This window comes from Anopheles cruzii, chromosome 3, assembly GCF_943734635.1.
Source record: "Anopheles cruzii chromosome 3, idAnoCruzAS_RS32_06, whole genome shotgun sequence".
Classification (NCBI taxonomy): Eukaryota; Metazoa; Arthropoda; class Insecta; order Diptera; family Culicidae; genus Anopheles; species Anopheles cruzii.
Window position 1 is genome coordinate 49668890 of NC_069145.1, and position 144179 is coordinate 49813068.

Here is a 144179-nt window from a genome sequence, read left to right on the forward strand (position 1 = left end):
GTACATGGGCTGTATTTTGATTTTATGGTGTCATAAAACGGACACGTTTTTCACTGTTTTTCGCATTCCGTATCACTATTATTCAGTTCTTCTTTGGTTCTAAGCTATCGTCGATTCATTCCCTTTCGTTTATAGTGTTATTTCTTTCTTTTCGTCTTGCTCTCTCAGTCTTCCTCACTTTAACATTTCACTTTCTTTACCCATGACACAACTTGGTGACTACTGCCTCTAATAAATTTAGTAACCTCTATCAGTAGTTTTAGTAAGTAAAGTATCAGTATCAAAGTATCATCATATTGCTTGTCATTTAGTTTTAATTTCCTGAAATCATTCTCAAAATGGAGAAAAAGACTCTATTATTATATAATGAATGTTAACAGATATTACTGCAATTGATTATCAACGAAAATATGTCGGACACCCAAGTTGTTTGTGATCATTGGCTGGGTGGTCTCATTATCTGTCGAGTTTTTATCACTGACAGACGTTTCCGCATGAAAGTTGAGCACCGGGGTCAAATTTTGGGATCAGTGTAGAGCACAAGAACAGATGCTCAGCGAAAGAACGACGAAGAAATCTCCTTTCATTGCAATAGTCACGCCACATACCATCCCAACACACACCTTAACGCCGGAATGTTCAGAATATCAACAGTTGTTCAATAATTAATTTTCGGTAATTATCATTCCGTACTTTTATTATTCTCTGCGTAGATGTTGTGTGGTACTACGGAAGTAGCATACGAATGTTCATTTTCTGTCGAGCTGTGTGAGTGTTATACTTTAAAACATTAGAACCTTTGGCTTCATTGTGATGTGCGTTTGGTAGCAGGGAATGCCGAAATTACTTGTGGCAGGATTGAGCTCCTTTCCTTCGCATGTACCATCGTCGCTACCTAGGCGTAGGAAGTGCCCCATTCCGGGGTTTGAAAAGTTTGTTGTCGTACAGACGTACCAGCGGGACAACGTTGCTTACATCTCCACTGAAGACTTCGTGGATGCGAAATTTCTACGCAGCCGAGCAAAATCTGTCGCAATTTTTATTGCACTGGGTATATAGAGCAGCATCTGAAGAAACTTACTTTTCCTGCGGTTCTGAATGCAGCATCAAAATTCTCGCCCAGAGTCTATCCTCTTTTGGCTCTTCTTTAGGTCAGCGCTGGCATGGTGTAAAAAAAATTGCATGTATTCTACAACTAAAATTTTATTCACGATGATTTACGACTGTTTTCCTTTTTGACACAATTTTTTTATGGCTGGGTATGAGTTTCGGGTCCTTTTTCACCTTTAGTTGCCTGCAAGCTTGCTCGGAGTTTGTTAGGTTTTGGTCGTTTTTTACCATGCACGAGCCAGCCAGCTTACCTTCCGCATTTGGACTCTCAGTGTGCGCAGCCTTCTTCAAAGAATATGTAATTTATGAGGCTAAGCTTCCTCGACTCAGAGTCTCAGGAAAGAGAAAATACCGCAGCGAAATGCTGTAAACAGCAGAGGTAGCGTAGCATACGCATCTTTCGCCACTGGACACCATTAGCTCTATAAGTTGGCTGGTAGAACTTTTAAAGCATAATGACCCATATATTTGTACGAATTCAAGCTTCTAAATGCTTCATCATATTGTCTCGAATCTCGAATATCATTAACATTAGAACATCCCTTGACAATCACAAACACTTTTGCAACCGGAAAATTATTATTAGTTGTAAACTGCAAGTCAAATTCTCACTGAAGGTTGTGAATCATTAACAACGATTAAAATATGATACATAAAAATATGGTAGCTATATTTAATTAATAATTTAAGCATATTGTATATAAATATATGCTAAAAATGGCTCTGTAAACCTTACACAATAGATGTGAAACTTCTATCACGGGTTTCTAGGCTAGCCTCTCTCTATTCTAAACACAATTACATCATTCGCAATAATTGTTTTAGCAGTTTTGCGATCAAGCGAGTTTCTACTTCTTCGTAAGCTCCGGAACAAATCGAAACGCAACGTACGAAACAACCGAAAGACGATGATGAAAACGTATTGATTCCATATGACAGATATGCAAATATTGACACATTTCATCATGTAAGACAATTGTACCGTTTGCTGCCGCCGTGACCCACCACCGGCGCTGGGCGACTAGTTTGGCGTCTTGACTTGCAAATTGCGCTGCTAAAAGTGCAAAATTGGTCTTGTTTGCGCAACGCATACAGAACTAAGAATTCTTTCAATCGCCCGCACACACGCCACTCGCGAAAGCAGCACAAGAATAAAAAATCAAAAGCAAACAAACTAAAAAAGAACCCAATAACAATAAATCATTATACACAATTCATCTTCTCACAGGCACCTCATTCATTCCAGACCAGACACTACTGCATTGAAACCGGACATAAAACATTCTAAATATGAATATAATCACCTGCTTCGCACTGCCTTTTCCGTGCTTACCCCTTTCGTGGTGACGCGCTCAGGCAAACCTCAAGTTGACCGCCCTCAACGGCTCCTGCGCCGACGGACAAGTGCGCCGCGCGCGAGAAGAAAATGCCAAACGATTTTAATTACGCATTGTTGCCGAGATTCGCGAAGTGAATTAAAATGCTTGTCACCGGCAATTTCTAACGTCGCGGTCGCGCTTTTACTTGTCCGCACTCTTGGCCACGCGTAGCAGGCCCGCGGCTCAGTTGTTTATATATTTAAGCAGCGTCGGTGGGTTGGCTTGAGGAGTTGGCGCAATTCGCAAATATTACTTATTCAGCTGCAGTACCATCGCGAAGCATATGTATTTGCAAACCGGCCGCCTTTTATACTCTTGGTAAAGTTGCCCCCATGCTTCAACAATATGGACACATTGGTGGCAAGCGATAGTTTGTGCAGTTTGCTCACGTAATTACTTAATTTGGTTAGCGATAGTTCATGCGAATAACAAATATAAAACCATGCTCCGGTAAATCAGCTTATCAATCATGTTCAATCAAAATGAGCTAGATGATATGTGAAAGAACATCGGTGCGATCAAGCGATTTGCATATCGCATGATATGTGCACGTAAAATGCACAAGACCTTAGTACGACATAACATTTGGCACCTAACACGTGAACCTTTGTTCGACCTGAGAGACGTTCAAAAACATCATGTTTTTATTTATTTTGATTAAAATACATCATTGATTCAAAATATTAATGTTGCTGCACGAACAGCGTTGCAAGGAAACACACAATCCAAAATATTACATAATTATCATTTTTTATTATGTTATTTGTTTAAACGAAGATTTTTAAACGAACTGATTGAACCTAACAAGATTTACATTTAGTACACAATAATTCCATTGTCATCACATACATATCACATTTAAACAAAGATCACAAATCTGTTTATTTTTTTAATTGTTGAAGATTTCTTAATTGTGCCTTATGGTGCCATATATAGCAGATAATTTTGCATAAGTACCACTTAACTTGAAATTTAAATTTAAATTACTAAACATACTACTCTACTGTTCTAAACATACTCTACTGTTCCAAAATGTTAGCACCAACCGTTCGCCTGCAAAAACTCGGCACACCTGGTAGAGTAAAATCAAATTTACAAATGCCGCCGGCATTATTACCTGCAAGATGATGATGTGAAAAGACCGCCAGACACAGTGCGTAGGAAGCTGCGGCCATATACGAAGGCGAATGGTTTTTTTTCGTCTATGCAGTTGACAATTGAAGTCTCGTGATTATTACTAGTACCGATCATCTTACAATCCACTCAATGAAGCGAATAAACGGACGCCCTCTACCAGAAATTCTTGTACACAACTGTCGTAACAATTATTAGAACGATCTGAAAATCCTTTTAACTGCGGATTGACGACGCCATAATTGCTCTTGCTCGTCCCTAGCCTCCTCTGCCATTTCGTCAACGACACGTGCTCGCATATCTCACTAACACACTTAGACTTTCATTCAACCACGAGGATACGAGGATAAGGATACGCGGTCCCTTCGACCCAGCAGAGAGTCCTGGAGACGCTCGGCCATACATACCCATCCGTGTAACAGTGGCCATACTGTTCTCAGTCCTGAATCTCAGTCCTGCCGGTCGGAACGTCCTTTTCATGTGCGGCGCTTTGCTCTCGCAGTCGAAATTCTCATCGTAAATTTTCAAGCGGCCGCTCACAAATCGAAATAACTCACAAACCGAGCGGCACTCACGAAGAGGCGGACACTTTTATTGCCATCGCGTCATCGGAGTATCTCCATCCTGGTCTTACGAGCCTGATTTACGAGGCGATTGACGTACTTGCTGTCCTTATTATTTCCCCTTTTCGGCGGAATCGCACGGCGTCGTTGTGTTGGTGTTCGCTCTGTAACATAAAGTATCTTCTATCAGCCATAAAGCATTTTAATACTTTCTCCGAAACTTCGTTCACGTTCTCTCGTGTTTTCGCTCTCTCTCTCTTTGTTTTTCTCTCTTTCTCTATTATGCCCTTTCTCTCTCCCTCTCATGTTCTCTTCTTTTTCTACTCTCTCTCCCTCTCTCGCTCTCTATCCCTCTCTTTCTCTGCTTCGATTCATATACAATGTCTGGCAACTGAGCTCCGAACCAAACAGAGATCAGTGTCCTGCGAATGCTTGCTGAAACGTTACGTTATGTTATTGGCCAGCGTGGATCGAAAGTGAAACTTAGAATGCACATTGCCGCCGGTCCTTGCGGCACTTTGCGAGACAGTTGTCGTGAATGACAATAGTCTTTCGATTTCGCAACTCACAAGACATAACGTAACAATCTCTCGGGCTTGAAGTGGGACAAACCACGAAAGAGAAACGCTTCCACTCCAAGTCTACTGTGCCGATTGATGAATTAGTAACAAACTCTTGGCAATATTGTTTGGTGAGTGACGTATGCTTTTATTATGCTTTTTCTTCACTGCAATGGTGACAATTCATACAATATTCACGATCATACCCGTACTGTCACCTTACACTGGTGACAATTTTAACTAATTATTCCCGAATTTGCATTATTAATTTATTGCTCATCGCACCCACACGCGTCGACGAGGTATGCCGTGGTTCGCCCGGAACAGGCGGAACACCTGATGTGATTAAAGAATCGTAAAGGCGGCCGCACGTCTTAAGGCGCCGTACTCTTTGCGTGTAGAAACAGAACAGAAATCTGTCACGTGTCCAGCGTGGGAAGGCATATTGGGTCGCTAATCAATAAGAAACGATCAACAATCAAAAGAAAACGCCAAGTATTCCAAAAAAACTACGCTTTAACATATTTTCTTTGAAATTGTTTTATTATGCGCGAGAATTTGATTTAATGACTTCATTTCGCGCGATCAGAACTCAATTCATGCTGGATGACATGAATAATGGATGTACAGATCCCGTTGCTCTGGAGGGGCCGATCTTGGAGCTTTGTGGGTTTGGCCGAGCACACCGTTGGATTGCCCTTTGTGTTATTATTTCACGTTCCCCTCGCTCGGGTTCGCTTTGCCAACTATTTCCTCAATTTCAAAGTATAGCCTTTTGTTCTTTCCGTTTCTCCACTATTTCGGAGTTGGGTGCGAAGTTTGGCATATTGTGAGTCGCTTTTTTGATTGAATGATTTATGATCCGTAATGGACCGCGAGAGTCGCGGCCCTTTAATCTTAAATGTTTTTGATTAAGTGGAGATAGTCGAACTTTACCACTATCCAAATGACAATTTCATGGAACACAACTGTGACAGTAAGCCTAGAAAAACCGTTAATGGGTTTGGAAGGCTCACTAATAAATAATGGGTACTATTTTTCTACTACTTGACCAGTTTAGCTTTCTGTTTAGTTATTCTGCTAGATTGAATGAGCCAATAGCTAAAAATACAATCGCCAATTAGACAATTAGACTACATCATTATGTCTGATTTTAATATGACGAAATCACAACTTCAAACTTTCATTAGGCAAAAAATTTATTACCATTTAAGTGATTATGTATGATCACAAAACATACTGTGGTCGATTTTACTTGTTTTTTTGTTAAAAATGTACTTTCTAATTGTTGTTACACACATATTGCGAACATTTATTTTATTACTATTCGTTTCGTTTTTACCATGCGTTACAATGGTATACATACAGTACCACGAACATTTAAACACTTTCTTTAAATATTGTTAGGATGTAAATTGGCAAATTGTGACAGTCTTAAAAACAGCACACAGCAACACAATATTTTTCCATGAATATAAAAGCATTTAATTGCGTCGAATTATCAAACACTTTAAACGCTACAAAGGTTGAAAGATGTTTACTTAAGGATTATCGGATCCCTGTTACCATAATTCTTTGCCGATATGCATTATAGTGTCCACATTTGCAAGTTGAACAATATAACAGCAGCAAGCCAAATGGCATACACAATTGAGTGATAATCTTCTAGAGCGTAATGTCAGCGGTCAGCAAACATGCATAACATACTTTAATGCCTCCAATTAATGGCGAACAAATCGCTGGCGCTTATTCAAGCATAGCTGTGCATTTTATTTACCACGTTATGTTTTTTTTTGTATTTTCAACGTTGTCTTGAACCTGTTCTTTCGGTTGTTGTTTGCTGCACCGGAAGCACCGCTGTTGGCCCAGAACACAAGAATAAACTTAACGCTAGAGCGTCGAAACCCATTGATTTGATCTCGTTTTGCGCCATGCTAAAACACATTGTAAGATAGAGAGTAGTTTTTATTGTTTCTAGCCCTTTTTCGCATTCAGTATTCTTTTCTTTGGGCATTGCATTATGCTTATTGAACAAGCGAATAGTGGCAATATGACAAGAATAACGAATTAAACAGACGATTAAACGAAAATCATTTTTTGTGTTGAATTTGTTGTCCGCTACGAATTGGGGCAATGAAAACATTTAGTAATAGCCGCAGGAACTGATACAGAGCTTTACGATCCTGCAAAACAAAGATGCAGCCATAAAGTTATCTAACGATGTTTTTCGGACATTAGACATTAGTATTCGAGTTCATGGAAATCAAAAAGCAAATGTGTGGAAAAATTTAAGAGTAATTAGTACTGACGGTCGACCACTGAACAACTCAAAGTCTCAGCAATTGCTAGAAGAATATCAAAGAGTTAGAATAGCCAAATGGGTGATAGATTTGAATCACACTGTTCGTCCACTTTAGTACATATTTCTAGTTTGAGATCTAAGCTCGTTTTTAATCTATTTCACAATCACTTTTCGTCGTTTCTTTTAATTGACATTCCTTGGACATATCTTAGTAAACTTCAACGGCGGTAGTTTCATAAAAGAAGTGAAATGTGAGGAAAACTTATTGCCCTTTAATAGTAAAATATAAGTAAGAAAAAAATATGTTTTAGCAATCTTGAACTACTTTTCTATTCGCGTTCAGTTTTACATTTATCTTTAAATTGATATTTGCTTCATCTGTAAGTCTGCTCAAGAATGTTTATTATAGTTGAAAATTGTTAACTTCTTTGCGTTTTTCCGAACTTGGAAAATGGAATCAGCAAGTAAATGCTATGTAAAATTATTTTGAAAACTCAGCGTTCACTGCAAAGTTCGTCGACCAACTGCAGAGAGATTCCAAAGTGGTTTGGAACATAGCAGCAAGAAAGAGCAAAAGCAGTTCCACAATGTCGGGCAAAAATGACGAAAATCATCTAGTAAGGTGCAAGAAGATAGGAGGAACTGGAAGTTGGTGGTGGCGATCAAAATGCTTGGGAAACATAAAATGAGCTGAGAAAACGTGCCAGACTCTTCGGCTCGGTATCCACGGAATCCAGCCAGGCGATTCGCTTCGTTTCGCTTTCTATATTTTGTGCCCTTTCGAACTGCGCGTCTTCGTGGGGCCGGCCCGGCAGAAGTAAAAAAAATCTCAAATAAAAATTGCCGACACACTCTCGCAATATATCTTCCAGATCCTTCATAAATCACAATGTAATCCCTCATGCTGTACGAAAAATAATGTATAACAGCAAATATTGTATCACACACAAACTTCTGCCCCATTCTTGAACTCGATCCTCTCGAGAACCCGTCCCCCTGCGACCTATCTCGCCAGCGCCGGGCCGGCAGGCCGAGGGCGACCAATCGTTGTGGGTGCGTATTTTCGACATTTTCGGGAAAACACCTTTGAAACCGACCCCTCGTGACCACCCACCCACCCGGCTGCCTTCCGCGCAGCAAACAAATCCATCGTGGGCCCCGTTTACTGCTCGAAACTCGACCCCACCAAAACGACGAGGCGCACATACCAACAATGGGGGACTGTACCCCGAATGACGGCATATAACGGATGCTTTCTTTCTTCGCCGGCACTTCCCATGCCCTCAGCTGTGACGAGCTTCGTGCGACTCTCGGGTCTCGGGAGCCCTTTCCTGGAGGTGTTCCAGATGCTGCGCCGCTGCCCGAGAAAGCGGCCCGGGCCGGGCTACTGGCGCTCTTGAAATTCTGGCCATCCATTTATTTTGCACCTCCGCCACACCGTCACTCTGCCCGCGAGTTTCGAGCCTGTGTCAGGCTATAAATATTGTACCACAGCTTGCTATTTATTCACAACCATCAGCATCACGAGGACGGGACGAGACGGAAAGCGAGAGAACCTGGTGCTGCTCCTGGGAGCTGCTGGTGATACTCCGAGCCACCAATGGGTTCGGTGCAATGGGATAGAAAATTTCTCTTAATTTCCTGTGAACACTTCCTTCGGCAGGCATGTCCTAATGACCAAGAAATCGAAGACACACGACGACTGCTCTCTGCGAAGGATATTCGGCTTTTTAAATTTGCCTAACGTAAGAACCTTGACCACCTGAGCGGTTGGTTGGTGGCAACCGTCGTTACGATCTGCAGCGTGACGATGATTACGGCCGCCGGCACCGGAGAGTCGCCCCACAGCGTGAGCCAATAATTGGAGTTATTATCCCACCGAATCTCACCTGCTGCGATGAAGCAATTAATGTATGCTGCCTGTCGTGTTATGGTAGCCAGCTGCCTCTCAGCTAGCACGGTCGCCACGTACGGTGTCTTTCTTCCGGGTAAAGTCCTCCCGCTCATGTATTAGTATTATTTTCTAAAAGGCAGAGTTGCAATTGGCGCAGACAATAAAGTCCATCAAAAATGTGGCAGTGTCCTTGCGAAGCGTCTCGAATTCTTCTTCATGTTTTCAATCAGCGAGGAATAAGCTGTAGTTCTGATCATATTAACGGTAATTAAGAACTCGAGCACGCATGACGCTTTAGGTTCTGCTTACTATCGATACTCACAAAGTGAATATTAATGAAAGGCATTTAGTTTCACAGTTCAATGAAATACATTTCTTTTATATTACATTTAACCGTTTTTCAAGGACAGTGAGCGTTGAGCAATCTTTCTTAGAAAACCTGTCCGTTTCATACCTGCAGAAACACGCTTAACTGAAGATAACTTTTGGTTTCGTTCGTTCGTCCGCCATTAAATTTAAGGTCGCTTGGGCCAATCACTGCAGGTTTGTGTAGCAACCTGCACTCACCGAGCAAAGACAAGTGCTTTGAAGAAGACTGTTTTGGCAATCCACACAGCACGTTCCAAGGATACGATTACATAACAATTTGCAATTTTGCACATCCTGCAATTCTTACCGAACCTATTCAAGGTTAAAACCATAAAATGACTTGGGAGTTAGTACCTGAACCGAGTCACGCCGTGTGCATAGACCTTGAGGTTGCAAACATTCGGGTGAATTTGCTAAGAATTCTTTTCTACAAGTTCACATAAAGGTCCGCAAGGTGAAGGTGCATATTAATAAAAATTATTGGTATTGCACCAGCGCAGAGCCAGAAAGACACAAGACGCACAAGAATTTTCTACGAACGCAAACGCAGTGCCGTGGGTTTTTTTTTACATAGGCTAGTCAGAGTGGGAACGGTTGTGTTTCGAGCCTGGGCAAGATTTGACAGAGAGACAAATGCGGTCAAATCCACAAAAGTCGGCTACGAATTGAATCAACCAGACAAGTGCCCAAGCGTCGCCTGCGTTCGGACACGATGGCTTTGAATTCCCTGGCAAGGTAAAAAAGCATCCGAGAATGTTGTCACACAAGATGATTTATGCTAAAACGGTGATTTATTATCAAAACAAGCGAGAAGAGGAAGAGAATCCGTAGCGACGGCTTACAAAGACGGGGCGATTATGTGGTTGTGGCCCAAGGAACAGCACAGAATTGGGCTTGAGAGACACAAGCCTCAGGTCTCATAAGCCATCCAGAATGGTAGTGCCAAGAAAAAGATATCGCACTAGACTGGACACAAGGATATGGCGGCGGCCGGTGCCGGTGCTGGTTGACCGACCAACGTAACCGACGCGATGCTAAACCATCTTCTTTGATGCGGAATTCAAAGACAAAGTTTTGTGGTGCGGCGAAACAACGCAAAGCTGTGTCGTTCGTCGTTCGGGGCCAGACAAGGATCACCACCAAGAAGAATGATGAAGATGGAAATAAATCACAACACCTTTCGCCGCTGTTTTGTTCTACAAACGAAATGAAAGTTCTACAACAACGGATGAACCTTAACTCATGAGTAGAGCACTCGGTTTTTAAAGTATGTTTTGTTGTGTCAATGATATGACTAATTTAAATCTTAGAACCAATCCAAGTCCGAACAAAACCTAAATCTATCCAAAACTAATTGTTGCAATGAAATCTAATTAAAAAAAATATGAAAGTTTCTGACAAGACGAGCGTTGCTTTATATTCAAGTGTTCTGCAAAAAGTCGTTGTTTTCGTCGTAGTCCTGCACCGGTATGCAAGTAATGCAGAGTAATAATAAGAGTAATAATGAGTGTCATTTCAACTGACAAGAAACCCAACTTCGTAACGTATAGGGTTTTGCTTATTTCGTAAAGTCAGCAAAGTAACCAGACCAGCCGCACGACCATAACAATACCAGGTTTAGTACATCGGCATGCTCAGCTCATTTGGAAATATGTTAACATGCCATAAAACGAAAAGACATGTCATTGCCTCTAAACCTTTTCTTGTTTAATTTCAAATTGCCTGATGCATCCAAAATCCTTCGACATTTATTCAACTGAACATCGTTCAACATGGACAATGGGAAAAAACAACAACTACGTTTTTATAAGCGGTCAAGTCAGGGTCGTAACGTCTTAAGATGTTGATGATCGCCACAAAGCTGGCGCTTCAAGATCATATTTCCTAGACTCGCGGAAACAGAAAAAAATTATGCAAGTTGCGACACAAAATGTTACATGTTTGATGCATGTCAAGAAGATTGTAATTGTGGCTTTTTTCAAATAAGCTATGGTTGCCATATAAGCACATTCCATCTATTTCATAGTATAGTATACTTCGATCAAGACATACTTAGCTTGAAATGTATTTAAGTAAACGTTCCAATCACTTGATAGCAATATGTGTCAATAGATTTATAGATTATTTCACTTACTTTAATTCCTTATTTTAATGTTGTTAAAAAGTAATGGTAACAATTGCTCAACAGTTGATTTTATGTGTATGACATTATTATGTACTTTAAAATACTAACGATCGGAATAAATCATTAGCGAAAATTCATTTTACTCACTAAACATTGGCTATCAAAGTAGAAATAAATTGAATGCAACACTTTTTGACATTTTTAATGACACACGATAAAATAAATATCTAAATAAATAAAATATCAGACCAAACAGTTTGCCGATAATAATGCTCTTGTACGCTGGTTGGGTAGACGTATTTAAAAAATAAAGTAGTAAAGCACGTGCTAAATTAAAAGTGTTCAGCATGCGAAGGTAACCATATTGTGTTTGAATTTGTATTTTGAAATGTTGTACCTTTTGTCACTTATATGAAATAGCAATGAGAATGGTGATTATTAAAACAGCTTCACGCGCTTATCAGAATCACTTAATACCATGTACCATCTACATGCACATTCGACGTGTCCGTAGTTCTTGCGATTTAGCTACTTATTTACCAGGTGTTTATTTCAAACGGATTTAAAATGTTAATTTGATTCGATTGGAATTTCATAGTTTGGTTTCCTGCAATCAACGGCTGACCACCAACGCCAATTTTCCACATCAAAACACTCACGATTTTGCAGCCGTCGACACCATTCCGAACTGTCCTGAGTGATGATGATCCGTAGGAAGTTACAATAAATTTTCATTAAATTTACGCGACTGAAAGGAAAATTTAGCACGCGAACGTGCTCACGGCAATCTACCGAAAGACCTTTCTTCGTTGTCCATGCATTCAATGGCATTCGCCGCTAAGAAAACTACGGAGACCGGTAGCGCTGAGGGAGAACAAAAAGAAAAAAAGATATTCTGCGAAAACTTTTCTTCAACAAATAATAAAACTTTGCTCTATAAATTTCGCGGGCTTTATATTTCTTATGGCAGTGTCTGCTGGAAGCGGGAAGACGTCGGAAGGAGTCGATCTTGAGTGGCCAGTAGCGGGTCGATAGTAGCGAGGAAACACGGCGAGAGAAACAAACTTTGCCTTCAGTCATTACTCTTCGCCATTTATTTTTCTTGATTAATCTCGATGAGCATAAATCAGAAGCAGCGGTAAGGATTCCCTTGTCTCGGAAATTCGATTGACGAAATAACGCCATTTTTACCAACGGCGAGTCCCTGCTCCTTTCGGCGATTCGCTGCTTTCGCTAGCCGTGCGATGGTAATCATCCCAATCGACCGACAAGCCAAACGGCCAAAATAGAAACCAAATTCGAATATGAAAACCACAAATGACAACCCACACTAGTGTACCACTGATATATTCAATCGCTATAAAATAGATCCTAAGTTATTGGTTTCCCCGATCTTCTGCTTCTTCAGCCGCAGGCTTTAACGAGACAAAGGCCCTTGCAAGGAACAATCATTTTCAAATTAAGACTAATTCTCTTTCACACTCGGTTCCTGCCGCCCTTCCGCCGCCCATTCCGGCGGTGCGCCCATTCCGTTCTAAATTCATCACTCCACCCTCGGGAAAGATAACTTTACCGAAAAACGCGAGCAGCAAAGAAGAATGTCTGCGTTGCCATGAAAAATGGCATCATCCGCAAGATGGAAAACGTACCGGTGTTCTTATTTATGCAAATTTTAAATTTTAATGAGTTTGTAATTTAAAACGTTTTTCTTCCTTAGCCGACCAGCAGCAGTTGCAGAGCCGATGGGGTTTAACGAGACGAAGCCTGTGGCCGAGCCAACTGATTCACATGCGCACTTTTGCGCCCGTTTGCCGAATAATGAAGAAGAAAATATGTCGCGAATGGAACGGCCACGAACGTGTCCGGTAAGGAAGAAACGTGTTTACGCGTGGGGTGAACGGGTGCGTGGCGGACTTTCCCTTTCATTGGCGGAGAAACAAACCCCGCTAACGCTAAGACTGAGAATATTTTCGCTAGGGTAGACCCGGCCTGCAAGGGCCGAGAAAACGTGTTCGTCGGGAAAAATCGTTTTCGTGGTTTGAAAGTGTGTGTGTGTGTGTGTGCTTTGCTACTGGAAGCTGTGGCAGTGTATGCGTAAGCCCACCAACACTGCGGCGCAAGAGAACAGGAAGCCAGAAGATCTTCAATCCAAGGGTTAGGCTGGTTGGGAGGAACTTGGGTAACGCGATTCGGGCAGGTGAGTTATAAATTACACCGCCTTCCGCCTGCTCGCACGAACCAGATTCCTCCCGGTATCATTATGCTACTCGGGGAAAACTGTGGTCGAGCCCGAGACGATACTGTGACGTGCTCCCATTGTACTGGATTCTCTATACTAGATCCGCTTTCCCGAGATTTTCAGAGAGACCTATTTTTCTTTCTATTCTTCGTTTACCTTACCTTAGTCCTTTTTTGAGAAAAGTTTCTTTCATGCCGTTCTTATCCGTACTTTTTACCTTTGAGCCCTGCATCCTAATCTTCCAACCAACGTCTGCTTCACTCCGTTAGCCCATCAAGTTTACGGCTCGAAATTTGATTACTCGAGTAATTAATTTGAATTAATTAAATTTTGAGCTGTTTCACGTAGCACGGATGATGTTGGTCTCCAGCAGACGGTTAACCATTGATCTTAGAACCTCAATACTCGGTTGGCAGGGATCGTGTATCATTTTAATTGGATCTTCCCACAGACCCTGCATGCGTACTTCACACTTCATTGACCATGATAAAAGACTGCACCCAGCGCTCGGGACAACTTTGAAGGAGACGTTTTTAGTTTAACTCCATTGTGGCCCACTATCAGTTTGCAGTAATTTCACACACTTCACTTTAAAAATGCTAAGTGTTAGCGAAAAAAGTAGAACTATCGCATAAAAAAACGCTTTAGATCGATTTGTAAAACGTGTGCAATGTATACCAAGCGTTTTGACAGATTAACCCATGAGCTTTGATTCGGTCAGGACAATCGATTTTCAATGCTGATAATGCATGCTACGTGATAATAGTCCTTCTTGGTTCTGGACGGAATCTTCTAGCAACGTTCACACGTACTAACGAAATCTCTTTGTCACCATGGTACTAAATCTAAATGAAAACGCCTTAAGAGCCTTCATGAGCATTCAGTGCTTCTCAAAAACCACTGATTGTGATGGAAAATTAATAATCCTCTGGTTGTCGTTCGAAGGCATCAATTCTCGTCCAGTAAAGTGTTGCAAAGTTTTGTGAGTTTATCCAATTGAGAAATTGTTTTCTTGAGAAATTGTGTTCGGTGTTCGTGCAAGCTAAACAATTCCTCGGTTCTTCTAGCTAGTACTTCTATTTTCTGAGGTATACGATCATAGGCTTTCAGGAATTCATAAGACTTGATCTTAAGTTCATTTTGTATTTGCGGTCGAATATTTTGATGATGGTAATATCAAAATGAAGTTTTAAGTTACGATACACAACTTGTCTACATATTTTGAGGTGGCGTAGCTAACGAACAATAGATGTTGATGATTTTCCATCTAAATATCGAACTCCAGCTATCGTCCAAGCAACTCCTTTCGAATAGTTTTTTTTGTTTACTTTTACTGACATACAAATGTTTTACACCATCTAACCTAATGGCTGGATAGATATAATTATTTGAAATTATGAGGAAGTCGGTTCGGTTCCATCGGCTCCACCACGTAGCACTTCTATATTTTTATTTACATCTGTGTAGTAATTGTTTGTGTGGAACAATTTAATGATTATACTGGATGGCCACACCGGAAGCGAAAATAAACGATTTGACACTAATCTTTAACGTCAAATCGTTTATGAGTGTGCGGATTAATTACGATTTTACATAAACGGGATAGATTTGACATTTGGACGCTCGGATTTATGGTTTGTCTGGCCCTCCAGATACAGTCAACATTAGCCATGTGACGGCGAGCGAGCCAATTTCACATTTCGGTTCACAGACTAAAGAGTTTCCAAGAGTTTTTAATGTTTGCTGGGGCTCGAGCTCTTCTAGCAACGGGTGACGAAACGGTTTCTTTAAGTTTTCCCAAATATGTAGGGAACGGCGTTAGGGAACGAACAGATGGGTAACCGCACGTAATTGATCAATTCGATTGAATTTAGTTCATAAATAACTGGAATACATCGCCAAACCTTATTCTCTAGAGAAACAAATGGCGATGAAACAGAGGAAACACGCTGTATATGTTTGCTCTTGATTGCTCCGCAACCTCTTCGTCTGCATTAGACGCCTTACGTCCGCCATCGCACCCTTGACACACGTGTACGCACCGGGTAGTATAGGTCAGCCCACAACTAGCCATGGCAGCGTCTTATTACGGTACGCCGCGAATAGGAAGCAACAAGAAAATGTTGAGGAAAATATAGACGAGACAGGTCCTCTCTGGTACGTCTTCAAATGCTGCTGGCTTGGCCCTCGGACTTCGGCTTCTTGAGGTTTGGTGGGTGGATACGAATGAAATACGAAACATTTGATGAAAATGCTGTGCTATGCGAGTTGGTGCGTCGAACTGAGCGGAGCCCAACGGCGGCAAGAATGTGGTGGCCAAGAAGAAAGATAAAATATGTCAGAAAAAGAAAATTGCAAAGAACAGCGATAAATTTTCATGAGAAAGGAAGATCTATTGCTGATACTTCTGGCCGCGAGAACCGGCCATTGAGGATGCTGCGCCATTGCCTGAGGGCGAAGATATGCCCAGAAAATGTGATTGTAGCAGCAAGATCCTGTAGGGCGTTTCACCCAGCGCCAGCATCGCCTCGAGGGTATCTGCAGGACTTTGTGAAAATGCTGTCCCTCTCTCGGTATGGTTCAGACGCAAAGGAATGAAGGAAGAAAATTGTGCCAGCTAAGGACTCTAGCAAGGGGGTGCCAAAAATAGCGAGATGAAACCCTCACTGCATTGATAAGGAAAGCGGCAGTACAGTAGCGGGCAGGCATGTCTTAAAAGAAAGGAATCGAATTGGATGAAAATCTACCCAATGAAATGCGAGGCAAAGAAGCAAAATTATTGGAAAAAATCAACAAATATATCACGTTTGCTTGACGTGGCGTAACAATTTTATTTCAAATTTATTCAAGATCGAGACTTATTATCATAATGCTGATAAATATGGATGCAAGCCAATGTGCCAAAAATATATAGCGCACAGAAAAAGTTTCGCTATATCACACGCCCGCTAGAGTGAAAAGGACATTTCGGCATGCCGCTGTCCACAGCGAAGGCCGGAATACACGAGACCAGAATAAAGATCCGGAAGTGAAAAGAAATTGAGTGCTGAAACGGTGGACAGAAGTCATTCGGCACCAAAGCAACCATTGAGGAAAAGTTATGTAGTTGACTACAAATATATGCATGGGAAACATACATACGCCATGCGAGGGATGGCAAAAATGTACTTATCAACTAGTCACGAATTTGACGATCGAAACGTCAAGCCATTGTTGGCATACGATTCCTAATTTCGGGTTTCTAAATGTAAAAACACCAGATCAAAATATACAAATCTGAACCAACTGAATGGGTCCAACGTACTGAACTATCAATTTTTTTATAAACTTTTTATTATTTTTTATATCTATCCATGGAACTTTTTTATTGAAACAAAATTAGTTGGCATTTGCAATAAAAAGTATTACTAAGTAATACATTTTGGTAACCACATCAACGAACAAATTGTTTAATATGGTTTAAGGATAATACTTCTTTTGTACAATATTCCCTCAATTTCAAGAACGAGAATCTAGATCTTCGATAAGGCTTTGTGGCGCCATGTTGTTTATCTATGTTCACACTCAGCACATCCTGGGTAAGCCAGAACAATTTTTTCTACATTTTTCTATGCCGTCCTTTTATCCTGATCTCTCTCCTTTGCTTTGATCCTCTCTACTTCTGGCCATCATTATTCTTCATAATGTATCCGGAGTTTGATATTAAATCAAAATATATTACAATACATCTGAGGTGATTTATATCATTCATATCGTCGTTCAAACATTCAAGAGGCCTGTTAGAAGACCGAACCGAAGAGAATAGTAACCTAAATCTTTACCTTCTTCCATACTGTTCATCTTTCTTTCTTTTTCTCTCGTGCTTTCCTTGTCTGTTCCATTTTTCCCTCTCTCTCTCCCTTTCCCTCACTCCCCCTTTCTCTCTTTCTCGTTGTATTTTGTGTCATTTCTCCAATAGTGACTCTACACATTACCAGAAGACAAATCTTTCGTCCATCTCGCTGCCCTTGCTGCTTTTTGTAGAATAGTACCTTCGTTTCTTCGCCTTCTTCATCATTTACTCAGCATATACCGCACACGCAGATCACGCAGCGTCTCTGCCCTTCACTTGTGAGCGAAAGAATATATCTGTTTTCATTATCAGTGGTAATAAATTATACAGGATGAATCGAGACGGAGGTCCGCTTTATTCACGCATACTCACGCGTTCTCGCTTCATCAAAGGTTTTGTACAGTTTTTTTCAAGGAGACCCACAGAGAATCGCCGTCGTATCGTGGATTCTTCATACGAAAAGTTTTCGGCAAACATTTTTCACGAACGCTCCACTGTAGCTATTTATGACGGGCGAGATTAGAAGTTCCTAATTCGCGTAACTAGTGCAGCGCCACACACATTTCTCTAACAAAGTTGCAAGAGTTGGACTATCTCGAAAAGTGTCGTCGCAATGTATTAATGAAACTGCTGTTTGGGCTTTATTTGATTTGTTCACTTACACGTTTGTTAATCTTTGAAGAACGGACCTTACCGTATTTATATGTGCACTATTGCTGTTTATCAATTGGTTACATAGTCGTTTATTCACATTTATAAATGAAAACCTTGAACGAGTTTTAAACTGTAGCGTTCATTGCACGGTATCGTAATCATCAAACACTCGCAAATCCTTCATTAAAATGGGGTTCCTTTTGAAATATTAAATGTTTCGCACTTCGAGTTTTTATTTTGTTTCATTAGACATACATGATGTGTTAAAAACGCAAGTTAATTGATTTTTTTTAAATAGTACGTATATGTTCATCAACGTGCGTTGTATCTTTTCTAGAGTAATATTTGCGAAAAGCTCGTTTCAATTCTTGAAACACCTTCCATACCGGTGCTTTGTTAAGGTTTATACCTCTTTCAGTCACAAGTCATCGTTGGAACTGTCAGTTGTTTGATACATATTTTCATTTCAGGGTACAGCGGAAAAATCGAGGGACTAAGTTCGACGTCCATGATGGTTAAGACAATTAAGTGAGTTCAAAACAAACTTGGATGATACCAATCTCAAGTCTAAAACTTCCGTAAAGCTTAGTAGCATGAACTTAAATCTTTGCCAACAATCTCAGCATCTTCCATAATATAGATTTTTTGTTGTTAGTAATCATTGTTATCATTTATATACTTGTTATCAACTTTATATTGAATGTTTTACTTATGTTTAGAAACAACCTTTATTGTTGTTTTTGATTGCTTCATTTTAAGATATTTATTCATAGTCATGTTTTTGTTGTAGCGTGCACAAATGAACACTTTATTGTTACTCGTATTGTTAGCACCACGATGTTCTGCAGTGACTAAGATGAAAAATTACGACGAGGTGCACTAATTTGGTTTTTACACATTGCTGCACTCGGTGTGGTTACCGGAACTTCGTCAATTTATTCGCTTTTACTCACACAACCAGCATGATCTTGTACCAAGCGTGGAGTTTTCTTTCACATTCCCGAGACGCAAACTACTTGTAGGAACAGTTTTTTGCACCCCACAGTAGGGAAAATGAATATTTCTACTTTTCTTCCCATTTGCATGTCGATTTCGTCTTCGTTGAGGCCACCCAGCAGCCGTCTGAACTATTTGCAACTCATATCGCTCACAACTGCTAGCGCGGTGAGTTGATTACACTCAGAAGCAAAAAAATCTTCTTGGACCCATTGAGCAGGGTCTGTTGCTAAAAAGAGGGGTTATGTTACGGAATTTAACCTTCTTCGCTGCGCTTCTGGTAAGACGTGGTGTTGAAGCTACTGGTGACTAGTAACAACCACGAGAAGTGTGGTGTAGATTTTAGAGTATGATATTGGTTAAGCAAGTTGATGGCAAAAGTTTCCAGCTGTTACCGCTTCATCGGAATTCCTCGTTTCTGATCCTGTAACTTTACTAGCATACTTTCGTGAATACCATCTTTTGAACTCTCCTAGAACCCTGTGGTTATGCGCTAGGAAGTTGAAACTTCGCTGCTACCGCAATACGATGCGAAGCAGTACATTAATCTTTTGTAGCTAATTAACAACACTTTTGCACACAGCCATGATTTACGCTATTCTTAGTTTGGCCTGTGGTTACGCGTTACTCGTAACGTTTCCATCCTTAGTGATTAACACACATAAAGAACCGTAAAGACTGTTAAAAATAGTATCATAAATGCAAAAGTGCAAAGCACTTTTTATCATAAATAAATATCTTTACAGTTTTCCTCATTCTATTCGTTGAATCTATTTGAGTAAGCTTATGAGTAATAGATTATGAAGATGCGTTTGGCCATGGCATTTCTTCAACCTTGTGCCGGGTAACATAGAATATTTTAACTATAAAACACAGTTTATCTGTGAGAAAATTTTTCTGAACTACTTTATTAGAACCTTAGAAAATGCAAAAAAAGAAATGAAAGGTTGGCAAACATGGCATCAAATTTGTAAATCAATCTATAGAGAAATATTCCAATATTGGTTATGTTTAGTGTTGGTTTTTCATTTAAGCTTTGTTTGTATAACTTTGATGATTTGGAAGGAATTAGGAAAATGACTACCAGTGGTATCTCCCACTGTGAATGGGGATTTTCGCATGCGCCATGCAAGACAGAGCTTTCTTGCTTACAATCTAACATTTTTTCACTTATTTTTTTGCACAATCCGTATAACTTCTGGTACACATCTGGTTTATACCGCCAGCCTAGATTACATGCGAGACGTGATTGCACGATTGCTTTGTACGAAATAGAGGCGATAAGGAACGAAACTGCACACGTTTTCTCACAGCAAAATTTATTAGTTGTTTATCGAAAGGATTCCCGTTTTACAATCCATATTACGATCCTGGGGCATTACCACAAACCGTTTGGTGAAAATGCTTTTCTGCGCTATTTTAACAGAAAGATCCGCTTAGCTCCGTATACGCGGTACATCCGTATCGATAGGGTAGCAATATTTCCCTAAATCTTCACTTTGGCTGTTTTCCTTTCCCGAAGCGCCGCAAAGATTTCTTTCGTCGATAAATCAGCGGATTATGGTGTCTCTTTGTCTAAGGCCAGTGTTTGTGAATAAACATTCATCGCTTTTTATTTATGCAACAAAAAAGATATGGTACTGAGTTGCAGAACGTCATGTCCCGTCATTGTAATTAAGCGCGATTTGACATCCGCTGATTATAAATAGCAGAGTTGGCTATCTCCTTTTTAATTCAACATTGATAACCAGATAACGGTAGAGGAACCAATCAAGTTATTATGTGGCAAGGAGTCATGAGTTTGAATACCCTTTTAATTTAAATTAAATTGAAGTGAAAATAAGGCCGAGTTGATCGATGACTGGCCACGGCGGAAGCGATTCGGAATGATACATGTGAACGATTTCCGGTGTGAGCCCTCCGCAAATCAGTGAAAAAAGCCACAGTTTGCAATGTTTTTGTTGAAACATGTAAGACGATACTTTTGTCCATAAAAAATAGACCAACAGACGAATTTCTGGAAAAATGTTTTTAAAGATACTAGAGTATATTTTCAATCAAGCCACAGGAACATATCGACTAATCACCGACTATTATAATGTATTAATTGGAGGAATAGTGTAGCACATAGTAATTAATTAATTCTGGACAATCCGACACTTTAATAAATACAGCCCAGTCCGTTTCTCTAATATTAAAAGAAACCGGTACTTTGAATCCAAAATATAAACGTTAATCTTCTTATTTTTTTGGAAAAATGTTCCCTAAAAGTTCTTTTCGGGTTTTCACCCAGTTCCCGGAAAATGCAAGATTTCAAAGCAAATGACAATCGTGTATATTTTAATATGTTAAGACATATTCTCTATGGGATAATACTATTTGATCTAGTTTATAAAAACTGAATACAACCAGTAATGCAATATCGCATTCTATTAGTGCAAACCAGATGAACCTTACCACTTTGGCGACAAACACCGGTTCATTGTGCCACACTGCGTCCAGATTTCACATCCTTTGGCATTGTTTGCGTGACGTCGGCCGAGAGCGTAGCAAAATGCGCCATGCATTGCACAAAAGCCAATTTGTCTGGAATGAGCAATCGCGCTTGGCGTTCGCATCGCGAGTTTACTACCAGTTCCGGTCCCGGCTTGTGCGAATGATGCGTTGTTGCGTTCCAGAATGTCCATGTGCCGCGTGCGTGGTTTTGGGCGCGAAAAACCCTCTGGCATGCCGCTTGGTGCGTTGTTTGGGCATATTTCATTTTTAGTTTCACTTTATTGTGCACTATTCCGTAATTTATGCATTATTTTATTTAGTGGAATGTCATATAAACAGTTATTAAATAACATTTTTACATTCATGCACGAATCGCAGACTAGTGCAGAGGCATACGCAACGATGGCGCCAATGCCAGCCGAGCATCGTAACACCACTTGCTTTCCGGTTGGTGTCGCATTTGGGCAACAGTAGTATATTTGTTTTTATGCCTTCGCAATTCCGCCATCAGACGCCGCGAACACATAGCGGTTTTCCTGCTAAACGCACTGATGCGTCCAGCGTTGGATGGCGGCCCCATGCTGCTCCGCGGAACACGCCTGCTCCGACTCCGACTTGATCGGATGCGTGGCTTAGAAAGGGTGCTTAGTGTCGCTTCAGCCCTCTACAATTGCTCTGGGACGGCGAAGGGAAATAGTTTATTGAATTCCCTGGCTCGAGCGCTTCATGGCGATGCCGCGTCCGGTAGGATATCCCGGGAAACAAGACCGAGATGAAAATTTATCGTTCTTTCATTCCGCTGCCGGTGTTACTAGACCTGTCATCCTAGATCCGTTGCACCATAGTACCGGTACATGGAGGCTACATGTGACGAGCATGTAGAACTGCAGTTTTCCGATTTATTTTAGTTCGTAAAAAGTGAACCTCTCTCACATTTTTGCGATGCGGATGTTTCGAATATGCGTTTCTCGTGCTTCTGAAGCTCAGAAGTCTAATTCTGAAGTGACAAATCAGGATCGCACGGCTCGGAAGTGAAATGGATGAAATCACAAAGGCATTCGACCTTACACTTCAACCGAGAAGATTTATGATTCACGATTCTAACGCTTGATTATTCAGAGGCTGGTTCGGAGGGGTTCGGAGCTAAGAAAGCTAGAAAGTCTCGTCAGTGCAGCTTCTGCTGACCGCTTGCACCATTTCACCATCTGTTACTTCATGCGCTATCCTTACGCACGGACGGAGAGTTCGACTCTTTCAAAAAATATGTCTGACGGTACGGACAGTGCAATGGCGTGATTTACTTACCTGTTACGAGTGCGCCAGATAGAAACACTGCCTACAAAGGCACAGCAACCCCATTCGTTCCACACGAATTTTAAAGTCACACTTTATCCTATATGCATGAACTGCCTCCGCTTTTCGAATATAACTGGACCGAAGGTTTTAACTATGTGTCACTACAAGATTACACCAAACAGAACCCTTTATAGAACTTTTATTGGGAACCGAAATTACCAACCAAGCAACGATTTATGTAATAAATACAAAGATAATATGTCCGATGATATTTTTACGTAAAACCATTAAAACAGAATGATTATGCTTAATAGGTTTGAATATATTAATTATACTTTCTTTCGCCTTCGAGGATTGCTGCAATATTACGAAAAGGTAATCAAACAACTTCTAAACATATAACATATTGTAAAACAAACAAAATATTAATTCAGGAAGTATTATAGCATGGCGAAGATAATTTTTTTGGAAACATTAGAATAATGCGGAAACTTCAAATTAAATTGACTGACAACATGCTGTACGAGTTACAGAATGAGTAAGTTGCAGAAATATGGGTAGCGGCAGATTACTATTAATTCTTTTATTCAATTTCATATTCAATTTCGGCCATCATCTTTGGTCTATGTTATGCGAACAAGAGCAAATTCATAACCTTGGGCAGTCAGCGAAGAGGAATGCCCAAAGGGAACGTCGATCCTAATTACGTACTATAGCAAGGTCACGGAAACGATCGCTTTGACGTGACTTAGCTCAACGATCATTCGAATGAGCACAAGCTTTTAAAAGTCCTACATACGAACTGTATGTACACTCGAGTATAATCTATCTTGATCTGACAAGAACAAGGAACAAGTCCACAGTCTTCCGACCCTCCAACTACTGCACAATAAACCGTTTATATTTGTAGAGTATAATTTTAATTCGTTTTTTGACAGTTTGATCGGAACAAATTGCTAAGCTCGGAAAAACTATTTGCAAAATCTGTTGAGCGAATTAATCTCGCCTCAACTTTCCCAACACTTCCATGCACTTGTACTTTTCTACTCCTAAACCGTGCGGAGTTAGTTGCATCTCAACTTTTCCAGAAACTAGAACAATTCACCTTCAGTAGACGATAATCAAATTTATCAAATCTTACTCATATGATTATTCTTAGAAGGATTTTGCACACAAAATTCCCAAATAACCAAACTTGTGTAAGATTGTACAACTTGACCATCTCGAACTCCTTAAAATTCTTCAATGTGGCACGTGCCAAAGAAAATAAACGACTCTTGAAAAAGTACAATTCACGTAATTGTAATTGTATTTGCAATAGTAATTGACCATAGAAAATTTAATCGAAAGACAATACACGTTCAAACTGTTTAAAAACGCTCCGGGATATTCAGGTCTACCTTAAGAAATATATTGGAAAGTGTATGTAATTGTTTATAGACGAAAAATGTTACCGAGCACAGCTGCAAATGATGTCATAGAAAACCTGGTCTTTGCTATACCTTTCGTCATCTAACCGATACTTTAAATTTTTCAATTGCAGCAGTACTTCGACAATATGAAAAATCAGGAACATTAATCTAATGCATTTTGCACCAAGAAGCTAATAAAGAGCAGCATAAAATGTTTCGCTGGCATTTCGCAAACAAACTGCTTTTACAAACGAAACTTGATTACATCGATTTTAAAGAAACCTGTTGGTTTTGTTTAACTAATGAACAATTGTGACATTCACATTGCTGTTATTAACCTACGATAGATAAGCATGCTAAGGCAGTGTTCCGCGAAGAAATATGCAAAAATTGCGAAAGTCTGCGGTGTCCGCGATACCTAACAATGACGAGTGTGTGACATTACTAGATCCAAGGTTTCCCTCGCCTTTATTATTAACATTCAATCAGCCTGGGCCGATGCCGTTTTCGCATTTTTTGGCACGTGTTTTCTATTTCCTCCCGCAAACCTCCCTGTGAGGCGGAATTGATTAGACTCGTTTTGGCGTGCGATTTGTTATGCATTCCTGTGGGCTTGGTTTTATGTTTTTCGCATACCACTTTCGGCAACTAGAATTGCACTTCGATACCTACGCTGCCATGAAATGCTGTATTTATCCAAACATGACAGGAAGGAGCACACTCTCGCATGTCATTGCTTTTGCCAATCGCGTTGCTTTTGCTAATGCGCAAAATACGCAAACCTGTTACGTTTTGCCTTGCCAATTCCTAAGTAAAGAAACAACGATGGTGGCAAATTTTTGCTATTTGCGCCGTGGTGGAAGATGAAACACCAAGGCTATGCTGTCGACCACAACTACCACCTACTAAATAAAAGTGGCCCATAGTGTAATAAAATTTTATCGATTGAGCGTGTTTTGATTTCATGATTGTAACCGATTACGACTCCACAAGTGAATACATTGATGTTAACGAAGCGCTCAGTCTCTTTTTCGAATATATTCGATCCAAGGTACATCACTCTTGGTTTATTCAAGGTACCTTAGTGTTGACGAATCTCCTCATCTTCATTATGCTCGCTTTCGCTTGGACGCCCCATCGCGCGAAAGTTACGTAGCTAATCCTTCATGCGTTTGGTGGACAAATCGCAAAACTTGAAATACGTCATGGCATGTCACGCATCTTTTGCATCTCTTTCGCTACCCACAAGCGCAAAGTGTGAGGTCCACATCGTTCCATAAATGTACTCGTAATTTATGTGACTTTTTCGGCAATACCTGTCCGTCCTTTTGAGGTCTAACGCTTGCGATTGCAAACCCACTCACATGGTTGTGAAATTCCGCATCCGTCGTCGCGTGCTCAGGATTAATTACATTCGCTCCAAAAGAAAAGCTCTAGTGATCTTAAAACACGCGGTCGAGGTTTGTACAATCATATTGTGCCGGGTGTGCGGGTTCCGCTCTCCTACTGATTTCATGTAATTTAACACTAATTCACTAAGAGTTGTTTGATTGCTAACAAATGCCTTGCTTGTATCAAATATTAACCTGCCAAAATCTATTCTGCATACGAATATTTTGGAATCGATCGGTATCTTAAATTGATTTATTTAATGAAAACTATCTCTAAAAATAATTTGTCTAATTTTTGTTTATGCAACAATGTTTATCACCAGCTCAGTGACATACATGATATTTTATCGAACAACACTATAATAAGTATTGCATTTGTGAGTGTATGAATACAATAATGTGTTTGTCGAGATCTAGGATGCCTCTCGCGCCACAAATACGAATCATATTTTGCCAGCAGCATCAAAACTCTATATCCATCTCCTTATTAATATCTGTAACAATTTATCCTTCCGTGTACCTTTTTTCTCAGGATCCTAGTTCAGACCCGCCTTTGGTCAGATTCGCTTTTCCCACGTTTCATGTTGCGCTGCTTCCATGAAATCCTACAAGTTATTGTACAAAAACACGAACATGAAATAGCTCGGTGGGTGCCCGAAGACCGTTAATTTAGTTACACGTCATCACTGACACTCTTATGTTACAGACCATTGAACAAAATCATTATTATATACTTTCGTTTCACGTGAAGCGTTCTATGAACAAAGGCACCAAAGTTTTCCCTTATCCAGTTCTTGGCTTACTAAGGATCATAGTAGGTAAATGATTCGCATCGGATTCGCTACTATGCTACCATTAATTACTACATCTGATGTGAAGCAGTACATGGCCTGAAACTTTCTGTTCTAACCATCTATTCGCATCTTCTAACATACGTAGCCACCAGTGATTCGGAAGTTAATCTATGCATTTCCAAAGTAAAACTATTGGAAAAAACGCTTATAAAAGCTTTGCGGTATAAACGCGAAAGCGGTAATTAAACAATACTTTTTGTGCTATAGATTACTCGTATTACCCTTTGTTGTATTCACACATGGAATCACAAAAAATGTATATTTTATAACTATTTGTACACTTGAAGCAAATTTACACATAGACTGTTGAACTGTTTAAAGTAAATACTGTAATGAAGCCGACATTTTCGAGAGCTGCAATGTATATCTCCTGCAATTTGTTTTAATAAATTAAATGGTTTAAACATATAGGAAAACGTGTTTATCATATATCGATGTCCAAAGTTCACTGAACAATGAACCGTAATGAGTGGGTGGCTAGGCCACACATCTCGGAAGGTCAGACATCAAATCGGCAAGCATACCCTACACTGGAACTCGCAAGGACATCGCAGCAGACTCAGGGACTCAGTAATGAAATAAAAGCCGACGACAAAAAATCTGGCTTCAGGTCCAGACGAAAGCTGTGAATCATCGTCAGTAGACGTCTTTTACATCGGCCCAAAGCACCGCTATCGGTGGTCAAGAACCTTACGTAAGTATAAATCTATGCATGGTTTTCTGAAGAATTAAATTACTTACTACTAAACTGCTAATCCCTTTTAAGATCGTATCGTTTTTATGCGTAATTGCCCAATCCGAAATAACCAATAAAGTGCAATGCAATGAGAGTCCTTTGTCCAAATAGAGCTTGAGAAGACCGTGAGATAACCTGACGACATGACGATCGATTTGACACTCGTTCGATGGATTGTAATAGCTAAGAGACATTTTCCAGAGTGAGTACTGAGCAAGACACTTCTGCGAGACTGGTACCAGCCTCAAGGACTCAAGTTGTCCATTTCGTCCTTCTCAACTAAACTCCGTCGATCTGTATGAGAATGAGTGACGATGCTCAAAAGTGATCAAACAATGATTAATTACAACCATTAAAATGTATGCTAGAATTGACTTTGCAAAAGTAAATGAACATTTAATATGGATTTTTTTTACGAATTGGCTTGAATTTACTTTATATTAGTATTACTTTTGTATTCAATTCTAATTTATTTTAAAATTCCAATTTAATACGACGTGTAGAAAAGAAATTACGTAAGCGAAATAGCTGATGCGGTAAGTTGTTTCAAATCTCAAATTAAATTGGTTTTACCGCAAAAAAATTCTTCATCTTTCCAGCGAGGTATTCGAAATATTTCGACGTGGTATTGTTTTTTAATCAATGAGAGAGCAATTCGTTAGAATGACTTACGTTCAATACGTTTTGCAATCGTTTGTAAGAATTTCGAATTGTATTTCAATCTCTCAAGTCTATTAAAATCTTAGATAATAAACGTTCCGATTTCAAAGAATTAGTCAGATATGAAGAACAGATATTCTATTTAATAACGCCGTATCCTTACACGAATACACTATATGTACTTATTCCAAGCTAGTTTACTCTCGATATATTTTCAACTAGGAAGATAACGAGGAAATTTTTTTAAATCTAGAATTTTCACCAGGCTGGGTTTCCACTTAGTATATATATTTATAGTTGGGTTTAACAAGGATAAGGCATTTCTTCGTCAGGAACTTAGTAGTTTCGCACAAATGTATTGATGTAGTTATACTTGTTTGTCAGATATTGCAAGCAATCGATCGAAACGTTTACGCTTCTTGCCATTTCGGTAGCAGCCTATACCGGAAGCATCGGCATTGCAGTGGCCACTATTTGACGTTGCTTTATGGAGATCATTTCTCACACTATTCTGTTCCATATTGCCCATTGCGAAAAACACAAACAGCTGATGAAGCACAAAGTATCAGTAAAGCGTTTGGTGTTGCGATTTCTTGCCATCCTATGTTCCATTACTTTTTCTCTGTCTTTCTAAGTTATGATCATTATCACTACGACCATGGCCCGTGGTGACGAAATACCGTCTGTCGAGGACGGGGCATCAATAAGACTACGCGCGCCTGTGGCGTCGAGTTTCGACAACTGCAAAAAGCATCGAATGCTCACTCTGCCATTCTGACTTTCAGTCGACGAAGAACGACGGATTTATTCATGCTCTAAAGCGCCCAGCCGGAACAGGAAGCGAATAAAACGAAGAATTTCAGCTTGTTTTGCGAGCGATGGCCGCTGTCGTAACGAACAAAAATAAGAATACCGTGGAAGATATATTTATTTTTCCACGAAAATAAAGCTCTCGCTACAGTTTCCGCGCGATGTCCCATAAACAAGGTTGCCCGCTCATCCCAATAGCTAAAGAAGTTTGATATCGTGGAAATCTTCTCTGGTTCACGATCCAGGAATACGGAGCAAGAAATGTATTTAAGATAAAAGAGAAGCCTGATTTATTATATTTTGCACCAGTTTTTCGTTCTATGTTCGTGATAAAACAGTTTTTTATAAGCTTTCGATTCTTCGCTCTTACAAACCTGCTGTAACCAAGTCAGCATATCTTTCATGGTTTATATTTTACATTCGAAAACACAATTGCATATTCTATATATTCCAGACTTTTCCACGAGTTTTCAACATTGCCGACCGTTCCAACGACTATCATGGCATGTTGATGTTGCTTATTACGGACATAAAGCTTGTCCTTTTTGACGCGGTTTACCAAATACCAACGAACATACATACCAAGCTACTGACAACCATCCAGCAGCAAAGACATGAAGTTCGTGAAAAGCGAGTATCAATGTTGTAGTGACGGAAGCGAATGTTTCTACTAGATTCCGCTATTCGTTTTCCTAACAGATCACCGAAAGTCAAGTAAAGAAGAAAACAACCCACAGTCATTCCCATTCATGCCCCACTAAAGAAAAACTATCTTGCTGAAATGTCGAACCAGTTCATCTGCGGAGTGGGAAAAAATGCGATGAAAGGATTGGGAGGCGTACGATGGAAAAGTGGCAAAAAATATAAAAAAGGGAAGCTAGAAAAACCAGCAATCAAGTGAAGAATTATTTTCCAAAATGAAAAACTAACCATAAATTAAGCCGCTCCCTCATTTCAGTCGGAGACGCTTCTGTCGCGGCGATTTCCTGCCCTGGGGCCGTTTTTGTTGTCAATGCAGCCTGAGAGTTTCTCCGATGAGGTTTGGCCGCGAGGTTGAAGAAAGCACAGAGCGAAGAGCCAGAGTGGCAAGTGTACGCTTTGTTGTGAAAAAGGAAATAGAGGAAAGCTATTGGCACAACGTCAAGATATTTTCAAAGCGCATGGATGTAGCCAAGAAGCCAAATCGTTCCCCGAATGATCACGGCCCCTCTCTACGTGCTGGTTCTATTGTTATTTGCTTATACACCATACCGCTTCGCAACCATTAACATGTATGTCGGATGTCATGTTTGCCTAGATGTTTTCAAACATCTCCGAACTTCATTTTCAGATCGACTACTCATGGCAGTCCTTCGGTTCACGGTTCAAATCATCCAGAAGCGGCAAGAGTTGCAACTTATCTAGAAAGTTCAAGGAAGTTGACTCCGAGTCCACCGCTCGAACAACTGGAAAATAAAAGATGCTGATTTTATTTAAACTGATAAATTAAACGACCACAACTTACGCTTTATCCGCTATCATAAAATATTGTGTAGCGTGAGTCGCTGAATGAACGACTGTTGACAATCTTTTGCTGGCAACCGAACCTTTCTTTGCATCACTTTTTAATACAATTGAACAATCTTTACAACAACAATGTTACCTTTTTTTACCTGTTTAGTTTCATTACTTCTATTCATTCATTATTAATTTAATTAAATCACCTTGTCCTCTGAAAATACTGGATTTTTCTATTGTCATTTCATATTTTAAAGTTAGTTAGTTAAGGTTTCTGCTTGAATCGAAATACCAGAATGCCCATAACTATAAGTCTTTGTTACTATTTTTATTTCGCCGTAGTATATCTCTTGTAGTTAAGTATAGACTCCTTCGCAATTGAGCCAAAGTGTAGAGTACTTCGACAGTTGACCGCTAATATGGGAAAGGAAAAACACCTGAACCCAATCCCGGAAAAGTACTCATTATACGTTCTACATACATTTTATGTATTTATAATAAGACACATTTTATATTTAACATACATATTTGTATGAATGTATGTATATAAAATATATATTTTCACCAATCTACTTCACCAATGCGGAGTAACAGTCTGGTCATGGTTCAGTGGCACTTGTTGTTGTGCTGAATAGCCGCGTGCCAGCCGCCAGACCTTCCGCGTTTGCGTCGCTGCTGAAAACTCATACTGAGTGCCAAATATTCTGCCGTCGGGCACATGAATAGCTTGCCCACTCTGGCGCCATCAACTTAGGAACTTACCAACATTCAATCGTTGTTCGGTAATTCATGATGGTTGTTAATAAACCAGAACTAATTTTTGCTCATTATGAGAAGAGAAAAATGCTAGCTGCTGGCTGCCTTCCACAGGAAGCTAGACCCTCCCCACTTTCTGTGATGCCAACAGAGTGCGAGGAATGACCGAACGAAAAACGAGAAAATTTGCTCTCACCAGCAGTCAGAGCGGATGCTGGAAAATGTCGTTCAATTTGCAGTGGAATCGCAAGGAAGGATGACGAAAGAAAGGGCAACCATGTTCAACCATCAATATCCGACGAGCGAACCAACCCTCTCCTGGCAGGAATCGCACCACTTTGCAATACCCCACTGGGAATGACGGTTTTAGTTGCTGGTGTCGCACTTCCATTACGCAACCATTCTCTTTTCAAACAAGAATGTTTTCACACGAACACAGGCATAGCAACAGGTGGGCTATTCGAAGTCGTCAGGAGTTAATTTTTCATTACAACTTCCCGGCACTACACAACTTTGCTAGTGTAACACCGTACTCAAAACACAACGGAGTGTCATTACTGCGACCTTAGCCACCCGCCAGGATATTGCTCTTGGAAACCTTCACCTTTCTCAACGGAATTTGGCTCCGTTTGCCCTTGGACGTTACCAACATCGTGCAAACGGCCAACAGCTAAGACGAGCATTGTCCCCAGTGTTACCTCCGTCGTCCCGTGCGATTCCACCACGAAAACTATTATCGAAAGTGCTGCCAATTGATCACCAGATTATTGAAGTCGATGTAACCAAACCTCTATGCTCTATCAAACCAGCATACTGTTTATATATTGTATATATTTTCCTTCTTACTGTTTATGCTACAGCAAAAAGAACCAAATAACTAGGAAAAGAAATTGAATCTATAAACCAATGGTAACAATACTGTGCACTGTTGGCGTGTTCCATTTTCAAATTTCACAAAATAAAGGAAGAACAGGAGAATATCACAGTTCATCGTATGGGACCTGACGGTTTTTCAAACATACATTTTAAATAATTTTCTTTATAACCGTGTTTTATCCGTTAGCATTATACACCAATGATTTTCATACTATTGAATTAAGCATTTCATAATCCATCAGGGAACGACAAAAAAATATGTTTATTGCGTAGGATTCAGATGAACATTTAACGTAAGATAATAAATTTGATAATTTTTTCTTATTTTTTCAGATTGTTCCACCCAAAAATATTATATACCACTGTGCAGTCGGGCAACACTATTGAGCATCCTCGAACCGTCAATCAAGGCATCTTCTTCGCTCGGCCTTGTGTCAAAATTTACGACGCCTACCCGGTTTATTACTTCCGCGTGCCTTACAAAAAGTGAATAGGCGGCAATACACTGCCAGCATGGTCAGTAACAGAAGCAACACGTGTGAACTTTAATGAAAATAGTTCAGCTGGTTGGCAGGGCAACCGAATGTTTTAGCCTGGAGGCTAAAAAATGCTTCAACATGGTGTAACAATGACTTACGGTAACCGTTTTCGGCCACACGTGGCTTTGGTGATAACTTTTCGGACCACCAAGAGGGCCAAGAAAAAAAAAAGTAAACAAGGATAACCGGACATCCGATTGTGAGGAAAACAATTTTCTATCAATCCCGCTGCTACTGCCGACAGCCGACATTCTCAATGAGTCCATCTCCGTTCGTTTCGCTGTTGTGACCAGCTCAGACGAAGGAGCGGCGGGTTGTTTATGAGTTGGTTGTAAATCATATTCAACATATTTGATCACTATTTGAACTACATAAATTAACATATGCCGTCATATTGGTGGCCCATGGTCATTCTCTGTTTGAGAACCTAGAGAGTAGAGGTTCGATTTTTTTCCTTTTTTGCACTATTGTGTCGACCGGGCTAGGACCTAGTGACATCCCTACGGAACTGGCCACTATTCGAAACGACCACCGTTGAACGGAATTCGAGTGCATTCACGGTACTAATTGAAATTGTACCGCGGACCTTGGAGCGAGATTTCCAACGGAAACGATGGATGTGCCCAGTAGACCACGTGGAGGGATGCGAACGTCATAAATCCATAAATCTGCGTTGCGTTTACCATGTTTTGTTTCGGTCTTTGTGGTCGTACGGTTCGTTGATAGCGACATACAGGTTCAAATGTCCTCCCGGGCGTTCTTTCCTTCCTTCCGAACACATTAATTGCGTCTCAAGCTGACACCAAACGGCTCGCACATTGCTGTGACGAGTTGTTGTTTGAAATGAGTTTGCTTCAATATGTAAACGATATTCGAAAATTATCGAATATTCGCTACGTGTTGCACTATGCTGCAAGCCAAGGCAAAAAGTAGAAAAACATTCATTTTTTATATTTCTATTGTGTGCGTAACCTAATTGAAATGAAAAGATCGAAATTATGCTAGCTAACTAGGCGAATTATGCAAATTATTATGCAAAAAAGGCAAAGGGAAATTTGTCAGCTCAAAAAATGTTTTTTCCTATATATTACATATTGAATCTTATAGAACGGATTTAGCCATATGATCACGAACATAAATATTTGCATTAATTGACGAACGAACGAACGAACGAACCGTCCCAATTGACCGCACATCGTACAACTTTAACTAACTCTTCTTTTCTTCTGTATTACTTACTAATACACTGGTAAATGTACTAACTCTTACCTCTGTATTCCTGCACTGTGCCAAACCACTCTACCGCCGTATGCTTTAACGAGTACGATGGACTCACTGGAGTATAGTGCACACCCTAACGAAATTGTCCTTACTTTTCCATAGTTTGTTAAAAGAATGAAGCAGCATTTTATCGTGGCTTCCTATTTTCCATACCTGATGCCCCAAAAGTGTGCACCGTGTTCTATGCATACGTTTATCAAAGACATCTTTTCGCACATGAAATGATAAAGTTCCTGCCCATGGTCGTGTTTATTAAATATACATTAATCCACTTTTGAATAATAATTCATTCACACGCCTGATAGCAACCACTGGACCCTGGACCCAAGCCTCCTTCCGTACGCCGATTCTTCGATCGTGCCCAACGCCCGGATCCAATGTCCAGGAGGAGATTCATGTTCGGATTCACTGTAACAAGAGCTTGGACCCTCAGGAAAATGTCTCCATAATCCCTCACCGACGAGGCGTTTTCGAAATGCCGAAATGACGGCGCTTTGGTGAGAACATTCCGTACCATCAACATGCACATGGCATTGTAGTTGGGCTGGTTGAGTTGCAGGATGCTGTATGCGATCCCCTAACAAAAACAATAGCGGCGAAATCGTTAGGAAGCATTTCCACAGGGACAATTGCTCGGTGCACGGATTTAATTCATCGAGCCATTTTTTGCTGCTACGAGCCATTTCCACAGTACTCCCCCGTGTTATAAACCTGGTACTTTGTATATCAAACTGACGCCCGACGTATGCAAAAATCGGAATCTTTGTAACTCTGAGCAGGTTCCTTTCAATCAGAGCGATTAATTTCGCACTTTAACTTGAAACTCAATTTTAAGTATAACTTTAAAAAATTTATTTTTCACCTACATAACGACATCTTCAGGATGGCCTTGTTTAAATAGTTTACGATATAAACAATGTTGCTAGTGCCAGATAAAGTAAAGTAATTAGGAATTAAGCAAATATAATAAAGACAAACAGACAATGTATTTTTATTGTTTACCACTAATACGGCTGAAAAAAACTATGAACGACTGTATGTATCATGAAATTTAGTCCTTTTCCTTTCTTTTTATGTCTTTATTTTTACTCGAACCAACTTCAAATCACGTTTTCGACTGTTTAGGGCATGGACTTTGGAACACCGAAAACAGTATAGAAAGTCAAATGGACGTTTATTTTCTTCCCGCTGATATAATTATCTTTTTCCTATGCAAGGCAAAATGGTATACGTGTTCCAAAACCAAAAAGACAGCGGACTCCTACCAACTGAACACTGTATAAGCAGCATAATAGATGGCAATTCAAATAATATATCCCAAGGTAGCTATTGAAATGGTTCCGCTTTTAACAATGGGAACCAATTCAAAGTGCAACGTACAGGAACTGAAACTGATCTAAGAAATGGTCATAGGCAAATTATAAAGCGGGTTGGATACGATTCAAGTTTTACTTCTTCAAGCAACGGATGCTTAGAGAAACTGGTACGATTTTGGCCCAATTTTTTCTTCTTCTTGTGTTTTTCGCATAGGAAGTACAAAGAAATAAAATAATTGGCAAAACATAATGACATGCTATTAAACACAGGAACTATCTTTTGCCAATAGTTCTCTAAATAATATCGCATAATAACCAGGGGACTAGTTTTTGGCCGTGTTGCCTTAGCATTTTCCACTCTCTACCACATCACCACACGACAATTGGGAATGAACACAATTGAGAAAGAACCCGTTTGTTTACATGTGTGATTTGTATATATTTTTCATATTAACTGTGTAATTTACAACTGATTAACTTTTTTGTATTAATTTTTTTGTATTAATTTTTTCATATAATAAATCATAAATTACTGTGAAGTTTTTTATATTAAACTTGATATTTTTCTATTTGTTAGACTTTGGGAATTGTTTTCTCTTTTTCCTTTTTTTATGATTTTAGTTTTTCAACTTTGTTCAGCGTCGACATGCAATGCGCCTACAATGCTGCAATCTGGTGTTCGAGCCATAGCCAAGTTTATCTCCTTGGGTATATTTTTTATTCACCGAAAGTATGCAATTCGATTTACATTCATGCCATAATTTTGCTTCTCTGAACTAATACTTTTGAAGTACAGTAGCTGTCAAAAGTATCATTGCAAAATTTCAGTAAATTTTATACATTTTTTTTATCTATTTATGTATTATTTAAGTATTAATTTTTCAACCTATTTATTATTTCTTATTATCATTGACGATTCATGCTATATAGTTTCGGCATATGGTTGAATCGTAAAGTTTTTATTGTTGAATTAACACATTGGCTGAAAAGTTCCGAGCTTACTCATGAATAGCGCTAGTTTTATTGCGTTGATCGGATTTCAATTAGTACTAACCTTCGATAGAATGCTGTTAAAATTTCATAATAGTCTTTGCTAAGCGTGACACTACTTTTGTTGGATTTCCAGAACCGTGGAACAAAAACAATTTCGTGTTTTATTTACACTGCTTCTTGATAAGAAAAAAACACCGTTCAAGCGAAGCAATGGCTTGAAAAGTGTTATAAGGACTCAGGTCCATAAGAAACAACGAAAACGTTGGTTGGTGCGACTACCTTGAGAAGGGAAATACCATCAACAGTGACAGTGTATATTGGATTGGAGCGGTTGAAGGCCGAAAATGCAAATAAACGACCGTACATGGCAAAGAAACAAATGTTGTTTAATCAAGACAACGCACCGTGCAAAAAGTCAATCTAAACATTGACTAAACTACATGAATTGAGCTTCAAATTACTTCAAATTTGTGAATTGGTCCCCAAGAAGTTGCTATTTAACACCATTGCGGTGTCGGGGTGGACATTTTACCGAAATAGTTTTTCATTAAAAAAAATTTAAAAAGTGAACTTTCTAATAATTGTTCAAGGATCGAAAAATATTGGACCGTTTTTTCATAAAGAATAGTAGAACCTGTCTAGAATAAAGAAAGAGTAGAACCTGGTGAAGACCGACGGTTGCTAGTAGCGGTAACTCAGTTATAGAGAACGTTCCAATTAGAAACATGTCTTTCTCCAGTGAGTATGATGTTTTTGAAGGATGGTAGGATAACATCTCGGAAAGGAATGCAATGCCATTTAACTATTTGCCATTTAACGATGTTTCAGTTTTCAAACGAACAATACAATTCAATTCAAACGAAATCAATTCAATCAATGCGCGAATACTGCGAATATGCGCTTTCTTCGGATTATCTTAAATCCGTTGATGTAAATCAAACGAAATCTATCACGAAATACATATTGTATTTTGTAAGAAAGATGATATGTTATTCTTGTTAGAATGTGTTCATAGATATTCGGGCTACAAGTCGAGGGATCGACTGTCTCGATGGTACATATGGATCGCCTTCCTTATTTCATATAATTGATTCAATCTCATTTTCATAGAGAACTTACCTTACAAACCACACAAACCAATTGAATCGGTAAAGATTGTTTTAAATTTGGCGAAGATAGTCTTAAAAGCTCCGTTTTTAATTCCTTCTGTAAAAAACTAATAACCTGAAGCATGCTACCGTTCGATCTAGTTTTTATTTGTTTTATCTCCGCCCAAATCGAATATATATCGTCCATGCTGATGGCGCATTTTATTCTTACACCACATCCTTTCTTCGTAATTCCAGTTATACTACGACTGCACGGAGGAATCCTCACTGTCATCACAGCCCTCAATGCCGACCACGCATACCCACGTACCTCACATCCAAACTCGGCAACTCCTTCGCCATTTTGATCATTCTCTTAACTACACTTCGTCTTTTCAAGCAATTGGCTACATCGTTAAAATTAATTTGATGTCCTTACCTCGGCATTTCGCTAAGCGAACCAGCCATGTTTTAGTGTAAACACGAACGAAATCAACCTAAACTGCGCCAATGTTATTTTTATAATACCAGTTTTCGTTACGCGTTATTTCCTTTTTGATTACAGTAGGATGCACAATTTGGAGTTTGGAATGATGAAAAGAGGACATGATATTTCCATACATGTCTTTTGCACTCCACAAATGGATCAACTGAGTTTCCATCGTAATTTAAATTTCACCATTTACTGTGTTCTGTTTTCTTGAACCTTAAGTCGTGACATACTAATATATTGTGGGTTCACACACTCATCGATTATCGACGGGAATGACCTTAAAGTTGCAACTCAATCTGTCGGTCTATGCAGACGCCCGTTTTCCTCAGATTTCTAGACGTCAGAAACATTTAAAAGGAAATTTAATATGTAAAAACAAAAATGTCGTTGAAACATGCCCATACTCAATTGAAGGGAAAATTAGGTGAAACATGACAATTGCAATTTTGAAGCAATCGCTAATTTATACACATACACAAGTCACAAGTCACATGAGTCGCCTAGGAATCAAGGGCCTTTTACAGCTCCTTTGCTACTAAACTCAAATCCTATCTTCCGTTCAGATGCCTTGCTCAGTGCCCCGAAGATAGTAGGTGGTCCACCGCTATCGGTGACTGACATTTTAATCAGGGACGCTTTACATACCCTGAAGAAGTTGTTCGTCCCCGGGCTGATAACATTACATCCGCTGCCGTCAAGGGCACCGATGATTACGCTGCTAACGCTTAGACTTATATTAAACCAATCTTTAAGAACTGATCCCTGAGAGCTAAAGCGAATCTGAGCGAGGGTTCGATAAGGTAATGTCAAATAATTATTGTTTTCTATTCTTCTTGTTGTATCTGGCAACTCCTCTCCGTAAATCGAACAGAGCAACTGCAGGAGCAATACGCTGAAGGTGTGAAATGGTCCTGCAAACTCCAACAATCATAATATACCAACAAAAGATAATAGATTACAAATCCACATTAGACCAACAACACAAAAACAACATTAACAGTAAGACAATACCATCAACAACAAACCACAGCAGATCCTCAGCATCCGACAACCGAGCAAGCCCGGGATAAGTCCTTCTCGCGATGGAGGGGATGCCACTGCTCCAGGCATCTCCTATGAAGCCTAGCGTTAAGTTTGTTGAGCCGAAATAAGAAATAGGACTAATAAATGCGGCTTTTAAGATAAACAAAATATGATTTTTCTGTTACCCAGCAGGACTTTATTTCTAACCTTGCCTAATCATGTATAGACGGTGACTCAAAAATAAACGTTACTGACATTAATTTGTAACAAGCCACTTGAGAGTTTTCTCTGTTTTGCTTCAGTGCTTCATGAGTTTGTTTTCGTTTCGAGTAGTTCATGTAAAACTGAATATTGTGCTGTTTGACCATTTCTTGATGAAATACATGGTGAAATACATGAAATACAACATACAACAGTAAGACCCTCGTTGAATAGTTTGGCATTTAATTGCGAGCGAACAACCTACTAGGCATTCGGACTTTTGAGCACAGGTGCAGGTTGCAAACTTTATTTGCGTTTAGGTTGTGGTTTCAGGTCGACCGATGAGGTGAAGAACGGACACTGAGATATAGCCACACAGTGACTGGACTCCATTAATCTCGTTGAATCATGATGTCGTGCTTAAAAACTAGAAACAAAATGAACAATTTGATTACAAAAAACGTATCACTTACAGAACACCTGAGATTTATAAATTTCGCTACATTTCCTGAGCGACAAACAAAGTGCTAGTTCCACTAACGTAATTAAAGTTTACAAACCTTTTTGCTGACACATCCCTAAAAGTGTATTACAAAAACAAAAAACTCCTTAAAAGGGTAGGTTTTCTATGGTTTGTAAAAAGCAGTCACTTCAAGCGAAATGATCTTCTGTTCTTTACATTTAATGTGTTTTCGTTCACCCAGAAAACTGCATTGTGAAAACCAGTTTTACGCATGAAGGTGCTCGTTGGCTGTGTCCTTCATTATCGTCCTGGAATGCTATCGTTTGATGCATGGAATAAATGTTTTTTTAAGGGCACCGCTGATTTTCTCCTCTCTTTGATTTAGTTACCCACCGCAAAGCGAACCGATTACATCCAGCGCATTCGAAGATCAAAAATACGATCACCACCAAAACGCCAGACACACAATGTCAAACGCGATAAAAAAGATGACGACCACGACGGTATTGACACTTATAAATAATTTATTTCCAACACACGTCGTACAGTTTCCTTTTCGTGGTCCGTTCTTTGTATTCCTCTGCCCCAACGACTGTACGTAATAATTGGATAATTTTCTTCCATTTTCTTTTCGCTATCAACAGGAAGAGGTAACCATAGCCCGTGGCGTTTCACAACGTGTTCCACTTCTTCTTCGGTAATGAAAGAGTGCTTGCGTTCTTGCATGACGGTGCTATTCGTTTAATTAACCTGACAAAATCCTTCAACCCATCAAGGAGGCCTAAACAAGCCTTCTAAAACTGAGACCAAACGATCGACAGCGTTTGAGGCAAGAGTAACCGGAAAGACGGCTGGTAGTGCAACGAAACGATCCCGATTGTTTCAATGTATCACGTTTTCTATGTTCAACATGCAAGCTATTGCCATTCTCTTCCAGAGCACGATTCGTTCCAAAGAATTTCCCCAACCCTATTAAAACAGGCTCGATTAGTTATGACACATCCCAATTATAAGCCTTGCAAAACTTTGCACGGCCATGAATACAAGCTACTGGCTCCTACTTTGTTCGACCGATAAAACATTTCCGTTCTTCAACGTAATACAAAAAGATATTATCGTGAAGACCAATTTTTATTTCCATTGAGAGGTATAAAACATTACAGAGCAAACAAGCAAGTTTCTTTAAGGTGTTTGCATTTCTCATTTACTACATTAGGATTTAGTGGTGAAACTACTAAGTCGTTGGCAATTTTAAATTGAATCGCTGTAATGCTTCGATAAAATCAAAGAACAGAAGATTCTTTGTAGTTTTTCCGAAATTTTTATCGTATTCTATAAACTTTTTTTAACTTATCCAGCACGGTCCCAAAAACCTCACATAAACATCTTTGCATAACCACATAAAGCACAAACCAAAAAGCCAGAATTAATCGATAACGAATCATTGATACGCGCTGATTGGTGCGGCCAAAAACTATTTTTCAAGAAAGCGTTTACTCAATCTGCCTTTACCTTCGGGAGGTATTTTCCTCCGCTTATTTCAATTATGTCGTGCAGTAAAACACGTGAAGTGCTTCGGCACTACTTCTAGTGCACTGGAAAGTCGCATCATACAGATTCAGGCAATTAATAATGGCCTCACTGTGTGTTACACCGAGGACAATCATTACCCAGCTCCTATTCGACGATGGATAATATTAATAATGATGATGAAACGGGTTGCTGGTGCTGGCGATTATACTAAAATTGATTTCATTTTCCGTTCCAACCTGCACTGAGTCGGTGTGTGCTGTTTACGACCTCAATGTCGATTGTTGAAAAACCACGATTCACGCCACAGTTGCTTGTATTAACTAGCAATTTGCTCACAATTGCACAGCGTCGGAAAACGATCCAACACAACAGAGCACAGGGTTTATGAACCACACATAACGTCAGTCAAACACGTGCAAACTGAACGCATCATTAGACGAACGATTAATTTCGCTTCACTGCTTCTCCGACTCGTCTACGGTTCGCAAAAAACCAGTCGGCTTACGCAACATAATTTCTATCGTGTTGCTTTGAAGAAAACTATCGGAATTGGCAATCTGTCTCCTCCACACACACACACACACACAGAAAACCTTGGACTCCTTTGTTTCGGAAAACAGGAAACGAGAGCAAAGAAATAAATTCCAAAGCAAATTCTCCACATATTCAAATATTGCAGGTAGTGTCATCTGTTAGCGTTTAGTGAGTACCGTGCTGCCCCCTGTCATAAAACCCATAAACTAATCCATTTGTCCACGATATTTTAGTTTATCTTTTCTCCAGAAGATGGATTGCATTCACGTGCATTTTCGGCCATTTCCTGTCGGAAAGGAAAAGGGGAAAAAGGAAAGGAAAGGGGACGAAAGAAGAAATAAAAAAGAATAATGTCGCTCTCGTAACGCATGCGCACAAAAGTCCGAAAGTTATTGCCGTTCCGACATTCCGACACTTCATTTGCATCAGGGCGCCCACCTTCTGTACCTTTGGATCGCGATGCGGCATTGAATTTTCCTTCGTTTATTAAATGAAACGTTGGAGAGCGTGCTTTGCTACTACTTTCTTCTTATTTAGCTAATTGTGTTTTGTCAAAGGCCTTCGAATCGAAAAATCGGGTGATGGAAAAGAACAAAAACCGGCACGAATGGCCAGTAGGAACGAGGCAAACCGTTTTACTCAAACGATGATGTTCATAGCAGTCGTTTTATGGCTGAAGATCCACCGTTGCCTTCTAATGAACCCTTCTTATGTTGGTGGTCTAATAAACCTATTTAAGAAAAAGAAGTAGCTACCGTAGCATTTCTTGGATTTAGATGAATGAAATCACGAAAATACGTTTGTTATTATTTCATCTTGTTATCATTTCATTTATTTTTTGACAATTCTGACAAATCTGTTTTTCTCTCTGAATTTTCTACTGTCCTCTGCAAGATGGGACGATCTGCTGTTAGTAGTTCGGTTCCTTAATTCTGTTGAGCTTTCACCATGCGCACATTCTTCGCATTTGCGAGCAATAAAATTTAGTTACTTAAACGCTAATCACCAAAAAACTCCTTTCATAGCAGTTTTCTGTACCGACTCTGACTATTGCCATGCCGTCCTAATTAAGCTGATGTCCTTGGCGCAGCTGTATATTCCGCTTCGTTTTTTTTTTATTTTACTTCGTTTATGTTTACTTTGGGCATTTTGTATGCATTTTTCACAGGATGGTTAGGAAATTTGAACGATCAGATCTCCATTCTTTCGCTACCAACGATGCTGGCTGGCTGGTTGGGCTGGATTCCTGAATTTTTGCGATCCTCACCTCCGATTTCCTAAATGATGATCAAAGTTTAACAATAATCATCAATAGAACGTTTAGCCCACATGGTTTATTCGTAATTTATAAAGTTGTATTTAAATATAAGGTCATCTTATGTGCTAGTTACGTATACGTTTCATTTTTTATTCGTTTGTATTGTATTAATTTTGTAGGTTTGTTGCAGCCTTATGCAGCCGAGCACATACATACATACATACATACATACAATACATACACACACATACAAGCAACCTGTCAACGCTAATTGTTCCCAACTCCCGCACTTGGTACCCTTTTCTATCAGAACCCCTTACAGAACCCCCCCTCAGAGACTCAAGAAACGAGGAACGCAAAGCCTGGCGCCTGCCACCGTCCCAAATACCTTCACTTCCTAACACGGCGGTGCTTGCTAAACACCGCTTCTGCTGCTGCTGCTGCCGCTGCTGCTACTGCTGCTTCTAGGTATGGTTGGTTTTCTCTAATTATAAGTTTCTTTTTGAAAGTGTTCATTAAGTCTACGGTTACGTATTTCCGTCCTAGATACTTGATTTGGTTACTCTCCCTTCTATTTCTAGTTGCTGAATGAGTGTGTTTTCTATGCTTTTGAACTCGTTTTGGAAGGTGTTTTTCTCATAGCAATCTCCATGTTTTGTTTTCGTGCGTCGTACTCCATTTTACATATTGCTTTCCTTGGCATACCAAAATATACATCATTTCACTGTCACAAACCATTTCATGTCACTGTATTGAGCCTCAAATACGCGTTTTGTCCGCTACCTGCAACCGTTTACTGTAAGCCACAACCATTCGAATGAAGATGTATAAAACGTTTTTTTTCTCTTTGTTTTTTGGCTTGGAAATCGAACTCAGTTTTAGGCGAACGAAATCTATTACGGCATGCAATTCAAGGATGGAATGAACGGTAAAAGGTAAGCATAGAATAGGGTTTTTCTGCCATATATGAACAGCAATACCCTGCGAGTGTGCGATGGGTGTAAGACAGTAAACAGAAAATGGTTTACGAATGAATAGAATAAAAGTGAAATCAAAGGAAGAGGGTACTGTTGTTTTACCGCGACATTGGATTTGGCTTACATTTAACGTTTTGCTGAGTGTATCGGTAAACTGTTTCACTAGTTCATCGGCATATCGACATATTTCATAATAAATAAGTACACACGAGCACATAGCGCTAAATCTATCTGCTACGGTTCTAGGACTTAAGGAATGAAACCTCTAACACGATAAAAAATCATGAAGTCGAATGTCTGGACAAATGACAAAACCTATTACCGCGGAGTGGAGATTAAGGATGGTGAAGAATGGACTGCTTCGGAAGTGTTGCCCAATATTTAAAGCTTTCAAAATCCTAAGTATGTACAGCATATGGAAACTTGAAACTACAAGAAAGTAAACAAACCCGTCATTGATTGCTCGTACTTCAAAAACCAGATCAGAGGGATTAAAAATTAGAATAACGAATATCCCACAAAACAGTCGACTGATCATCATCACATTATTCTGCGATTCGCTGGCAAAGAGCATAGTGAAACATAAATTTAATTTTAAGAAGGCAGTAGAAGACAGACACAATTCGAACGGGCAAATAAATAACGAAGCAATTTCAAGAGGTTTCTAGTTATATCCTAAGCAAGAGGGGGGCCGTAAAAGTAAAATAACCACCAGTTATGCGCACATGTCAACGGAAAAATAAAATAATTACAACGTAAGCAAATAAACCTTGCATCTTAAAAGTCCCTACCTATCTAACAATCCAACTTAAAGGATCAAACATTGATGGACCGATCGAACGAAACATAATCGCAACCAGCAATGTACGAGCGTTAAGACTTTATATAATAAATCTACCGTATTGCATTTGTTTTTACATCACAAAAAGAAACTGAACTGCGTTATCTACGCACACTGGGTTTAATTAGAGAAGGAGGGATAGACAGAGATAGTAGGTTTTGCGGTACGCCGTGGTACCGATAATTACACACCATAAAGTTGTGCCTTAGTTGCTCCTGTAACATTGTACAGTAGTGTGGACGTTTCATAATCTGCTTTCTTGTTCGTCTCATCTAACGCACACACACACACAAGTGGGGTTTAAGAGCATGCACACGAATCAATGCTTCATTTTCTATTAATTTTGAACGAATTCACATCAATCATCCTTCGTTAAACAACGTTCCAATTCTATTTAAATTTGTACACCGCTCCCTTTTCTAGTTTAGTCACATCCTTCTCTCTTCTTGGACAGTGTGTGTTGGGACTGTTCGTTCTTTGATCATTTGATCTTCTCTTTGATTTGCTGCGAACTTGAAAATGGTTTCGAAGCTGTTTTCAATGGTCGTTCGTTTGCGACACACACGTTTCGTTGGAGATAGATTTACAATCGCCGGACTTGTGTGGTTTCCCGTTTTCCGGGACGTTGTTTTTGTTTTTAATTCGGTTTACAATTCACCAGCATCACCATTCACTGCTAATGCTTTAAACGAAACTGCCGTTTGAAACTGAAACAATAGAACAGCATTTAAAAAAAATGAAGCGGTATTGCTCACGCGCAAATAAACACGTTTGCTAAAACCCAATTGCTCCCGTAGCCACTGTTGTCTGCAAATGCAACCAAATGTAACCGAAAATTCAATCGTTTTGGATCAGAAATAAGTTGTGTGGAGCATGCACAATGTTGCGGGCTTTTTTGTGCAGCATACAGCAAACACAGAAGAACATAAATACCATCTGCATTCGTATGTTTTCGCCCTAAAACGGTAGCACTTGCTTACGACGATCACGAATGATCCTCCGCCACCTTTGCTGGCAAGTATAAATATGGTTGCTGCCCGTTTTTCGTTCCTGCGGGCATTTGCGTGATTTAGTATAAATAATTACTAGCACTACTGTGATTGGTGTGTTGGTGTAACCCCTAGTTCTGCTCATGCAACGCTGCCGCCGCCGCGGCCGCTGCGGCTGCCTTTTGGGCCTGCGCTTGTTTTTCCTGTTCATTTAGCTCTTTAATGGCTTGGATTTCCTTCTTTAGTTTCATCCGGCGGTTCTGAAACCAAATTTTGATCTGCCGTTCCGTTAGACAGAGGGCATGCGCCATCTCGATACGACGTCGACGTGTTAGGTAGTGGTTGGTATGGAACTCTTTTTCCAGTTCCAGCGTTTGGTATCGCGTATACGTTTGTCGACCTCTTCGTCGTAGTCCATTGGCTCCTGCAAAAGAAATACATTACATAGATGCATTTTAATAGATTTCATAGACAGTAATGCACATTAATTAGGTAAAGTCAAACGAATATCAACCACAACAATTCTAGAAAAATGAACTTGTGAGTTCAATTTTTCAATTTACTCAAGAAAATGTGAGAACTCTTCGACATAAGTCACAGACAGTCACAAATTATGTTCTATTCTTTAAATTTTCCTTCCTACATAAAGTCTTAAAGGCTGCACGCCGGAGCTCGTAATAACTCAGTAGCAACAACAGTTGGATGAAACAGTATCATGGTATTTGATCAAATCTAAATGGGATTAATGCTGAAAAATGTGCGTATTGTGCTGAGAAAACCAGAACATCAGCACAACAGTGCAAACCTACAGTGAAGGGGGCTCACTAAATTGTACGGACTTGATACAAAATAAAATGACAAAAATCGTAAACTTGAAGAACCATCAAAATAGTTCCAGCCATCCGACGGACGGTATTGGCAAAAAAAACTTGCAAACTGGTGTGCGGTGGCCACCATAAACGAAAACATCGTGGAACCTTTATTTGCTCGTATACGGGAGAATAATATGGATAGTAATAAAGTCGGTTTGAGATAGAGGGAACCAAATGTGTGTAAGAAGACGATGCCTATCGATGGTTCCTGGTCGCGTCGCTAAAGCGCTGTATTTATTCGTGGCCAGTTTTCGTGCACAGGAGTAGCGCATGAAAACCAGAACATCGCTTTCCGATAGAGCAAAAAAGCAGAATTTAAAGATTTTTCCTTCCCGAGCAGGAGGCATACATGCCATTGGTGGGTTGTTCGATCCAGCAGTAGACGGGACCTATCGCGTACCGGCGTGCTCGTTTCTTTGTCCCTGCCTCGGGAATGTCGCCCGGTGGGCTTGCCTTTGGAGTCCATTGAACTGGTGTACTCGTTGTTTAAAGGGGGTTGTGCACGATGCTTTGCGTGTTCGAAGAGATCGCCAAGAGTGTGTGTGATTTGCTTTTATCAGTCCCCACGTTGCCTTCTGCAAGTCCAAGCGATCGAAGGGTTTCTCGAAAACTATCGCATGCCACTCTCCTCGGGAGATAGTTATTGTAATCGGTAGCGTATTTTCCCAAAAAGCCCCGTGCCCGATGGCTACCTACCTACAAATACACTTGGCGGACAAGAAACTTCTCACGTAAACATCGGACAAAATTCAAATTACCGTACAGGTAAACTGTAATTATTGGCCGAAAAGCGAACCAAATAATAAACCTACCAAAAAGCTCCAAATTATGAGGTGAAAAGAATCAACCGGACCATCAACCAACCTGCTTGCCCCCCCTGGTGAAAGGCGAAAGCTAACAACCAACCTACAGTGGGGCAATTTTGCCGAAACCAAGGCAAGACGAAGTGAACAAAATGAAACCAGTCCGCTATGCCGCCGCCATATGCCAGGGCGAGCTTTGGCGGGGCCAGTTAAGCCGCGGCACGCAGAACACTGTAATTTTTGTGATTGTTTTTCTGATGTTGCCATGGACGTCGTCGCCGTATGTTGTGATCAGAGGCCAACGAAAACCAACGAAACGCCGCAAACAAAACGCGCGGCGTTCGGGGCAAATGGGGTCCAAAAAATTCATCATCGTCATGGGAAAGGTATGGAATTGATAATATTAAGATGCCAGTCGTGCGGGTCCGTGTGAACGACGCGACTTTCCGCTGGCGGCAGTGTGGGGATTGCGCAGAAGTGAAGTGTGTGGAGCGCGAACCACCGACTGCCGCCACACGACAGCACACTGCTTTGCTCCTCCGCCCAGGGATCGAATTTCTAAACCAACCGGAATCGGATCCGAGCGAAAAAAGGTGCTTCCCCCGATCGTGAGGAAACTTTTATATTATAATTAAGACACGGTCTGGATACGTTCGTCCGAGAGACAAGTCTATTTCGGAATGTTTAGAAAGTTCCGCCTGTTCTTACGGTTCGCGCGGCACACATACGAAACGCGACCTAGGAACTCGAGATAGAGAAATAAATTAAACTTCCATTTGAGCCGCGGCCTGCTACTACAGCTACTAGCATCGGTGTGGTGTGGTGTCACAATGTGGAACGGAACTCGAAAATGTGGCGGTGCATGATCGGCCAAACCTCCCATGAACCCATGAAACTAATGAGAGGGAATAACAGGAGTTCTGTTCTATGTGATGCGGAACGACGAAAGATCGGTGAAACGATGGAAGAAAATTAGAAAAAACGAGATCTCGTCCCGCGGCACGACTGCCGCAGCATCCTTCGCTTAGGAGCGAGCACGCAAGAGACAGACGGAGGAGAGAAGAATTCGAAGAGTGTAGAAACAAAAAGAAAAACAAAATGGAATCGGCCATCAACGTAAGCAACATGTCGACCTCTCGCAGCTCCTGCTCTTGCTGTCGCCGACGCCTTCCCCGTTTTCCCTTCTAAGGTAGTCGGAAGATGATGGAGGCGAACATTTCGAGATGCACACACACACGCTACTAACACCAGTATCACCAGCACGCCGATTGCTAATAAACATATTGCTGGCAATCGGTGATATACACCAACACATCCATTATCGATGGTCACATTTCTTGAGCATGATGGCCCAAGGAGGCTGATAACGAAATAAAAGATGAATCGAACGGCACGACGCACACGGCGGCAATAAATCCTGGCGCTTGATTTATTAACAATTTAAAAAGCAAAAAATAAAGAATATCATACCACGGAAAAGCTTTCCGATATTATTTTCTGGAGACCTTCGATGGTCTTGATTGGTTTGCTTTACTTGTGTAACGAATGCGGACTGCCTTAAGAATGCACAGAAATAAGTGACTCTTTAGTGATCTTAAAACTTGCGCTATAAACGATTTGATTCGAGTCTTCTGACAACTCTCGAAGCAGAACTTTACTCGATCGCGTCATCATTTTCATAAACTGTAAAGGATACAAAATTTGTCAGTATTTGATAAGGTCAACAAACATTACCGATGAAGGAGTCATTCATTATTCCTAAATGCTTACTGTTTCGAACCAGTTCGTTATGTTCAGCCACAACACACGGAGCCTGTTTACTTTATGGTCTTCTCTAGCAGTTATTTTATGGATGTCATTAGGTAATATCGCGGGAAGAAACGGAAAAAGCGCTGTTAAAAAAGTCATTCGAAAATTCTGGGTCAAGCTGTAGGACTATTTGTATACTCCACTTTACTCGTGCGACACTCTCAAATGCCAACGCATGTTACATTACAAGTGATGCCTGGAGCATTTGGTGATGTTTGTCGAGAACAAACTTCCCGACATCTGCAACCTGGTTTCCATTACACACCTGTCTTGGGGATTATGAATGATACCTCACTCGTTCAAGATCCTTGCGACAGCTGCAGACAAATTGTTGAAAAGCTTGTCTAATTTAGTCAGCTCACATGCGTCGTTTTTAATGATTTCTGTGACTCGTCTTCCTGCCAGCAATTATTTTTCACTTTTTTTCCCTAACGACGACCTTCGCATACCGCGCTTCCTCCAATCCCTTTTCTTCGGGCCTCAGCGGAAGAGGCACGCTGCGCCGAAGGATTTGTTTCGCTTAATCCTGACTCTCCAGAGTTTGCTATTCGGATCATAAATCTGCCGACATTTCGGGGGCTTCGAGTAATCAACATGCCCCTGAGCTCCACAAATTATTCACACCCATAATTTATTCATCGAAGACCAAGAGGCGGCTCTCCGATGACTCACTTCAGGTTGACGCCACTGCCTTACGGAAGCAGTTGCTCACCAAAGTTGGACGGGAGTTGAAGATTTTTTCTTATCTTAATTATTGCACGCCAAGTTTATCCTATCCGACGTTGCAGACAGCAGTCACCAATTTCAAGTCCCACCAAATTTAAAGGTTCACTCCGGCGTTCACCGTATGGTCGTCTTACCACTTATAATATTTTAGGGCACAAGTTCTGACCGTTGAGAATTGGTCCAAAGTGCGCCAAGAAGATTGATAACCCGTGATCAGTTTTATCAACTACAGGTCCAAACTGTTGTAATTAATCATGGCCGCTTGACATTTTAGACAAACACATCCGTTTCAATTGTCTAAAAATTACTTTTGGTATAAAAGTATTCCATATAAAGTGTTGTTACTAGTGAACCAACCATGTTCTGTTTGCCTCTTTTTCTCATATCTTCCATGTTCTAAATTCATTGTCGACCATACATTCATTATCAAATCGATTTTAATACACAGACACAATATGTTATCAAAATGTTTTATATACGATAACATAAAAGTCATAGCAAGAGCACAATTTGAAATAATTAAAATCAACTTGGAGCGCGCTGCAAAGCAAAACAAGACGCTAGACGTGGAACGTACACAGCAGCTAGCTTTGCTACAAGTATAACGCGTTCAATTCTATTGGTACAATCTGGCCAAAATCGTTTGCTGCTATGCTACTAGCCGTAGAGCTTGTACTAGGCGATCAAGAATGTAAGGAATCGGTGGACTGGATGAGGACCCTGAAGTGAATTTAAGGCAAACAAACACAACATCCTGATGATGCTAACGGATGGCATGACTGCAGTGTTGCCCGCTTCTACCAAGCACACCAACCAACCAGCAGTTCAGAAAGCAGAGATTCGGCAGAGGGAAAAAGAAAACGAAAACTACACACAACAAGACACAAAACCACTCCACAATAAATTCTTCTTATTTTAACAGATGAAAAATAAGACAAGAAAATCCCAGCAGGCGCAGCCGCCAAGTCGTGTTTGCTGTGTGTAAGAAACCTTCCATCCGCGAGTGCCGTCGTGGAACTGAAATGTTCGGGAAACGGGTAGAGGGGAGGAGAGGTAAACCTACAGTGAGTGTAACGGAAACATGTTATTGAAAATGCTTGTTATTTCAGTTTTTTTTTATTCTTCGTGAACATGTTGTCTGTCCTTGTCCGTGGCTCTGTAGAACTTTGAATGCATCTTTTCGCTGCTGATGACACACATACGTTGCTAACTCTCGTTGCGGTGTTCAGTGTGATGGAGTTTTCTAGTTTTACAACGTACCCCGTTAAAATGGTCGAGAATGGCGCCATTATTTTGGATGGTTTCTGAGCATCCGTTAAGTTTGCATTCGTTTGCCATCAACTAATAATCAACATGGTTGACCCAAAGGACACTTACAACTATAGGTTCATAATGGTTACCACCAACTCAAGGTAGTGTAGAACGATAAAACACGCTGCTCATAGTTAAAAATGGAAATGGTATTACAAAGCGACAGCTACAAACAAACTACAAGACTCCGCATATTTTACTGGGACATACTAAAACTGCTTAAATCCACGACTTGATGCAAGTAAATTGTTTTGTTACGAACCACCTGGCACTGCTTAGGAATGGTTCTCTATCCTGCCGATTGAAGGACGGCTTCGACAGCGACGAAGCGAAGTGATCGTTCATTGATTGTAACATCCCCTCTAGCATTATTAGTATGTTGAGTATTGTACTTTCTAATGCAATGCGTTTTAAATACTTAACGGTTTTGTTAAATTACTATGTTAAGTTAAATTCAATAATCATTTTCCTTTCTTCGTCTTATCTCCAGTACATAAGAACTTTTCCTTGCCGACGACGGCCATCTCAGTCGGCCGGGGGACGCAACCAACAAAACCAGGTCGTCGCCAAAGTGATGCAAGAAGAATCATGGAAAAATGCTATCAAATGCCCTCTCTCTATGGTGGTATTATTTATGGGATGGTAATAAATTTATTTTCGCCTCCCTTTGCGTGTAATAACTTCCCCCGCTCGAGCTGTAGGTTGCTTCATTTTCGTGTTCAGCTATCGCACAGGGTCCCCGGCCGGCCGCCGCCTCTGGGGACCTTTGCGCAGCCGCCTTCCAAACATTGACAAGTCCGCCACCTTGGCAGGGTCAATAAACTGCCTCCGGTTCGGCTGGTGCCAACTGATAAAAATGGATGCAAAGCCTCAAGTTACGCAGCATGCGCCGGTCGTACTCTGGCACGTAATCTGCAACGAGCATCGAAAAACACGTGGCTTTCCAGTGAGTTATGTACCATATCTAACGTAGGCTCTCTCTCTCCATTGCAAAAGTCTTCCACTCACCAGCCCCGCGCAATTATATGTCTAATAAGATAGGGTAGGTGGCGAGGACGCCGGTGTGAGAATAAAATTCTTTAGGGACTGATATATTTATTTCGGTTGTTTAAGATTTATGAAGGAACACGATTCGATGAGCCCCACTGTTCTAAGAAACTTTCCCTGTAGTCTCCCCCCGTTCCCTGTTTTTGCTCAACGGGCGACACAACAGGACCGTGCCCTATAAAAATATGGCATGTCTTCGATAATAATACGGTCACCACATTGAAACAGATGGAGCTGGTGATTCGTCCTTACGGAAAGTCCCAAAATAGTACTGCATCTCCTAACCAGGACACACATAAGTCTTACGCCCTGTTGTCCGATTTTTCTCAAGGGAAATCAGAGACAAACAACTGTATACTGTTCCCCGTAAAGTAATTATTGGATTACTTAGAAGATGCTTCAGAATATGTTATATCAACTTTTGATTTGAGTATTTTCTAACATATAGAGCTAGTTCCATACTCTTTTGCCGTACCAATCGACACGAAGATTCGGAAGAATATAACAAATCAAAATTGGACAATGCTTTCATCTGGTTTCCTAGTAGCGTTTCTATCACGCCACACGAAATGACTTGATTTCTTCGTTTTATATTATACCCTTAAACATCTTAGGCGTTATTGGCTCTCCATTTTTAACAAGCAACAGCCCTAATGCCGTCCAAAATGCTACAGCCACCCAATATGTTCCTGAATCCAACAAAGGACAAGAAAAGGGATGGTATAATTTACACAGGGCCTTGTTAAAACATGATTTACGATTCTTTTCTTGCTTCCGGCTGTGTCTCGGCAGCTTCATGAAGTGGCCCGGAGGAAAGATGAAACGCGGTGGCGCAGACCGGTAGTGTTTCGTAAGCGAGCATAGTCGTTTCAAATTGCAAACTGGAGCCCCCTCAGTATAACGGAGGAAATGAAGCCAGCCTTGAGCCTTGCTGTGTACGCCGGCCCACGAAACCTACGAGATCACTAACTTACAAACCCAAATTTGCTGTATGGTATGTAGTACGTAAACTGCATACATGGCACAACAACGGTTGCAGAATCACCTTCGCATTTATAGAGAATGTCCGGATAAATCTCGAATAGGAAAAACAAATGGTGTTCGATCCGCATCCGATATCAGGAAAACTACCCAAGATGTGTTGGAGCAAGAGATCCCATATGAGACACTCAACAGCAAGATACACCCAGAGCAGCGTCATTCCCCATGATGAATAGTCCACAACAAAATTGGGTTCGAAAAAGAGGCTCCGGAAGGATAATAGTGTTGCTCTTATCAAAACATGCTTTGGGCAAGGAAAAGCCGTTCTAACGGTGAATCGATTTCCCATTGGTTTGCTCGCCTAGCACTGTGGACTGAACACGATACTGGCAGGAAAACATGGTTCATCTTCGCAGCCTAACGATGAGGTGGCGGGCACGGTACGATTGCGCGTTGGTTTGCCAGAATAACATATGGATGGTATTAATATAGATTAATTGAACAGCTCACATAAAGCATGCTACTTCAGACGCACTTACTAGTAGAGAATCGATCTGAACTCGTGGCATTGATTGTCGCTCTATTTTAATGTATTTAGGTTGATGGATTCACACGTTTGATACATCAACTGTGCAAAATGTTGCTCGAAATTTCTGTGAAGCTGACATGGCATGTACAGAAGCAAGTGGAACCCCACTGTATGTCTGATAGTTCATTTAAATATTGCTGGCGTGCCAATGAGCGCTAATAAGCCAAATAGTTAATTTCACACGAAGCAGCAACTTTTAAAAATTATGCTCAATTATGCGTGTTACATCGTCTTACATGCATTATCGAGTAATTATGTATCTTACACATATTATCGAGATCCAGATGTCTTTAATCAATCGTCAACAGCTGCAATGTTCACGAGGACAAATACACAGGACCGACCACAAATATTGAAAATAAATCATTAGCTTTTGGCTTTTTCACATATTGAGATAATGTGACCTTAACGTATCAACACTCATCAAATCTATGGTGGAGTAGAAAGACGGCAAGGTGTATCAAAGACTGTGGGTTAAGATGAACTCTACTCTCTAGAGTAAGCTCTCCGCAGTGTAGATTGTAGAGACATCCAGAAGCTTGTAATACTGTATCTTTAGGCTTTAATTGCCAATCGAACATTGTTTGAGTTGTTCCGATACAATAAATAAAACGTAATACCATTACATAATACCCTAAACAGCGTACGTAAATTTCAAGAGAGAAAACCAGAGAGAAATGAGAAGATTGAGGAACTGCTGATAGCTCACCGTAAATAACGGTGCACGACAAGGTACATACTCACCCCGCTCTCGTACGTGACGAGGGACAAACGACTGCAACGGAAAGCCAAGCCTAACAACAACGGCATCTGCACCACCACCCATGGGCCTGACCATGTGCAGGATGTTTGATCCAGTTGCATTTGCTCGCACAAAACCATGCCTGTGGTCAATTAATAAACCATCAAACATCATAAATCAATATGAATTTTCAATATTTCATGATCACGTATCGAAGAGCTCGTGTTTGCCAACGATAACGCAGTACATACCGATGGGAAGCAATGGTTTACTAACCGGCGGGCCACCAAACTATCCGACGCATCAACAACACTGCGGGAATGGGCCCTCGCTGAGGTGAGACCATCCATTTAAATCAATCCCTTCCTTCTCGCATCGGTTCGCTGCATTTTCGAAACGCAAAGCTACGTGACGGAAACGAGCGACGTCTATGGTGGGAATCCATCAATGTCGGAACACAACAAACGAGCTCCGTCGGCTCTGGTTTCCACACAAACGCCCCCAGAACGTCCAGTAAGTCAGTGGCACCGCGTTGAAACCGGAAAGTTGGCTGATATATAAGTCCGAAATGGCGATAATCAAGAGTTTACAATGCGAGTATAAGCGGAAGAAGATTGTTCTGCCTCATCTCAAAATAACCGAGAACTCAACTCATAAGGGAATCGACCAGACCCAGATCAATGGGGCCAACGGACGTACGGATCCCCAGCCGACAGTCGAGAATACACACCAATCCAATCCGCCAGAGTCAAGGAGTGCCAGGAAAACGGCCGATTGGTGGTATGCAGCTTTTAATCAAAATCATAAATCTTGAAAAACCTGTGGCTAAAGCAAGCATAAGTCTTAGAGGATGCAGCACAATGTCTATCGTACTCCTCGATCCGACCTCGGTTCGGCTCTAGGTCTATTTGATTTCGTTATGTCGGTGGCCAACACAAATTGAGTCTTAAACTGTCCTATCGTCCTTCTGCAGAAGCGATCCGCAAAGGAGCCGCAACAGTAAACAACAGACTGAGCAACGTGGCAGGGTCTTCCGTGGTAATCATAATCATAGTAATCGAAGCTCGATATCTTAATTTGATACTTTCCTAGCAATGGTCCAGCCTACGTAGCGTAAACAAACGATCGATCGATCGTACCACGGCGATCGTGTATTATTTACGATGAGCTAGATACTCATGCATGCTCTCCCATAAACACTGCATAATCAAATTATCGATCGGCTATGCTATGAAGAACCAAAAACGATAAATTTAGAGAAACGTGGAAACTCTATGGTTGCTTGGTTTGCGATGGTAGCCGCCGTAATTCACCCATAAGCCATCATTGAATTAAAGAGAGGTTGGTTGCAAGTAAAGAGTGAAAATTGGTCCAATCAAACGACAACGACGTTGAGGGTTCGTGAATACGTGTCGTTTACCAACAATCTTGTACATTCAAAAGAAGCAATAGAGTGTTTTCTTGTATCCCATTACTACAATACTATATTGTCCCAAAGTTCTTGTTATGTTAGTTTCTGATTGTTTCTGATTCAGTTTTTTGTAATTAATTTTGACAAGCAATAGGCACAACACAGTTTTTACTCAATTCACACCATCACCAGAAACAGTAAATCGTCGGAATATTTGATTATAGTAGTTATATTTATATATAATATAGTAGTTCATCCGAGAAAAGCGATAGTGTAAGTATACACTAATTGTCTATTCAAACAGCAGCATTCTGCTTGTATTTAAACAACATTGACTTGCACTGTAACCACCGACGGAATCACTCGATTTATCGGTCTCAGTTTTCTGCGATGTTGCATTTTGAGAGGTTAGGTTAAATTGTCGAACATGTTTTCACTCGTACGAAAGAGTGCCAGCAAAGAAAATAAAAGTCGCCGCAGCGAAACTTTGGACGACTATCGTGATTTGGTTTGCACGAAGGCTTTACGATACTCACGAGGAGGTCAGACATATCGGCCACATCGTCTTGTGAACTTCGTGTTGTTAAACTACAACACCGAAGCTATGTCAAATGCACTACGGCTTTTAAGCGGCAAAGTCACGTTGATAGACTCCAACCAGTCAGCGCTTCAACATTCGGTGCTACCCTTTCGCTGTGTGGTTCGCCATTATTAGGCCTCTATTCCAGAACATGGGTATGTTGACAATGGCTGGAGAGGTGGAGTTCTGCTTTTTGTCTCCCCGTTGGCAGAGAGAAAGGATTCGGTAACGGGTTTGTGTCAAGTTTCTTTTTCAGTGCGATCAGCACGGGGCAAAACGAGCAGCAAAGATCATGCAAACAATGGTGCACTAAACCATAGTATGAACTAGATAATCCCAACCTTCTTGTTGCCGGCAAGGTGCTGGGATGCTGGCCGGTGGTGTGCTGTCCTGTCCTCCTGTATACGGGCAACGTATTATAAGCAAAAGGGAACTGAAAGCGGTGGCTTTTGCTATGGCATGAAATACGACCACTTTGTACTGCCCACAAAAGAGTTATGCAAGGGTGAACTGTTATCTGATTTAACACCTAATAATGCATTATTCACCAACATGATTCGCCTGGTGAGCCTGGTCGGGCATGCATGGTGGAGAGGGCAAGGCCTGTTCGACACCATCTCTACTACGCAAAGGAAAACAAATACCTGAACTTCATTTTTAGCTGGCAATTACGATCATAGTTTTAATACACTGAAACTACGATAAAATGGTACCTACTTTTCAGAGGCATGAGGCGACACATGATTATCGGTGACGGACGCTGTTCCGACGGACCCGTTCGGTTAATCGTGGGAACAAACCAATGGCCAGATATTGTCGGCGATCATCAAAACGAAACACCTCAATTCCAAAGATAGTTTTTATTCCCAGAAAGACGCCAGCGGAATAGCACCGGCCCTACCCTCTTCATCATTATTCCAGCCACGACCAGCCATGCGTTTCGGAGCTCAGCTTATGAAGAAGCGTATATGGCGCAGACCTGCCCTCCAATGGTCTTCCGACGAATGTGATGAAATGACAGACAACCTTTGATCGGTGATTGCGGTGAAGATATTGTTTTGCATAAATCTCACCACAAATCATGAGAAAGATCCTTGCCAAAACGACCAAAACTGGCCTAGCTAAGTATTATGGATTGCTCAAACAGATCGGTTTCACATCCGAACATCGTGTTTCGAATGAAAAATGAAAGTAGTAGAAGAAGCAACTGTATCCGGGTTAATGAAGCCAATAAATCCCAACTCTTTTCCTATGATCTTCGACGCACAATAAAGTTGAAACACTCCGATGCCTCTGTTATTGGACGTTGCCGATCGATCGTGTGATGTGTGCCAGACGTTTTTTTTTTCTCCTTTGAGCCGCTTTTAAATATTTGACTTCTTAACTTCGTACATACAAATACAGACAAAATTGGTTCTTTGAAGTTGAATCCCTCAAGGATCTTTTTTCCTCCACGTTCTTTATTAGGCTGCCTCAGAATCTTTTTTTGCTTCGGACAGCGTGTTGTTGTTTTCACTTAATTTATTGTTTGTTTACAAAGTACTGCAGTAGTTTATGTAAAAGCATTTTTCCAGCTTACCGGTTCTTTTGGTTTGTATTCTGCAGCTCCGCACAGCACTAATATAATCTTTAACGTCCAGTGTATGGGGGTTCGTACGACAAGTAAGGCGTACAACAACGCAGTCGTCAATCGAAAGTGACAAAATCTAGCTCAAAAGATTAAAAGGTAGCAGATAAACCTGGGTTTACTGTTATATTGACCTGTCATTGGAAGACTATGTTACATTCCCGCGTGTTTATTTTGTATAACGACCTAATGAAGAATTCGACACATAATTCCAACTGACAATTTCCAAATTTACCCTTTGTGTTTTAAACACGTATCATGAGACAGTATGATGAGTACGTGTGAGAGTGAATCTATTTTTAAAATGCGAAGATAGAAGTAATTTGGCTTCGTGGCGCCAAACACCATCACGCTTTTCAAGAAGATAAAAGTGGCGTCTGTTGACGTAAACCTAGACGCTGCTACAGATGTTTACTGCGACGCAGACCACGAGTCATCTTATACTAGAGAATCGTCTGATATGATAAAAGCTCACAAGAAGAACAATTTCATTTGTCGTTTTAAGTTTAATGTTCTTTGTGGTTTCCAAAGCCCTCTCTCGCATGACAATAGTTTTGGAAAAGTTCACCGAACACGTAAACCGTTTTAGAACACACAACAGAGCATGCGCCATCGAAAGCAGAAATGTTGAATTTGTTCAATCAAAACGGATAGGAACTGTCTGAAATTTTATGTGTGGCAATATATTTCAGCGTGACAAATGCTATTCTAAATTCAACCCATTCCAACACCAACAGTAGCGATAGTGCGGGTCGAGGATCCGGTTTTGGGTTTATCTGGATGTATGCTTCCCGAAAACCTTGCACCGAAACCGAGATAGTACACTCTTTCTCCTGTATTGTGGTACTCCTAAAGCGTCCTGCTGCATGAAGCAAAAACCATACATTAGAAAAGGATCTATACGGTGTTTTAGGAGCCAATAACAGAGAACGCAAATGAACATCGGAAAGGGACGGCAAACATGGGACTGTTGGTACTGAAATTGCCGCCATCACTGGCACCATTAGAGTAGTAAACATGAAGGGAAAAGAACCTGCTTCGTCCCTTTTCCAAAGCGTAAAAACCATAGTGAGCTGCGGAAGGAACGTGGTCGACGTGCCGATTCACAATGTGCTACACGGTATTTATAGCCTCGGTTGAGTATTTATGTCGTATTTCCGAAAGCCAACAGCAGCATCATACGCGCTGAGAAAAATGTGTAAGCTTTAACCAAGCGCGGCATTTGGCGACCATCGGCATGAGGCTTAGTTGTGTGAATCCAATCCTTTATTTGCGTTTTTGAAGATAGACGATAACTATTTATACTATTTTCGTAATGTTAAACAAAACACAAACTACTCGAAAATGTTAAAAATATGCCAAACTTTGCTTTGTGTAACAAATGTCATTTTATCACGGGCTGGACCGTAACTAAAAAACAAAAAGAAAGCAGAAGAAAAAAAAAATATTTTAAAGGATGTTTTCGCATCGTCTAGCCATAACAACGAAAGCAAACAAGAATTCCAGTTTTCTTTCGGCCCATCGTCGGCCATCATGTTTCACAGGAACAGATGGTTCTCGATTTCTTGTTCGTTCAATCAGCTTCGCTTCGGGAAGCTAAAGTTTGGCAAGTTCCAACCCAACCGAGGGTTCAAGATTTATTGCACCAAATTAATCACCTTTTTAATTGGATCCGCTTCAAACTTCCGGCGCAAACGCATAGAAGCGCGTATCCAGTGCGCACGAAGTGCGCTACCCATCCTTCCGTGGAACATTAACGCATCGTGGACCTCCCTGTCGAAATAAGCAACGCCCCTTCCTTGGCCTCTGCCTGCACCAAGTGTAATAAATGAACAGGTTCGTGTGAACCACTTGAGTAATGCGTTTTTAACCTTTCTCATGACTGTTAATACGTTGGTCCCGGAAAAGCGAACGAATACTTTGGCTACTCTTTGACATTATTTTAGCTGCGTTTCAGAAAAAAATATGAGTGTCATTTTTTTTGTAAAGTAAAGCATAAGGATCATCAATATCGAGATGATTAATTGGACTTTCATTCTATCGGTCTATTGTTTGGAAACTCAATTACAATTGAACATGAACAATTACAATATTTAAATTTTGATACTATTTTAGCAATATTTTCCCACTACGTTGCAAATGGATCAATAAAAGTTGCGCACCGACCCTTAAATTTCCTGCATTTCCTTTTATAAATTTTGCATTTTATCGTTCGCAGGATTGGTCTCGAAGTTGTTTATGTCGATTTGGTGTGACAAAAAAAGGAATTTAGTCCCGAGCTTAAAACTGCTGATTCAAAACCAGAGCACCCGCGTCGTTTCCGCGATTCTCTTTGCTCAGAAACCAAACCTGTAAGCTATCGCCAATATATGCTGTTTCCTTCAAACGTTGTTAGAGGATGGTCATAGCTCCTCGCATGCTCCGAAACGCTGGAAGTGTTTTTTTTGTACAAGCACTTGCCTAGGAGACTTTGGAGATTTTTCTTTTCGATTTATTCCACAATTTTCAGCACAGTTTGCCCCCAGCTGGTTACGGGATAACTCGGGCACACTTTTCATCCAACCGCTGTCGCAGCGAGAGCGAAATACGTTCTTCGCACAAAGGATTTGCCTCCTTGCCTTGCCCGTGAACCAGCCAACCTCCGTTTCAATTCGCAGTACAATGATCTATATCGCCGTTCGTAAGAATTAAAATTTTCAGTTCTCAAAGGCAACCACTGAACGAGCTGCTCTGCAAACTCAGCTTTTTCTCTGTACCGAGGACAACTGATCGGTTCAAGCGCGATGCGACAAGAGTTGTACGTATGCGCTCATACTGGTTTGCTGACTGTGGGTAAAGTCTCAGATTTATTGAATTTTTTTGTGAGATTAATCCCAAGTACGATGGCTGAACGTACGATGTGGCGACGGCGGGAATTAAGGAGGACGAATTTTCATGCATGTGAAGATTTTCCCTGCCAAAGAAAAGGCAGCATGGCGAGTTTCGCTCGATTTTACACACATGTGACACTACGATTCGATATGACACTTTGTTGGATTCGCCAACGAGTTATGCTGACTAAGTTCTGGTCAAAATTTATAGTTCCGGGGCATGGCATCACGTAGCGCAATACATTATACTATTACTTCAACTTTCCAACTGCAAAGACAAATGGATAAACATTAAATTGTACAGCTAAGTTATATACCGTACAAATCTAAACATCTGAATATTCGCCTCGCACCTTCCAACCAAAATATCAGGCTTTAGTAACCAAAGAGGAAAAAATAAAACCATGATGTACTTTTAAGGATGTCCCTTAACTGCTACAAAAGCGACAATACTTCCGCCCTAAACAATACTAAGTTTCGAATAAAAACATCTTGTTTTCATTACGCCTAGCAAAACTTGATTACGAGTCTGGAATTGATAGTCCAAAACGAAGATATAGCGATAGTCGTGACAGAAACGATAGAGTGTCAGTTATAGTTGTAGACTGCAGGAGTAAATTAGGCGTGTTCGGTTGTGAAAATGTAGTTTTCTTTGTTTGTAATTCACCGTTGTAGACGCAGGCCTTAATAAAAATTTACTAAATCTCTCTCTGATCAGCCAACTTTCGTGTGCTCTTCTCGCCAATTACACTTATTTTTAGGGGGTGCGCATTACGTACTCATGCGCGATAATCTGAACATATATTTTCCCCAAACCCCGTAAAAGATCCTAGAGAAGAGAGCAATATTTGCTCGGCAATGGTTAATAACATTGCGAAACGTGAAGATGGAACTACTGAACATCTAAGTATGTTGAGAACAATGTCCGATTCCTCTTACAATGGCAAGTGGTATTATAATTATTTGTGGCATCATAATTGTAAGGGTGAACTGGAATAAGCCCTGGACTGGAATAACTTTATGTCGCGTGTGTTCGCCCGATAAACAGTGTTTAATTTGGCTGGCGAGCGTAGAAGTTTAACATATTCCTATACAACAAAAGTAATCTTTTGTCTATAGTAGCATCACAATCTGCTCTATACATTTTATAACAGTGTGGAAATCCTTATAAAAAGATATCACCAAAGTCACATTTTTCACTGGCTCTGCTGGCCAGCAAAAACATCCAATCGTGTCTTATACAGAACACTACCCAGCTTTGGTCAAAAGTTGTTGCTTGGAGATTTAACCTGTTCGCAACGGATTTACGACTCCGACACGATTTATGATGAATAAGGATGTAAAATGTTGCTACTCAGTAACAAGTTTCACCGGCTTTAAAAAGCAGCGTATTAGTTCTATACTTCCTCTCTCAAGCTTCACCGATTACAAATCTGTGGTAGTAATGAAGCACATTCTCTACTCAACCACAGACGCAAGTTGGAACTATGGTTCGTTTTTCCAGAGTTTCGAAAACTTTTTGGAACAAACTTAACTTCTCTTCGTTACACTATTAAGGAGGAACTGCAATACAGTAAAGTACTTTAGTACTTTAGGCTCTAAATGAAAGATTAGTGTGAAAACGGAAACAAGAGAAACCCCTGCAAATCAAAAGCCGTTACGGGACTTCAAGAAAGTTGTGCTGCATTTATCTTTTCACTTCACAGCCAGGGTTTCTAAATTGCTCCTCTGAGGATACCGACGGACGCTGAAACGTCCAGGATAAGACTCTCAACAAAACCAAGAGCCAAGTTATCAGTATTCTCCTCCGTTGATTCATGCCACCTTGAGGTATGCCACGAATGTAATTCATTTTTGTCATGCATAAGCCTGCACATGGTTTAAATCCTAGCGCGACCACCAGGAAGTCGATGGCAAGGCATATCAAGGATAAAGTTGCAGTTCATCTATTCTTGGAGCTCACGACAATTAACACACACAAATGGAGAAGGCCCACAGAAGGCCAATAGGACGAAGAACAAAGTTTGCACTGCAAGACACAGATGCCCTCTGCATGCCTCAGTAAAACAGTCAATGGCTGACCGGCGAACCCCCGAGCATCACTTCTGCAAATGCGATTCCACAATCTTTCCCATCATCCAACATCAAATCCTTGTGGTACGTTCCATGGACGAACGGTATCGCATTAGTCTGAATGATTTTGCCGACAGCCTCGCTCTAGCGTTCATCCGTTCTTCTTGCGAGGAGAATTTCATTATCGTATGTTTTATTTTATCTCACAAGTCGCAAACCACCAACTCAACTAGATCGGAGGACTCTTCGGATGCCTGGTTTCCAGTCAGTCCATCAGTAATTTTGTGTGGATGTGTGTCTGAAAGATAGAATGAGTTGAAGCTTCTCCTAGGAGGGGACGAAGGAGCAACTTCGGAATGAACTATTTTTGTAATCAAATAAAGTGAAGAACGCAATAAATCTTGGAGAAATTCCTAAAATAATAACATCATAAATATCTTTCACTGAAGCATCCTTTTAATGTCGGGTTGAAGCGAGAGAATCTGTACTTCTTTCAAACTGGTCAGCAGCGCCAACTGAGAGAGAACGAGTGAGATGACATCATGCCAACGGCAAATACCAGCCCGTGGATGCTACTTCCACCATACTTTCCACCAGTGCTGGGTGTTGTATCTGTAGATCTTTCTTTGCAGCGATGCTCAGTCATGTTTTCTCTTGACAGTGTGGAAGAAGCAGGAAAGAAAAACCTCCGCTCATGTCTGGCAATCGGGTAAAAAAACGAGCAACGAACCAGGGACAAATACTGTTGCGGAACAGCAACACAATGATCCGATGACTTGCATCGATAGTTATGGTGCCGTAGAATGTACACGCCGCGTTCTGCCGTCTTCTATGCAATTATTATTTATCTTTCTGCAGTAACCGAACGCTCTCACTTTGCTTATGTCCAAGTTTTCAACACGGGACATTTATTTACCGCTTTGTCAGTCTTGTCGATACTTCAGTTCAATACATTGGTTTATGGCAAAGTTTCAATTTTTAGTTTGATTTTAAATTGTTTGGCTGCTTGTTATTCCTTTCTTTTCGATTGATTAGACTGTTTTTGATTAGACCCAAATTTTGTTTTCCTAAGTGTCGATGTAATGCTTGATGTTTTTTAGGTTAATGGAAAAGTTTGTTTTCACGCAATAGTGAAATGGCAGGCAAACATGGAGTGTTCGCAATGTTTTAACTCCTGTTTGTTGAAGACATGTTTCCAAAGAAGGTAATCAAACAAGAAACTATCCAGTTTGCAGCGTTGGTCACAATCATCGATCAACATGAATCAAAAGCAACCCGCATTAAAGGAATTATTGGCGCAACAGAGAACACGACCGGTTTTTAACCATAATAGGCTGCAAATTAATATTAATTAAACTCTTTCGTCTGTTGCAGGGTAACCGTACGGAATAAACGTAATGGTGCCGTGGACATTCCGCACGAGAAACGCAAGATGGCAGTGTACATAATGGCCAAATACAGTTAGCGGCGCGCTGTACAAGTTTTACACGAGATGCCACTCGCTGCCACACTCATACTCGAACGAACGAACGCGAAATGCATCGCAGCCGCATAATCACAATCAATTTAATTTACCTTAAAAAGGAAATTAAAACCGGCTTTCAAGACACAAATCAGGTTGTCGATGAATCGACCTGGCAACTCTGCGAATTGCTGTTTTGAGCAATGTACGGCAGACGACTTCGTGGTGAATGTTGGAGACAGCTCGTTGTTTTTTTCAAGTGCATGGCGATTAACCGACTGCAAGTTTGACTCGCCTTGACAAATACTAAAAAAACAAAAACATAAAATATTCTACATAGCTGTTTAAAGAATTTTCCTTCGTTCGCCGTGCAATCTACACAGCAATACACGCCCTGGGGCGTTCAAATTAAAATCCAATCGTTACGCACACTTTTCAGCCCATCGCCATCTCCATCATCATCAGCACCATCACCCTGAAAAGGAACGCCAACCGCAGTACTGCTGTGTTAAACAAGTGGAGTGGCAAAAAATGCACCTTGTCTTTGAGGGAAGGATGGATGCTGAGGTGAAACGGTCCATAAGATGAAAACATGCTTGGCGGCTCCGACGCATGGTGTTTTAAATTATGCTTTGCACTTGCGATGCTGCCCGAATCGTTTTCTTGCCTCTGTTATGGCATCAGTAATCGACTCGAATTGTTCACTTTTTCTGCGTCAATCCACCATTTTTGCGATGCTTGAAGACACGAATACCGCTACGTTCACCCGATGACAGGACGAGATAGCGAGATGTCGCTTGGCCGCAGGTTTCTTTATATTATCCGTTGCGCCGTTTTCTTTTCGTCTTCGGACGAACCGTTTATATCGCTGCCTGCGAGAGGCCGATCAAAGTATCCCAGCAGGCGGCGGCGGCTCGGGCAGCAAATAAGCATACAGACGCACAAGGAATTGTCCACCAAAAGGTATAATACCCAGGCACAAAATAATGACCAGCAAACAATGGTTTCGCTACGTTCGAGCATCCTTTGAGCTCACACATTTGGTGGTTTTTCAGCTTTCGCTTTACGTTTTCGCCATCGCTACATCGTTGCGCGCTCTGCCCACATTTTTCATCTCCAAACTCTTGCCCGACCTCACACCAAAGATATGTGTTGTAAACGCAGGCATGCACCGATTTTCAAGCTTCCAAGCTTTCCAGCGTCGTTCATCACTAAGTGCTGATTTAAAAAAAATGAACTCTGATAAAAAGAAATAAAGCTTTCTTGTGGCACGGACATCATGGCGAACAGGAATCCAACCGACAGCCGCCGCAGCATAAACTCGCCGAGTTGGAAATTCAGTTGAACCAATTCAATGCGAGCCCCACAACTTTTTGTGTCATTTCTGAGATGCATACTATATTTGCAAAGAAGCAACTTTTACCAATAACATCTTACAATTCCGAAACAATTAAAGATTACGTTCTCTTTCTTCTTTCCATAATTTTACAAAGAAAGACGCACTGCACTCTTGCAATGCCAAAAGGGGTTCAACGGCAGTAGCTCACGATACCAATTTTCCAACTCATTGTTTATTTCAAATAACATTAGCACATACAATGAATCGAAAGAAAACCATTTCTGTCTACTTCCTCTCATTTTGTTTTCTAGGAAAAACTACGATTTTCTTGCGCGTCAGAGAACTCCAACCTCTCAAGGAACTATAATTCACCAACGAGAGCGTAGCCAGCCACGCAATGTTACAAAAACGAAAGGTACATTTTTGCTCGAGTACTTTATGTATATGAATGAATATATTATCTCTTCTTTAACGAGCATTCTCATCAGCGGTATTTCGTGTACGGATCTCGACTGCGAGAATGCGTCTTCCCTGAAGGAATAAAGTTTTTTCCCTAAGCTCCGTTCGTTCGCTAAAAGCAGGGTCGGTTGATCCGAAGGACTATTCGAAGAGCAAAATACTCAACATTCAGCCTTCTCTTACACTGTGATAGGCAACATTAAAATTGACAATATCTTTAAAGCTATGCTCCCGCCGATGGCACCGGCCGAAAGGGCTTAATCTTTGTTACCAAATTTAAAGTGTGAAACTTGGGGCCTGCGTTAATGTTGATCTGTTTTCGTCAGGCAAATGTGAGTTTATAAATATCTGACGGAGCTTAGTGAAATGCGATTTTATTTGTGGCCAACTTTGAGCGTCTGAGATTAAACAAGGAAACAAAAGTAAGATATAATAATTATGGAACTTTTAGTCTTCTGGTTTGCTCCGATTTTTTCAGTAGATAGAATATTTTTACCACAAAGAGCAAATTTATCCAGCCGAGAGCCTGCAATATGTATAGGACGAAACTTGTTGAAAACTGTATAGTACAATATATTTTTTGTAGGGGTTTGTTAATACAGAACTTAACAAAGTATAACTCTTCGATATGCTATTGAAATTGATTGTATAATTGCATAATAGGTAAAACAATCGAATTTTTCAATTGAAATATGAAACAATTGGTAGCACAAATTACAACTGCAGTTAATAGCACGCTAAACGGTACATCTTCTATCGTCTCTTCCACACAGATCAATTTCAGTTTCAGTGTAGAATGCACAGAATAAAGTTGATGGAAATAGACAAACATAAATAATTTGTTTAGATTCTCTAATCATATGGTAGTTAGAAACAGTCAGTGGGATTTAGTATAGCAAAACAAGCTTTACTTACAACAAATTTGCGGCTTACAGAAGATAATAAGACTCACCTGCAGAGTAAAAACAAAAAAGAAAACATATAAAATGGCATATGAAAATAATATGACATGAATATTAGTTAATTGCAATTTCTTTTAAAAAGCCTCGACATAGCGCTCTCTAAATTAGTTTATTATTCTAAACGAATGAAAGATCAGATCGCCTGTTTGATATTAACTGAAATTAAATATTTGTCAGTTTCTCTTTTGCAGCCATTATTCATAAGTTCTGCAATCTTATGAAAAACGTTTAAAGCATTCATTAGGTGCATATGCAGTTATTTTGTGTTGTTTTGTCACAAAGAACATGTCAAAGAAACAGAGGTCTAAAAATGAACAACATCACCAATGAACAACAATTGTTTGGTTTAAATAAAATAACTTTCTTGAGCTGGGCTTGTCCCTTTAGCAGGTTTCACATTGACAATTAATGATTTACTTACGATTAGACACTATGCACATTTATGCCGCAAATTGAGTTGCCGATATTTTTATAACACCATTTACAATGGCGACCTATGGAGCTCGTGCTTCTCTAGTTTTTGTGACAACGTAAAACGTAACAACGGCGCGCAATGGAAAATATTTTCGGTCCTGCACAGTTCCATTCATTTTTTGGAAAAGTTTGAAGCTTCCAGTTATCCACCCAGATATCTCCTCAAACAGAAGCCCCTTCGAGAGCACGAATAGTTTATCTGTTGCGCCCCGGAGGAAGAGCCCTTCCATCGCCTCTGAATGTGACAATGGGTCGAGGGCACGCGTTATCCTTCTTCCCATCACAATTGAATGCACGAGAGAGCACGAAATCACATTCAATATCCGGCGACCCGGGCTGGGCCCTTCTGGCGACAATTTTGTCGCCATTTTCATGTTCGTAATATCATCCTTGTGGGCGTGCCGAGGTTTGCGTAACCCTCTGCCGTTTGCAAGCTTTCTTCGAAACTTCACATTCAAAAACCGCTGATCGTGAGCCTCAAAAGCAAAAGCTACCGAGCGGAACGATCATCCTCTCTTCCGTCGAATCGAATCTCGAGCCGAAAGAGTCACCGAGAATTCCGCTGTTGTCACACGGCGAATGAAAAACCCGCGGCCATATAATTTATGAAACCGATCCGAGTTTATCAGTAGCCGTATTTATGTATCATCAAACTCCCAACCCGCACTAACGAACTCACGCGTGTCCATTTCTTCTCCCAATGAGGGCCCCACATTTGCACCGTTCCATAAGAAAATAGCCGGCTTCGGAGTGAGTGAGAGTGAATTGAGAGCGGTATCCTGTCTCATTGTTTTAACCTGCCACCGAAAAAGGACACGCGTGCTATGGAGCGAAAGGCTACACAAACGATGAGAACTAACAGTAGCAGGAAAGCGTAAGGCACGCGCCAGCAGCACGGCGCGGCTAGGATAGTGTATGTATGTATGTATGTTTGTTGGGAAGGTCGGCAGGGTTGGCAAGGCTGTCCGATATTAGCACGGACGAGCAGTATGAAGGAGCTGTGGGACATGGTGTGGTAAATTTATCACTCCTCTTACTAGACAACGCCCGCCGGAGCAAACCCCCAAACCATGGAAATTCACATGGTACAGGAACGCATAAAGCAAGGGCTACAGTGGCATGGAGCTGGATCGAAAATATATCTATTGAACCCTCGGGAAGTAAAATACTGAGTAAAGGGGGCGCCAGCCTGACTGCAGTCTGAATTTGTGACCAAATGTGATACTCTCTTCGCCATCGCACTCATCGCCGCCAAAACCCCGTTCATGAACGCAACGTCAGCAAGGAGCAAGTGTGAGTTCGTTTCGGTATGTATGCAGCAGCAGGAGCGAACATATTAAGGCCTCCTCTCTATTCACGCGGCGGGCAGATGGTGCGGCATTTGGAACACACCTTTTCCGGACGTAGCCGGATGCCGAAAAATGGGAGCAATTAATAAAACTCGTTTTAATGCGTTTGTTATCACATTAGCCCACATTGAGTTATAAATTATATTATTAAAATATTGTGCTTTACGATTATGTCCTTTCTTTCACATTGTGTGCACCAGTACTGCTCGGAATGCGCAGGGCTCGTACACCAATATCGAGTGCCGATAGTTTGTGCGAGGGATATACTGCCCCGAAAGGATATAACGGTCGTGGGGCCGCCGAACGCAGAGTATCAGATCGATTAAAATCGCATTATCGTTGAGCTCTCGGGTTGATGCACTTTCATAATGAAAGTGCGCATTGTTGTTGACCTTTTCATTAGCTTTGTTTCATGGTCCCTATTTATACACTCAAATATGTCAGCGCCGCGACCCAACCAATTGGCTCCGATACTTACACCTAGTGTGCAGTTGTGTTCACACCACTTTAAAATTTAAACACCATCCAATCCATCCAACACCTTTTCTGAAAATCAAACTATTGTTTCTCAACCGAGAGTTTTCCGGAGATAAGACTTCGATGGCTCACAAGCAAAAGCATTTTCACTAGTTATAACTAAACGTAAGCTGTAGATTGAATTGGCCTACTTTAATAGAAAATACAATTTGCCCGCGAATTCTTGAATTTGAAAAAACCAAAGACATTACTCACATATTATTACATATTGCTTTATTGCATACTGCACCAAGCAATAAGCTTTATCGCATACTGCAATAAGTTTACAGAAACACACACAAACGTCAAACAAGAAAGGTTAAATATCATTCTACTGTTCTCGAGTAAGCGTTTCTGCGTTTTGAATTCTGGACTGTTCCAGTTATGATTTATGATCAGAATTAGAAAGTTTTAGAAAGTTTTCGGGCAGGACGAAGGAAACAAGTAGAAAAAGAGCCAACGAGAGCAAATAGCGATGACAAAAAACCGGGCAAAATTTCTTGAACGTAAATCTAAATGAAAACAGACGAAGCAACTTATTCAATTCTTTGTTTAGCAAAACGATGAATGTTATCTTGAACGATTTAATCACTTTTCTCCGAATATACATTTTTTAATTTCTTTTTTCCGAATATACATTTTTTAAGCAAAATTTTAACAAAACCACAAGCACAAAAACTTATTAGTGCGTCCAAAATTAATCTCACAGCATCTGGTACAAAATGAGGATACCACCCAAAGATCATCTATATTGTAACAATTCTAACAACGATTATTGTAATCATCAATATGTAGTCAAACAATAAAAAAACTATACGCGCATTGCAGCACCTACATATTCTATAATAAAATATTGAGAATGTTTGAACGAACCACCAAACAAAACATAACAAAAATCATACTAACGCTAAGCATCATAATAGTGAGCGATTTTGGAAATGTGTTTAACTCGTATTGAATCACATTTCATCCACAGTTCTTTTATTGTTGATTCTTATCCCTCCAGAAACATAGTGAAACAAATTCTTTCTATTTTACGATGATCCATACGTAGCTTCGCAGTGTTCATTTAGAACAGATGTTGACTTCCATAACCAAACTGTTCCTCAATCGTAATTAACGATGGCAGTTTTTTCTCCTCATATTTGCCAAAAAGATTTTTAAACACCAAACGCTGTTTGCAGAGCATTTAAAGTAGTTTTTTCTGTTTCGAAGGATAAACTTTTTTCCAACAAATTATTCTTATGACTTTTGAGAAAACCCTGCATAAGATAATAAAACTCAACACGCCCTTGAAATAAAAAAAAACGTTTGCCTGCAAACCCACGCAAAAAATGAAGATTCTTTTTTAAACGACTTTTCCCATAGCCAAATAAATTAATATTGGGCAGTATTATTCGTAGAACATAAAAAAATATTTTTTCCTTTACCTTCAGAAAAGATGTCTCTCGTTATTGGACCTTTTTTTAGCTCATGTTTTGCATTTATTGTCAACGGATACTCGAGCAGGCCTTGAAAATTTTCAAAGCAAGGACATATTTGCGATGGCAAATGTGCGTAAAACTTGATAGCGAAATATGCCAAACAAGGACGACTGTGACAGAGAAAGATAAAATGGTTTACCATTTTACCAGATTACTCAACAAACGGAATTTTAAATTAGCACATTAGCACAAACTCATTCAACTACGAAACCTTTTTACCCGAAAAAAGTGAAAAAAAATATGTTAAAATGCACATCAACCCTAGCGGGGGTTAATGAAATGAAAGAACGCCTGGAAAGAGCCCGAACCAGTAGAGTGCGCCTATTTACAAAACGAGATTGATTGTTGACCATATTCATGAATAATGCATTTTCTACTGAAGTGCTGTCTCACCAACACCCGCGTGCGTTGGCGTCAGCGTCTGGCGGGAGGCATTTGAAGCCAATAGCTGTGTAATTTTGGTATGAGCTAACGCAAAAATATTGATTACTATTACTTCATCACATTATTAGAAACGAGCATGTTCTACAAGTGATGGCAAACGCAAACGCGAACTGCAAACGAGTGATGGGAATGGTAAAACTTGTTTTGTCAAAAAAAAAATCGGTTCTTCGAAGAAAAAGTAAATAGCCTAAGTAACGTGGAACAAAAACTATTGCACTTCTCGTGCTACTTGCTAGTGCAATTGCTTTAATTTAAATGTCGGGGACTGTTTCGGTAATCGCCTAGAAAAAATTGAGAAGTTCAAAAGGCACATCACAAGCTTAACATTCGGCTCGAACAACAGACAAGATCATCGCGAATCGCTGCTCGGTGCGTGTTTCTTGCTATGTTGTTTGTGTTGGGACGAAGTGAGAAATTTACAGAAGAATAGTTCCTCGCTAACATTCCGAAGTCATGAAATCGATTAACATCGCGCAATGAATGTAGCTAAAATTCGAATACTGTTTTAGGCTGTCACTGTTAAAGCCCATACGCCTATTGCTTCTTTGGCGCCAACAAACATCGTCCTCTCATCAGGATAGCAGATTTGCCGCTTCTGCCCACTACAGCGCACATGTTGTCTATTAGAAGAGGGTGAACTCAGCACATGTGTATTATCATACAACAAAGATAATTGTAGGAACCATCGGCTGTGGAATTCTAAACTGCACGCATATGGTCAATAAATTTTTGTCCAAACGAAAATTGCGATCGAAACACAGTTACTTTATCGTGTCGCACTTCTGCCTTGCAAAGCTGCCGTTACCGTGACCAATAGATACCTAATCGAACAAGATTTCCTGCTCCCAAGGGTGCAGTCAGATGCTTGTGTCTGATTCCAAACATGTTGGTTCAGAAGCCGTTTCATGAGAAGCCACCATTGAATGTATGCATTCTTTACCGCTAGCAGTGTGGGACGATAAAGCACAGTACGCGAGCAATGGGCGAGAAATCGTATCGAAAATAAATTTATTGCAACATCAGCTTGTACAAGTCACATTAGATACGGACGAAGTTCTTCCGAGCGAACAAGGGATATTTTAAAATTTGAACGAAAACAGCATAAGCCGGTTTCGGTTATTCAACATGAAAAGTGGAAGACCGAAGTGGATGAAAATACTTGATAAAGCGACCATAGACTAAAGAAATATAAAAATTAGCCGAAGAAGCAGAATTATCAGAATTAGAAGAAATATTATGCTAGTGCTAATTGCACCCGAATGCTTATTGTGCGTCAAAACCGACTGAAAATCATAATTAAAATTGTTACTAATATAATAAATATCGCGAATCGGAACAAAGTTCGCGGGTTCGGCTTACAACAACTACAAATCAAAATGGAGTCAAACATTAAAAGTGTGCTTCCGTTCGGCGCAACACACCTGAACTGTATTGACGTCTTATAAAATTAATCCGTTCGTAAACAATAAGTGTTTGACATATCTGCAGTTTGAATCCCAGTGACGAAACTGCCTCTCCCCCAAGCCGTGCATTGCGACCTGGGCCCTGCACAAAGTAGGGCAATGTTATCATGTAGCTTCAATTACAACTAATCATACACTTTGTGGTAAGCAATTGGATCCATTGTGCTGAAATAATGTAGGCTGCAGTGCGAGGTGAGTTCTTTGCCGTCATCACACTTCATTTGAATTTTTTCCGCAATTTGAAACAGTAATCCTTCACCAGAGCCCAGAGGGAACAAATATTTTTATAGCAAAAGCCAGTTTGCCATGTTCCACACAGAAACCCATTCATCGTCCGCGTTCCTCAACAATGATTTGAAGAATTTCCTTCAACATTAAGAGCGAATCTTTATCTTCTTGATCCTTTTCCGCACTGCAACGATTCGTAGACTTTCTATTCTGAACTCGCCTTTAAGATTTCGCCACTCTCCTGTTAATTAATGCAGTAATTACGAAATCGCGCAGCACCATCGGGGTTCAGTATCAGCCGCTCCGGGAGAGAGAATACGAAGTGTATTAAACGGCATACACCGGCATGCGGCGGTCGGCGGCCCCCGACTGACATCAGCCATCGGAATCGCCTTACCGAATCGCATCGACTGCTGAAGGAACATTGCGCATCACGCGAACGACACGGCCTCCCCATAGCAATACACCCTGGACTCGGCGGCGGCTCGCATTATCCTCGTGGTACTGCATCACCAGTCAACAACAGCACCGCCGTGTGCGGAATAACATGCAAAATAGATTGGATAGAATGCTGCAACCCGCGCGCCACTGCTCCGTTCCCGAGATCTTGCCACCGTGGTCTGGCTGGCTACCCCATGTCGCTGCTGGCTAACCTCCGTTGTTTGCCTGTGTGTGACACCGGTTCATAGGCCGAGGTCTTGGTTCATAGTGTAAAATATCCTCTTTTCTATCTCTTTCTACTTCTCTTTTGCGGCATTAGTGTATACCTTCTTTGCATAGCTGGAGGATGTCGGGGATAAAAGCATAGCCAACAAAATGCCAACGAGCTCAACCACGGTTGCTGCACCGAAAAGATAAATGCTCCGTTGTTGCGACAATGGTTCGACTTTCCGCTGGTTTTGGTTTTGCAATACACATACCTACAAGACCACCGCTACCCTTTTTTTAAACGTTTTTATGTTTAATATTTTTTGACTTGATTATGCACCTTTGCGTCAGGATTTGCCATCTTCGAAACGGCAGAAGGCCTGTGGCAGTTTACGCTGGACGCACTAGAGAAACGTTTGTCAGCCAATGTTACGAATAAATACAATTATCTACAAACCGTTGATGAATCGAAACAAGTTCAATTCCGTTAGCTTGTTAGCCAACAAAGTGGAGGAATGCCTCAATCATTGTTTTAGCCGAGTGAAAGCATGAATAGGGCAAAGCAGAGAGTGCGACAAGGCACAGCGAAGCAGCGAAAAATACTTGTCCAAATTTACACACATGGCAGCATCATGTGCTCGTGGTGCATGTCCTAACCGTACCTACGGCTGCCGTCTCTCTACTTCATTACACCGCGCGACAGCAACCCATTTCACTTCCCACTGGAGTTCCGCTTTCACACGGCGACTTCTGATATAGCGTTCGCTCAAATACACTTTTCAGGTATTGCGGTAGACGAGTCATCCCACAAAAGGAGCATTGAAATATACCTGACTGGATGATAAAAAACATTCAATGCGGTCGAAAGTATACTTTGTCCACTGGATCAACCCCAAGCGCGGCGCAGGAACCCACAGCAGTCAGAGCAACACGCCAGTAACCAGCTTCATCGTACATAAAACGGGGGTCCCATGAATAATGTTTAGATAATCGCCTTTTCCTTAAGCTGACCCTCCACACTGCTGCATCTCCATACGGTAAGTTTTTCCCCAATCCTGAGCTGTAATAGCGTGTCATTCTGCTTGCCAACTGAATATCGCATTTTAGCTTTGCTTTCTTCGCAGCCACGTGTGAGAAGGTGAAACGTAAGGTCCACTTCTTAAACAAACAGTGAAAAAAGAAACTAGGAACTTAGTGCACCAGACGAAGGAAATCACTTAACAGTAGCGCTAGCAGCCTAGCACAAAGCAAAGCAAAGCAAAGCCCAAGACCTGAAGACAACAAAATTAAATGAATGCTAAAAAGGGGACACATCTTGCCGGGACGGGTCTCACGCGGCGCACGGTAACGGGAAGAAAAACTTCAGCCATTCCCCTGTATGTGTTGTTGCATGTTGAAGCCTCTCCACGAAGAAAAACCTCCACAATTGCGAATACATATTCAATTATGAAAGAATGGACGAATCACGAATTGACCAAAGAATCGCTCCGATCGAAACACTAAAAAAAACGCCAACAATATGCCATCGTCGTCGTCGTGTTCCCTTAACTAGCAGAAATAAAACAACCACTAGAACAACACACATGCAAACCCGTTGGGTCATATCAAAGATACGAGAGGGTGCTGGGGGAGGGGGGAGGGGGTCGGCAGAGGCTTTAAATAAGAATCCCCCCTTAATGCAACATGCTGTTAGATAGCGTCGAGGAGAGACGCATAGGCCTAGACTTGGCGTTCGATTTCCTTCTGCCCTTTCTTTTCTTGCAGTGTGCTTCAATTCGGAAGCTCTTTTGGAGCGCTGGTCCCTTGTACTCTGCTGCCAAGTTTAGGTTGGTGGTTGTGATTGGGCGATATCCGATACTCGTTTACTCTTTTGCAATCACGAACCTTGCTCCACATATAGTATGTGTGTTCAGGATGGGGAAGGGTGCTTCGTAGGGTCTTTCTTTTGGCTTTGCTTCTTGGACCTTTGCTCAAATTGATTTATATCGATAGTCTGTGCGGCGGACTTCTTAATGAATAATTTATGTATTTTAATTTCCAGCAACATGGCCAGTTTAAAGTTTTAATCAGAAAGTAGTAAAGAGCCAGTTTGGAGAACACACAATTTTCCACGGGCATCTTTTTCTTCGTTTCCTGCCAATTTTTTTACCTCCTTCTGTTCGCTTCTTTTGTTACACATGTCAAACCGAGGCCCATTTGACAATTTTATCTTGACGACAGGCCTTGTTTGGAATTCCAGACATTATAGGATTCCGAAAGCTCCATGTAAGGGTGCGGTCCATCGTGGTAAAAGGGCTGGAAGAATGGCCGCAACAGACTACCTTTACGATGCAGCAAAGTTGAGCAAGAATCCGTCACATTTGTTTTCGCAACATTGACCGCAAAAACTTGAATTTTAAATCATCCCGCAATTTTAAACGTGAATCGTAAAATGAGGTTTGCCGCTTGTTGTGCTTCAGTGTTAATGACTTGACTGTCAACGAAAAAGTATGCAATTCTTAAATTGCTCAAGCGACCCGCTGCTGGTAAGTACGTGCAATAGGAGCAGCTTTATCCAAAACCATGCCAATAAATAGTCCTAATAGTTGGAGAGCATACCGGTAAATGTATCGGTGCAAGATTAATTTTGTAATTAAAATATCATTCTTCGAAAAACGCATCGCAGAAACGTATCCATAATTCATGCTCCCAATTAAATTCCAATTGTAATATTTTTCAAGAGCCCCCTTCTAACCCATCCGGTACCACCACGATCATATCAGACACAACCGGTTTGAGCAACATGGCCGCCATTGGCATCACTGGTGGTGCAGCATCTTTCTCACTTGGTTCGCAAATGTCACACACCAATATAAAACTGCATCGCATTCAGACCAACGGAACAATTATCCCACTGCATCCCGCTTTTAAAACATTCCTGCAGTGGTGGGCTCATCACGAACTAAAAAACGGAGCAAAGAACGATATAATGGAACGAATATTTAATTGCAATTCTATCAGACTTCGTTTCGAAGGGTGCACAGAGGGCCAAACGGCCACAGTTAAAGAACCACGAAAAGAGATTGCTGCTGCTGCTGCTGCTGCTGCTGACGTTGGGAAAACAATTTCATTCGTCGCGGCCAGGATATCGTATTCTGGTTAGTAAAATTACAAAATTGGCTATGGGTAAATCGTGTAGCCAATAAACAAATATTCAGAAGGATTATCCAAGTGACCTAGAATTGATGGACGTAGACACTATCCGTAAAACATGTTCACGAGTTTTTTGTACGAGAGACCCATAGTGCAGTTTTCAAAAGCAACCTGCTGCAAGTTATATACGATGTACATATACGCACAGAAAAACCATAATGCGGCCCGCTCTCTTAGAACTGGTGCAATCGCTATCGCCATTGGCAATGCAGTAAATAAAACCAATCAACCTCATGCACACCCGCACCACTACCTTATCGACTTCCACCGTTTTTGCTGTGGATATTCTTTCGCGCTCATGTGCGTGCCCTTTATAAATACAGGATCGTGGCTACTTCAAATCAAAATTGGTTCCTTGAAAAGCCCTTTAGTTAAACAAGTCCCGTTAAACAAGTTTACCTCATCTTCTTCCCATGATTACGAAAAAGATCGAACGAAACACGAAGGCTCTCCCAATTTTCTAAGTTAAATCCTGTATGTTTGATCCTCCGTCCTCTTATTTAAATGTGAGCGGCTGAGTTTTGAATACATACTCCAATTCTTATCCGTCAGTTCGGAAGGTTCTGTGGTTCTGAAGGTAGTTCTATAGTTTAGTGTTATTAAATACGCCGCAGTCCAGTTTCGGAACCGCAGTTGTTTTCGAGTACATTATATTCATTTGTTTTATTTATAGTAAATCAAAACCTCAGTGCGAGAAAAGGTTATATATTATTATTTTATTGCGTTGAGCATACCCTTTCTCTTGCCACGTGCCTTCTCGTTGCTGTCTACCTTCCGGGCCATCAGTTGTTTGTTGCCAGCGGCTGTCTATCCACCGACGCCGAGTAGGAAGCCGTGCCATTATGGCAGTGCAACTACTGTGGAATAATTTTTCACAAACCGGTAGATGAACAATTTCGGATAGCATAGTATCTTCCAATTTATTATCTTCATAAATTTACTGGCAAAACCAGCTACCAATGCAAGCAGTGTGTGCCATTGCTGCATGCCAGTACTTCATTTAAATGATATTAAAGATTGCAATAACGCGTTGGCGCTGTCACTAAAAGCCAAACGATAGGGTCAGGCCACACCACTGTATATCCACACTGTTTGTTGTTGCACTTTTATGAATTTGTTAAGCACTTAATACCGATGGTACCTGTTTACCAACCGAACCATTTCCGCATTCATTGTCACGTATTTCTGAATGCGATCCGATTTCTACCGGCTTCATTAGCAGTGCACAACTAACAACTAATCAAACCAATCCAAATACGCCAAGTCGAACAGGGAACATTATTGCACTGACAAAAATACAAGGCAAAACGAGGGTTTCTAGTCCGACTGACTTGTTACACTACAGCGATAAAGACTATTGGCTCGTTGCTCAGCTCATTTCTTGCTGCATCACAATAACAATTTTCGTACACAAATGTATGAAGACGTCTAATTTCAGTTACGAACATAACATATCAACCTGAACAAAATTACCAAAAATTGTAAACTAATTTAAAATGGCTTTCTTTAAAACATACAGCTTCCTCGATTCTTCATATGGTTTTGCTAACTAATACACTTTGACGATTGCATGACACAATTGCTTATCTATAGTTGACCACTTTTGTTATTCTCACGATTGTGCTTTTTTTATGCACACCTTTTCATTGCAACTATTGAAACCTTTATGAGGAAATAGTAAAATACTTTCAACAAATTTACGATATGTTTTTGACTTCGTTCTTCAATTCCAACCAAACCGTAAACGATCATCACCATAAAAAACACACAAAATTGTGCAAAGTTACAAGTACTGTGAAAGCTGCGAATGCAGCTTTCTAACGACAAAGTCAAAGTACCTGTCACAGAAGAAAAAAAAATCGGAACTACAGTTTTATGGCCCGCTTTGGTACATATTACGTAACTTTCACCTAGAACATTTCTTCTTGTTTTATTACGCTCTGGCCTCATTTCGAAACGTGTTTGGGATATTTTATAATGCGCACCTAACACAATTTTCCTCTGTTTCGGATGTTATTGCAGCTACCTGCTTGGGGTCCTGCGTACTGTTAACTTTATTGCCTATCCATCATAACCTCACCGTTTGCCCTATCCAAGACTGCAGGACAAACGATGCCATGGAGTTGCAAAAAACTTTCTACTTTCTAATATTCTTATCAAGCCAGAACCACCCGTGATGCACACAAAAACAGGAATACAAAAGATTATATTGCCCTAGAACACAGCGCGCTTTCGATACAAAATATTTGGACACTTTTATAACATTCCCATTCCGTTCGAGTGAATGCGCTTGCATTTATAAGCGAAAGAATATATCCGATTGTTTTTTAACGCGTTTTCAATGCCAGTATCGGCATACTGGCAACCCGTAGCGACCAACCGTATCGAGGAAACCTCAAACAAAAACTGAACCTTATTCCACTGGCTGAAGCCAAAGATTCCCTAAAACGATTCTAATACAGTCAACAGACACCAATTCATAAGCCCTGCCTCGGAAGGGGTGCAGATTGCTAAACATAAAGCACCTCCCAAGACATGTAAAAGAGTGAAGAAGCAAAAGCAAGGATTCATGGATTCCATATCATCGCTTTACACTGTCCACAAAGTTCCGAGCCGATCGACATAATACGAGGTAAACCAAGGCATGTTGTATAACCTCCTTCCTTTGTAGTTCGAAATTTCCCTCCAAATAATAACTTGCGACAGGACAGCAAACAAAGAATCGAAGAAAAAAAAATTCTCAACGGTATCCTGCATCCTGTTCTGCATAACGTAAAATTTCAAGCAAAAAATTCCCCAAAAAACCGTTGCCCGGTGCAGCACCGGGGCTTCACAATGGACCGATCAATCGACTGTGTTCCAATCCATCGGAGAATCGGCCGTTAATGGTTCAAGATAATCGGAAACAAATTCTTAGAATCATGAATCCAAAATCGTTCTTCTCTTTGGCTCGTTTCGCTTCAAGTTTCAGCCCATCGCTAGCGAAAAGAGCAAGACATTACACTTTCGATACAAACCAATTTTTCAGTTCAACGTCGAGTCATGACGATGGTGATCGCTCGTCGTCGATTGCTTCGATAGCATAGATTATGGATCGAAACTACGTAATCGCCTCACAATATCATGTTTTCAGCTATAATGCGCAGATTGGGCTTTGAATCGCAAGTCAAGGTTTTGATGAAGGCCCGCCGTAGTGCACCGTGAAATCGCAAATTATGAAAAAAAAACTTCACAACCGCCCAGGTGGTAATTTCCTTTGCTTAATACAATTACCCTTCCGACAATGTTTTATCATGGCCTCCTAGATTATCCTCGATAATAAGCTCTGTGCCTGATAACATTGAGCAACATTGCACTATACGGCGAGAATCGTTTAAATGTCCAGCAGAGAGAAAAGCAGTGAACCCGCCGCAATTGCTCTGCAAAACTTTTCGTCGTTGGAGGAGTGGGAAAGATTTTCCCATCAGCGAAACGTTTAGAGCGGTCCGCTAAACGCTCTCTCGAGATCGTAAAACTCAACGAAACCCGTTTGAATCAATGCGTGTGTATGTGTACTAGCGCACGTTTTGGCCAATAACTTAACGAAACTAAGCTGCCATATTGCATTATCTCGTGTAGCAATGGAGGAGAGCTGTTGCCATCCCGCTTCTTCTGCTCTAACTCTCCGTGAGCCGACAGAAGATATTGTTTGCTTGCTTACACTTGCTCTCGCTCCTGCTCACTCATTTGCGAAGTCTCATTTGACGGAATATTCCGAATTCGAAGCACTCTTAATGCTTGGCTTCTATACTTGCAGCGGCACTTACTTGCAGCTGATTTTTCATTTTCGATTTCCCGGTTTACTCGTGTCTGGGTAGTGTCTTACCGGCCGATTTGATTGTTTTCAAGCTTCAGCATACAGTTAAAAGGGTTTGGGAAACTTTAGTTCATAAATCAGTGCGAGACATCGAATAGACGGAAACATTCGGTCGAAATCCTTTTTCGCATCCCTATTACATCACGAGTAAAACTTTATCAACGCAACGACGCCATAACTATTCGAGTCTCACGTACACCAATATGTCACGATCCAGTGTGTTAAATGTGTGCGTGATGAATTAAGTGATACAATCCACTGTTGCCGACAAAATAGTCAAGGAAGCATTGAAAGGATAGGTTAAAGCATATACAATGTGTGAGTGTGAGTATGAGTGTGTGTGTTTGGTTATCATAAGTTTCACCCGGTGGCAAGTCAACACCGCCTGTGAAAATATATATTAAATCATCAAACCAAAAGAGTTTTCTAGTTTAATATATCGATTATACTAAAAATACATTACTAAAGGTACTAATAGTATCCTCCAAAAAATAGTATTTACGGTTAATCCCGACGTCCCAACAGAAGAGCAATGCAAAAAGCATTCACAAAAAGAATCAGTGGTTAATTCATAGTGTTTAAAAATTTTTGGTCTAAATTATGTGTTACATGAGCTTTGTGAATTTGTTGATTTTTTAATTCATCATACTTTGCTACTGTAAGCTGTTAACCATTCGTATTATGTGTCTAAAGTTGCAAATAAATATAAATATAAACATAAATTTTAAATTCAAAAATACTGTTGTTGATTTTTCTAGTAGACACTTAAAAGAAATGATTTTGTTTAAAAGTATTGCAAGATGAGTGTCAAAAGTAAAAAAACATAAACAACCGACAGATCGAAGATAATAATATGGTGCCACATTATTTAGCTCCACCAAAATTACGATTTCCCATTTCACCAAAATAATATTGGAGTACATTTTAGTGAGAGAGAAAAATGCTATCCGCTTGTAGACGCGACTAATAATTGATCGTCAACTAGTTGACTTTAATCGGGGTAAGGAATGAATGACACATTACTGCAACTTTCTGTCAATGTCAAATTGTAAAACATTTCTGCTGCACGCATTTTTTTTATACTTCCGAACGAATATTTCGACGTTAAGAATCTAATTGCGCCAGTGAAAAAAACAAAAATTAATAACCATCTTATTCATGTTGAAATACCTATTTCTTCCTTATTACCCACTAACGCTTGTATAGGGTGGTCACTTTTTCATTTGAAAGCTTGATTCTTAATTTTTTTTATAGAAAGCATTTTGGGTAAAATGTCCAACCACGGCTGGCTTAGCAGTAGCCCATTCGATCGACCTATTTTTGAGTACATTTTCGACTATCTGTGGTCCTATCCCCCGCAATGGCAATGTGAATTTCGGTCTTTAGGTTGTCAATAATTGCTGGTTTGTTCACGTAACATAAATATCAATAGTGGCTGTCGCTGTATGGCACGTAGTGCCGTCCAAGTTGTCAGATTTAATTTCGCCGAAGAACCAATCACCCAAAATCCGCTCCAAACAGTCACTCGTTGTGTTTGCATTGGCTTCTCTTGCACGATATGTGGACAATACTGCTTATTAACATAGCCACCTAGGTGGAAATGAGCTCCAATGAAATGTGCTTTTGACGAATGAGTTGACGACGTACGACTTTGGAAATACATTTTTCATATTTCCCAATTTTCTGCAACCAAAATTGTATTTTATAGATAAACGTTTAGAACCAACCTTTCAAATAAAAGTTCAAGTATCGAAAAATATTCAGCCGTTTTTTTAACCAAATGAAAACGTGTGCGCCTATTTGACCACCCTTTATGCGAAACACTGCTATAACGAAACGGGCGGCATAGTCCCATTTTACTCCGCTCATCGACCGAATTAGACATTGAATGGGGATGTTTCATGTATGACTTCAAGCGAGTACTGCTTTAAGTAACGTAACACAGCAACGGCTACTGGCTCATCATCGACAATCGCTACAAAACGTACACCTATGCAGCGTAAAAAGGGATAACGCTTAGTGTGGTAGTTTAGTTGAGCTGCTCTTTGCTCCACAAACACTAATGGAAAAGCTGTGAAGGATAAAGTATGTCAACACATAAATCATCCCGACTGTTTCAGCCGGGAACACAAGGAGGCCATTCCGAGGGACCCGTTTTTGTCACCGGTTCCAGTTCCAGATGCAGTGAAAATGTGATCCCCTTTTCTAGTGCAATGGCATCTTTGCGTGCTAGATTTTTTGGTAAAACGACCGGTGGAATTTACGCCGTCCTTCCACATCCATTCTCCCCTTCAGCGTCGTCATCATTTCCTTTATTTTATCTCCGTCTTTCCCGCAAGGCAGTTATCAGCTCCGCTCTGGCAGCAGCCGAAATATGAATGAGCATCGCATCGCATCGATTGAACCGAGCAGAGCAGACACCAACTGCTCGAATCTTTTTCGTTCATTGCAATAAATCACCGAACCTATAGTTCACTCTCTTTCTCACCTTCGCAACCATTTCAACTTGCCCTACACACACAGCCACACCGCTTTTACGTACGGAAACGCGTTCACCATCGGCATTTTCAGAAGCCTTCAGTGCTTTACGATGGCTTGTCGAGACACTTTGGCGTACTATGGACGGTGAGAGAGTTGAGAGCAAGTGGGAACGAGTGAGAACGAGAAGTAGGTCGCTGCGATGAAGACGAAGATGTATTAGTAGTGTTTCCCTGTATTGATACCCAACGTAATTCTCCCTCAACCGGCGTCATAAAAAGTAAGAAGCCGTACTCCATCGCAGGTACGACGAGTGAAAGAAAAAATCGGTCATAAACTGGGAGGAAGGGAGGGAGCGTGTTAGGAAATAAACTATACATTAGGGCGTGGTTAATGCCATTATTTTTGATGTTGCTGTTATTTGTATTCCAAGCCGTACGAAATGGTGCCGACGGCCACCGGGCACAGGTTCTTTTTTATTCAACCCAACTTGATTCGATGTTTATTCGAGGCGTAATTCAAAGAGCACTGTGCGGCGGCAAATACTCTACTAGAAGCAATAAAACAACAGTAACTGTGACTGATTGATTTTCGATTGTGTGCTGACAAAAGCCGACTTTCCAGAAGCCCTGAGTGATTTCCAAAAATGCAGACTTCTCTAGATACTGAATATGTGGACTTCTATTTTTATACCCATTCAATTGGCTTCATCTTGTGCTAAATGCCTAATGTAAAATGTTTAGAACACAAATAAAACAAGCGGACACACACATTTAGATGTTCCTAGTTTTATGATCATTATACTGATGCCTTATGGACGTGTCACAAATTACGTCAATGGAACGACAAGAATATTAGCGAACAAACAGGTGAAAGTCGTTTTTTTATACAAAATACCGGAATAATACATTACGGAATAGAATCTATTTGAACTGTTTAGTTAAGCTTGTGCTCGGCAAGTCGGTTACTGATTGTAATTCATGCTTTATTGCATAAGGTACAGCCATCAATCATTCACGGAACACATAATCAATCTATAAAGCGGCACAGTATAAAGCATCACGGCATAAAATTGTTACTTAATGTCAGGAACGACTAAAAAGCAGCAAATTCGGTAGACCCACCTCGGTTCGGCTAAAAACTTGAATGTAAACGCACAACAAAAACAAGCCATTAGGCTACCGGCTTATCGACGCAGCTTAGTAGTTCTTAATTCATAAAAATTACAGCAAACCTGCTCTTCGTGTCCCATTTCCTACTTTTGGATTGGCTGATCCCAAACAATGTAGAATTTATGAAGGCCTTCTGTACATATTCATGAACTTATGGTACGGGAATGACCATTACAATAATTATTATTTTCTCACTTCCTTGTTTCCGGTTGGCTGATTTTATTCGAAATCAGCAGTACAGGTTCTAGAAGCATAACAATCACCGAATTCCCACAACGATACTAGAGAACAAAAATAGAAGCACTGGTCGTTTGAAGAATACTTCGAAAGAACTTTGAAGACAGTCCACGGCATTAGACATTTTTAACCATGGCAACCATGTAGAGAGTTAGTTAGGGTTACATTTATACCTTGAATGCACGCGCGCATAAAAGTGTAATTTAATGAGTTTTGAAAACTATTTGCCATTATTAAATTTCTACACATAATATATCAAAATAAAGCTTAAGATCTCTCAACGAAATTAACGGACCATTTGAGTAAAATTGTACTAAAACCCCAGAAACAAAGATAATGACAAAAGTTCAACAAGTTCACAAAAATTATCACGTAAATGAAACCCTTAAATAGCTATCATACGACTTAGATAACGAGGTTTTGGTCTTCATCAGTTCATTCTGATATCTTTACATACAAGGTTATTAAAAATAACCATACGACAGGTCAGGTCAGCATACGGTAACTTAAATGATTCGAACTAAGCTATTTTTTATAGATTTCTACATTGCTCAACAATATAATGAGTTTGATATGTAAAATAAAACGAATTAGGAAAAAAAAGAAATTGAAAAATAAATACTGTTTTATGAAAGAAATTTTCTTTTGCTCCAATAGTCAATTTTACCTGCAAGTGTTCTTTTATCTTCAATGCCGCCATAACTAAAGGTACACCAAAAATGTATTGACAATCATTGACGGTCTGTTGAGGCAGGTCAAATTCTACGTTAATCAGGATAGTTTGCAATTTTTATTTGTATTGACTAGTGAGACTAGTTTATACTGTAATAATATAAGAATGAGTAATTGTAACGTTTGATTTCATTCGTGTTACCGAAATGGACGAATATGGCCTGAAATTTAACAAAGTAGTTTGAAATTTGATAAAGTTAAATAACTAAAATAGAAAGCTAGCCAACCTAGAAATACGATAAATGGCCCGCACGCGAGACGCAAAAGACAGACTTTTCAATGATAAACCACTTTAGTATTCAGTAAACAATTCCGCCTGGCGGTGGCTTTTCTCTAACAAACCGCTTAGAGATGCATACAATGGACAGCGGTACGCGTGATCCATTCAGTAAACAGAATCGAGTGCGTTATATAACACCCGATTTTCAGGTTTATTTGTTTACATCTCGCGACAAACAGGGCATTCTAAGTGGCGCCTTTACCGCAAGTGAGCGCGGGCAACGGGAACTGGCAGTGGATACAGTGGATATTTTTTTGAATGTAAACAAACAAATGGTTTACTTTGTAGTCGTTGCGCCGCGTCTGCTATGCTTGGCAATTTGCCTTCAATAGCCAGCCGATTGTCTAGGAAACTTGAGTTTTGGTAGCTGATTGAAGCGCCGATCGTTTGCTTTTTCCATCAATCGGCATAGTGCATGAAACCGAAAATAACCATCGCGTCGCGGCCGAAGGCGGATGGGCATTTTGATCTGCACGCACAATCTATTTTCGATGTCTACGAAAACGTCATAAGAGCGATTGCTGTGGGCGAGCAGTTAAACATAGAGTTGACAGAGTAACCATAGAATCAGCACATGCGCGTAGATTTTCTCAAAATATGATAGATTATTGGATAATTATTTAGCAAAGAGGTACGGTAACCTCTGAAGAATATTTTCGTGAATCGTAGGAAGAGTAACATTTAAGTATACATTATGTTCATGCACCCCTTTTGCTTACCGTAGGCGATATCGATCCATTTTCGTAAAACATAAATTCTTTACATTTTGTTTTGCAAAGCTTTATGCAAGAGAACGTGACGAAGTACACACTTTTACCAAATGGATGGTGTAAAGGTAAGGATTTTGAGGGATGTTGATTTTTCGCCAATCATATTGAAATTAATTGACAAACGTAAAAAAACGAAAACCAAACTAAACCTTACACTTAATAAACAAAACAATTCATTCTCAAAGAATTGGTGGAAAAGGTTGGTTGGTAACAGGTTGGGTGTCAGTGGATCAAATGAAACATATCACTGTCAAATTATTCGGTTAGCATAACAAAGTATGAGACGAAACTATACTATGCAAAACATATATGTTACAACTTAAAACTAACTTAAACTCATACTGCCATAAAATAAGATAACATAAAATAAAAAGCGACTTACCTATCCAGTCTGGTAGAAGTGTGCCCGCAAGAGATTCTGAGTATCTCTTACCTGAAAAAGAAGAGACGAAAAAAAATTACGTATTAGTTAAAAATAACATATCACGATTCGGAGAGTTTAGCGCACGGTTTTGTTTTTGTTCCAAACAAGATGCGTATGATATGTACGATTCTGAACGTCTTAATTTGGTATCCGAGAATTTCCGGGCACTGGAAACATTGGGCAAGTTTATCTAAATAAGTGCCAAATAAGTGCGTCATCGTCATCACGTCGTCCTTTCTTCGCTATCAATATGGAGAACATGCGTCCGTCAGATCTTATACAATGGAGAGTTTGTGTTCAAAACGTAATGAAACTGTTTCTCATATCATTCAATTTAATCCCATACTTTATCGAAAGAAGCAACAAAGATGCTAGAATAAGAACTGAAAACCAGGAAAAGATCGTAGCACTTAGAATGTAAAATGTTAATTTTTTTCACAATTGCTGGCTATAGAATGCTCGACAGCACGTGCATTCGAAATCCTGCACTGTATGTCACAATCCCGGATTAGATAAGTTAGTGGGTTAGAAGGAAAAGAAAATCGAAAGTCTGAAGTCTGAAGCCAGATTTAGATCGCACGTTGTGAATAATCGAATCCCACGCACACATTTTCAAGAAATTCAAGAGATTCTTCAACAGCCGACTACCGACAGCTTGAATTGGTTGCTCGCTAGTTCGTTATCAACCACAAGGATATTTTTCGTGAAAAGTGTCATGTAAGTAAGATTTATCGCCATTCTCGCTCGAATCGTCATCAGATTTCACTCTTTCCAATCGAATATTTTAACCTGAACACCTCAGGCTCTTCGCCTAACGTCATTTCGTCTACCGGCTCTTCGTCTAATGTCGCCTTAGCGTTATTTGCATTAAAACGATTTTTTATTCTCGATCGCTGATCTTATTTTCTGACTATTCAAATGTAATTAGACAAATATTTGGAAAAATAGCTGCAAATGGCAAATGTGTTCGAAGATGAACGTGGTGAAAATATTAGACTGATCATCAATATTACAGACCACACATTTATTTACTAATGATGCATTGTTCAAAAATACAACAAAAAGTTCAAGCTGCTCAGAAACTCAGTAAATTTAACAAACTGGTTAAACGCTTTGCATAAAAGAACGGAATGCCTTGCGTGCTCAGCACTCAGCGTGGCGCTCAGCACACCGAATCAGCTGTTCAGCAGTGAGTGTCTCGCAGCACAGCTGTATTTCAGTGGCTGGACTTCTGAAATAAACTGGTTTCTACACGGTTAGTGAGATGAGAAAGTAGCTTCTCACCATCGGAAGTCATGCTCACTTTTCCGTCTGGTCACATCATTTCACTTGCTGTTCGAAGCGTATCTTCGTCACAAAAAACAAACGATACCCAGTGGCTCGCAGCGTCCGGAAAGATACTTAATGATTATGGTGATGATTCTAATAGTCCGAGGCGAAACTTCACCTGGTGATGGTCGCTTCCGGGGAGAGGAATGATTGTTTTATTCGTTACGTGTGGTTCGGTGTGTGTTTAACACGTTCCCGAGTGCCCCCTTAAACTCGAGGACGCGGGGGACACAACATATTAATGTTTACGCGTGTCCTCCTCATCGTCGTGCTTAGAGACGAACGCATGGCAGAGAGCAAATCTCCTGAAATTATGTCAGTGTGTTGCAGCAAAGCATTGACTGCTTCGTCGTTCAGTTGTTTGACCAGACACCAGTGAGTGTCTGGCCCCTCTACGATAATAAAGTGAGTGATTTTTATTGATATTTTCTCCACTCCTGTTTTCTCCTAAACTGTATTTTCCACGACATGTTTGTTAGTCCACTTTCTCCTGCAAATTCGTGATTTTCTATTGCAAATCATGCAGAAAATATTATTGTTTTTAAAGCGGTGTTATAACCGGACCTGATATTCATTTAAACAATTTAATAGCAACGACTTTGGCTCGATGGACATTTAAAACTTACCAACCGTCTAGTGGCCGACAACAACATGCTGAGCAGCAAGCAAGCAACCCAAGTGTGTAGTCCATTCCCGATTCCCGCTTGCGTTTCAGAAAAACGTGTTTAGTGCGTACGTTTATTGTTTGCCCCTTCAGTGCCGTGCTTTTTGTCGTAACATCGACTCTGGCGCCACCCGTGTTACTCAATGTGTTTCAGGCAACAGATGCATTTAGGTAGGTGCATCGTTTAGATCGAAGGGCGCCGCGTACCGTGTGTTTGTTCTCTAAACCTAACCCCAAGCAGTCATCACAGAACCGAGGAGAAAAAATTGTTTTGCTTAACACAGATCCACAACACACACGTAGAGCAATACACGTACGCTCGAAACTCCGAACTCTGGGCGAATGTAGTGAAAAATATTTGAAAAACTCCCACACGGAAAATGTTTTCAACGCTACATCGTAATTGAGCGCGCCGACGGAACTGCCTAGGCGCCGTCTTAAAACACGTGCCACGACGAGACGAGCGTTAGTCTATGTTATCGGAACTCCAGTTCCGGTTAAGCAATGAAATGGGGTAACCTGAGCTGACGCTTACTCTTCCGCTACACCAGACAGAGTCTTTCTATTGAACCCGAAAATCAATGCCAGCAAAATTACTTATTATGCACATCAGTGCATATCATGAAGAGATTCTCCATTGAGCCATCAAGTATATTTGCATTGTTTAGCATTTTATAATTTGTTTTACTTAGATTTGTTTGATTTTATAATTTGTGCCATCTATTAAAATAAATACAACAATCAATCAAGAATGAATGTGAGCATTCCTATGCAAAGTTTTCATTGGATACCGGCACACGCTATCTGTTAAGACCAGGAGCTACAATAAGTCCATAACTACAGCTAACAAGTTCACAAAACTAACCTGCACACACATTATTCCTTTGTATAACTTCTTCCTTATGGAAGTCCAAAACAAACCATAGTTACGGAGGACCAAGAGGCGTGGCACATCAATTACCGGTACTTAATTTAAAGCATTGCATTATTTTATTTAGTAAATTAGTGATCAAACCACAAACTAAATATTATATTATTAGGTTAGTTAAAATTAAATTAAATGTTTTTACATAGAATCTCAATAGTGAATTCAAATGTTCGTTGTGCTTAAATCATGATAAGCTTTGTAATTAAAGAAATCAAACCCAGTACCTTCCCTTGCCCTTGAATGCCTTTGTTTATGGCCCAATAGTCAACCGTCTAGAACATCGCTGGGGTAATATTAAGAACTGTCTTCCCAAAGATGCGACAATGAAGGATACACATCGTTTACACGTTCAGCCGAAAAAACGGAATGTTTGCCGTATGTATCAGCGAGGTACGAGAGAGAAACTATTCATCTCAGGTTCACCGCGACCAGGACGACCACTTCACAGGTTCTTTCTTTTCACTCAGAGACCGGCGGCGGTGGCGCCAAATTGCAAACGGTGTGAGAAAATTATACACGTGTTCTATCATGGTTATTAAATCATTTGCTGTTGTTTAATGGTGTTAGCATTCGCTACTTCCGACTCATAAAAACTGCACTCGTCTGATGCGGGTGCTGCTGCTGCTGCTGGTGATGGTGTTGCTGTTGCTGTCTGCTCGCTTGTTCGCTCACATAATTTTTCCTTTCTTTCACTTTTCTGTTGGATCCCGGTCGCTGTGAAATTGTGTGAAGTTATTATACTAGACAAAAGGCATTTATTATCTTAGTACACACAAAACCAGTATAACCGAAAACAGAACGCCGGGGCAGCCACAGAAACAAAATGCTTCAAAGACGAGGATGCGGATATGCGGAATGACGAATACGACCAACGCGAATGGTCCATGGCACGATGATGTTAGTTTTTAATTTAACTCAGTACTTCTGCAGCGCTCGCAGCTTCCACACAGATTTTACCTTCGCATCGCAGGGTTACATGTGCTAGAATGCTTAGACGCTTCCATTCACGATGATAGGTGGTGAGAGGGGTGGTAGTGTGACTGCAGCACGTTTCGTACAATCAGTACTTCAATAAAAACGAGCACTCAACACGCAAGCTTCGTGGTTGTAAGTTACGAAAAATGCCTCTACCAAGACCAGTTAATTTAAAATGACAAAATGTGCAATTATAAAATTACTTTGGATTACGAAGACTATCCACCCCTTGGGAAACAATGGCTGAAAGTGTTATTACTATTTGCTCGTTATGCTCGCGGTTACCCGGATCAAAATCTCACGGATTTCAAGTTTGGAATCATAGGAAAGATGTTTATCCAAATGGCAAATGACTCACAGCAGCATTTCTCCCTTGTTTCCTTTCAGCCAACATATATAGCTTTTTAACACCTCGTCCACAAACAAGAGACATTTGTTTGCCCACCGACAAGTGTGTGGCGAAATGAACGACTTTTTGTGGGATTATCGCACATGCGGTTTATCAAACGTCAAAAGGCGCTTTGAGTGCGTCTAACTCATAAAATTGGTAGACGGAGCTTCAACGAGGACGATGATTGTGTGGACGAGGAGAAATTGTATGTTGCGTGCCAATCGAAACAAGCCCAATGTTGCAGCACTCAGCTAACGTCACACGTCACAGTCACAGGCTGTCATAAATGCTCATCTTTTCACGCTTTTTCCACCGCAGGCAGAAACGCAAGCGGTGAGTAGCCATAATGCACTCACAACCTACCTGCCGCAGATTCTTGCGTGTTGAACGAAAGACCTAGCACGTCGAATTCGAGCGCAACAGAAAGAGAGAAACGACAAGGTGCGATAAAATTTAAAAAAAAAGCTGAGTCGTTTTATTGGCAGAGCGACTAACGCAGCGTGAGAAGACAAGGAGCTCAGCTCTGCAAAAAGTGAGACAGAGGTTTGCTTTTTTGCTTACTCTTTCTAGCTACGACACTGAGAGAAGCAACTCAATCTTTCCGAGTATAACACGTTAAAAGAGAACGTCCATTTTATCAATACCTTTGTCAGAGTCGGACCTCCTCGCGTCATCAGTGGTCGCGCGCTAATCGTGCAGCGTTCAAAAACTTACTAAAAAACATTCGATTCCTTCGGCAATCATCATACAGTCGCCACTGTGCCACAAACTTCGTAAAATGAACGGATGTTGAAGCGATGTTCAGTGTTGCCCCAAATAGTAACAGTGTACAAAATGTCGTGCCGATTCAATCGCAACAAAGAGGCTGGCAGGAGATAAAGTGTCGATTAAATCCTCCCTACTGTCCGTTTGTTTGACCATAACATAAAAGTGTACGTAATATAGTGAAGACTGTGTTGATAATAGGCCGGGCAGGGATAATGGACGTGGACAAAAAACGTTCCCCACATATACAAATATGCCGACGGCAAACTCGGTACTAGAGAGGAAAGAGAAACGATTACACACAGCAATTGCCCATCCGCTGCGTTGTAATTATTCATAAATAAGCTTTATCGGATTAACGCTCATCGTCAACGGTCATTCGACCACCAGATTCAGCCAACAACACGTATCGCAAGGCGAATCTGCTTGACCACACGTAAAACGTATGGGAAATGGTGTGCTGGCTTCGTTTGATCACTAACTTTATTCCTCACTGGGCTGGGGAAAAGATGTTGCAGTACAGTCGACAGACCAAGCCCGAAAGATGATGGATGTTTGGAACAAACGTGCGGACGGGAGATGCAAATCCTCTATCACAAAAATCCCATGAAGTCCTCCAACCACAGTGTTTTGGGCTCATTTGGACGCTCGGAGAGAATGTGTAACCTCCAAATTGAAGTGTTTATTGCGGCGCATTATCGATAATGAATGATGTCTCTAATTTACTCGCCCTTCTGACTTTTGTGAACGTCGCGAGCCGCAAACGTAGTTGACCCAGTGCACCAGGTACCGTGATAATTAGTGTGGTACCGTGATAATTAGCAAATATACGAACAATGCCGATGCTTCAATGCGTAGAAGAATTATTACACAGACATGATATATAGTTTTTAAGAACAGATACAACATTATCAACAAGTTATATCTTTGTTGTTTTAGAATTCGATCTAACGTAAGACTTTCACATTGAACGCAGTTAAATTCGCCAGGTGGAAGCGATTAAGTCAACTACTGCAGTGGTTACTTACCACAACAAATTGTTAATCAAATAAAGAAAATATTGAAATAAACCAAATTCAATGTGTAAGAAATATTCAATATCGTTTACTCTAGAATGCTTACAAATGTCATAAATAATTTCCCCTACTCGTACCTATGATTTTCAATTCCGTCGAATAAACACTGTCGACGGTCATTCAAATTTGTATTTATTACAACACGTCCGAATCCAAAAATGTCATTACCCAGGTCTATCGACCAGTCTCAAGGTTACGTAACACCAAATATTCGGCATGTCAGTAACAACATCTTTGGCCTTCAGTAGAATCGTTTTACGATGATACCTGGTCTGTGATGACTTAAAAAGCAATTGAAGGAAAGCAGGGGAGAATGTATTCGCTTATTCCCAAAGTCACACAAAAGACCACAGTAAAGTAAAGCATAAAAAACACAACCAGCACCTAATTGTGTCGTCACGTAACAGAACCATGAAAATCGGCAACCGTTCCCCGCAAAGAATACCTTTTCTGAAGCTGTTTCCAAGAAATATGTCATAAAATATAAGTATGATTGATCTTCACCTAGACCCAGAGACAACGGGCGGTTCAACAGGCATTGTTTTTATCACACCGTTTTCTCATCTTTTGGTCTATTTCTTTTTTACATTGCTTCTAACGGTAGTGGTTCATTAGATTCATTTTTTAGGGGAGAAAAATGCCTCGTCGCATCAGAAGCAGACATAATTTCACTAATTCATAATTTTATTCAAATTAGCCATTAATAAATTAAAGCCTTTAATATGCGCGTTTGCTCTCAGTAATACAAACTTTTTGATCAGATAATGAGAATTCGTTATAGTTTTTCGTTCATTGTTATTTATTCAATTACTACCAAATTTTAAAAACCGCAAAAATTATATCCATTTTTGAACGAGAGGAAAAACATCAAATTGGCCAGATCCGATTTCTCACATGAAGCTACCATTACTGTCAAAGCAATCGTAGCTGTATAGCTGTCACAAAATGAATCATAAATTGTAAAATCTTCTTTTTCGAAACTTTTCCCGCAGCCATGCTCCTTTGTTGGCGAAAAGAGTGAAGAAGATAGAGCTGGGCCAGAATCAACATAACACATCATTGCTGAATAATAAATAATACCACACAAGTGATAAATACACCGGTTCTGCGTCAAAACACACTAACATGAAGACAACGGTTATGACAAAAGCGCGGTAAGTGCGAAAGAGAATGGACAAGCAACGGCGAGAGCAGCGAACGGGCGCAACATGAAACAACACCTTGGTAGGAAAATGATATCGCGAACTTGCCAGGACAGGAAACTGCTAAAATACTTTTGCATTCTAATGTGTATCACCTCTGAAGGACCTCGAAAGCCTTCCAGAAAGATTCGAAGTGATACATTTTTTTTTTGTCAATAATCATGATTATTCTAAGTTCTTTTTCTAAATTCTGTTTCCTTCGACCAACACAGGTTGTTTTCGTTGCGCCTAAATTTCAATCCGATTTCTATTAGTCGATGATCATATTAACGGATAAAGTGCTACTGACTGACTGGCAACACTGTTCCGCTGCTGCCATCGTTACCATAATCGTAAACTAGCAATTACAGTTTTGTTCACTCGGTGGGCTATTATTTTCCCTCGGCAAACGCATACACGCGCAAGCTCACACACCCAGTTTTTGACCGTCTCCTCTCTTCTCCTTGAACCCCTTCATCATCATACTTTCCGAACATGTATGAAAGATCTTTCCAGTTTTCCTGTTGTTCCTGTAAGGTTGTGTTAAATCCCAGCGTTGGGTGTTATTCCTACGGATTGGAAGTTATCAATACGACTCTTCGGATTTTGGTTATATTGAGAGCCAGAGATTCGACCGGGAGGATCCTCTACGTTGCGATAGCTTTTTTATCCTAATCATTCGATCGTGTGGATCGAAGCTGCTTAGTTGGCTGACTGATTTGAGCCTCTCGGGGTTGGAGATAGTGGCAGCTGGTGCTGGTGTAATGCCTAAAGATACCACTTCCAAACAGCGACGCAAAAGAGGAACAAGAATTCAACGAACTACATGAGAGAACCAACAAAAAAAAACGCCGAGCCCAAAGTGAAGAGGATGAATTGGTTTGCAAATGGGTATTTCTTGATTTATTTTCGCGTTCCTTTTCCACTTTGCTTTACCAAACTCAGACTCTGGTCGTTGGACGTAGGATTTAGCACTGTGCTATTATATATTTCGGTTTCGATCACAATGTCAGCAACGCAAAGAGTCACGAGGGCAACAAATGAAACATATACAAAAAAAAACAACGAAAATATAAAAAATGAACGCAAAGATAAAATTAGTTGCAAAACCAAAACATGAACAAGGAGTTTTGGAGATTCAATTCATCGCCTCCTTAGTAGCAATTGCAGTCACTGAAAAGTCTGTGAAACAACAGGTTAAGAAAGGTGAGAAACGTACGATGATAATACTAGTTAAGGCATTCTAGATATTAGTGGTCGTATGATAACTGCTCTTTGGAATATAGAAAAGGTTTCTTTGACATAAACAACAGCTTTACTAATGTAATCAGAAGGTCAGAACTAGACGTGCTGCCTTCGTTCTATTCTATTTTTCTACTGTATATGACACAAACATCTAATAAGATTTTTGCTTGAAACTATTTATTGCATTATATTACTTTGGCAATTAACACACTTACTGTATGACTGATTAATAAATAATGTTTTATGAGTATCGTCCACTGAGGAATACCAAATCGCCTAATCAACTCTGAAGTCCTTGTTCTTACTTTAACATCATTTGATGAGTGATTACTGTTATCAAATTGCTTGTTGAATGTTACGATTATGCTTATAACCCCTGTATGCCGATGACTATGCTACTATTCTTACTCTAGACCTCTTGCTTTTTGTCCGTGCATCTTTTGTCTTGCTATCTTGCCGTGTTTTTTGGATGCTTCAATCGCACTGCACCTAAATAGATTAAGGCGGAAGTTTATTGGAACGCAGTTTTAGCAATGTGAAAAAATGCAATATCCTTTTTATCAGTCTGGCACACATTCCTACAGCGCAAGCATGCACGGGGCTTGGAAGTGTAACATAGATTACAATCTCGATCGCGAATGAAACGCGTATGATCGTACGACGCGACGGACACGCAGCGCTTCACTGGGAGCTGGCTTTCCTGCGCCGTCGCCCACTGTCCGTGTTTGCAAGATGCAATAAATACTCGTTCAAACTATTTCGCTGACGGCTGGTTACCCTCCTGTTGGGAAACAGCCGAAGCCGAAATGCCGGAAAAGAAAAGCACACACAAAACATTTCATAGCATTTGCATAGGTTCCATTTTTTGCAATAGTGACTAATCGTCCAAATGTGCCATTTCAAGCCACCACCTGCCAAAACGAGTCTGATGAATGGGAAGGAGTATCAAAAATATGTCACATTTTCAAAGCGGAATTGGTGATCGCGCTCTGCTCTGGCCGCAGCGCAGATGCAGCAAAGATTGTTCAGTTTTCACGCATCAATGGTAATAATGTTGTCAATAGCAATACAAAACCAACGCCCGATAATGTGAAGCGAAAACAACAGCATACCGATGTAACGAAGATGCCAACGGATAGATAAAGGAACTGAAAGCAAAACACGAGCCTTCCTCCTTCGCGTCGCGATGTTGCGACGGCTGGCGTACAAGGAGGGACACATTTTCGCATGCGTCCTCCGTTCGGGGCACACGACTCGATGCGATGTGCGGCGATGTGGTACTTGAACTGGGCCGTAGGAGCATATTATGTGCGAAATTATTGTTATTGAAACATAAGTTGCAGTAAATGACGCCCGTTCGGAAAGCCTTCGATGAACCGAGCCAGGCGCGCTGTTAAAAGTGAGTTCTCAATGTTTTAACGCGTGTTTGGCATTCACGATACTACACACTTGTGAGCATAGTTAAAACCGATTAGACTAGGTGTACCTCATGGCTCTTTAATAGCTCTTTCGCGATAGAAATGGACAAACGTAAAGCGCCGTGAACCGAAAAGTGTTTCTGGTACCACCCTATGTGATCAATCGCGTGTCGAATTGTTCATAATGCTCTGACGAAACCAAGTGGGGGTTCCCTTGGCATTACTCGGCTAAGACCAATCATTATTATAATGGTTCAAAAACCATCCCGCCCGATCGTAGAAAAGCACCACAACGGGACAAACGTACGATGAGATTTCTTGATCACGATCTTTTGTTGTTTCGGGTTTCCTTCTTCTTCTCCATATAGTCCCCGGTATCTTTATAATATCTGAAAGATTATCTGAATAAAGCAAAACCATCCCATCCTCAGCTATGAACATTCCACAGGGATGCAAAAATAAACTTGACCACACACGCCTTGACGATCGATAATCGGGCGCTTAGCATACATAATACAAATATTACGCACTTCAATACACTTATCAATGGACAGGTGAATAACTTGTGGAGGAAGGACGATCACAATAGAACATAAGAACAAAACAACAAAAATGTTACCATATGTGTACGAAAATGTGCACCATACGAAGACTTTCACATCTAAATCGCAACTTTGGGAACATATTTCGTACAATATCTTGACAGGTTTTGGTCACGTTTCTTCTTTATTTGTCGCTTTTCACGTACATCTAATGCCTCCTTCATCCGGGGTATACCGTCATTATTAACCAAAAACATGTTAAAGTTGAGGAGATGGCAACTTCTAATATGCCAAATCGGCACAATCTTACAGCGCTCCGGATGCGTGTGGAGAGAACGGATAACGATAACGTCCGGGTTTCGGTTTACCTTTTTGAACTTTTGTCGAGAAGCAGAACTACGGAAGTCGCTGTATGTAGTTTAATGGAGCAACCGACGAGAAGGCACACCAACCATGCAGTTTTCCGTTCCTAGTAAAAAAAACGCGGTCAATGGCGGGGTCTGACCGACCTACCGACTGACTGACTAAACAACTGACCGGGACCCGGACCTGAGCGAATGAAGAGCAAACCACGCTCGTAGCTTGAGTATTAGACATTGCCCGCGATAAGCGAGAGGCAAATTTCCAAACATTCCGTAAATCCTTTGAATGTGTCGAGAAACTATTACCGACCCATACCGTCGGATGTTGGGGAAGTAATAATGGCATTGGCTTTTTTGAGAAATGATTTATGGCTCCATTTTGGCAACCATCTATCTCTCTCTCTTGGATTTTCGTTCTTCCTCTCTCTCGGTTTACCTTGGTTCTGCGGTTCTCGGCCACCGTTGCACGAGATATTCTTATACCTTGTGCCTTACACCGTCTATGCTGCGGTGTATGCTGTTGTGTGGCTTGGTGTGTATGTGTCTGCCTGTGTGTGTTAGGAAAGTGTCTCGTTCGGTCAGGTCAGAACACCAAAGCATTCCCAACAGCGACGGCACGCTCTGCAGGCAGCAGTGTACCGCGGCGCGCTGGGGCCCCCCGTGGATTCATTAGGGCAATTAATTCGAAGTCGATTTTCCGCTGAGCAGCGCGCGCGCGATGGCTAAACAGCAGCACCTCAGGAGCAACACTTGATGCCTCTTTCAATACAACATTGAAGTGCAGGGTGGCTCATCGATGGTCTCTAAATGGCACACCTTCAAATACCACTCTAAATAGTCCCTAAACGGTACACCTCTAAGGGGAATGTGACCATTATGAGAATGGTGTTGTGACTTAAGAACTGGAATTAGAGTGGAATGACCGCGTCATCAATGATCTTCCCATCGGCCCACTCTGATCTCTGTAACTGTGATGCTCGCCACAACACTGATCAGGGTCTCAACCGCACATCCACCCAAAAATTGATTATAAACGTTATGAAATTTTGAAAGAAAAAATATAAGAACCGCGCGTTTAATGTGCCTCATTTTTTTTCGTTCCAATGACATTAGTTTATTATATGTGCCCACCCATTTAATTAATTAAATAAAGTCCAAACTATGGCATTGTTGATTATTGAATAATTCAATATTTCACTGATAGTACACTCCTTGCAGCGACTAGTTCCCTCATGAGTAGAAAATTTAACCGAATTTTGCTCTAACCGGATTTGTAATTTTCAAAACACAAAAATACCGTCTATATCAGAACTACGCACTTCACAAAATATTCTGTCAAAAAAGCTAAAAACAAATTCTGTGAGTTTGTAAATCTGATAATTTGTTTGTTGACCGAGTTTCAATCATAAGCAATATTTGAAGCAATTTTATAGCTATTCTACATTCAAAACTGTCACCATGGAAACGAGTCCTAATTTAAAGAAAAGGGGGTATTTGTAGAAACTGGCGTTCTAGGTGTGGTACTAAGCCATTTCTCATGACCTAGTATATGAAAATAGCTAAAGCTAAAGTACAACTTAAAAGTCACTAAGATATCTAGGCTTCGATATTTGTTCGGCAGATTATATTTGAGAAAGAAAGTGGGAAGCGCAAAGGTACCAAAGATAATATGAAGAAATAAAGCTATAAGGCATCATAGCACCAAAGCTTGTCTCTCGCTCATCAGCGTTGGTGAAACATACATGCCTAGGAAAATGATTTTAATTTCGTTTTTAACCATTCCATGTCGCATAATTATAAATAAAGCGATATTTGAAAAATCGATCAAATTGTCATAATAAAATTCTTTTTCAGAGATGGACATTCTTCAGTAGACACGAAACGCTTGTGTCACGTTTCGGCCCGGTATGAAATTGAAATGTTAAGCACATTTTCATTTCTGATTTTCACAATGCTTTTTTACTCCGTTCATTCTCTGATTATTATTCTTCTTTCCCTTAGATTTCACCCGCCGGGCGTTATTTCATCCTTACTTGGTACTAATGCTTTTCTTATAAGAATTATTCATGTTACACAAACGAACTTTTAACAAATGAGAGGATAATTCTATAAAAATTGCATGCAATGTTCCGAACACGGTTTGCTGCCATCTGATATGGATAAAAAATTATTAAAAATTTCGGAATGATGTAAGTTATTTCTTAACACGGACTGCTTTCCCAAATGCTGTAAAATGAGAAACATAAAACAGAACATTCAGAATCGTGTTCAATATTTTAAATATTTAATTACCTAAGCAGCATTCGAGAAAAATATTACAACCATCTTTCTATTGTTGTTTTGAGTTCATGTTAATCGCTTTCTGACTTTACGATAACACTTGCTAGGAGCGGAAACATAAGAAAACTCTCCTTTCAAAGAGAACTATGATTCCAAGAATTATCCTACCCAGGACATTGGATGAAGGGAAACACATTTTCTTACAAGATTTTTTCCACTCTTTGTCTATATGTATTCAGGACATACCCACACAGCCACATTCCCAAGTTGGTGTAAAGGGAATAGGGAAAGCCTATGGCTAATAGCGAACGAAGGAGATGCGTTAGAAGAAAGTACAACTGAATCGCATCCGTGTAGAGGTATATAGAGAGCACTGTAAAATGACGCACGACGAGTGTCTGATGACGATGGTAAATGTGCTTTTCCTATACTTGTATAGCACAACGACGAATCACAAGACATAACAACATGAGTGTCCCAAAACACGATCTCCAGCAGCGTGTGACGAAGAAATGGGTTTTGGGAAATGGAGTAAAGCATGAGAAAAAAAGGATAGAAAGAAGAAGTGACTTATTGAAAGTGACAAAGTATATTTCGAAACTCGTTTTGCCCCATCTTCCATTTTAAAAGTATAAACCTTAGATGACGTACTGGGGCGTTTTACTATACTTGAAGTAACACAGAATGGCGGAATAATGAAAGCGAAAGACATTGACAAAACCGTTAATATATTCACAAGAAGAAACTTGACTAGTCTGCGATTGCTTTTGTTAATCGTTTAAAACCCAGAACAGCTCTATATTCTTCCGCTTCTGCCTTGGGCGAAGAATGAATGCACTCAACGTTCCGTTTATACCGAACGACGCCACTCGCAGGCCGCCGCTCGATAGACTCGTCGCTCCCCGTTTCAAAATTAATGAAATTTAATCACGTCTTTAAGCGATTAAACTACGTCAATTACAATCACCTCATCCTTGAAGATGAAGACGCCAACAAATGGTCAGTCATTTAAGCACACAACTCTTTCTCCAATATCAGGAAACCTCAACTTCTTTGCAGAGATTAAACGTGTTTTGTTCAAGCAGCGCGAGTTTATTAAACATTGTGCACAGTTGATGCTCACAACCGAGGGCCCTCCTTTAGCTATCTCCTTGGCCAACGTGAGTTCTGCAGGGAGAAGTGCGAGAAAGAAATCTCTTCACTGTCCTTCGCACAAGGCGGCGACGTCAGATAACGTTCCCCGTGGACAGACGCTGCCTGTTGGGTCTCAAGAGCCGCGAGAAGAAAAAATCACCGCGTCCGACGAAAGTACTGCTGCCACCTACCTCCGCTTCGTACAACTTGTTATTTCTTCTTGTATTTCACGTCGAGGCGAAATTTCTTGGACGAGCTGTTTCCTTTTGGTGCTTCTACATGACAGTGTGTCCTTTTCCTTCTCTACTAGAGCATAGGAGAAAATCGATGCTGGCAAAACTGTGCCCGTTGTTGCTGGCCGCAGCAGTCAATCAAGCAACCGAAGAATACTTTTGGCCGTGACCGCAAGACAGTGGATGCGAATTTTGTGCTACTGCGAAAGAATCGTGTACTGCTCAGTCACATCTTTTCGGTGCTGATCACTCAGTGTGTGCATTATAGTAACTGGTTTTTAAGTATTTCGCCTGCGGTTCTCACACGCGCTGCCGTGACGAAAAGGGCGATTTTTTCCTAATAATTTTCGCATATAATTCATATTTCGACGCAAACCGAGCGAAGCGGCGGTGTACACAAATTGGCCACGTAACTTGCCCGTGTGGAAGTTGTGTTGAGGCGTTTGTTCGCGCTGTGACAGCCAAACACGAACGGAGGAACTGGCCGCTGAGAGAGAGGAAATCACGCCAACGTAAACTCACACGATTTTCATAACCTTTGCTTCTCTTTTCTTGCTGCTCAAAGCAATCTACAGTGTATCATTTACAGAAGAGAATTTCGCAAAGGGAGATTGACGGCTACGGCGACTTCAAATTGAGCCTTGGTAGGCCAAGGAATGAAAATCAATTATTTTGAGTCTTTCTGACAAACACAAGAGTGTAGTCCCGGAGAGTCTGGATGCCCACCCAGCGCATCCTGTCCCGAAGACGTAAAAACATCTTTTCGTTGTTCCTTTACGTGGAACACGATCAAACTTCATGCTGGTATTCGCCTTTTGTGCCTGCTTTGCGCGCCTGTCGCGCTTGGATTTCCGCTCGATAATATTGGCCCGCGTGTGCCATAACGCGTCGACACTGGCAAAGAATCCACGAGAACAGGAAGAAATATTGCATTCTTCGCTGCCTCTCAGGCAACAGCTGCTACTCGCTCCCTCGAGAATGCACAGTACAGAACGAGAATTTAAAAAATACAATCGCGATGTGGATAAGGTATACAGTAAATCGAGTTGTTGTACTTTACATTCCCAACAACCTGTGATAACTGTTTTTGCAGGGCTTTTCCTACAATGAGTTATGTTCCAATAAATAGCATCAGCGAATCAAGTGTGTACAAACAAATCAACTAATCCGGTAAACAATAAAAGCGGGGATCGGCGACCACGAGAAAGGGTCATCAATTTTCATTTAAATTATGGTGCCCCAACTTTGGCAGGACTTGCAGGTTGGGTCACTTTCTTTGGGAAAAATAAAACATTGACTGTGAACGATCCTCGATCTACCCTGAAACCTTTTGGTACATCCCACGATCTCCTTCTATCAGAAACCCACGAGGCTCTCCTGTTTGTTGCCAGAATCGTGTAAACCGTAACAATAACCGTAACGTTATATGTTGCCCAGGAATTCAATTTGAATTTCGATAACGAGACCAACATCACAAGTTCGTTTTTTGTAGGTCCGGTCACTTGCCATTTCAAAATACAGAAACACACACGAATACATCGCAGTAATCCTTGCTCAGAGAAACTGTTGATTGCAACTAATAACGGATCATCATCAGACCGATCCGACCGAAAGCAGGTTATGATCACAATGGGCCTAATGTTAGGTGGGCTTCCTTCTCGGTTCTGAAATATGTTTTCCCTTAATTTCCTATGCGAATGAATGAGAATCGACCAGGACCAGGGTGTAAACTAGCCTTTCAATATGCACTTGAATATCTGGAGAGACGCGGACGCGGATATAGAACAAAGTTGAATTACGTGAAGTTTTTTATATAGTTTTATTCAAACCAATTTAGCCTGTGTCGGAGGTTGGGACAATTGCTCAGTTGGATTGTGAAGTAATCGCGTTAGCACACATTTGAAACCCCTCAGGATCGTCGTCCTTAGCGGTGTCAAAAAAGTGGCGGATATTCAAATTGGTTCTTATCGATAAGAATCGATGCCGTCTCTGGGGGAGAGGCTTACCTGCAATAGCCATCCAGGGGTAAAAGGTGTGGTTGGACTGGTGCAGTCCGGTGGTGGGAGCAGGTTGGCCTCCGGTGGAACCGGTTAGTGAACATTGGTTGGTGTTCCACGATCCGGTCACTCCAGCGGCCGCGGCCGATCCAGTCCGGCTGACCGGACTACCACCGGAGGCATCGATGTAGCCTCCGACGCGGGAATCGGGCGTACAGGCGGAGGGCCGCACGGGAACGGAGCTGTTTTGCTGGGCAGGTACATTGCCACCGGCAGCGCCGGCCGCGGTAGCCGTTCCGTTGTTTGCACCACTGTTCGCGTTCCACACGTCCTTGTACCCGTTGGTGGCGTCCGCGCCACTGTTGCCGGTGGCTCCCTTCGTGCCGCAGTCCTTCGTGCTGTAGGAGCCCTCATAGATTTGCTTGCAAGCGGCCTGTATGCTCGCGTCGTAGGGCGACTCCTGAGCCGTGCGTGTCTGATGCAGGTGATGGTTGGTGTAAGGTGACATACCGAGCGACAGGGGGAATCCTCTGTACGCCGCCGCGGCCGCGGCCGTCGTCTGATCATGGTGCGTCCCGGTGGCCGTCATCATCCCGGCCGCCGCCTGGTGCGGATGTCCGTAGAACCCGGTTTGCTCAAAGTACGAATTCATCTCGAGGCCGTAAGGAAGGATTCGTCACACACCACCCACCAAATGCAAAGAGTCTGCGCTGACACAGACACACCACTGCACACACAGGACACTTACACTCGCGGGTGCGTGGATTTCGAAAGTCGTTACGTTCGTTACTTTCTAGTTCGTTATTGCAGGACGAATGAGGATCGCGAACGGATCGTTCGATTGCAAGCTCATTGTTGAACGCAGAACTGAGAATGGGGGATTTTTCGTCGCCGATACTTCATTTCGACTTTCCCGGTAGAACTCGATCGATCGAACACACAAACACACACCGCGTTGTGATATGCACACGTCGCTTTTATCACACGCGTTTGGCACAATACACCATTTATTTCCGGCTTCCGAGACACAGAATCTGGCTCCGGCTGAGCAGTGTTATGTAGCCGGAAGTGCAATTTGCGGCTGTTTTTTGACCACACACAACGCCACCGCTGTTTCCCCGCCTCGAACAAAAACGGCACGTCAAACGTCAACAACGGAAATCAGCCGGTCATCAATTAGCCACCGATCTGGCTTTCTCTGGAACATATTGCGCCCTTGCGCCCTATGCTCGAGCACTGTTGCTGCCACTCGGAATTGAACCACAAATCGATGGTATTGTTTTATACTTTTCGCTGCGTCTACAGCACATAGTCCATTGGCATCGTAATAGGCGATCACCTCCCAAGTGAGCTTCCTAGCGAAATGTGATCGGCGATCTTTTCAGCCGAACCACGTTTTGTGTCAAAATGTTTCACAGTCACACAGTACACTTTGAAAACTTTGCATCGATTTCGGAAAGAGACTCGATTGGGACCTCGAGCCGTTCACTCGGGGGACACTCGGGAAGTCCGGATATTAATTTTATTTCCTGCTCCTGTTGCTGGACGAAAACAATTGTCGTTAGCTCACGTGCATTAACACACAGCACGACGACGACACACCGTTAACAACAGACCGACCGACCGATCAGATTGTGTGTTTCGCGACTTCCTACTATTATTTCCCCAGCAGAGCGGCTCGCCAGAGTGTCGTCACACCAACGAGTGGCGCAATAATAATATTAATAACAATAAAAATAAAAACGCGCCTTGCCTAAACGGTTGTCTTCAGACGAATGTTCACTTTATTTTGATACGACAGAACCGAAACTATCAATATCTCTCGCTTCGCGCCTGGCCCATCGTCATCGTCGTGGCTGTGCGCCGTTCGGGACGTCGTTGGTTTCGCGTGTGTGCAATGATCTCGCAGGCGCAAGAGCGAGAAAGCGCTTCGGATGTGCTCGAATGGCGAGTTGCTCGAATCGTGCCCGATGAGAGCATCAAGAGAGTCACACACGTGCGTCGCGGTTCGGTTGTGTGCGTGCGCCGCGCTTCTACGTGCACGCACACAACCGAACCCTTGCTACCAATACATCATTATTAATGAGCATATAAAACACATTAAATTGAAATATATTCTCTCTCGCTCGAACTTGCTCGACTCTGTGTGACAAAACGAGAACGAGAACGAAACTTTGCGCAATATAGCGTTATTATGTATAAACCAATATACATATATATATATAACTGCACCGTGGCAACCGGTCGTTAGGTTTTCTGATTTTCCGCAAGGATCATCATTTAAACTCCAACACTCTCGGCGTGTGTTTCGATGGGAGCTTCTGTCTTTTCTGCATGATTTCCATACAGGCATCATCCCGACACAAGAACCGTTCCCTGCGATACAGTTTTTTGGGGATTCTCTCGTCGTAACAAGTGGACAGTGAGATGGATGGATGGAAACTCAAACGTCATAGTTAACATAATGTAGCAATCGCTCGTTATCATCGGCCAACACCAAACGTTCTAATCAGCGAAAAATAAAACATCAGGATACTTGCCTTGCTCGACAAACTCGGACCCATTAACACCTTTTCCTCACTGGAGGTGGACTTTCTACACTTTCGTGTACTTCCAGAAAAACCGTACTCCTGTTTGTGTATGTGTACAGCAGACCTCTGAAGAGCGAAACTTTCTCTTTTGTAGACGGGAAAGTCTATTGCGAGTTCGTAAAACTCAGTCAAGGCTATTCGGTGGACTCATCTTATGAAACAAACCTCCTGAGACAATCCAGGATGCTGTCGAACGATGTGTGCCTGTCTGAGTTATGCTGCGTCCCATTCTGTGCTCTCCGAACTGCTCGTTGCTTTTCCTAGCGATGGTATGAAACGCTGGTAATTTTGATTTATTGCCACTCGCAAAAGCCGTGACCGTTTCGCTTCTACATGCGCCGTGAACTTTTTACTGTTACCCATTTTCATCATCGCGAGTGACAAGGATGCCGAACTAAGGAAACCCCGAAACACCTAGACTTATGAGGTGAGAAATCGAAATATGATTTATGAATTACTTTTGAACCATTTTTCGACACTGCTTTACAAGGCCCTGCATTCTTTTCGTTGTTCTTTTCGATGGTCCACCAGAGGCGGACTCTGTTTTGACTCATTTCTTGAGATGATATTACGAAATATTTATGGTTTTGTACCGGCGCCTTACTTAGTTTTTATTGTGTGGCACTTCGCTCGGCCTGTCAAAACAATCCATAATTGATTGTCGTTAGCTTTAAGCAAAATTAAATGTTTAAAATGTTGTTTTCTATGGGCAAACATATTTACAAAGCTAAAACAAAGGAAGCCAGTAACATTATTCTTCAAATCTGCAGACCTGGCCGCAGTGGACCCTAACAGCATCAAGCCTAAAGGAGGTTGTTCATTTGATACAAGATTTCCAGCTGAATTTCAATCAAGACAATGTTTTAAATTCTCAATAAATTGAAAATCATTCACGATATTGTACTGCACCATTTTAAAAACTATCTGTTGACAAATTGTCTAGTCTACGCCAAATGATTTATAAAAAAAAATCTGCAATTAATTTGTCTCATTCCTCGACTGCTGGTAGGCTAGATAATGAAAGCAAGTCTTAGCAGTACCCCTGGTATCGTATCTATAGCCCACTAAAATCCCATCCACTAGTTGTCCAAAATGAGCCACAGTAATGGGACTCAACTCAGGATAATTTTCAAGAACGAATAAAAACTTCGGTCAGATACTATTTCTAGTACTATTAACAAAGACCGTAGTTTAGCTAAAATCATAACGAAACTTAGAAAAGGGTGTACAACACAACACTTCGTACAACTCTTCAGACCTTCCTTCTAGCGGACACCAAAAAAATCATTCAACAACTTGACAATTATTGTACTCTATTTGCAACAAAAAATAATAAAAGAGTTAATGCAAGATTTGATTTTAGCTGTCTGCTCAATGACTCTTTAAAGAAAATTTACCTTACTTTTTACCTTACTTTACTTGTAAGCACTAACATGATTAGGAAATTAACTATGGATGATTCGCCCAGCATTGGAAAAAGTTAAGTTTCACAACATTGTGGAAACAAACGTGGAAAAGTATCAATGTAGAAATATATAAAGGTCATCAATGTTTCAGTATCAAAAACAAAATATCAAACAAGTATGTGCTATAGTGCTATAGTGCTTCGTCAGTATCAATACGAATATCGGATAAAACAAAATTTATTATAAAAACCATGACGCTACGCTAGTTATCCTCAATTTACTGGCAGACTTGGTGCGGATATAACTCAACCGAACGAAAAATGTATACGCACGAAAGGGAAGTTATGATGACTTCACACAGTTACGATGATAATAAAGCAATTAACTCTGATTTCAAAACGTGCACACGAACTTATAAGAGCACAAATATGAACCCCGTGTGATGTCTTTTCGCGACGTTATATGCAGGAACTGGCAGGTCGTTTTCGCCAGGATGCGTTGAAAGACATCCTCGACTCAGTTGAAGGGGTGCCATCGTGCCTCTGTGCTGTCCGACTGGACTGTTATTCAGCATGGCATTGGTACTGAAACCCATTTTCTATGTATGAGTATTTTATGTAAATTTCTCGAGTAACCCCAGCATTTTAGACACGGGCACACCCGTGTGCATGGAATAGGAAGGGCAACTGGTACAAATGAACGATACGATAATAATTTTATGATACGTAATAATTGCAATGGTCACCGTAATAACAATAATATAACAATTATAACCTCACTTCACATAAGAGTGTTGCTTTTCTGTAGGGCTATTATCCTTAAAAGCTAGGTATTCATGATCTCTTGTTTGCTAGTGGTGGATGTACAATAGAAATGTTGAAAGTTCAAATTAATTCAAGATCGCTTCTTCGTGTTTATTTATAATTATTATTATTCGAAAATAGAGTGTTTACAAGCAGAACCTTTCCTGAAATGTATGGTACGGTAATACACAATATAAAAAATCTCCTTAAAAGTAGTTTTGTAACTTGTATCTTTACGATGCACACGCACACTGGTACGCCAATATTAACAAGTATAAATTATCACCTAAAGTACTCGTACTCCATCGTACTTATTTAAAAGACTCTTGAAAGACTTTCGTAGATTGAGCTGTTATAACTTGGGCCCTAGCTTGAGCATTAGTAAAAATGCTTTCATGTAAAGAAAATATGATATATTTTCCGTCATAAAATATAGCAATTTCAAAGTATACTATACCAGCGACTGCAAACAAATCCAGATAATGAAGCAGAAAGTGTTTAACGTTTCAGCCATGCTCCAAGACAGTGAAGAAGCGATCCACTTGACCGACTTCTTAAATGCAAGATGTAGTCAATTAAAATATCAAAGATGCCAATGCTCGTTTGCCAATCACCATTACAGCGGTCGACGATCATTTATCAAACTACAAGTGCACACATGTGTCTTACACGTATATTAAATGAGAGTAAAACAGCATCTGAAATCAGCCTCTGGTTGTGTTCATGCTAAGGTGTTTGCTTAAATGCTGCAAAGTATAATTGTCACGCTTAAACGACCCGTAAAATAGCCACAATCGTAACAATTTCGGACTTGCCACTGAACGTCACAGTAAAGGAGTGTAAAGGGGAGCTGTCAAAAAGTCATAAAATTGGTCGACCGAAAGACTTCAAGCAAAAAAAGCATCAACAGGTCTCGTGATTCTCACAGGCTGTTTTATTGTCGTTTTACGACCCAATTTGAAGCTTGCGTCTAATCGCTACCGTAGCATCCTTAACAATGATTTTACGTATTGCCATTGAGTGTGATTTACGGACCTATTAACGGCACTTTTCAAACGTGACTTACGGGGTTAAACCCGAAACATATTAACATTTGCTCCAACCGACATTAAAAATACCTATTTTGACATAAACACATAAATTATCCAATGTTCACAAAATATCTACTATTCACATGCAAATCTGTGAATTGTTGCGACAAAATCAATCAAATTTCACAAATGTACCCATCCGACGATCACAGTTAATCATTAAATACGTATACGTGTTAAAGTGATGTTCTAGTCACGCCCGTTGGTCAATGAGCGATAACTTTGTTTGTAGGGTGTTTGTGTTTTATTTCATTTTTACGGTACTTTAATGGTTGCTTCGAGTTTTACGGTCCCTTAATTTTGTGGTTTAGATCCCCCGATTGACGGGGATCATTTTCACAGATTTGCCAAGTCAAATTCAACAACTCTCTGTTAAAGATGGGGCTTCTTTTAGCTTACTTATAATTGCTTACTGTTTAAAAGATCTCTAAGTTCTCTCAAACCGTCAATTTATCAAACGTATTGAAAATATGCCACCGTTACGCTGTAAGGCTAAGCGCCAGCTTTTATTGTTGTCTTAAAGGCGTCAAATTATAGTTTACAACAGCGTTTTACGAGAGCCATAACCATATAATTTAATTATTTGTTTTCGTTAGAAGCTCGTATAAATAAGAGCAAGCAGTAAACATAAGCAAACACACTTCACTGACACTCGTTTTGCTCTGTATCAGTCATTCGACCGACAGATCATTTACCAGTGAGTAACGATCGTCTGTCAGATTTAACAACTCTACCCAACACCTAAACATACCGACCGCGTAGTCTAGCTAAGAAGAAGCGTAACCAAGTAAACCACAAGGGCGGCAGACGGAAAATCAACGGCAATCACCATGGAAACTACCACACATTCTTTTATTGATCCTTAAAAAAGAAAAAAACAACGGTCAAGTTTTACGGCCATTTTATGGCTTTTTAATTGTGCCATAAAAGATATCACAGTGTTGACACAAACCAAACTCTGTTGGTGTGCGTGCGCAAGAATGAAACGAAATAAAAAAAACACTCCGAATTTGGTATGCTTGTTGGTTTGCTCGTGGCGGCAGTGGAGATACGGAACTTCACGCTATGTTGAACTGTATATTTATGAAAGATGCCAACGGAAGGCAAAACGGAATCGAAGAATAAAAAACATGCTTCACCGTCGTTGCGTGTGTGTTGGTGCAGGAAATGTTCTTGAAAGAGAGACATCTATGTTTCAGAAGTTCGAACTAATGCCATAAACATATATTTTTTTTCCAGGCTCCAGGGTTTCGAGGAAATTACTTGCGAAATTACTATTACTAGACATTGTGACTTACCTTTTTCTGTAAATAATTTTAATACTAATAATAATAAGTAACTAAGAATAGTATTTTAAAGTTGTCTGGAAGTTGAAAAGTACAAACATGATTTTTCAGTTTTATAATGCTTAAATCATATAAATAATGATAAAAATAATATTTTGTGAACAATATGGCGTCAGTAAATGTGATGCGTATTTGTTTCATACCAATTGAACAATTTTCTATGAGTTCTTTGTCATACGAGCTCGAATTTAAAATTGATATGGCACCGGAGGGACAAACGATTTGATTGCCAGGCACGCTTGTCTCATGTTTAAACATGAACAATATCTAAAAATAGCGTTACAGCCAATGAGCAATGGTGGCGACATGGTTTTTCTGTATCGTTAAGAATGTTTTTGAGACGCTTACGAAAGAAGTATAAAAGTTCTGTAAAAACCAGCTATGAACCATAGTAAAAGTATGTACGTATGAGGAATATCGTCTCCATGATCGCATAGTTTTAACTGATTTGAATATCCAAAACACAAAAAGAATTGAATATCGACTGAGAATTTCAAATTGAAGGCACAACTCAACTTCAAGTTTATGCAAATATCCAGGACTATTTCAGAATAATAATTTTGTGTTTCGTGCCATCGTAGAGAGAGACAACATAGAGATGAAATGAAAAAATATCAATGCTTCTACGGTCCAACGCTGAGTACGCATTACACCATCAATAATTTTATTTGTTTATTTATTATTATGTTTTCTTGTTATATGTATGTATGTATATGTTATGTTATACCAATTCTATATTACGCCATTCCAATTCATCAGCAGTAGCATAATGTACAAAATCAAGTAAATTACATATTGTAAATAAACTCAATCATAAAAAAGTCAGCTAATTCTTGCCAACGGTAGTTCTATAGTTATTCTCACTGTGAAATACAAAGTACTCTGTATTACGAACGATGCTTATATGTATTTTATTAAATATGTTGTTATTTAAAACATTAAGTTCGCAGACAATGAACATATGAATAATTTTATGGGAAACTCTTTAGTAAGTACTTCATTTATTCTTTAGCTTTGTATGCGTGTGAGAGGGTAGAAATCGAAAATTGTCGTTTCGATCGTTCCAACTGAATTGACGCTGATCGAAAAGAACAAAACACGTAATAAGCATCCGATAGTTACCTGTACCTGGATTTTGAAGCGGCAGTTCCGCCTAGGAAAACATTTCCTCGTGCAACGACTTTTTTTTTATAATAGCGAATAAATCAACTAAATGTCTTTCTTTCAGCCGTAACCCATAAATTTCTGTAAGCTACGTAAAAATGGTAGTGGTTTGGTTTCTTTGTACTTTTCCGTGCCTTTTGGTAAACGGAGATAAGGCCACAGAGGCCATGGTTCCTGGAACCTCCTAGACCCTTTCATCCTGAGAATCTGGAAGAGTGCATGTACTTTTGTGATGTCTTTGCGGGAAGATGGTGGATGATTCGGAGCTGCTGGCTCTGAAATGAGTCAACATGGCCGACCCTCAAATTCGTCTCGAACTGGCATGATTTATCAACCCCTAGCAAAAGAAGCACCAAAAGCAAAGGGTCGAAGGGTCATAAGCATTCTGGTTCCCGTTGTGGGTTGCGTTTTGTTTCATTGCTCCCTTCTTTTGCGTTCGTGCCGATCATTTATCTTTCAGTCTGTCCGTTCCCAGCAAGTTCATTCCACACGAACGTATGCAGTGTTAATTCCTTCTACCATTGCGTTCTGCTCTGTGAAAGGTGTGCAATAGAATCTTTTGTTGGTTTTGACTCTCAGATCAACAATTGAGACATTAGCTGGGAAAGGAATACTGGTTAGGGGAAAGTACTCCTTCGAGTACTTCCTTTGAAAGACCCGTAACATACTGATAATCGCCATTTTATTCCTGTTTACTTTTCCGACGCCGTTATGTTTTTCTTGCACTAGACCTTGCAATATTTGAAGAAGTAAGTCCATCTTCGTACATTTGAAATAATTGGTACAATAACCAATAATAATAGACGTATTACGGTAACCATATTACGTTAACCGAAGTAAATAATAATGTAATAACACGATTAAAATGATTAAATATAAGATATTACCATCTCTGGTATACTTTCCACATAGCTATCTAATCCTACCTTACCGAAAAACCAGTCTTCTTTTTTTAATTATAAGTTAACATATGTGTAAACATTTAACATAAATCATAACATAAATTAAAAGAGGAAGTATTGACGATTTAAGAAAATACAGCGAAACTATTTACATGTTACTCAAAGTTTATTTGAACAATCATTGTGCCTTTCCAATTTGTTGTTTGAATCTACGCACATCAAACTTTACATAATGAGGTTCTCATTGCCATTATTTTCAAAATAAAATAATGTTTTGCCGCTTATACAATCTGAACCGCACGTGCTCCAGTGATTAATATAAATAGAATTATTAGGCATTTAATCATAAAATCGGTTCAATTGCTCATTCGCTTATGCAAATGTGGAAGAGCTTAGGTCGTTGGCTACTGCCAAGGGCAAACAGTATTTTTATTTGCACTCAAACAAAACGTTCACAACTATCAAAATTACGATCTAATGAGATTTTACGCTCGTTACTCCCAACAAACCACTCCCTCCCTCCGCAGCAACGGATCGTCACAAAAACCTTTTCACTGGAATAAAAATGGAACGAATGATAAACAGACTACAATGGTTTGACTAAAAACCGGTCTATTCTTTGGCTAAGTTGGGCTTTTTGTTAGGTTAGGTTAAAGCTGCAGTTTCAATCAGCAAATTCGGAGCAAAGAAATAAGCATTCATTTCTTTAAACCGTTTAATGAAGGCTGAGGAAGTAAATAGTACATAATTTTCAGATCATTAAAGGATACGAAATTTTATACATATATGAAGAAACAAGAGCTATGAGTTCCGTTGTTTGTGGTAATGAAATGTTTGCTTTGTTTAGTAGACACTTCAGTATCAAACAGTCAAAAACATTTTTTTAACAAGCGGTCCGATATTTTTAGTTTGTTTTTCCCTAAAGTGTTTGTTCTTGAGGACCAACATCAACACCAATTTCGTATTGTTGGCGAAAAACGAAACAGAAATTGATGATGGAATACAGCGAAGACATAAAAATAACAAATTTGTATTGCTTGTAAAAATGTAAAAATATAGTAAAAAGAATTAATAAAATTAAAAAACCAACTGCACCTGATATCATAAAACAACTTCATCAATCATTGATGAAAGAACAGATAAAATGAGTATCGAAAAAATGACGTTAAATTTTCCAAATAAATTTGTTGACAATGTAGAACTCTCACAAACTTGGCGACACCAATGTGCGCTATACTGTATGTGTCGTTGGATGTTTAATGCCAGATATACCATTATCATTCTGGAGGATTCGATTTCACAAGACTCAATCTTTAATATATCATTACATAAAACAAAACACGATCATAAATAATTAACCCAAACAATTCAGAATCAATATTAGAAGGAACAATTATCAATCGCATACTTTCCGAGTTGTCTGTTTTGTTCTATCATTAAAAAGACTCTCATATAGAAACAAGTTGAGTCACTCTTTTGACGGTAATGTTTATTCGATTTTAATATACCTTTCAATAATTAATATATATCTTTGACTTTTTCATGTGCCGTGTCAGTGTTATAATCACTGAATGATGATTCAGTTTCGTCCAGGAATGCGCTTCGTACTAGAGACAACAGTTGTCCTAGTGACCGCTTTCTTCATTGCATTGATTAGCTAGAAGCCTGTGTTGGATACAATTGTTGGCCCTCAATATGACTCAATCTTCCAACTAAATGTAGAACGTCGGATGATTCGGATGTGGAGGATGCCAACGAACCGAGCCCAACAGTATTTAGGTGACCCCGTATCAAAAACGAGCAGACCAGGGCAGAATTGGTCGACTCCACCAGTTACCAATAACCTTGATACATCGTTCGTTCCTCGTGCAATACACAATGGAGTGCATCTACCTTATGGCACTCGTCTGGACCAAATTTATTGTACGCTGCAAAGACTGGCGGATGAAATATGCACAAAGTCAGGCACTGCGGTCACTGGGAAATCGGTGGCGACCCGGTTATGGCTGCGTATCTTCAGTCGAGGACTTTCTCGCGCTTAAATAATGCATGATATCATCGGCAATAAATAATGTTTACATCCAAGCCGAGTTGAGCAGCATTTTGGCACGCATGCAAATGTTTCATTTCATTTCGCAAACGATGGAATGAAAAGTCTTTCAACTCTGCGACGCATTTGCTTCGAGTGCAGAGAGCGTTCACGGTATTATTTGAATTCTCTGTATGTTTGTTCTGCCTGAGAATATCGAATGAAATATCTACATTTAAAGATAAATTACTTTTTGCATAGTACATAAAGATGAAATAGGACTACTAGAAGAACTCGGTGAATATGAAAAGCCACCGTATTGTGAATAGTGTATAACAGTAGCAATCCGATAATAGATTTACCCAAAAATTATCTTATATTAAAATATAAAGCATCACCATTGTGAACTTGCTAAAAATTGATATTTTAGTTGAAAACGCTCAGAACTTAGACAGTGTGGTATCAAATCGAAATAAATTAGTTGAAATCCGCGACAATGTACAATACCATTTTACCATTCGTTCCGGATTTTCATATATTGGGAGATGTTTGATCGGCAGATGTTTAGTTTTAGTTTTACAAATTAGTTTAAGACTTTCTTCATGTGCTCTGTAAAGTACTCGCAGACCCGTTAGTTTTAGTTGGAAATAGGAAATAGTAAGAGCAAGGTCTATATACAAATAGGTCTATGGGTCTCTTAAAATGTGAAAATTTCATTTTTACAACATTTTTCCTATAAAAAATTGAAGTCCTCAATAAATTCAATAACATGTTTGCATCAATGTTGAACTAAAGTTGTTTCGTAATAGGGTTTGATACAATCGATTACGCCAATAATGGTGACAAAATGTTACTTCAATAAATTAAAAGTTGTAGAATCTCTTTCCCGACAGGGTGCACGGAATGGCTGTAAGTTTTTTGGTTTTATAATGTTTGTGTATGTGTATAAGTATTTAAGAACATATTGAGGAAACATAATAATTTTATGAAATATAAGGTTAAAAACTCAAATATTTAAAAAATTGTTTGAAATAGAAAAGAACTCCCTAGTTTTTGGATGAGACGAGAGCGTGGTAGACAAGAAACGTGGTTCCAATAGTTAGGTGTAAACGTGAACAGAGAAAAGTACAATCACAAACTATCTAAACATAAAGATGTTTACTCCGTATTGCCTAATAGCTTCAATGAAAAGAGCATCGCAGTTGCACAACATAGATATCGCTTTTATTTGCTTTCATTATTTTCTATTTGTTTTATTTATACTTCAAATGCAGCAAGTAATATTAAAAAACTGTAAATTATGAAACTGTTATTTTTGCATAAGAAAATGTACATGGAAAAAGGCCGAAATACAATTTAATTCAAAATACTTGATTCGTTTTATTGGATTTTGTTGATAAGATCTTGAAAATTCACCAAAAGGAACCACACCTAGTCGAACGAGTCAGCTTCAATAACCGACGGAGAATGATTTTTCCTTCTTTCTAAACAAGTTGTCTCGTGCAGTCGACTCCGCAACAACCCGAAACACTGGACGCAAGGTAGGCGAAGGTAAGCGTCTTCCTTTCGGGCTTCCACACAGTCAAGTCAACGCCGGTGTGATCATCATTTTTATCGTCGAAATGGGCAATTCTCGACTCTTTCACACTCAATAAAACAGACACCCTCCAGTAATCGTGGCTGGGCAGCATTCGTTAACGGTAGCGTAGACTTGGTTCGATGGGTCGTATAACGTCGTCGAACTGTGTGTTTGTATACGTTCGCCGTGTGTGATGGAAGATAGCGTTCCTATTGCGCACAAGCAGCTGTGCGATCGCTTTATCTCTATCGCACCATACATTTGGTTGAGTATGTTCCTTTCATTCACCCGTACAACTTTTGGAAACGGAGGAAGCTTCTACCTTGGCGAATGAAAACTTCCCGTGATTTTATGTCCCATTCTAACTACCATAAAACTGTCGTAAAACTTGGTGTCAGCTATGAGTGAGAAAAACGATTTCATGGGTCCCGTTTTACTACTACTTCTACGTGTATACCTATGTTCAGGAAGCGTCACAAGCCCGACTGGCGGACTTATGAAATCCAACCGAAAGCGAACCAAAACACAAAACCCATAACCATCTCATTTATGCTTACATAAATGGAGCTATAAAAGGCATTCAAACTGTGAGCTTTCGCTCGGTTCCACGCTATCTCTTTCGTTCTCAATATGTGCAACGAATCTGCCTCGAAAATCGAGCAGTTCTGGAAGGCGGATGGAGCGTCGGAGTCGGAGGATCAAAGTCTTACAGCGTGGAGCGCACGGTGGCTTGTTCACTCTTTTCATTCTTTCGTAGCGATTGAAATCTCTTGGTCTCGTTTTATCTACTTTCTCGGGCAGGGTACTCAGGATGTAGTCTATATAATTTCTTTAACAAGATTATTGCTATAAATAGACACTTTTACGCGCGCAAACTCTCTGCTCTGCCCGTCATGGCGGCATCCTACGAATCTAGCTATCCTGCTCTCTCTTCTTACAATGTTCATCAGACTCTGTATCGGTTTCGCTCCCACGTGAGCGGTGAATAAATTACAGTGGTTACAATCATGGCCGTCTATAACGGGAACAGAAAATGGGCGGGCCATTCGCCGATTCTCAATTGCCTGCACGCACACACTGCTATCGTCCGAGAAGGAGATAGACAATAGACGAAGTGAGAGGCATGACTCAGGAGATAAAGAGGTGCATCTGAGGGTAAACCGTTTATGAAGGAAATTTTCTTTGAACAGCAAAGATGCAAACAAGATTCTGTAGCAAAGGCAGATGGGTCGAAAATGATAGCAGCGGTGTTTGAACATTTCGAAGGTATAGCAAACGCTTCTAATAGTGACAGTGTGCAGTCGCAGGACCATTACTGTTGTCCGATAATGCAGACATCATTTCTTTGTTATGTAAGATGCTCAGTAAGGAACAATTATGAATAATAATATGCCATTGTACGCCTGTCGTCTGTTTTTTACGAATGCTTGTGCTTTCAAACGATGTCCAACTTTTCACTCTACTGTAAATGACAATCAACGAACAATGCAAGACACAAGGGAAAGGAGAAACGCGTAGTTCAACAGATGAACCTTTGTGGAGGCACTAAAAAGTCGCTTTAAATGCAAATCGCTGACCACACTTCCTGGGATTCCAATGAATGCAAAATAGCCAAATATATTAGACACTCTACTCTATTCTCGCTTCTATACTTTTTCATTGAGACAAACAACGATCGACTGCGGTCATCGTACATGATAGATACGCTTTATTGGAGAATCATATTATAAGACAATCGTTGGAAGTTAGCACACCTGAATTGTTTGGTCAGTGTAGTCATTAACAAATCAGACCGTCGATCAAAGTGTTTTACTTGATAAATTTTATATTACATTCGCCTATTTTAAAAGCGTTATTTTCCTATCTTCGTTTTGCTTCACAAAGTATCGTGGACGACCGCGAATTATATAAAACTTGTGTCTCAGTTTTTGTATATAATTTAAAATAAAGAAGCATATCCTGCTTTAGGGTTTATCAAAGTGAAACAGAGTGGTATTCGAACGGTTCAACACCACCGGGCTATGTTACCCTTGCGTGCAAGACAAGATTTACGGGAAGCGAAGTAAGTTACGACCAGTCCTATCGTGATAGCCAAACTGCTGCCTAGTAATGGATTGTAGTGTTATTTACGAGCCGATGGTGGTAGCAGCCCCACCATGGTCCAAGCGTGACATCGCAACAAGCTGCCGCCGGGCATTTTTATTCTAGCTCATATGGTGACTGATTTGAAGAGACTTGATTATAAAGCCACGCTTTTGCCTCTTCTCAAAAGAAAACATAAAACATCCACCGCATGCTGTCGCGTTACAGCAAGCCCCAGGAAGGGGACAGAGAATTTAATTTTTTTTTCCAAACTCATGCCGAACGCAGCTTTCTGGGCGCGGGCAGATTAGCATAGGCGAGTGGGAATTAAAAGTAAACCAGAAAGAAACCAGATACATTTTCTTGATTTATATCAACGACCATTCGAAGGTCCGGACATTTTATTATATACCCTACTTATACCGAGGGTGAAACAGGCACAAAATATACGGCGGCGGATTATTAGAAGCTTTCAATGTCAATGGTCGGTTACCTTACTTTTCTTAAGACAAAGTTTTTGGGCTGCTCGATTTCTCGTTAATTCAAGATCGTCGTGTCGTATCAGTTCGTGTCGTCATTTACCCCCCAGAGTTTGATTTTATAGTTCAATTTGGTCATAAGTTTTGGCCCCTGACTTTTTCATCGATTGCCGCGGCTAAGACTTGCAACGGTATTTTATCCAAATGCCTTTATCCACACTTGCCGTGAAGCTTCACACATGCTGTTATAATAAGTACAAAACGTGGAAAGTTACTACGGTTCACCTAAGTAACCTCATGTATTTAAATTTTTGTAGCATTAAGTAACATTATACAGACTATACAAGTTCAAATTCATTCATTCATTAGGCTTTGAAACGTGTGCGGTTTACAGATTTTTCGCTTAGATCCGTCTCTTGCTCATGTAATATGTTACAAAATCAACCCATAAACCAATTATGAAGTGCCATTCTCATTCACTAGAACCGAAAAACTAAATTTACTTGCCTATGAATATTGTATGTTGTTTATAATAAAATAACAATCAAAACTAAAGATCATACCGTGGATGTGGGAACTAGGTGTCGACACTCATTGTTTGGTGTCCAATTTTTGTGCCCATCTGTGGCCTAGTTTGGAGTCTGTTGTAAATCTTCAATTAAATTTGAACTTGTTGTTAATTATTTATGCATTGTTTCATTATATACTTTTGTAAGTCCACATACTCACAACATGACAGCAGCATCGAAATAATGTACTGGCTCCTATCACCAATTCAAATTAAAAGGTAGCGAATATTGGGAAGTAAATTATTTAAACGCATAATATACAGCCCAAAATTGTACTGCAATTGCTAATGCAATTGAAATGAAGTTCTGCTAATTTTTTGCCGGTTACTTGAAAGCCTTAATTGCTTTTTATATCGCAAATTTTTTAAAGTTTGAATGCCATATTTGGGATAGTAGGTGAACGGTTAAGAAAATGTCAAGTGGATTTTATACGTAAAGAAATAGTACAGTCGTTTGTAGCCACATTCGAGCAAGATATAGAATATTAATAATTCCTATCGTCCGACAGTGACCACCCATAATTCAAATCTAGAACTAAGACACAAACGAAACAGCAAGAGGACACAAACGGAAAACAAGCCTGGGGTTTCCTTAACGCATAAAAATGCTTTAATGTGCACTTTTCTGCTTGTAAATATGCTTATAAAAATTAGGCATTCAATCGAAGCTTGTATCTAATTAGTAGCTAATTTTTCTCATTTTTAACCTTGCACAGAAGTCTAATAAAGGAACGTTAGCGTTTGGTGGTTCGCGAAGTATGAATAGCTGCTGGAGTTTGTTTCATTGAATTTCGGTACTGTTGTACGCGTGTAAGAAAGAGAGGTAACAAATTGTGCATGATTTTCATAAACTCCCGCTCTCTACACCGACGGAAGCCACGAAAAGCGAAACGTGTTGAAAACGCCATAAAACGCGTGATGGTACGGTTTATGGTTGCCTTAAATCTGTGTAATTGGTTTCTGCGTTGTCCTAGTGGTTCGCTTTTCGTTTTGCCTGAGCTACACTGACCCAAGTAAAACTCGAGTGGACGCCCTGCGTACATAATAAATCATACCTCGTAACGACATTGTGGAACGTGCGGGGAGCAAATTTTGCTTGATTACACAGTGGCACCATTTAACGATTTGGGGCGTTAGTTTCCGGGGTACCCATTGTTATTCAACTCCGAAAGGCTCACCATCCTAAAGGCTGCCTAAAGTTGGTCGAGCACGAGACCCTGGAATGCTCCATTTTCCGAACAGAACGGTTCTGCAGAGAGTTCGGTGCGTTTTAATATTGTATTACTTTAAGTTCAACTTGACTTTGGTTCTTGAGGCTAACCGTTGCGTAAAGAGGAGCATATTCTCGTACCTACTCACTTGTCACTATTAGTATGCCGAAGATGCTATAACAAATTGGATATAAGTGAATGTACGGCTGGTTGGCGAACAATAATTTAATGGCAAACGTTTTTTTACTACACCCCATGGCGAGGAACCCACTCGAAAAATCCTACAGTGTCAATTCCAAACGAACGTGACGAATAAGTAGTTGCGGAATGTACTTTCCATCTTCTTGTGGTTCTCCCCAGCATATGATGACCTTTGTGACAGATCAAATGCCTTGTATTTGCAAGGTGATTTTCGAACCTTCGCACAGAAGAAGCATTTGGACAGTAAGTGCTGTTAGCGAACCATCAATTGCTTAAGGAAAATGCTCAACACAGGCAGCCAAAAATGTATTGAACATGAAGGTCACACAAAAATCGCTGCAATGATTGAGTTAAAAGTACTTCATGCATTCGCTTCAACTCGCTACAGTCGCAAATCACGTGCATCATCAGATCATCGCTTAAAATCTAACATCAGTTCACGTCAATTTAGAAGATTCAAAATCGCTTTTAACTGAAGCAAGAGCTTCTAAAAGCGATTTCGTTGCGTGAAGAACTATGTCGCTGTCTAATATAGCTTTCGGTCATGCCATGTGTCGATTCCAGTTGTAAAAGTCACTATGGCACCTTGTGTAATGAATATCTTCTTTATAAGCAAGTAAACAAAATGTATCCTCAATTTGTATAATTGAGTAATGTAATTGACACTAAACGGTATTGCTGACTAAAATCGAAATTGGAAATCATATTGAATATTGAATAGCAAAATTACTCATCTACCGTGTTAAGGAACTGTGCAAAATACATGAGAAGATGTCCAGTTTAGTCACATGGAATACATCTTATATTCAAAATCAAAGGAAATATATCTAATATTAATTAGTTATGTGTTGTGTAATGTAATATGCCAACTGCTGCTGAAAGCTGTCCAGATACGATGATCGTGAATTGATGATTTTGATGGGTTTTCTCAGATCAAAGAAATGTCAGATATATTGAAGTTATGGTAAACTAAGGATTCTCTTTTCATCTACTAGCATAAACCTCTTTTATCATCCTAACACAAATATCTCAATAAGTTATCGGAAAACGAAATTAAAAATTATTGCCTTTTTTACAATGTCAAGAGATTTCCCTTTTTTTGTTTGACTTCTTTTGTTTTTGTTATGGAACGTCACAAAAGTCAAGTGGATTGCTGGTTTATCTTCGAAAACAGCATAGTGGCGAAAAGTAGGATATACTTTTCGGTAAACCGAACGCCAGAACTTGTTTTCTTTGTTCATATCGGATTATAACATTTTCAGTAAAGTATTCTTAATGCCGCTTATTTATTCTGCGTAAACAACAATGATACAAAGTCTTCAGCAATATCACAACGAAAAAATGTCTTAAACAATACTAGAACTGCCAGAAATATTATAATTATTTCCGAATTGTCAGATAAAATAATAAACTTAGATCAATGTTTCTGCCAATGTTCTCTCATATGTTTCGGGGCTTCACTGATGACCGGACAGCACTGAGAAATTAATTGTAGTTTCCATTTTTATGGTAAAAGTTTAGTAGCAACCAGTCGTCAACATAAGATGGTGATAAAAATTAAATAATTTAACACCTTCTGACATAACACTCAGCACCCAGTTTAGTGTTAAAATAATTCCATAACCATCGTTATTTATGCCATATTGAATCCAAGATGTGAAGGTCCGAAAATCAAAATTCAACTTCAATGAGCTGTAATTAAAATGGTAAGTCCTAAAACGGCCCAACATCACGAAAAATGACTGACGCCTAGGTGGTTAAACTAGAAAATTCCTTGAATTACACAACAGCGCCGGACGAAGCAATTCATTGAATATCAAATCAAAAGAATCGTCATTAAGTAGCTTCAGTAAAAACCACTAGCAACCTCGTGGCCACACTTGACGACCAGGTAAATAAAAGCAACAGCAGCGAGCCTTAATAAAAATAAAACAAATTCAGCGCAGTAAAACAGTCGGAAAATTGTATATTATTATCAATTATATTGACTTTTATTGACCTTAAAATTAACATAAAAAGTCAACGAAATACGAAAGGGAATTGTCTGTCGCTTAGTTCGCACAAGAACGGGTGAAAAAACTTCGGTGTCTTCTTCGCACCAATGGCATTTGGGCAAGCGTGCACAAAATGAATGCCACATAGCTTTGCCGGAATGTCGCCATGTTGCTTGTATCGGTGAGTTCTTCTGCCTACGTCCCTATTAGAGAAACTTCGTTCTACCAGAGCGAATGGCCGAAGGGGAGAGTGCGTAAAGCGTGCATGAGACGCTCTTTGTTCTGTAGCAGTGATGGAATGCGCGGTTCGTTCAAAGGCATCAAATGGAAATGGAAATAAAATTGTGAAACGAAATAATAACACAGCACTCTGCGATGCATTGGGTGCAAGTGTTGTTCTCAGATTAAACTTTTTAGTTGCTTTGAAGAGATTGCCAGTCAATTTTCTATTGTTTTTTAACTACTGTTGAAATAAGTCAATAATACAAAAAATCGCTGTCAACAGAACGCCAATAAACAAAGAAAACTGATAGAATAAGATTTATGCAGTAGGACTGACCGACTATAAGCAAGTCGGAGAGGCAAAGCACCTTCAATGTTCAAAATCATTCATAACCCACGAACGAAAATTTCACACATTAGGTCCATAAAGACGGTCATTTTGGCACTGAATTACCGGCGTCGAAACAAAAATTACTTCTTGTGCTAATTGACGTATTATTAAAAACGAAAAAAATGCTTTAAATGGTGGCATTGTAATTATGAAACTTCAAAGCAGTTATTACGTCACCCAATCTCCTACAAACATCACACGTTTAGCTTCATAATTACTGTTTTCCATAGTTTCTTTGTGCGAATAATTTAAAAAAGAATCTTGTTCATATCAATATGTTTCTCCTTTTTATGCATTACAATATTTCTTATTTGTTTCGGTATCTGCTCTATCCAATTCCGAAACTTGCTATCTCTGAGACGTTTTTTTCTTCAATTATAAAGGTTATGTTTTATAGAAACAGGTTTCGGTTCACCATAATCGTCACACGGTTTATACGCGGAAATAAATACAGTACTTCCGTTGCAGCGTTGATAAGAGCGTGTAAAGTAATTGTGTTCTTTATGATGGCAGAATATTCTCGACACCGGCAATATGATCCTCAAGACCCAACCAGAAATTTTCAAACGTTTAGAGAATATACGTGAAATTATAGGGTAGATATACTTCATGAGCTATTGGATTTCGGAAAAATTGAACAGGTAACTACTTTGCTTTGTTGGTTCCATGTTATGGTTAGTAATCGGTTACCGAACATCGTTACTTTGGACGACATTGCCATCAACCGATGCTGACGATCGGGTTTGCTAATCGATTTGAGTTTATCGTTACAACAAAATTGCAAATAATTGTGTAATTTCTCAGAAATTGATATCAAGATGCACCAGTTTCACGTTCGAATCAAAAAGTATTCAATAGCGTTTATCGGTTGGCTCTTATCGTTTTCAACGATTATCTGCGTCATCCACACACAGCCTTCACTTTTTCTTTAATGCAAAACTTTATGTGATCACATCTAAATACCCCTATCAGCAAGATAGCACTGATAAAAGTTTATTGCATACACTCTACGAGGCATCACACTAGATATAAAAACGAGATTCGACTTCAAAGAACGTACTTACCTTATTTCAACAACTTCAGCTCAGTTTTCAAAAGAACAAAACCGATCGGAAACGAATAGTATAGCTTAAGTTTCCCACTAAAACAGTTATAAGACTACCATGATCACGGACACCCAGAGACACACGAGCCGTGTTCCTTCTGTTGCAGGGATTCGTCCCAAACTGGCTTAATAGAACTTGTTGGCAGCTTCAGCTGCTTACTTTTCGAACCTTTTTTACAATTTCTTCAACACAGATACAATGGAATATTGGAAAAATATTTTGCCATTTCTAGATTTAATTACTAGGACCACCCTGAGCTTAGGTTATATAGAGACCCTTAAAAGTCAGGGTTAAAAAATACAAAACTGAACCGATAGACCATCAGGCCTGCCAAAAGAAAGACGGCATGGTTTGAAGTCTGCTAACCCTTCGCAAGATTTACTGTATCCCTGCACGTAGAACTACCCCGCGGTAGGGTCATTTCCTACTTTTTTGTCCCATGGTTTGTCCTTCGTTTGCTATACCGTGTTGATTGGTCGGCTGTAAATCTTTACCAATATGCTGGAATCTGTTGACGCACATATACGCTTGTTTAATGGTATTTTTTACGCATCGTGCTTGTGTTGCCAAAATTTGTCAAATACCTTAAGAAGCTACCACAGACGTAACTACAAGGACATATTATGGTTGCTGCCATGGCACTTAGAGCATGAGAGGCAAGTAAAAAATGCATGAGGAAACGGAGAACAGATGAACAAAGCCAATGCAGGGACATGAATATTAAAAAAGTGTGCATGGGTTGAGGATATCTGCTAGAGAACCTGCACAAGGTAAAAACCCCTTCTTCTCTGTCCTGCTGTTTCAAAATATTAAAAAACGACGCAGGCTATCGTCCTTGAATTGTAATGTTCAAATTCTGTGCCACTTCCATACCTCATGTGGAGGCAAATATGACGTAAGACGCACAACCCAACCCATACGTCCAACAGGTCAAGGATTTGGAATTGGAAGCGAAATGACTGTTTTGCAACTTTGAGAACGGATATTTTTTTGTTATTATACTCTGATACTCTGATACACTTTGATACTCGTGGTTTTTTGTACTATAGCTGGATTGATAAAAAAATGAGGTATAAAAAACACATCTTTCATACTTACGATTTTATTATTATAAGAGCGAAAATAAAGCTTTTACAAAAACTAAACCAAACGACATCGACAACGAACAAAATAATTCAAGTTAGAACGTTTTTAAACATTTAAAAATCTGATTACAAAGCGCGTAGAAAGAAGGAATGATAATAGATACATATAACGAAAACTTGAATAAAATAGATATGGTAAACAAACGATATGTTGAAAAATAGAATGATTTTGTAAAGAGTGTAAGAGTTTTCACGAACATGTTTTTCATACTTTATGGTTCAATGATTCTCCGCTCAAATTATTCTTGATATGACAATGGATGCTTACGTATCATTTGGAATCGTTTAGAGTGGCAGAGTTGTTGATGCTATGGAGGATTTCCGACGGTCCAAGGACCGTAATTGGAAAAATGAACATGTTTATATTATTTACATCTGCAGACGTGCATGCTTAATAATAATTGTAGCTAAGTGACGGGAGTTGCGAAAACTCAAATTGGTCGTTAGGTTCGACAAAGTGTTTCTTCTTTCTGTTCTTTCAACCTTGTTTTCGGAACATTGAAACCCATTATGATAACGAGCTTCATCCAAACCGTGACTGTATCATCATTTGAGGAATATTTTGGAGGTAAAAAATACCAAAGAACTTTTACTATCGTTAATTGTTTGCAGAAAAGATCGTTTTCGCTCGAAAGATTGTCTAAACTATTAGTTGTTGATTTGATATTTTATTTTATTTTAATATTTTTATTTTTTACTATTTTTATTTTTTTTTATGTAAATCTTGCCGTGACCGCTGCCGGAGACTGCCACGGGACCGAGCCCCTTAGAATAGCATTTTGGATCAGGCTAAGTGCAAGCTACAGCCAAGTATTATGATAATGATGATGCCAATCCTTATCTCGAACTTCCTGTTTTGTTATACATAGTGCTTTTTAACTAAGCCATGAATTAATAGTGAGACACTTATTTTAAAAAAAGATCAGGAATGAACAGGAGACCAAAAGGAATTTTTTTTTCTTTTAGTTTGTCTTAAATTACAAACATTCGATATGAATATTATATGTATGATGATGTTTAGTATAACAAAACCGAGAAAATTATGGAACAGTTTTCCAGAAATTAGAAAACTAAAACATTTTGAAACCTGAGTTGGATGACGAGTTGGACTCTTTACAACATATGATTTTGGTTAAAAAATGAATTCACCAAAGTTTCGTTACTTACTTTTTTTAATCCATCGCAAGAAGTTGGTTTGCAGAGTTCATTTATAGTGAACGGTAATGCAAATTTATCATTGTTGTAGAAATATTCCTGAAAATAATCCAAAGCGAAAGACTACGATTTAAACATCCGTTCATTAACATTTCAATTCACTTACAAACTTACAATGGGTAAAACTTAAATATGCAATAGAATATTAAAAATGAAAATCAACATTTAATTGTAAAGTACCATGGAACATTTGAGGCGAAGGAACTATTTTACGAGGAATCAGTTTTGCACACTATCATCCGTTACCGTTGCGTTCAAACAATCCGTTTTACACACTATCAACAATTCTCATACAAAAGAAATAATGTAATGCACCTGTTGCAAAGATTGTTTGTAACGAGAGGATGTATGAATGAAAGATAAGAAATTAATTCTGCCCGAAAAGTACCTAAATCATGTTGAAATTGCATAAAAAAATCTCACCCATGATTAAGAAAAGACACGAAAAAGATCACAGGAACACAGGAAGTGTGGTTTAATCATTGAGGAATTTAGGTGAGAAATTTATATACCCTTGTCCCGCCTATAATGGTGAGTGAAATTATATTTACACAATCTCTATTTTCATTTTTATTTCCTAGTGGTATTTATACAGTTTAATGTATTATCCAAAATCACCTGCAACTGTTTGATATTTGTAGAAAGAATTTCATGTTCTTACACTAACTGGAACTCGATGTGTCTCAGTTGAGCAAACATAATTTTTCCTGGTCGTAGTAATAAAGGCATCCAGATCTCGAATGTCTTTTTGTTCTTTTCAGGAAAATTTATTTACAATCATAAAGTGCATGCTACTATACAATGCTTGGTGCTTGGTTGCTTCAGTTTGAATACGGCTAACCGTGTAACGACAGGATGGACATGATGGCTTCTGAATAAGCCCTTTGGGGTGGTACTTTCGAATGACCCTTTCAAATAACCGTCCATCCATTGGTCTGCGTGGAACCTGCTACCGCAATTGCACTACCCTTAAGCCTGGTGGTAAAGGCTGGCTGTATCAAAGGAAATTTTCTCATTCCCGTATCCCGCTCGGAGCCATTGCGGATATGCGTTGGGATTTAGGGGGTCGAACTCCAGTGGCTGGAGATAGGCGAGCGATATGCGAAAAACCGATGAGCCATTTTAATCCACGGATGGGCAGCTTTGATCTATGCTGATGATCTACCGCTTTTAATGGGACGAACTTTAATATCTATATATATAAAAGAGTACCGCGTTATTGGCTGTTTACTTATAACTCAAGAACGGCTGAACCAATTTGGCTGAAAATTGGTGTGGAGGTAGCTTAGATCCAAGGGCCCCAGATAGGATACTTTTTATAATCCGATCGCGTCACAATGAAGCCACAATAGGCACAATGTGTTTTTTTTTTCATATACTGCAGCCTTCCCCCACCCCCCTTTCCCCCTTTTAATCGTAGGGAAGCATTCCCCAGTAAGTATTTACTTAAAAATAGTGAAATTGTACCGTACCGTGTTTTGTTTGGGAAAAAATGTGAAGATTCGTGTCAATTCCAGCAATCCTGATCTTCAGGTGAATAAGGAGATACCAGCTAACAATTAGGAATGCCAGCGCCAAATCGTGAACTGAATGACTTATATAATCGAGATGTTTGGCGCATGTTGCGAGATGTTTTGGAGGGGCAATGATTTTACTGTCCTGAAATTTCCGCCAAACACTGCCAGTAATTCCAAGATCAGCTGACGAAATGAAGTGCTTCTCTTCTTATTGGACAACGACCGTTGAACGGTTTTAGCCTGCACCAACCAGCGACAATGTTAATCTCTGATACTCTTTCTAAACGTTCGTTTTTACGGGCCGGGTTGTTAGTCCCGCGCCAACCCCCCTGGAACGCCGGAATCGGGAATCGAACCCATGGCCAGCTGCGATACAGGGACGAGCGTAACCGACTGCTCCTATCACCGGGTGCCCATTGCCTCTGGGGCGAAACAGAGTTCGCCGGGCCTGCTAGTGTTTGTATAACTTTTCATTAAACCCGTTCGTAAATTTTCACCACACCACAGAATCCCCATCGAGGGGACACAATTGAATGCACGCTAAATTGTCTGCCAGGCGGAACGACACACAGGACACCATTTAGAGGTGTTTTTCGGGACGGACACCGGACGCCGGACCGGACTATACTATAGCTAGCCGACAGGATCATGGAGATACGAAATTTACTCACACACACGGTCGTGCTCACGCATTGTCTTGTGGCAGGATTTGTACGTACTTGAGATAGGCTTTGCCAATGTAATCGAGCTGGAAGGCACAGGTTGCCGGAACCAGTAGCAAGTGAGAAAATAATGCACTGATAATGAGACGTTTTAACGACCTACACATAGAAACGTGCCCTTGATATACGATACAGCCGTTTAGGCAAAAATGTTCTAAGCGAAGAATGCAAATATTTCTGCCAAATATTTCAAACGGATCAAATGAACTTTGTCGCAAGGGTTTAGTAAAATGGCAGCATTGGTATTCTACTTATGAGTTTTCCTTAGTGAACTAGAGAAGTTCCATTGAGTTTTTCATTGTCAGAAAAGAGCGAATTGTGGCTCTGGAGTATGTTGGAAGACTAGTTTCATTTAATAGTATCTATATCAGTTTAATTGGCGCATTGCAGTACTGACCATGTTGTATTTGTCCCCCAAATAATTTGATACGACAATTTTACATTACTTATACTATTTGGAAACATTAATGTCAACCAAGAGACAAAAGGGTTCTGATAAAATTTGACACTGATATCAAACAAAGTGCTCAAGCAGAGCTGGTGGTGTTTCTTGGGCTAGACGCACGAAATGTACCGCGAATGTTTTGGATAGGTTCCGCTAGCTTGGCTCCGTATTATAATAATCATAAATCCTCGTTGATGTTCGGTGTTCGTCTGCTGGCGGGCGAGGAGGAGAATTAAAATTAAACAAAACAACCTTTCATCCCACGCGCCTCGCTACCGAGCCTTTCGTACAGCTTTTCCTATAAATGTATTGAAACATGCGCGGATGAACCGCCGGCCATGGTCGGTAAAAGCGGTTGAAAAAAATGACTGTGGGATGGAAAATGATAATAACCATGTATTACGCCTTATCTATATTTACGAGCAACAAACAGCAATGCGGATTTTAATTCATTCCCCGCTGAGTACACTCTCTGCTGCTCGTAGTTCGATAGATAATAATGTTTCCTTTGACAGAAGTTTTGAGGGGGGAAACTCACAGTGCCAAACTACGCCATATTTCAGTTAAAGTACTTTAAGAACTGTATGAGCCGAGTAGTTCTGTACACTTTTCCTAAACTTCCTTCGTATTGAAGAGCTGCTGGTAGAAACGGTATTCATGGTCAAAATATTGACCAACCTTTTCGATGAGCAAACGAGCAGCAATAAGGTACTGTGCATTTGCATTTATAGAACTCAATCATTCATTTGCGTCAATATATTGTTCACGTGAATTGAGCATAAACAAATAGTAATAAATATTGAATTAATGGTACAATAGATATGTACGTTGATATGTATTTTTGGAACTCCTGTTATTATTGGGCATGACGGCGGAACATGGGCGTGTATGATTTTGATTTTTTGTGATATTTCGGAATTGCAGTATTCCGCTTTATTCACCATCTGCATGAGGATCTGCAAGGTTACTGTTGAATATGTGTTTTACCAGCAATAATAATCGTTGATGGCTCTTTCTGCCATTGTACAGCACATTATATGTATCGTGGATTTCAGTTTTCGGTGGCGATTGAATCGATTCTTCAGTTTTAGCTACACATTTTGAGCACAAAATAGCATTAAGATGATTGATATTTTCATTTGAATGTTGACCACTATTTTTGTGGCAATAAAAACATTTAAGAAATATTACATTTGCTGTGTTTTATGTTAACGGTGATATCAATCAAAATTATGTGTAAGATACACGTCGCTCCAACACGGGCAAGCACGGAAATTGAGAAAGAGCCATGACAATCTAGTTAGGGAGATACATACTTACATTATGGAGTTACATATTGTATATAGGTGATGTATAATAAATCAGTGCAAATATTGTATAAATTTTAAGTAGGTGTGTTCAATTCCATATCAAAAACGTAATACATATCAAAAGATAAACAATAAAAATTGACACACTCACTGCGCTTTAGTGACATTTAAGGTTTTGTTTGGATAGTTTGCATTGCCGACGGTGATTAGAGCTATAGCGAGAAAAAGTAAAACGAATATATGACGTGTAGAACCCCAGAACGTTACATTTACTAAGCAATAGCTGACCCCGCATCAAGTTTCATTTTGTAAATAAAATAAACGTTTATTAGAACCAACATTTTTGCATCATTTGGCAATGCTACTAGACTCTTTGTATTGTTTATGTGGTATACGATGATACAAGTCCGTTCGACAAATCCGAAAATTGACAAAATCTGCATCGATTATTAAGTATATTAAAGGCAAATCAATTAAATGGAAGAATATTATCTTCTTACTATCGTGGGATTCTTAACCCATTCATTTTTTTAAACATCAAATATTACGAGCATGAACCTATTCAAGTTTATTACTTACACTCATTGTTTTATTTAAATACTTTTGTTTCTAGCAAGGAATTTCTATTATATATGTGTTTTAGACCTACGCAGTTGGGTTTAAAAATTTCATACATATACGATACGACCATACGAGCCATAGTATTAAACCCCTTATGATAGGTAACAAATAGCAGACCAAATCGTTTTTTCACATGATCCGCCGAAAGTTTTGCGCATTCTGATTGCCATCAGGAAGATAGGCAAGGATTTTTCATAGGTAAATGGGATATGCATCCACACAGTGCCATAAATACATCCAAAATCCATTAGTGCTCCTTTTTGTGCTATATACTAGGCTGTTCCATATGTTCGTATGCTCAATAAGTAAAACATATTTTTGATGATTTTTTCCGTTGTGAAAAATAATGTGACGCGACGATACTTATCGAGGCTTGTAAAAAAAAATTAAGTGACTGATTGAAATGAAAAGTATAACAACATAACAAAAAAAATTAGGGTCGTAGGAAGGCTCTCTGTTACCGATTATACGAACTTATTGAACAGCCTAAAACCCATTACCGTTATCCATTTCCACAAGATTAAGCATTCGTAGTGTCATCTACTGGCGACTAGTGAGATATTTTAGTAGGCGAAGAAACCTAATGCTATCTAGTAAAAGAAGATCAAAGAATTCGACAAAGAAGAATCGTTGCTGGTTTTGAAATGGCCAGCTAAATACGATATTTTTTCAATTCTACTTCGCTGCTAACTTGGTTGTGTTGCTAGAGCTATTTCAAGTCGCTAATAATCCTAGTATAAACATTTAGATCCATATTTAACGTTCAATATACTGTATTTAACAGTTCTAATACATTTAAAAAAATCTTTTTGTTAATTTTCGCAGTTGGAGGCATAGGATTTCCACTAATTTAGTGTTACACCTACTACTAAACATCTTTTTGATGAAAATATCATGCACCTTGATGTACTTTTTTTATTTTTTCAACTGTTTATATATTTTTATCTATGTTTTATTTATATGATGGGATAGGGTTGGTCAAATTCAGTTTTATGTGTCCTTGACTGAAATTGGTACTCAACAATTGACGCTTGACAATTCAACCTAAGATTTTAATGGTTTGTAACAAATTCTACATAAACATGGAATGTTTGTTGTGTATAGAACCTGTTCCTTTTCGAATACCTAAATAATATTGATTCTTCCTTGAACTTCATGTTTCTATTCATTCAAGACCTATTCAAACTCGTTGGATCGTTTGTTGCTCGATTTTATTGCTTACAACTTGGGTAGTATTCAAATAACCAATGGGATCAATAATCATATTTAGTAAAAAATCACAACTAGTTCACAACTCTCATCACAACTAGTTTCTAATTTTACAAATGTTGGGTAAGAAAAAGCCGCTGGGCCTTTCCCTACACTACTAGGCAATGTTATCTGCATATCGTTTTTCAGGGCAGTAATTTCCCGGTTGCCATATTAGAGTCGTTGGCCAGAAAAGTTCACTGCATGTGTCCTATCGATTTTGTGGAACCAAGCGAAATCAATGATAATAATGACGTGCTGACAACGGATCAGGAAATAGTTTGCGTCTAGATCATCGCCATCCGTGTGCTTATTTAGTAGCACGTTCTTGACGAAGTGAGAAGCGTTGCGTTAGAACAATTTCGAGGTGTAATTGAACCGTGAAAGGAAATTTTCAACACATGTAGCGAGTGTGAGAGGGGCCTAGTTCGTCAGTAAGGACGTCGAAATAACTTCAGTGCCACTGCCTTGAATTGCGTGACACTGGTGAGTTATGATGTTAAATCGTGCTTGTCGCCATCTGTGACCATTCCATGAAACGTGTACGCTTGAACCTTTATTATCGCAGCCCCGTTTCTCTCCTTCATCACCTCAAGTTTCTGGCGCGAACTATATTTCTACATATTAGGAAAATTCCGAAGGTAAGGGAACAGTAAAGTTAAAGCAACCAACCGGAAACAAGGCAGACTTTGCGGTCCATTAGGTGCAGGCTTTTCATTGTCTTCGACTAGCTTTCTTTTCTTTCTCCCTTGCACCCTTCAGTGTTTCTTTCTCTACTTCTAGCTCCATTTTTGTGGATCCCTTTCTATTGGTTTGTAAGTGTACGTGAAATGTGTGTGCTTCGTAAGGGGAGTGTATTGTCACGTTGTGTATGTATTCAGTTTTCAATATTGATAGTGTGCTATCCAAAGCATTGCAACATATAATGCGGAAATGAAATCTATTTCTTTGAGTAAAAAGTTCAACATATCCAACACATCAACAACAATAACAATTTTTCATGTAGTCTGTGCCGGGTCTGGTTGGAAGATGTTCGAAGACGGTGCCTAATTAGCTTAGTGCTTCATTTTGTCCTTTACGTTTCTGCGTGCATACGATCTTACCAATTTTCCAGTCTGGTTAACATACGGATACTCTTCGTTATTCTTTTTACGTGTTTCTCCAATGGTTTCTTGGGTTTTCTTCCTGCACCATCAACTTCCTTTTAAAGACGTGGCAAAGCTTCGGTCCGTTTGGTGGGCGGAGAAAAAACGGCATATTGGATGAAATAAAATTATGAGCACAATTAACCTATCTTGCCATGAATTTATAGGATTTAATCTTTTATTTATGAAATTGTAAAGAAAACGAAACCATTAATGAAGCTATAAATAAACAATCTATCTCCCTTCCAGCTTTGGGGACGAAGCTGTGCGCTGCTTCGGCTCTTCTAGTCAGTTGACTGAATCGATCCAACAGTCGAAACTATCGGCTCGCGCTCTTAATGCGAGAAGGTAAAAAGAATAAAAAACCGTGAAGCACAAGGGAACGAGCAGATTTTCTGTCTTCTTCGGGTTTGGATGCTGGCTGACCAAAGAAACGAAAGGAACACTGGGACATCGACCAGACAGCAAGTGGTGGTGGAACGGAATTAACTACCCTAATGGAGCCATATAAATAAAAATAAATCTAACCATGCGATGTAGACCACGCTTACTATGGAAATCATTTAGTTTGTGGTTTTTTTTCTTTGCTTTGCAGAATGAGTCGCCATCGAGGATCGAAATCCACTATTGTTTTCAACAACGAACAGTGCCAATTCATTGTCCCTATGAATGAATTGAAATAATGGCTTTAAAATTATGTTTAACAAATAAACAGCGAATTCAAGGATAAATCCGGTCTATCAACGATTAGAAACCGGCTGCCCTTGCTTTATTTTACTCGATATTACAACATACAAATACTTAAAATCGATTGTGTACTGCGCCATCAATATATTTGCAAGCTTTCCGTAAAAGTTTTACTAACCTACAGATCGTTTGATTGCACTTGTAGCACATAATTGTTCGTGTGTATTCTTGAAGGACACTGGTATAGTTTTTGCCCGTTAATCCCATAAAAATTCGTACTTTTTAAGGACGACCATCAATATTACGGCTGTTTCACCTTTATGTATGCTTTTTTAGGAGCCAACACTGTTGGAAAGCCGAATGTGCACTTTGCGCGCCGAGGTCATTGAAGCAATGAGATAACTGTTAAAAACGCGTTTTCCGTTTTTGGTACATTTATGACGAATTGCAGGTAAGGTTCAGTTTTTTAATGATGCTCAGCTATTTCGGAAACCATAGTTTGGAAAAAGAGTCTTCCCCTTGAAAAAAAGAATAGTCCAAATAAAACTTTTTTGTGACCTTGTACGAAATATTTGTGTGCAAAACCATAAAATGTCAATGATGTGTCCCTGCATGCTTTGTGGGAAAGTGTTTTAAAAATGCCTCGTAAGGTACAGGTGTACGATAGGATCTACGACAACACACAGATGTAAGGTTTGATTTTGAATATCGGATAAAGCTAACATTTCTAAATTGACGAAATATAAAATATGCAATATTTATTTTCTGTATAACCTACTATACTATCGCACTGTATATGAATGCAGCTATACTGTATGGAAGAAATAAATTGGTAAGCTGCTGCTCCAGTTGCTATTAGCAACACAAGCGATATTTGAACATTTTTACGTAACTTTGGATGCTCAAATGAATATTAATAAAATAGTAATAAATGTATGCTTTCGATTCGTTGATATGGTTTAAAACTTTGCAATCATTACACAATAATAAAGTGAAAACAGTTAATTGATTTCTTAAGCATAATATATACATTCTATCCTCAAATGCATCGCTTTACTACTTAATAGCGACCAGAATCGAAAGCTTGCTAATAAAATGTAAAGAAACATGGCATCGAGCAACACCAGTGGTAAGCGTAAAAATGTCAGCCATTTTAACATATCATCCAAGCTTCAACTTAATTTAAAGTTATTTGCTGACCTTTTCCCTTCATATGCAGAGATGCAGGCGGGCGAACGAACAAGAGACATTGGTTAATTAACTTCTTGCCAGTGCAACGAGTACAGTAGCACAACGACCATTGGCTAGCAACGCGTGTGACCGCCATGAAAGATCACAGATAGGCCATGTTGTGAATGCGTTGTGTTGCGCCGCCGCTGCATAGTTTAATCAGCAAACGTTTCATTCGCAAAAAAAGAACAGTAAAAACATTGAAAAGGAACCTGGTACTGGCTAGGGTTGTGTTAATACGAAAGGATCAAACAAGAACACCAGTACAAACGAGAGAATCGTTCGATTGGCATGCATTCGGACGAATAAACAAGCCGGTGGCCAGGAAAAAGAGATAAAAATTAAGTATGCACATGGCAGCGACAACGGCCTTTATAAACGGGGTTGTAAAAGTTCTATTGAGAAGATAATTCTGGGAGTCGTAAATCTAACCCAGCGAAGAAAACTCACAGATAAAAAACAAGGTATCAAGAAGGTTCTTTGCTCGAATCTACGCTTCATCGGCCTTCTTGCACCGATCACGAGTCGCCGTGTCGTCTTCCAAACACCCCCAACGCCAGGACACGAGGCCCACCACCACAGCAAGCGTTGTAAATAAAAAGAAAGAGATGGCGCGAAACAACAGCGAATCGTTGGCGGAAAGTCGAGCGAGAAGCAATCAAAATATGGCGATCGTTAAGAGAATCGGCTAAAGTGGCCTACGTCCTGAATGAAGCCTAACGACTTCACCAAAATGAAGCCATCGCACCACTTATATAGAACACGGCCATCTCTGCTCCTCGTGCAAAGTCCCTTGTGTTCGTATCGGATATGCGAAGATTCTTGCCGTAAAAGAAGTTGTAGAGGAAATTTATGAAAATTTTATTTTATTCTCATCCGCAGGATTCAGCGGTCGGTGGCTCAGACCTTGGGGGACCATTAAAGTAATAAATCTTCCAACCGTAGCTCATGGCTTGAGCGTCTTATGCCTCTCACAAAGCAATTGTAGTAAACTATGACTCCAAATTTTTTTTTTTTCAGTCGTAGCTCCAGTTCGATGCCAATGAGACCGTGGTACACTCGGGGGACCAGTCAGAAAAGATATTGCAAGTCACTAAAACTGAGCGGTAGCAAACTCGGTGAAAACTTCTACAGCGAAACGGCAGACGAAGGCAAAACGACGCAGGTGGTACCCGGAAGCCTGGACCAAAGTGAGATGGAAGCAGAAAAAATGTGCACATTATTAAGATGTACGTCGACCACGTGCTTCGATGTTTCTGGAAATCGCGAATGAAACCAACTCGGAGTTCAAGTTACACATCGTTTGCGTAGTTCTTGGCCTTCAAGCGATATGCAAAGCAAAGGTGAGCTGTTTTGCGCGAATAACAAACATATCATACACAGTTTGGCTTTAGTCGAGAAAATACAAACATAAGTTTAACGTTATGATCAAACGCTTCTTTGTTGGGTATCTTCTATTCTCTTCTTCCAATGGTTTCTTGTTTGATAACTATTTGTATTAATACAGGTTTTATGGCAATGTTTCGCCTGACCTCTAACGGTTTCTAGGATTACAATTTTTGGTTTGGTTTCATGGCCATTGACAATAGATTGCGACACATTTGATTGCGTGCGTTAGGCTCACTTTCCTGTTTCGCCCTGCGACAATTCTATTCCGCAACCGGGCCGATGTGTGTGTGAAATAGCTCAACTCTGCACAAAGATAGCGAATCAAACAACTAGATTCTTTGTGTACTGGCGTAGAATTTCCATCTTTTGTTCTCTATCTTTTCGAGCGTTTAATGTTTTTCTTCCCACTCGCACTTTCTCGACGTCCTTTCTATGGAACACGCGATATCGAGTGGATAGCTTTCCACGCCATCGAGCAAAGGTTGCACGCTTCAAGGAGACAGTCCGAAATCTATGTTTATAAGACTAAAATGAAGGAAAGACGGTAACCGATGGTACAAAGAGAAGGGAATTTATCGGCATAATGGCCCGCTATATCTCTTTTTTATGTTTATAAGAAAAAGAAACATTTTAATGGGAAAAGATCCTCGTACCACTGGCTTCCACGCCTGGCCAGGACCTCAGAGAAGGGAGAAAAACTTTTCGAAAACGCACACCACCACAAGCACAAAGCATGGTGCAAAAAACGCGCGCCTGGCGATCAATAAGGCTAACGACGCTAACACAGTGTGTAGGGCCAGGACTTTGAAACGTTTGCGTTTTTGGAACGGCAGTAGCCTCCACCATGTTTGGGCCGGGTTTGGGAGTGACTGCAAATGTTATCAACTTTCCTCCCACCCGTCTACCTATGAGAAAAGAAAGAATTTTCGCGCAAGTTTATTCCCGCAACGTGCTTTGCTGCTGTAGAAGGAAAATTGAAAATTTTTCCCCAGCGTGTGGCGGTCGCGGCCACTTTCTACACGGAGTTTTGGACGATTTCGCCAAGACCATAGTTGCTGTTTTGGCGCTCCTTCATCTCGTCAACCATTTCCCTCTCTTCGGAGGCTCCAGGGAAGCTATCTTTCTAATTATATACTTAATTGAACAAAATTAAATTGGTTTCTACCTATGCCACAACGCACGGAGAAAGAAGTAGATAACGCAAACGGGAGCTTTGAGGTTTCAAAGATGCTCAAGCAACAGATGCAATGTTTCTGCGCAGATGCTCCGAATGTCTTTCAACACAATCTTACGGCTTGCCATGAAGGTGTGTCGTTTAGCTATATCGACGATTTCGTGGTATTCTAAAACTCCAGAACTTAGTATTTTGATAACTACAGAAAAATCACAGTGAGTCTAAAACGAAAAAGGTGTTCCCGTGACTGGTAACCTAGTTGTTTATTTTCTTATCAGTTTGTAAACGAATGATAACTTTGAAACGAAGTTACATAGGGTAAACTATTCTTGAAAACATTGTATATTTCTTGCTTGTGAGTAACTGTTTGAAGAGGGTTGATGCGAGACACAACCATTTTTGACCAAAGTTAAAATAAAAAAAAACAATATTTAAAGAAACAACGGTTTAAATATAACTCAATTCTTTTTTTTTTTAAATGACCTCACACGGTGGGATTGGACATTGTTTTAAATTTTAATTGTTGGGAAAATCCAAGAGTTTTCCACCAATTCATAGGTTCAGGAATGGCATTGTGACTACTGTTGCTCGTCAATGAATAAATTGTGTGAATAGATGGATATTCAGAGTTAAAAAAAACCATATAAGCAAGCTATTAACAACAAAATCCTTAATAAAGTAATTGAAATTATCTTATTTACTTGCTTCTTACATCTAAATGTTTTGAATGGAGGTGGAGTAACAATATGTGATATTTCAAGCATAATTGTCGTTGTTTAGTCGATTCTTTCGATCATCAATCAGATGTTTTGGTCTCGAGTATTAGATTTTTACTAGGTGAGTCCTTAGACTGTTCCTTTAATGCTACGCTTTGTTTGCCCCTTGTTCTGTGGCCGCTGAAGAATCGCTCTTGAAAAAAAAACCTTGCCAATTTTCCATTTCGATGGATTAGAAGTATGATAAAAACGTCATTATTTAGATAGTTTTAAGCTGTTCGAAAGTCTGAACAAGCTAGCTTTAGAATGAGCTCGTCTATTGGTCGCGCTTCGAATGCTAGGCCCTATCGTGGTTCAGAAGCATTGCGCATCCTCCATGATATGCTGTAGCCCAGATGGGCGGGCATTGCGCAGATTGGAACAGTTACTGATTTCGCCTTGTGGAGACTATCTAAATGCGAGACCACGCGGTGTGTATATATCACGTAAACGACCTGCGGAAAATTTTGGGTTTTTTGTAAGCCACGAACATAAGAAATTTGAGAATCCTTTAAGAAGCAGCATGAAAGTTTCCTCTTTTAGGTATTCTGAAAAAGAAATACAATTGAAGCGTGCTTCTCGTATGAAGTCAAGGAAAAAGAACATTCCTTGAGCAGATGTGAAAATGCCTTGGTCGGTTTCCACGTGGCACGATATAAGCATTAGTCGTTAGCACTGATGATGCTGAGGCTAATCGTGCTTGCTTGGCAAACTAGGCGAATTTTCCTGTGCTAATTTTTTGACTTGATTTTCAATTACTCTTCATGAAAAGAGTTTTTCAGCAAAACACCTTTACAACTGAAAAATCCCGCCTTTAGTAGTTCGCCACCGAATGTTTTTGTGCAAGTAGATACAGCATTGATTTTCAGAAACTATATACGTACCCACTAAATGGGAAATGTACATAGCTTTTTCTGACTAGACTAATACAGAAAATGTTAGAAAACGGTGAACTTCTACATAAAATAATAATATTGAATTATATTAGATTAAAATGGTTAAAATGGTTAAAAGCTAAGTAATTTTCTTTTCTTATTTAAGTTGTGGAGGTCAAAATGGCAGCGTTTGATGCCGGGCATCCTTCAATAACCGGATTGCTTCAATATAATCAGCATTCCTGTGATTAATAGTAGAATTTGATTGTCATTGCTTGCGATAGAAAAAACCGTCTAGTGGAGTTTTGAATAACCTAGATAAGGCCTAGACTATGATTATCAATTATTGGGCCGATGCGGATTTCTTAGAATCAACAATTTACATCAAATTTCGCGAATGAAACTTTTAAATGTTTCTTCAAAAACAATGATATATAGAGAAAAATTCTGAAAACTTTCAGATTGTTGATACTTTGAAATTGTTTGGATTGTTTAGATTGGAAATTTAGATTGTTTCAACTAGGGTTGAAGTTGCAGGAAATAGGGGAGGTTATAATGAATTATCGTGCCAAAGATGCCAAAGATGTAATTCAGATGAGTTAAATTACAAAAAGGGGACAATATGCAATCCCATTGCACGCGTGCCAAGCGGCTCTTCATGTTCTCCAATAAGACACATAACCATAAAGCATTACTCTTCACATGTGCGAGTACCCATTAAGAGTACACCTAACTAACTATCACTCTAATTAAAACAACCGCAATATTACCCCGATAACGTGTTGGATTGCCCGTTACTGCTTTCGTTTTAACCCTTAAGACATGTTTTGCGATACTTTTTTTCCAACACTATTGCGTCGCTCTCTTTTTCACTCCATTTTTCGTGCGCGATACGTTTATACTAGCTACTTGCGATGGTACACATATGGTGCACGATGTACGATACTGTGGCTTAATGTAAAAATCGATATAAATTATGTAATCGAAAATAGTATATCATTGTGTAACAGTTTGGTTTTGGGTAGGAGGATGTTGTCGGTTAAGGTTTTATCGCTTGTTAACCGTTTTGTACTTACAGCTTACCTCAAAAAACAAAAGTGTTTTTCTTTTTGTTCTGCTTAATATAATACTCATAATAAACAGTCTAACAAAATAGTATGCACACCCCAACCGTTCACATTATTACCAACTGCTTACCAGGTTTTTCGTATGTTTTGAAAATCAGAGTACTTTTGCTAATTGAAACGGTATCGCATAATGAGCGAAAAGAAAGCGGTTGTAAAACCCATCCAACGTTGGATCAACTCCGTCTCCACTTCACTTATGAAAATAAGCCGTTTCAATTCTCTTCTTAATTGCGTCCTTGGCTTTTAAGTGAATTGTATGTTTGTGTCCGTCAATGTATAATTAAATAATGCATATTGGCCACGTTCTGTAGGACGTCCTTCGCAGAACCTCACATAATGCAACATTCCTATTGCACATTCCTGTTTCAATTAATGTTCATGGTGTTCTCAGTGTTTCTAGGATAATTGTAGAAGAGAAGAGGAGATCGTTGACCGTTGTGAGGAGCTAGAGCATTGTGTCCCACAATTCAATTCTTCCGCAGGACTACAGAAACGGGAGTTTTGTTTTGCATCTTTCATATAATCCAATGTCGTTGGAATGTTGTTGGGTTAACCAGGGTGAGCCAATGGTGCTCTTGCACCATTAAATGTAATTTATTTATCACATCATCACCATTTCCTTTTAACAATTTTAATGACAGTACTATTCTCGCCTACTCTTCTTTTATGCGACAGTATATTAAGGACATATATGAAAGAGCTGCACTGGAAGTCAGATGGGTTAGAGGACGAAAGAAAGAACTGGCGACTACTTGCACGTAACTGATGATCACAAAAAGCGCTAGTCATTAAGAGCTTCATCATATGGCTATTAAATAGGAGTTTGTACTTCAATTCACCGAATATAATTAGGGAAATTTACAATTCTAGTCAGTGACGTTGCTTTACTAATTAACCAACTAGTTACTGTGAGGTGTCGAACGGTAAATTCAACTGACTGTTACATACATAAGAAAATTAATGTTCTCTCAAAACAAGAATTCATACTGAACCAGAACTCCATGCCATGTATCACGCTGGAAGCGACCAAAGACTATTATTTATATGTGGTATTCATCGGTTTAATTACTATCCCTAAGAACCTTTCAAATAAAAAATTATTATTGTTTTGTTTCTTGGTTTGTATTTAGGCACAATAATTTGAAAGTTATTTGATTATTTGATTGTTAATTATTTGAAAATTACTCTATGGACACTATCTTAGGTTGTTGATGAACAACGGCACCGCGGTTTGTTTATGGTTTGGTCCATGACATGCAGTGTGTAGTTTAATTTTGAGTGGCTTAATCCTAATTTACTTAAAGTCATCGCTACATAGAAAAATAAAGTTTTCATCTGTTGGGATAACAGAGAAGTAATATCACGTAATTAATGTTTTTCAATAAAGTTAATGAACTACCAGGGTTCGGATTGACGTTTCAAACAATGGAACCGTTATTGGTACCTCGTAAGATTTTCAGGATAATCAAATCAGGATAATCCTTTTACTTTATATTAATCTGGAAATCGCCTTTTGTTATTTGTTTTATTTTAGTAAAAACTGTACGAATCGACTATTGTATACCCTTATACATTTACTTGTTTGAAGTAAAATATACTGTAGATAATTGTCAATACTAAGGAAACAATTTTAACCCAACTTTACAAAATTTTCATAGTTGATCTACACAGCTTGGAAAGAAATTTTAGATAAACCGCATTTCATAAAGGATACTTGTCGTCGTACTTGAGTTGATGAAAGGTTTACACTTTTGAACTGCTTTAACAAAAATTTAAGTAAGAGAAAATCGATGAGAAAAAGACGTTGTTGCACAACTTTCTTTGTTGTACAACATCACGATATCCAAAATGTTGATATCAGAATTAAGGTAAATGAAATAGTCGTTGCTCACTTTGACAGTTCGTTATTAGTAGTCGTATTAAAGCATGGCTTCTCTAGTACAACTCTTGGGATTCGAAAATTGTATGCCAAAGAAAACTCCGAAACATTTGAAGAAACGCAAAAACGCAAAGCAGCGCAAAAAGAGCGATCGGCAACCAGCATGGCGCCCGTGGGAAGGAAAAGGGTCAGAATTTATGTTTATAAACCCACTGGCGTGGCGTATTGTTTACTTTTAGGGTCCTGTGGGTGGGAAATGGAGAACAACGAAGAAAGTCTCTCCGCCCACCGGAATGCGCGGGCGACGGATGAGAATGGCGGCGGCTGAAGGAACATTATCGCAGCATGGAACCGACGTTCGCGGTACATGGTGGCGGCACAATATCGACATCAAGCATCAGCAACGTCAGCAACAATAGCGCTAGCTGCCGCAGTCAAGGCGGATGTTCTTTCCTTTTTCCGAAGAAGGTTTTTTCCAAGATCCCTTACGCTGCCAGTCGGTTTCCCCCACTGAATAATAAAGTTTATTTTTGCTCCGAGGAAATTGCTACGATAAATCTTTTAAATGGAGCAAGTCTTTTAATGAGGATAAATATTTCAGCTTCCTTTTGCTTCCGAACCGTGTCCTTAATGGCAGTGTGGTCGTCTCTGTGTTTGCCATTGGAAGGATACCCGCAGACCGACCCAAGAATCTTGCAAATGGGATCTTAACGAATCTCTTTTTCGTACGCCCTTGGCATGGCGAATGTGCGAAATTTCTTACGCCCCACTCTTGTACCAAGATAACGCACATCGGCTTTCGGAAGAAAAGAAAAGATGGAAGCTTCGCCGCTGCTTCCGCCGACTCTCGCGTTCGTCGTTTGCAGGCAAAGCGAAACGGCAATTTACATAAGCAGAGGTATGTTTTCGGTGGAGTTTTATTAATATTTGAACAGTCCACTGCAGAGCCGGTTTCAACTTTCCGGGGGTAGTCATGGTGGGAGGTTCTGTAAATTAGTGTAGAATTCAAATTCTGCGTCCGTTCGGCTAGTGCTGCTTTCGATACCCTGAATGTCAAATCTGCTAAGAAGATTGAGAATATTCTAGTCAAAAGTAGAAACAATTCGCAAGTGAAGTATTACTTCTTTAAA

The 144179-nt window shown here is 40.0% G+C and overlaps 1 protein-coding gene across 2 annotated transcripts; it reads right to left on the reverse strand.

Moving 5' to 3' along the window:
* Positions 1–45372: 45372 nt before the first annotated feature.
* Positions 45373–104112, reverse strand: LOC128271553 (homeotic protein ultrabithorax-like). 2 transcript variants are annotated; one of them, XM_053009131.1, is made up of 3 exons: positions 103410–104112; positions 86839–86889; positions 45373–45894 (listed from the first exon to the last, which is right to left on the reverse strand). In XM_053009131.1, the coding sequence occupies exons 1-3, from the start codon at positions 104050–104052 to the stop codon at positions 45602–45604; spliced, it is 987 nt and encodes a 328-aa protein (XP_052865091.1). In that variant the 5' UTR covers positions 104053–104112; the 3' UTR covers positions 45373–45601. The 2 variants fall into 2 exon arrangements, with proteins under 2 accessions (XP_052865091.1, XP_052865092.1); XM_053009132.1 differs by lacking the exon at positions 86839–86889.
* Positions 104113–144179: the final 40067 nt, after the last annotated feature.

What these genes read in the sequence shown, in the direction of transcription:
- LOC128271553 (XM_053009131.1), bottom strand. Translation starts at nt 104,052, where the DNA reads ATGAATTCGTACTTTGAGCAAACCGGGTTCTACGGACATCCGCACCAG. An exon ending in CCCCTGGATGGCTATTGCAG is followed by an intron (nt 86,890 to 103,409) that starts GTAAGCCTCTCC and finishes CTTCTTTTTCAG; the next exon opens with GTAAGAGATACTCAGAATCT. An exon ending in ACTTCTACCAGACTGGATAG is followed by an intron (nt 45,895 to 86,838) that starts GTAAGTCGCTTT and finishes TTTCTTTTGCAG; the next exon opens with GAGCCAATGGACTACGACGA.